General features: G+C 54.9%; 5 protein-coding genes and 1 long non-coding RNA gene across 7 annotated transcripts; 3 read left to right on the top strand and 3 right to left on the bottom strand.

Moving 5' to 3' along the window:
* Positions 1-19,064: 19,064 nt before the first annotated feature.
* On the top strand, positions 19,065-26,513 carry LOC135174496 (uncharacterized). Its single transcript, XR_010301946.1, has 3 exons — positions 19,065-19,154; positions 23,563-23,631; positions 26,363-26,513. It is a non-coding gene; the product is annotated as an uncharacterized LOC135174496 (long non-coding RNA).
* Positions 26,514-30,149: 3,636 nt separating this feature from the next.
* LOC135174459 (zinc finger protein 239-like) lies at positions 30,150-34,958 on the bottom strand. Its single transcript, XM_064141730.1, has one exon. The coding sequence runs from the start codon at positions 34,726-34,728 to the stop codon at positions 33,742-33,744; it is 987 nt and encodes a 328-aa protein (XP_063997800.1). The 5' UTR covers positions 34,729-34,958; the 3' UTR covers positions 30,150-33,741.
* A 1,954-nt stretch (positions 34,959-36,912) lies between these two features.
* LOC135174468 (guanylyl cyclase-activating protein 1-like) lies at positions 36,913-47,267 on the bottom strand. Of its 2 annotated transcripts, none has more exons than XM_064141733.1 (5): positions 47,065-47,267; positions 45,225-45,631; positions 43,203-43,352; positions 41,086-41,176; positions 36,913-38,649 (listed from the first exon to the last, which is right to left on the bottom strand). In XM_064141733.1, exons 2-5 carry the CDS (start codon positions 45,420-45,422, stop codon positions 38,522-38,524), a joined length of 567 nt encoding a protein of 188 aa, XP_063997803.1. In that variant the 5' UTR covers positions 45,423-45,631; positions 47,065-47,267; the 3' UTR covers positions 36,913-38,521. The 2 variants fall into 2 exon arrangements, with proteins under 2 accessions (XP_063997803.1, XP_063997808.1); XM_064141738.1 differs by having other exon boundaries at positions 45,225-45,628.
* An 8,677-nt stretch (positions 47,268-55,944) lies between these two features.
* GOLGB1 (golgin B1) lies at positions 55,945-81,715 on the top strand. Its single transcript, XM_064141721.1, has 18 exons — positions 55,945-56,091; positions 57,419-57,571; positions 59,958-60,116; positions 60,403-60,525; positions 61,323-61,436; positions 61,761-62,172; positions 62,682-62,755; positions 64,293-65,868; positions 66,436-69,766; positions 70,958-72,902; positions 74,016-74,194; positions 75,206-75,371; positions 75,927-76,058; positions 76,230-76,388; positions 76,515-76,612; positions 77,302-77,436; positions 78,486-78,591; positions 79,915-81,715. Exons 1-18 carry the CDS (start codon positions 55,969-55,971, stop codon positions 80,047-80,049), a joined length of 9,120 nt encoding a protein of 3,039 aa, XP_063997791.1. The 5' UTR covers positions 55,945-55,968; the 3' UTR covers positions 80,050-81,715.
* A 1,417-nt stretch (positions 81,716-83,132) lies between these two features.
* On the top strand, positions 83,133-100,050 carry LOC135174439 (hematopoietic lineage cell-specific protein-like). The gene is made up of 15 exons (XM_064141710.1): positions 83,133-83,383; positions 87,730-87,813; positions 88,442-88,515; positions 89,521-89,650; positions 90,818-90,928; positions 91,523-91,577; positions 93,106-93,216; positions 95,130-95,240; positions 95,827-95,882; positions 96,186-96,255; positions 96,469-96,599; positions 97,307-97,423; positions 97,869-98,178; positions 99,280-99,351; positions 99,785-100,050. Exons 2-15 carry the CDS (start codon positions 87,730-87,732, stop codon positions 99,919-99,921), a joined length of 1,569 nt encoding a protein of 522 aa, XP_063997780.1. The 5' UTR covers positions 83,133-83,383; the 3' UTR covers positions 99,922-100,050.
* Positions 100,051-103,015: 2,965 nt separating this feature from the next.
* LOC135174428 (olfactory receptor 5V1-like) lies at positions 103,016-104,556 on the bottom strand. The gene is made up of 2 exons (XM_064141699.1): positions 103,639-104,556; positions 103,016-103,033 (listed from the first exon to the last, which is right to left on the bottom strand). Exons 1-2 carry the CDS (start codon positions 104,554-104,556, stop codon positions 103,016-103,018), a joined length of 936 nt encoding a protein of 311 aa, XP_063997769.1.
* Between the last annotated feature and the right edge of the window lie 21,975 nt (positions 104,557-126,531).

Below are 126,531 nucleotides of genomic sequence, written 5' to 3'. Positions count from 1 at the left end.
ACCTGAAGGGGAGCAAAGCTGCCCCAAGCCCCTTCCCTGCTGACTCAGCTGGGCTTTATCACCTCCTGAACGGTTCAGACACACTTCAAAAGGAGCTGGGTCGGTGGGGGCTGGCTCAGAGCCTGCCTCTCTCTATGCAAAAGTCATTTGGAGACAGCTGCTGATGCCATGGCAGATACCCACTGCATGTGTCCCCCTGCAGAGGAACAGCTGCCAGTCTTCATTCACCACTCCTGGGCTGCTCTCCCACAGCACAGCTCGAGGAGAGAGGTGAAGGAGTGAGGTCAACACTCTTGAGCTCAGGAAGGTGCTAGAGATAAGAGTGAAGGAGGCAAACAAGGTTACCTGCAGAAAGCTCTCACAGCACCACAGAACGCTAGGCGTTGGAAGGGACCTCAGAGATCATCCAGTCCAGCCCCTCCCAGAGCAGGGGCACCATGGGCAGGCCACACAGGAACTCATCCAGGCAGGGTCTGAAAGTCCCCAGAGGAGACTCCACAGCCTCTCTGGGCAGCCTGCTCCAGTGCTGTGCCACCCTCACCACAGAGAAGTGTCACCTCGTGTCGAGGTGGCACCTCCTGCACGCCAGCTTGTACCCTCTGCAATCACCTGGCACCCCACCAAGAGCCTGGCACCTTCACCCTGACACCCACCCCTCAGCTATGGAGAGATGTTGATCAGATGCCCTCTCAGCCTGCTCCCCTCCAGCCCCAGGTCCCTCAGTCTTTCTTCACAGCAGAGATGCTCAAGTCCCTCAGTCATCCTCACAGCTCTCTTGAGCTGGGGAGCCCCAACCTGGACACAGCACTCCAGGTGTGCTCTCAGCAGGGCAGAGCAGAGGGGCAGGAGAACCTCTGGAGCCCTGCTGGACACACACCTAAGTTCTTAATGCTCCCAGGCTGCCACTGGCTCTCTTGGCCACAAGGGCACACTGCTGGCCCATGCAGCACTTGCTGCCCATAGCACTCCAAGGCCTCTCTCCACGGAGCTACTTCCCAGCAGGACAAGCCCCAGTCTGTACTGGTGCCTGCTCCTGCTCCTGCTCCTGCCCAGATGCAGGACCCTGCACTTGTCCTTATGGAGCTTCCTGAGGTTCTCCTTTGCCCATCTCTCAGGATGTCACTGCATGGCAGCACAGCCTGCCAGGGACTCAGACACCCACCCCAGCTCCAGAGCACAGCAAACTTGCTGAGAGTCCACCCAGTGCCCCCACTCAGGTCAGCTGCTCCACCCTCTGACCATTTTGTAGCCCTCCTCTGGCCCTGCCCCATCAGGTCCATGTCCTTCCTGTGCTGAGGGCTCCAGAGCTGGACACAGCCCTGCAGGTGAGGTCTCCCCAGGGCAGAGCACAGCAGAGGAGCAGGATCCCCTCTCTCCACCTCTGGCCATGCTGCTTTGCATGCAGCCCAGGCTGCCCTTGGCCTTCTGGCAAGGGCTGCAAGTGCCCACTGCTGGCTCCCCACCAGCACCCCCAAGGCCTCTTCTGCAGGGCTACTCTCAGTCTCATCCTCCCCCAGCCTGTGCTGCTACTGAGCATTGCCCTGGGCCAGCAGCAGGACCTTGCACTTGGCCATCCTGAGCCTCAGGAGACTCTCCTCAGCTCACCTCTGCAGCCTGCCCAGGTCACTCTGCATGGCTCCCATCCATCCCATCCTTACCACCCACACCACTCAGCTTGGGGTCATCTGCACAGCTGCTGAGGGTGCCTCAGCCTCCCTGTTGATGGCACTGATGAAGAGACTGAGCAGCCCCAGGCCCACTGCAGACCCCAGGTCACCTGAAGCAGAGTTGCTGATCTCTGTCCATAAAAGCAAGGGACAAGCCTTGACATTCTGGAGTCTGCTGCTGGGGAAGGAAGCAGGAGTGGTGCCTGCTGCTTACTGCTGCAGCTCAGCAGCAGGACTGCTGGCTCGGGGGCGGGCAGAGGAAGAAGGCCTGCAGGGACAGCAGTGTACAGAGGCACTGCAGGCTGCTCTGTGCAGGGCATGGAGAGATGGGCAACAGCAGTACCTGGGGCACAGAAGGTGCCAAGGGCTTTTGAGAGGTACCCTATGGGTTCTGTGCAGCCTTGGCTGCCAGCTGCTTGCCATGGCCATCCCCAGGCAGCACATTTGCTGGAGACCAGAGGAGTTGCCAGTGCCTCTCTGAACTGAGTGACTCAAGGCCCAGTCAGCAGCAGAGATGTTACAGCCTCTCACCAGGGGCATGAGCCAGGATCCCAGGCTGCTGGGCTTGGAGCCTCAGACTACAGAATGCTAATGCCTGCACCAAGCCATCTGGACAAGATGCAAATGCCACTCCAGCATCAAAGGGCCTGGAAACACACCTGGAAGCTTGGCTGTGCCTAGACTGAGAGTGGAAGCATTGCTGAGCACAGCTCTTGTCACTTGCACCGATCCTGAACACGGTTCAGCTGCAGGCAGATGAGGATGAGCAGCACACAGCAGAGTGGAGTGGGACAAACTGTCCTTCCCTGCAGAAAGGGGCTCCAGAGCTCTTGGCAAACAGGCACAGCCAGAGCAAGCTCTGCTTCTTACTGCTGTCAGCAGCAGCTGTCAGAGCCCTGCAGGAGAGAAGACAGGAGCAAGTTGGAACACCTTAGCAGCAGGAGATGACTGCAACTACGAGCAGCAAGATATAGGCAGGCATAAATCCACTGGCAAACTGCTGCTGTCCTGTACCAAGAGGTGGTCTGTCCTGTACCAAGAGGTGAGGTCTGCCCTGTGCAGCCAAAGTCATGCCTCAGACACAAGCAAACTGGGCTTGTCTGTCACACCAGGCTGATGATTGCCACCAGCAGAACTTCCCCAACCACAACACAGCAGAGACCTGTAGGATGTGCCTGGCCCAGGGCAATCCCAGATGTCAACACAGGCTGAGGGATAAGGAGACTCAGAGCAGCCCTGCAGAGAAGGACTTGGGGGTGCAGGGGGATGAGAAGCTGGCCAGGAGCCAGCAGTGTGAGCTTGCAGCCCAGAAGGCCAAGGGCAGCCTGGATTGCATCCAGAGCAGAATAGCCTGAGACAGAGAGAGGGGATCCTGCCCCTCTGCTCTGGAGAGACCTCACCTGCAGTGCTGCAGCCAGTCCTGCAGCCCTCAGCACAGGAAGGACATGGACCTGATGGAGCAGGGCCAGAGGAGGGCCACAAAGATGATCAGGGGCTGGAGCAGCTCTGCTGTGGGGACTGGCTGAGGGAGCTGGGAGAGGGAGGAGAACATAAGCAAGAGACGTTTCACCGCTTGCTGGGTATCCCTAGACCGAAGCAGCTACCCAGGACCATGAGACATGTTTGCTATTGGGAGAAGACACACAAAAAACACCAACCCCAGAGTATTAAATACAAATAAAATCTTCTAAGGAATGTAAATGTGGGAAAGCCCCAGCAGGGACCCCTTCCCTGCCCTCATGGAAAAAACAGCTTCACACACCCAAAGCCACAGGAATTGTGTGGGAGCTGAAGAGGAAGGTACTAATGCAAACACATGGAGAACGTGTTGTTACTCAGGGTGTGAAAGCCTGCCTGGCCAACTGGCAGAGGCTTCTTCTGCACCATCAGACTATCTGCTGGCTTTAATGCAGCCCCACTTCCTAAAAATCATGTGGTTAGGGGAGAATTTTGGCTTACAGTCAAGAAAAAAAATCATGTCTGGTGTGGAAAAGGCCTGGAAAACAAAGTGTAGATCAAAAATGAGACCTTGCTGCTTGGGTTAAGAGAATCAGAATCAACCAGGCTGGAAGAGACCTCCAAGATCACCCAGTCCAACCTATTCTCTTCCTTTCTTCCCAACCTTCACCTGTGACTAATGAGAGCAAGGACAAATCCCTGCCCCTTCTCCTATCTTCCAGCAGTTGAGACTGTTGGGAGAGTTTCCAAAGTATTTAGACCTGAACCAGTGAGCCACCAGCAACCTGCCAGAGAAATAAGCTGTGATACAATGGGGTTAACAAAGATGAGCAATCAAAGCTGTCAGGCTGTGGTTAGGCTCCTGCAGAGAGTCTGCAAAGTTCAGCTCTTCATGGTCTACATCTGAAAATCACAGAATCATAGAACGGACCTTGAAAGCTCACCCAGTCCAAACTCCTGCCAGAGCAGCATCACCCAGAGCAGATCACACAGAACGCAGCCAGGCAGGTCTTGAATATTTCCAGAGAGGGAGACTCCACAACCCCCCTGGGCAGCCTGTTCCAGGGCTCTGTCACCCTCACAGGGAAAAAATTTCTCCTCATGTTTACATGAAACTTCCTCTGCCTCAGCTCCCACCCAGTGCCCCTTGTGCTGTCCCTGGCATCACCCAGCAGAGCCTGGCTCCAGCCTCCTGCCACTCACCCTGCACATCTTTATCAACATGAATCAGGTCACCTCTCAGCCTCCTCCTCTCCCAGCAGCACAGCCCCAGCTTCCTCAGGCTCTCCTAAGAGAGATGTTCCATTCCCTTGATCATCTCTGTGGCTCTGCACTGGACTCTCTCAAGCAGTTCTGTGTCCTTCCTGAACTTGAAGAGATGTAGAGATTCTTCAGTTCCTTTTGCTGCAAACCACAAAACCAGAGAGAATGGTTTGGGTTGGAAGGGACCTTGAGGGTCATCCAGTTCCAACCTCTCTGCCAAGGGCAGGGATACCTCCCACTAGAGCAGGTTGCTTAAGGCCTTGAACATCTCCAGGGAGGGGGCATCCCACATCCCCCTGGGCAACCTGTTCCAGGGTCTCCTCACCCTCACTGTAAAGAATTTCTTCCTAATCTCCAGGCTCAATCTCCCCTCTTCCATCTTCAGTCAGCCACCCCCCAGCAGGCTGAGCAGCAGACATCTCACATCCTCTCTGCTAACTTCCCAGTGACCTCTGTTCCTCTTCCAGCTGGCAGCTATCTCCCTGAAAGCTGGGTGACCAGAGCTGTGTGCAGTTTTCCATATGGAAACTGAGCCTCCTGCAAAGACCCAAATGCTTCTCCATTCACACTGGAAATGCCTCCTCTGCTGCCCTCACTCTTACCCTTCAAAAGAGAAACTGAGTGAGGCTGGCAAGGTTTGCCTTTAGAAAAACCATGTTGCATTTTATCCCATGCTGGCTTTCACAGGCTCACAGCATGTCAGGGGTTGGAAGGGACCCAAGGAGATCATCCAGTCCAACCCCCCTGCCAGAGCAGGACAATCCTATCTAACACAGATCACACAGGAACACATCCAGACAGGCCCTGAAAGGCTCCAGAGAAGGAGACTCCACAACCTCTCTGGGCAGCCTGTGCCAGGGCTCTGGGACCCTTACAGGAAAGAAGTTCCCCCTTGTGCTGAGGCAGAGCCTCCTGTGCTGCAGCTTACACCCATTGCTGCTTGTCCTATCCCAGGGAGCAGTGAGCAGAGCCTGTGTGCCCCCCCCCCCCTCCCCAGCCCTCAGATGTTTATAAACACTGATTCAATCCTCTCTCAGTCTTCTCTTCTCCACACTGAACAGCCCCAGGTCCCTCAGCCTCTCCTCATCAGGCAGTGCTCCTGTCCCCTCATCATCCTCGTAGCCCTCTCCTGGACCCTCTCCAGCAGATCCCTGTCCCTCTTCAGCTGGGGAGCCCAAACCTGCACACAGTACTTTCCCCCTGCACCGTGCCCACAGATGCCTAAGGAGCCATTCAAGTGGCTCTAACAGATGTGCAAATAGCTAACACTTGAGCTGCACTCCATCCAGCACCACCTCGGAACCAGGGCCTGGGAAATTCTGCACAGGACTCAATGCACTGCCCTGAAAGCCAGAGCAGATTAAAGGTTGCTGCCACCCTGTGCCAGTGTGCACATGACCACGGGTGAAGCAGCTCAGGGAGTTACCTGGCCAGGAAAACAGCACCGGAGCAGAGTGCCAGGAAGGTGTGACACCAGGGAGCATAAAGGTAAACAGGACAGCTCCCTGCAGCAGCCAGGCACAGACACACAGGGTGCCTTGTGTTGGAAGGGACTGCCAAAGCTCAGCCAGCCCAACCCCCTGCACTCAGCAGGGACATCCTCCACTGCAGCAGGTCGCTCACAGCCTTCTCCAGCCTTGCCTTGAACATCTCCAGGGATGTGGCCTCAGCTCCCTCCCTGGGCAGCCTGTTGCAGTGTTCCAGCAGCCTCATGCTAAACAACTTCTTCCTCACATCCAGTCTCAATCTGCTCTGCTCTCATTCCAAGCCATTGCCTCGTCCTGTCCCTGCAGGCCTTTGCAAACAGTCCCTCTGCAGCCTTCTTGCAGCCCCCTTCAGGTCCTGGCAGGCTGCACTTGGCTCTGCCTGCAGCCTTCTCTTCTCCAGGCTGAACACCCCCAGCTCCCTCAACCTGTCCTCAAAGCAGAGCTGCTCCAGCTCCCTGAGCATCTTTGTGGCTCCATCAGCTCCATGTCCCTCCTGTGCTGCGGGCTGCAGAGCTGGCTGCAGTGTAGACACACAAGTTGCAACAGAGAGTGCAAGAACCGGACAGGGACAAGCAGCTGGAAGACAGGGCTGGTGAGAAGGAATGCAGAAACCTGGACTTAGACCTCAGTTACAGTGAAACCACACCCAGCATCCAGCAGCAAGTCCCTGACACTTCAGCGCAGGTGTCCCTGCGTGTGTGGCTGCCAGCAGCTTCCAGCACAGCAACAGGGGCACCCTGAGCAGCCCCCGCTGGGCAGGAGCAGCAGGCAAGGAAGTTCTGTACCCACTGCTGCCCACTGTCACCCTGCTGAATGCTTCTTTGTCTGGCTCCTGCCACTCTGCCCTTGCAGTCAGCCTGAACAGCACAGGACTAGGCTAGGAGGACCTCACATGCCAGACACATCCTGAAGCTTCACCTGAGAAACCCTGAAGCCAACGAACAGACCTGCAAAGTGTTAGGGGCTGGAGGTGTTGAAGCCAAGCCTGGCTGAGGCACTTGGTGCCATGGTCTGGTTGACTGGCTAGGGCTTGGGTGCTAGGTTGGGCTGATGAGCTTGGAGCTCTCATTCCAACTGGCTGAATTCTACTAAGCAGAGGAAAGATCACCTACATGTCCACCCCCCTGCCAGAGCGGGGATCACCCAGGGCAGTCTCCCCAGGAACACATGCAGGTGGGCTTTGGAATGGCTCCAGAGAAGGAGACTCCACAGCCTCTCTGGGCAGCCTGTGCCAGGGCTCTGCCACCCTCACAGGGAAGAGGATTCTCCTTCTGTTCCCCTGGCACCTCCTCTGCTCCAGCTTGCCCCCCACTGCCCCTTGTCCTGCCATTGGCCACCCCTGAGCAGAGCCTGGCTCTGTGCTCCCCGACACTGCCTGCACAGCTTTAGCAACGTGCCATGAGGGCAGCCCTCAGGCTCCTCTGCTCCAAGCCCAAGAGACGTTAGGGGAAAGCCCTGGGAATCTCCTCAAACCCTCTGCAAAGTCCAGCATGGAAACATCCAAATGGAACAGGAGGGCAAGACAGTTTTTCACCTTGGTCTTTTCAGAGCAGGTGGTGCAAAGCTGGACAAATGAGGGTTTCACACGGAGTGCCTGACAGAGAGCAACCCTCTGCAATGCCTTCCACACCTCAGTTCTGAGCTCAGAGCTGCACTGCAGTGCAGCCATGCTGCAGCTTAAGCTTTAGTTTCAGTTCCTAATACTGCAACTCATACATTCATGGAATGGTTTAGGTTGGAAGGGGACCTTCAAGATCATCCTGTTTCCAACCCCCCCTCTGCCATGGGTAAGGACACCTCCCACCAGAGCAGCTTGTTCAAGGCCTCATCCAGTTTGGCCCCCAACAGCCTCCAGGGAGGAGACATCCAAGACCCCCCTGGGCAACCTGGTTCCAGTGTCTCTCACCCACCCTCACTGCCAAGAATTTCTTCCTAATCTCCAGTCACAATCTGCCTCTTCAAGCTTCAATCCATTCCCTCTCATCCTGTCCCTACAGCCCCATGTAAAAGGTCCCTCCTAGCTGTCTTGTAGCCCCCTTTTGGTACTAGAAGGCTGCTCTAAGGTCTTCTCCAGGCTGAAGAGCCCCAACTCTCCCAGCTTGTCACCTAGGGAGGTTCTCCAGCCCTCTGATCATCTTTGTGTCTCCTCTGGACCCCCTCCAGCAGCTCCATGTCTCTCCTGTGCTGGGGGCACCAGAGCTGGAGGCAGTGCTGCAGGTGAGGTCTGAGTAGAGCAGAGCAGAGGGGCAGAATCCCCTCCCTGTGGTGCTGCTCTCCCTGCTCTGGCACAGCCAGCACACAGCTGGCTCTGAGCTGCCAGCAACCAGTGCTGGCTCCTGGGGACTCTGTCACCAACTGACACCCCCAAGGCCTTCTCTTCCAGATTGCTCTGGGGCCACCTGACCGAGGTGCAGCACCTTGCATTTGGCCTTTGATTAATACAGCACATTACAAAAAGTTCTAAACCAAAAATAAACAACCTTGGGGCCCCATAGGTACAACCTGAAAAAGATTTCTCCTCAGCTCTGCTCTGCTGAGACCCCACCTGGAGTACTGCAGCCAGTTCTGGAGCCCCTGGGACAAGAAGGATGTGGAGATGCTGGAGAGTGTCCAGAGCAGGGCCAGGAGGATGCTCAGAGGCTGCAGCAGCTCTGCTGTGAGCACAGACTGAAAGAGTTGGGGCTGTGCAGGCTGCAGCAGAGGAGGCTCCCAGGTGACCTTCTTGTGGCCTTCCAGGATCTGAAGGGGGCTGCAAAAAAGCTGGGGAGGGACTTTTTAGGCTGTCAGGGAGTGCCAGGACTGGGGGGAATGGAGCAAAGCTGGAGGTGGGGAGATTCAGAGCAGACATGAGGAGGAAGTTGTTGAGCAGGAGAGTGGTGAGAGGCTGGAATGGGTTGCCCAGGGAGGTGGCTGAGGCCCCATGGCTGGAGGTGTTTCAGGCCAGGCTGGCTGAGGCTGTGGGCAGCCTGCTCTAGGGTAGGGTGTCCCTGGGCATGGCAGGGGGTTGGAACTGGCTGCTCCTTGTGGTGCCTTCCAGCCCTGATTGATTCTGTGAATTAAAGACTGGCACAGCCAGGTATTGCCCCTTGCTTCTCCAAAGGCAAAAAATGACACACTACAGCTCCAGATCTGTATTAATTTAGAGGACAGATTTTGTATCAGCCTAGAAATACCACTAGCAATTAAATTACAATCCTTCCCCCCCCCCCCATTTTAAGCCTTCCATTAGTTTCAATTAATAAGGGACAGTTACAGATATTTTAATCTCTCCTCTCTTCATCTTTATTCCTCTAAGAATGAGGGGGCAGAGTCTTCTTTCCACCAGCAGCCTTCAAGAGTCCCTAAAACAGTGCTGCTTGCTGGCTCCACAGCTCCTCAGGTATTAACAGAGCAATTACCACCCCGAGTGCCCTTTGGCAGTGTTGAAGACATTGACTGACTCTTAAACTGGCCTACAGCTTCCTTTTTACAATGCCACAGGGTTGAGGAAACTACTTCTCTCTCTTTCCCCTCCCAGGTTTTACCCTATCAGATGGCAAAAGCAGAGGAGGAAAATGAGGTTTGTGTGCCTCAAGTTCATCCCAAGCTCATGACTTCAGCGTGCTAGGGAGGCAGCTGGAGTCCTAGCAGCCACCGTGACTAATGGGGGTAATGCAGACCTAAGACCATTTCCCTTCACCTCTTTTATGATACCATCACAAAACAAAGTCAGCTCTGGCTGAGGAATGCAAAGTCCTCGGTGGACCTGCATCCACCAACCCACGCAAGCGTGCATGCCCTGCTCTAATTGCAGCCCTGCATACTTCCAGCAGGGATGAGAACCTTCCCTTGGGAAGCTCTAGGCACCAGTCAAATGAAATCCCATTACCTGCAACCTGCTTTGATCAGTGGGGCAGAAAACAAACACACCAACAGCTCAGCTCTCCCGAGTTCAACGAGGTACAGCACAGCCCCCCCACTGCAGCCTGATGGGTGGCTCTCCAGTCGCAGCTTTTGACTCAGCTGAACGAGTTCATCAAGACTTGCTCTGCTCTCCTTTCCCTTCTGTGCAAAAGGAGTCTCCATCTTTACCTCTGCCAGACCCCACACACGTGAGGAACTCAGCTTCCAGCATTAGCTTCTGACTGGTACTGAACCCAGCACCTTGCCTCCTCCATGTGTGACACCCAGTTGGACAGCAGGGGCACAATGCAAGCAACTTCTGCAAGCCCTCAGCTCAACAGAACAGAAGAATCACAGAATATCTCTGCTTGGAAGAGACCTCCGAGATCATTCAGTCCAATCCTTCACCCAGCACTGAAAGATCAACACTAAACCACGTCCTTCAGTGCCAGGTCCCCACGCTGCTTTAACACCCAGCACTGTCACAGGCAGACATTCACATGTTTCAAGAACCCCCTCAGTTGAAGATATATTTGCTAACATCCAGCCTGAACCTCACCTGGAGCAGCTTGGAACCACCTCCTCTGGTCCTGTCCCTTGCCACCAAGGAGCAGAGGGCTGTTCCTCCTGGCTGCAATCTCCCTTCAGGTAGTTGTAGAGGGCAAGGAATTCTCCCCTCAGCCTCCTCTCCTCCAGACTGAACACCCCTAGCTCCCTCAGGTGCTCCAGGCCCTTCACCAGCCTCCTTGCCCTTCTCTGGACACGCTTCAGCCCCTCAATGTCCTTCCTGTAGTGAGTGGCCTGGAAATGCAAACGAGGCAGCAAACCGAGGACATGACAAGCAAGGCTCCACCTGACAGCAGGCTGAGCAGGAGGCCAGGGCAGTAGTCCTCACCGAGGAGGCAGAGCAAAGCAGGAGGTTTTGACAACCTGAGTGCAGCTAGTGTTTGATAAGCAAGGGCTCAGCCTTTCCCTGCTGGCAGATCCTGCAGCTGTATCTGGCTAGCACTCAGTGCCACGAGGCTGCTGAAGTGAAGAACAGCAGCACATCCTGAAGTGCAAGACCTCCTCTGTCACCCTTGGCAGTGCTTCACACGGGAGGCACGGCACAGACCACAGCAGATGCAAGAAGCAGTCCCATGAAAGGAGGTGCAATGACAGCTCTACCCACAGGGGCAGGCAGCAGCATGACCTCACCCTGCGCTCTCAGCCTCTGCCTCGCTCTGCTCCCCCTGGCATTCACCCTAAGAGAAGGTGACCCAGATGCAGCACAGGCCAGCTGCTTCAACACTTGCTTCTACACACAGCTGCAGCTTGCAAACACAGTTGCAGTTACCTAGAAACTTCAAGCTATTGGGTCCACAAGGGACAACTGCTCTCAGGAGTGAAATAAAACAGGATAGAACAGGAACATGCACATTAACAGAGATGCATAGAAGGGTTTGGGAAGGGACCTCCAAAGCTCATCCAGTCCAACCTCTCTGCAGTCAGCAGGGACATCCTCCACTAGAGCAGCCTGCTCACAGTCTTCTCCAGCCTCACCCTTGAACATCTCCAGGATGGAGCTTCAGCTACCTCCCTGAACAACCTGTTGCAGTGTTCCAACAGCCTCATGATAAAGAACTTGTTCCTAACCTAACTCTGCTCTGCTCTCAAGCCATTGCCTCTTCCTGCCCCTGCAGGCCTTTGCAGACAGTCCCTCTGCAGCCCCCTTCAGGTCCTGGCAGGCTGCTCTTGGCTCTGTCTGCAGCCTTCTCTTCTCCAGGCTGAACACCCCCAGCTCCCTCAGCCTGGCCTCACAGCAGAGCTGCTCCAGCCCTCTCATCATCTTTGTGGCCCTCCTCTGGCCATGCTCCATCAGGTCCATGTCCTTTGTGTGCTGAGGGCTGCAGAGCTGGACACAGCAGTGCAGGGGAGGTCTGAGCAGAGCAGAGGGGCAGGATCCCCTCATTTAAATGCACTTTGTTCCCTCCTGTCCACTGTCACAACCAAACTGCCCAGCACCGCCTCTCTAACTAACTTTTCAAAGGCAACGTTTTAGCAAACCACAGCACATTTCAGGGCAGGATCAGTGCCATGGTCTGGTTGATTGGCCAGGGCTGGGTGCTAGACTGGACTGGGTGAGCTTGGAGGCCTCTTCCAACCTGGTTGATTCTATGATCCTGGCTCACAGAACCTGAGACTTCTCATCCTGCCAGTTTTCACTGCACGGGCAGTGCAGCACATGTCACCTTCTCCTGGTCTTGTTTGCCACAGCTGCCAGAGACAAGCCATTTTTCCCCTCCAGATGCCTATTTCCCTGCCTTTGATGTCACCATTACACACTCACTGGGTAAGAATGATGCTGCCTAGAGAATGAAGGAAAAATGGCTCTGGAACATCTAGTAACACCCACTGGCAACTCAGCTGTCCTGACTTCTCTGTAGATACAGCTACACTTTCAGACTTTTATGGCCCTGACCCTCCCTTGTGAGTGGCCAGAGCACAGCACATTGACATAACTGGCATGCCTGGCCTTGCTCTCCCAGGAAAAGGCACATTTCATTCCTCCAGCACACGGCCGAATTGCTCATCTTCCTTTCTTGCCACCCCTCTGAGAGGACACAGCTCCATTTACTCATTGTTCAAGGGCAGGAAGATAAAGATGAGCTGCAAGAGCGATGTCAGAGCAAGGCACAGGACTCTAACCCAAACGAGCAGCACTGACCCTGTGCCTACAGGAACACTCCTGTCTTCTGCAAGGAGCCCAAGGATAAGGAAGAGCGCAACAGGGCACCAAGGCCTCCTTCAACACAGAACTTGATGGTGCAAAGAAGTTCCTGAGCAATTGGAGAGATGAAGCCACCTCTCTCAAGCACTTGTGCATCTAGGAAAACACACTGGGACACACAATTTGCCACAAAGACAGAGGCAGTCCCATTTCTTATTGCCTGCTCTCCACAGCAACCTCTCTCTGCACCTAGAGACCCTTCAGAGTGCAGCCTCCTCAGTACTACCTGCACCATCCATGCTGAGCCTCCTCTTGCCCCAGTGGGTTGAGGGCTAAACTCCTACACTGCCACAGAACTCAACCTCTGTGTATTCTACTACACATTAAAAGTGGTAGAAACAATCTTTTATGACCATGTGTACAACAAACAAGTAAATGTCAGATGTGTAAGTGCCTTTCAAAATAAAGGAGATTCCACACAGAAAAAAACCCACACCTCCTCCTCACCACCCCCCCTACACTGCTCTTCAGTCTTGGACTTGGGTTGAGAGTAGCTCTGAAGAGACTTGGGCTGTTGGTTGCTGAGCTCACAGGACAGGAAACTGTTGTGAAGACCCAAGGGAAGATTCATGCTCCTCAAAGAGCCAGCACTGCTGATCACTACACCTGCAGTTGGGGATTGAAGTGTAACCAGAAATGGAGAGAGGGAATTCTGCCACTCTGCTCAGCTGTGACCTCCCCTGCACTGCTGTGTCCAGCTCTGGAGCCCTCAGCACACAAAGGACATGGACCTGATAGAGCAGGGCCAGAGGAAGGCCAAAAAGATGATGAGAGGGCTGGAGCAGCTCTGCTGTGAGGCCAGGCTGAAGGAGCTGAGGGTGTTCAGCCTGGAGAAGGCTCCAGGCAGACTAAGAGCAGCCCTGCCAGGACCTGAAGGGGGCTGCAAGAAGGCTGCAGAGGGACTGTTTGCAAGGCCTGCAGGGACAGGACAAGGCAATGGTCTGAAATGAGAGCAGAGCAGACTGAGGAATAAGTTGTTTAGCATGAGGCTGCTGGAACACTGAAACAGGTTTGCCCAGGGAAGTAGCTGAGGCTCCATCCCTGGAGATATTCAGGTGAGGGCTGGAGAAGACTGTGAGCAAGCTGCTGTGTGAAGGATGTCCCCTGCTGAGTGCAAGAGGGTTTGGACTGGAGGAGCTCTGGAGGTCTCTTCCACTCCAAACCATTTTGTGTCTCCATAAATTCTTGTGGGTACAAAGCATACATGCCAAAAAGTTCATGCACACTTATTTCTTGTAGCTGCCCTGCAAGAGAGTGAGCAAAACATCTTCCTGCAATCTCTCCTCCCATCAGTGGTGTCTGTGTTAGTTCAACACTGATCTGGGAGTCTATTTCTACTCTGAAGTGAATTTGGAGGTGAAATTGCAGGCCACCTTGTGGTAGCTGGGACCAATAACCCTGTCAGACAGGACTACAGGGTCTGCTAAGGATCGCAGAGGACAATTCCAGCCCTCAGTAACCCTGTGATTCTAAGTCAGCCTTGTGCCATCTGTCCTCTGATGAGATCTGAGCAGATCGTGTCCTGACATGGCCAAGATCATAAGCCTCTCTCTCTAGAGGGTTGCATTTTAGGTCCATAAACTCTGCTGTTGCATTCATTGATGAAGCAGCAACCACTTCTCTACCTCCAGTCACAGCCTGTGCAAGGCTGAATCTGCCCACAGATCACGCAGGCACAGGGCAGGGATCAACAGGGCTCATAGGTCCCACTGGGCACCACCTGGGCCTGACCCAAACATGATCAGCAGCAGGACCACAGGATGTTAGGGGTTGGAAGGGACCCAAGGAGATCATCCAGTCCAACCCCCCTGCCAGAGCAGGACCATACAATCTAGCTCAGGTCACGCAGGAACACATCCAGACAGGCCTGAGAAGGCTCCAGAGAAGGAGACTCCCACAATCTCTCTGGGCAGCCTGTGCCAGGGCTCTGGGGACCCTTACAGGAAAGAAGTTCCCCCTTGTGTTGAGGTGGAACCTCCTGTGCTGCAGCTTACACCCATTGCTGCTTGTCCTATCCCAGGGAGCAGTGAGCAGAGCCTGTCCCCCCATCCTGACCCCCAACCCTCAGATGTTTATAAACATTGATTTAATCTCCTCTCAGTCTTCTCCAGACTAAGCAGCCCCAGGTCCCTCAGCCTCTCCTCATCAGCCATGCCCTCCTGTCCCCTCATCATCCTCATAGCCCTCCACTGGACCCTCTCCAGCAGATCCCTGTCCCTCTTCAACTGGGGAGCCCAAAACTAAGGTAGTACTCAAAACGAGGTCTCACCAGGGCTGGGTAGAGGCAGAAAAGAACCTCCCTTGATCTGCTGGACACACTCCTCCTAACACACCCCAGGATCCCATTGGCCTTCTTGGCCACCAGGGCACATTGCTGTGCCATGGGTGTTCCTCCACCAGCACCCCCAGGTCCCTCTCCACAGAGCTGCTCTCCAGCAAATCACCTCCCAGCCTGTACTGCTGCAGTTTGTTATTCCTCCCCAGGTGCAGGACTCTGCACTTGTCCTTGTTGAACCTTCTCTGGTTCCTCTGTGCCCAGCTCTCACTCTGCCCAGGTCTCTCTGGATGGCAGCACAGCCTGCAGCTGTATCACCCACACCTCCCGGCTTCATGTCATCAGCAAACCTGCTGAGCAGACTCTGTCTGTCTGTGCCCTTATCAATGTCATAGATGGAGATGCTGAACAGCACCAGACCCAGCACTGATCCCTGAGGGACTCCACTGGTCACAGCTCTCCCACTGGATCTGGCACTATTGATCACCACTCTTTGCGCTCTGAGCATCAGCATGGCCGAGCGGCAGGCAGTGAGCTTCACACGCCAAGCACCAGCATGCAGCCAGATGGAGGTGATGCTTGGGGACATGGCTGAGGGTGAACCTTGTAGAGCAGGGTTGTTGGTTGGACTTGGTGATCCTGAGGGGCTTTGCCAACCTGAATGACTCTGAGATTCTGTTCCACCTGAGACAACAAAGAGGTAGCTTGGCACCTGAAGGTCACACACTCCTACACCATCTCCTGCAAATGGGATATGTTCTCAGGAAGCTAATTTATGCTTTCATGCTGTATTCTGTGAGTGACTGCCCTTATTTGAGGCCACTGGGTCACTACATCAAATCCAAGTGCAGCAGCAGAAGCTTGCAGCCAGGAGTGGATGACAAATGGATTGTTCCTTCAGCAGCAGCCCATGGCTCTGATGGCTAAACCATCACATGAAGCCATAGTCTAAGCAGCAAAGGTTATTCAGTCACAGTTGCCTGAAAGCCCTGCCTGCATGGTCACCACAGCCAGGCACACAGCTGCTGTTCTAAATCTCACCAATCACCCTAGGACTGCAGCTCCACGACTGCCTCTTCCTAGAATCCAGAGGTTAGCACCAGTAACAGCTGTGGGATTGCGATCCAATAAGCCATCCTGTCGCTCAAATGTGTCATCCTGGCACAGCAACAGGTTCTGTAACCCAGCATGAAAATCTGCAGTGAGATTCTGTGGTTAGGAACCAGGCTGGATAGATTGAGATAAGAAATTAGTGAGGGTAATCAGCTGCTGGAATAATTTACCTGGGGAACCAGTGCAGTCTATCACTTGGTATCTTGAAATCAAGACCGGGTACTTGTCTAATAGAATTTTGGATTTGATGCAGTGATAACCAGCTGAGAATAGAAATACCTGCCAGAGGTCAGAGCAAGGTGTCTGTCCCCGAGTGCCTGGGACTACTACATCAGCTGTGTGAGAAGAGGGAAACAATTCCACTCTGTACAGCTCAGGAGCCAAAAGGACCGAGCACAATCACGCACTTGCACTGAACTCACTTCCAAGCACTGCACTAAAAGATAAAACAGGGGTCGAGCCAAGGAATTACAAACCTTAGCTGGCATCACTACTGAAATAGGCAGCAGTGGTTAAATTCAGGTACACAGGAACCAAGCAGTCACCATGTAAGATACCAAGTGAAAGAAAGCAACAGTAACTCAGAATCAAATCTTCATGGGGGAGGGGACAACGTGACTCCAGTTCTGAATTTTAACCCCCTTGCAGGCACCTGGTTAAATTTTGCCTGCCAACAGTCATGGAGAGTGAATCTGACTTACAGGAATACAAACTACCTCACTGAAACAGCACACTGGAAACTAGACTCCAAAGTAGACTGCATATAGTAAACAAACCAACTGGGGGAAGGGAAAGATAGACAGATAGATAGATAAATAGACAGACAGATAGATGCCACTTGAAACAAGCAAACTGTAATAAAGTGTAACACTCAAGAGAATAAGAACAAAACCATCTATCTCAGCTTAACAGGACAAAACAGTAAGTCTCATGGAACACTCCTACCAGCAAAACCCATCAGGATGCACACAAGGGCTTCCCAGAGGAAGCATTTGAGTCCCACTGTTTCAGACAGAAGAACAGGAGGCACCGTCCCTGGAGGTGTTGAAGCCAAGCCTGGCTGGGGCACTTAGTGCCATGGTCTGGGTGATTGGCCAGGGCTGGGTGCTAGGTTGGACTGGATGAGCTTGGAGGTCTCTTCCAACCTGGTTGATTCTGTGATTCAGCAAAGGCATCAAACTGCACCCTAGTCGCCATGAGCAATAATGACACCATCCAACCCCACTGACAGACCCATCAGGAACAGGCAGAGCAATGCTACCCTCAGTCATCAGCCAGCAAAACGAGCTCCTCCATGGAAGCCAGAGGAGCTTCCCAAGCACTCACAGCATCTGAAAATGCAGAAGAATTTGGATTTGGTACAACTTCCAGCTGCTGTTGGAAGCTGCACATGCGTTGTACATACAGCTAGGATGCCTCCTCCTCAGCCAGCGCCACGGCAGCTCTGAAATCTGGGTCACCCATACATTACTCTCCCCAACCAAGTCACCTCCCCTCCTGTGCAACCCTTGAGCGGGACGCTGCCTTTATCCCAGCCGTCTCCAACAAGTCATCTCAGCTACAGGAGAAAACTCCAAAACGCCAAAGAGTCAGGTCACAAAACGTCAGCAACACGTTACAGAGGCGGCTTGGGCAGAGGGCACACAAGGAGACACCAGCATTGGCCACAGCCAGCGGCTCCTTGGCAAAACCTGCACTCAGGCAACGCAGATGAGCTGAGTGCAAACCTCCTCTCCTGACCGTGCATCCCCTACCAGATTTGAGCCAGGTCTTGTGTGACCTCTGAGAATAAACGAAGCGTCAAGCACAAGGGTAAGACGGGTGGCCGGCAGGGGAGGGTGGGTCAGGCCAGAGCCAGGAAAGCTCGAAAGACCCTGCCAGCAGGTTGTCTGGGGTGCTGAGGCTGCCCTGAGAGCTGCAGGAAGGAGATGGTAAGCGAGAGGCAGGCAAGTATCTCGCCTTTGGCTCCTCTGCCTTCCCTCTGTGACAGGCCATAAAAGTCACACGGCGCCAGCCCAGCAGGGCAAGGAGGACAACAAGCCGTGTCCAGAGTTCAAGCGCAGCGCTGGGACTCCCGGCCCCAGCCGGCCCGGCGGCAGCTGCCAGCCCAGCGCACACCGTGGGATCCTCTCGCTGCTGCGTGGGAGGCACCACTGCTGCGAGAAGAGGCTCCGGCTGCTGCCAGCTGAGCCTGGGACCGGGCCTGTGCTCCGGGCCCTACCTGCCGCCAGCGGCAGGAGGTGCGGCGGCGGAGGGGGCCGAGCGCTGCCCGCGGGGTGCGGAGCCGCCGCCGTCCCGCACAGGCCGCCGCCAAAGCTGCGGCCACCCCGGGGCCGGCGGAGCAGCTCCCCCTCGCCGCTCCCTCTGGAAGCGGCTGCCCGGCGGGGCTCACGCCGCGCCCGCTCTGCCCCGGCGGCAGCGGCTCCCCGTTCCCGGGGGTCCCGGCACTGGCCCTCCCCGCGAACCCACACCTGTGCGCCGCGGGCCCGGCCGCCGAGGAGCGCAGCAGGCCCACCGGCCCGCCGCGGGAGGGGCGAGGGCTCCCTGCCCGGAGATCACTCCTCCCCGCCGCCCTCACCTCCTAAAATGGTGGAGTTCTCCCTCTCTTTCGCCCCTCCGCCCCACTCCCGGAGCCCGCCCGCTGTCCCAGCCGCGGGGGCAGCCGCCCCTCCGGCCCGGCCCGGCCCGCACGCAGCGGGGCTCCGGCGCCAGGCCCGCGCCTCACCCCGCCTCTCCCGGCAGCACGGCAGCCCCGCTCCCGCTCCCGCCGGGCCGGGCCGCCCCGGCCAGCCGCCTGTACCTGCGCCGCTCTCACATCTCCGAAGCGGGTTTGACGCTAGCCGCCCCAGACGCCGCTGCTCCCGCGGCCCCCCCAGCCTCGGCAGCCGCCTCCCCGCCGCCCGCGGGGCCGCAGGTATGTCATGAGTGCCGCGGCGGGCAGGTGAGCCGGGCACACCTACAGGAAGGCAGGCGGGCCGCGCTGATTGACGGGCGGGAGCAGCCGGCCGCCAGCGGGCCGCGCTCCGACGGCACGGCACGGCGCGGCACGGCACGGCACGGCACGGCACGGCACGGCACGGCACAGCACGGCACAGCACGGCACAGCACGGCGCGGCGCGGGGCAGGGCAGGGCACGGCGCAGCTGCCGCCGCCGAAGGGCCAGCGCGGGACGCGGCGGCTCCGGCTCCCCGGCCGGGCGCAGCGCGCTGTGACCTCTCGTCCGTCCGTCCGAGCGTGAGGTATTTTACTTTTATTTGTTGCTCTGTTTTCTCTCTCACTGCCGAGGGTTTAAGCGAGCGCGCCCAGTGCCGGGGGGGACCCGTCCTGGCTCCGTGCAGCGGGGGCTTGCCAACGGCGGACCTCGGGGGTGCCGAGATGACACCCGAGGTCGTCAGATAGATGTTAAGTGGCTTAAACGCCTGCCTTGGGAAGAAACTGAGCCGGGTGTGGGTAGAAAATTTCCGTAGGGCGTATTAAAATCCGAACCCCCAGCGACCATCCCCAGGCAGCCCACGGGCAGGTGGCCCGAGGAGCCCTACCTGCGGCAGAGCTTTCGCTGCTTGCTGTGCTCAGCCCTGCACTGAGCGGGGACAGCCTTGTCGGTTCCCAGCAGAACTGTGTCGCTGGAGGTCCCGTTCAACCCCTCGCATTCTCTGATTCTGTGATAGGTGCAGATGGTCCCTAGGGAAACGTCCGTCCTGCAGCGGGGTGGAAGGCAGCTTGGCAGGGGAGAGGGAGCACGGCTGGATACCAGGCAACGCGTGTTTGGGAGCGGCAGGGCAAAGGGATCCTGCAAAAAGCGGCAAATTCAGGAATGTTAGGGGCTTCATTTGAGAGAGTAAGTTGGTTGGCTCTCCAGCACCCCCCGGTTCCATGATTTGCAGTATAGATGCCTGGATTTGCTTCAGGAAGCAGACCAATCCTGTACACTTCCCCACGGTAGAGGTCTTTTGCTCACAAAGAATGCAAGATGAGCAGAGGGTTATGCTAGACAGGTGACTGAGGAAAGCTTTGCCTATGTTCTGTTTCCAGTCTCCTCAGACTGCTCTCCTCTGCCATTTACTTGATGAATCTTTTTTTTTCCCTCCCATCTCCTTCCTCAAGTCTTCCAGATGGCTTTATGCTCCAGGATGTGCTCCAAAACATCCAGCAAAACAGAAAGGGCAGCTTGCCCCAACCACCAGAGAAATCCTTTGCCCCATAACCAGGCAATCCACAACCTTCCCTGCTCTGTGTGACTTGTGCAGGGTCTCCCAGGCAGGAAAACTCCCTCTGGAAGCAACAGACTGAAAGCTCTGCCCAGCCAGCAACAAAATTGTACTCATGCTTGCTACTGCTTTCTGATTCAATTAATGCTTTCAATTATTTGTGTGGATGAATTATGGGATCATAGTGGATTAGCTTCTGCAGTTGAGATTCCTATTCCACATCACTGCATTTCCAGTCAGCTGAGAGGAAAGGGATGCTTCAAATTCCCACAAGCCAGGAGAGTGGGGAAATCAGCTCTGGTTCATGTCTCTCTTGGGTTGGTGCTCAGACCTCTGGGGCATTACATAAATAGGCGATGCCTCTTCCTACTACATTGTATGAGTTCCTAGCAGCTGGCAGTGGGCTGGAATTGGGCATCCTGACTGGAAAACGTCACCCAGAAAAGGACAATTCATTGTCTAACAAAGGCTTAACCTTTACTGCTCTCCCTGGCACCTCCAGCTGGTGCAGAGGCAGTTTTGTGTTTGCCTTTGTGAATCATATCCGGAGGTACCTCACTTTCCCTGCCCATTGCACAGAGAGTTTGAGTGCCTAACTTTATGCATCAGACAGGGCTGAAGGAGTGCCTGAAAGACATCATGGGCAGGTATCCCAATGCCTAGGCATCTTTTTGTGGGCCAGACTCTCTGCTGACTTAGTGGGAAGTGGGCTCCTGATTTCTGTGTGCTAAGTTAATGCAGGCTCATTCAGGTACTGCTTTTAACAAGGCCAAGTGCAGGGTTCTACACTTTGGCCACAACAACCCCAAGCAGCACTACAGGCTGGGGACAGAGTGGCTTAGAGCAGTCAGGCAGAGGGGGCCCTGGGGGTGCTGGTAGAAAGTAGCTGAAGATGAGGCAGCAGTGTGCCCAGGAGAGCCAATGGCATCCTGGGCTGGCTCAGGAGCAGTGTGGCCAGCAGGACAAGGGAGGTTCTTCTGCCCCTGTGCTCAGCACTGCTCAGGCCACACCTTGAGTGCTGTGTCCAGTTCTGGGCTCCTCCATTCAAGAGAGATGTTGCAGTACTGGAAGGTGTCCACAGGAGGGCGACAAAGCTGTGAGGGGCCTGGAGCAGAGCCCTGTGAGGAGAGGCTGAGGGAGCTGGGGGGGTGCAGCCTGCAGCAGAGGAGGCTCAGGGCAGAGCTCATTGCTGTCTGCAGCTGCCTCAAGGGAGGCTGTAGCCAGGTGGGGTTGGGCTCTGCTGCCAGGCACCCAGCAACAGAACAAGGGGACACAGTCTCAAGCTGTGCCAGGGCAGGTCTAGGGTGGATGTTAGGAGGAAGTTGTTGTCAGAGAGAGTGATTGGCATTGGAATGGGCTGCCCAGGGAGGTGGTGGAGTCACTGTGCCTGGAGGTGTTGAAGCCAAGCCTGGCTGGGGCACTTAGTGCCATGGTCTGGTTGATTGGCCAGGGCTGGGTGCTAGGTTGGACTGGATGAGCTTGGAGGTCTCTTCCAACCTGGTTGATTCTATGATTGATTCTATGATTCTCCTGCCAGTGACATGGAGGAAAGGTGAATGGAGAATAGGTGTGCCAGAAGGTTTTAAACACAAGGACAAGACTTCTACCTGTCAGCCAGAGATAAAGGCACAAGGGCAAGGGCTTGTCTGGAGAGTCCCTGCCTGGCAGTTGTGTAAGGCAGCAAAAGTTACTGTTAGTTTTCATAGAGTCATAGAACCATGGAGGGTTGGAAAAGACCTTTTAAGGTCATCTAGTCCAAACATAACCCAGCTACCTTTATGACTAAACCACCTCTACAGCTTCTGGAACACCTCCAGGGATGGTTACTCCACCGGCTCATTGGGCAGCCTGTTCCAACCCCTCACCACTCTCTAACTAAAGAAGTTTTTCCTCATGTCCAAACTGAACCTCCCCTGGCACAACTCACACCCATTTCCTGTCCTTCTGTTGCTGGTTAGGTGCAGAGACCAACACCAGCCTCACTCCAGCATCCTTAGCATGTTCAGCAAAGGTGGGAGCATGGCATTAGGAAATCATCTTTTGTGCTCCTAGCAGCACTCTGCCCCAGTTCCATCCTGTTCTCCTTTGCTCGCTTGGACACCAGTGTGCTAGGAGCTGCTTCTTCCTAGCTGAGGTCCTCAGATGGCCATGTGCATCTAACACCCCTCACTGTCAATACAGGCTGGAGGAGGAGGTAACAGCAGCCCTGAGCAAATGGACTTGGGGATGCTGGGGGATGAGAAGCTGGACAGGAGCCAGCAGTGTGAGCTTGCAGCCCAGAAGGCCAATGGCAGCCTGGGCTGCATCCAAAGCAGCATGGCCAGAGATGGAGAGAGGGGATCCTGCTCCTCTGCTCTGCTCAGACCTCACCTGCACTGCTGTGCCCAGCTCTGGACATGGACCTGATGGAGCAGGGCCAGAGGGGGGCCATGAAGATGATGAGGAGGCTGGAGCAGCTCTGCTGTGAGGCCAGGCTGAGGTGTTCAGCCTGGAGAAGAGAAGGCTGCAGGCAGAGCCAAGAGCAGCCTGCCAGGACCTGAAGGGGGCTGCAAGCAAGCTGCAGAGAGACTGTTTGCAAAGGCCTGCAGGGACAGGACGAGGGCAATGGCTTGGAATGAGAGCAGAGCAGATTGAGGAAGAAGTTCTTTAGCATGAGGCTGCTGGAACACTGCAACAGGTTGCCCAGGGAGGAGTTGAGGCTCCATTCATGTCTTGTAATGACAGGATGAGGAGTACTGGGTTTGAACTGGCAGAGGGGAGGTTTAGATTGGATGTCAGGAAGAAGTTGTTTGCAGTGAGGGTGGTAAGACACTGGCACAGGTTGCCCAGGGAGGCTGTGGCTGCTCCCTCCCTGGAGGTGTTCAAGGCCAGGTTGGATGAGGCCTTGAGTGACCTGTTCTAGTGGGAGGTGTCCCTGCCTGTGGTGGGGGGTGGGAACTGGATGAGCTTTGAGGTCACTTCCAACCATTCTATGATTCTTATCTGTGAGCAGCCTTCTCTAGTGGAGGATGTCCCTGCTGACTGCAGGGCTTTGGACTGGGTGACCTTTGGAGGTCACTTCCAACCTGGGTGATTCTATGGCTTTATGATTCTGTGGCCTGAGTGTTGGTGCTTGTGGTATTAATGGCTCAGAGCAGCCCTTCACTTTGCTTCCTCTTGTTGTCTGCACACAAAATCCTTTCCACAAACCAGTTAATGTCCTGTGGAGCAATAAAGCTGAGTCCCTGTTAATTACCATTTTGCACACAGAAGGCTGGATTTGGAGGCTCTTCAGTGGCTGTGCCATCAAGCTGAGTGCCATTCAGGGATCCACACATTCAGAACTCTCCCTGAGACTTGGACGTGGGGCTTGGGGGCGTTCTTTGGGCTGTCTTTTAGGGGGATGGAGTTACACATCACAGTGGAAGGTTTTTTCATCCTAGCTTTTTTTTTTTTGCAGAGGAGGACAACAAAGCTGAAATGGGCCTTGTTACATGCCCAGGGTCCTTCCATGAGATCTGCCCTGGAGGTGAAGTCTGCAAGTCTTCCATCTTGTGGGATCAAAGAGCAGACAGTGATGTGGGTCAGGAACTGGTTACAAGAGAGAGTTCAGAGGGTGGTGATCAGTGGTGCCAGGTCCAGTGGGAGAGCTGTAACCAGTGGAGTCCCCCAGGGATCAGTGCTGAGGCGAGTCCTGTTCAGCATCTCCACCAATGACATTGATGAGGGCACAGGCAGACAGAGTCTGCTCAGCAGGTTTGCTGCTGACACCAAGCTGGGAGGCTTGGCTGAGACAGCTGCAGGCTGTGCTGCCATCCAGAGAGACCTGGACAGACTGAGAGCTGGGCACAGAGGAACCAGAGGAGGTTCAGCAAGGACAAGTGCAGAGTCCTGCATCAGGGGAGGAGTAACAAACTGCAGCAGTACAGGCTGGGAGGTGACTGCTGGAGAGCAGCCCTGTGGAGAGGGACCTGGGGGTGCTGGTGGAGAACATCCATGGCACAGCAGGAGGGAGAGGACAGGCTCTGCTCACTGCTCCCTGGGATAGGACAAGCAGCAATGGGTGTAAGCTGCAGCACAGGAGGCTCTGCCTCAGCACAAGGGGGAACTTCTTTCCTGTAAGGGTCCCAGAGCACTGGCACAGGCTGCCCAGAGAGGTTGTGGAGTCTCCTTCTGTGGAGCCTTTCCAGGCCTGTCTGGATGTGTTCCTCTGTGATCTGTGTTAGATAGGATTGTCCTGCTCTGGCAGGGGGGTTGGACTGGATGATCAACTTGGGTCCCTTCCAGCCCCTAGCATCCTCTGATCCTGTTTCAAAAGAGAGCAGCTGCTGATCTCCTGCCATTTCTGAAGTGAGGTCCCATCTTCAAGTGGTTCTGTACTGAAGAGTTAGAAGCTTCACTTTAAAAGCTGCCACCCAGGTTGGATGAGGCCTTGAGCAGCCAAATCTAGCTGAGAGGTGTCCCTGCCCATGGTGGGGAGGTTGGAGTAGATGATCTCTGAGATCCCTTCCTGCTTAAGCACCCCTCTGATTGTTGTGCACCTCGCTGTGGAGTCTGGCCCAGCGTGCACACACACATCTATGTCTACAGAATCTACAGCAGTGCATCCCTGCACCTGGGCTGGAACAGTTCTCACTATCAACACAGCCTGAGCTGAGCTGAGGTGACAGGAAGCAGCCTTTTGGAAAAGGGCTTGAGGGTGCTGATGGGGGAGAAGCTGGACAGGAGCCAGCAGTGTGAGCTTGCAGCCCAGGAGGCCAATGGCAGCCTGGGCTGCATCTAAAGCAGCATGGCCAGAGGTGGAGAGAGGGGATCCTGCCCCTCTGCTCTGCTCAGACCTCACCTGCACTGCTGTGTTCAGCTCTGAAACCCTCAGCACAGGAAGGACATGGACCTAATGGAGCAGGGCCAGAGAAGGGCCAGAAAGATGATCAGGGGCCTGGAGCAGATCTGCTTTGAGGCCAGGCTGAGGGAGCCTGGAGAAGAGAAGGCTCCAGGCAGAGCCAAGAGCAGCCTGCCAGGACCTGAAGGGGGCTGCAAGAAGGCTGCAGAGGGACTGTTTGCAAAGGCCTGCAGGAACAGGACAAGGCAATGGTTTGGAATGAGAGCAGAGCAGATTGAGACTGGATGTGAGGAAGAAGTTCTTTAGCATGAGGCTGCTGGAACACTGCAACAGGCTGCCCAGGGAGGGAGCTGAGGCCACATCCCTGGAGATGTTCAAGGCAAGGCTGGAGAAGGCTGTGAGCAAGCTGCTGCAGTGGAGGATGTCCCTGCTGAGTGCAGGGGGTTGGGCTGGCTGAGCTTTGGAGGTCCTTTCTAACCCAACCCATTCAGTCTGAGAGGAACAGAGGAGCCTCTCAGTGTGCCACATGCACTGCAAGCAGAGGACAAGGATGCGGTCCCTGGCTCAGCCAGCTCACAGGCTAAGCCTCCCATGTGAGATGCCCACAGTTTTCCAAAGTAAAACCCCTCTTTTTTTTCAGTTCTTCTCCTGTCAGGTCTTACTTGCAATATTATGCTTGCCTCATTCTTACTTCAGTGCAAAGAAGATGAAAAATGCCAGAGTGTGAACCACAGAAAGGACCCTTTTTGTGGGCAAGGGACAAAAGCTTCCTTCATGAATCCTCTGCCTTTGCTCTGAGGAAACAATTCTGCTTCAGTCTGCCTCTTCCAACAACAGCATCACAGCTCCAGACAAACAATACCTCCTCAGCACCCTCTGGATGGTCAGGGTTCTCCTGAGGCTCACATCTGCCTTTACAATCCATCACAGAATGGTTTGGATTGGAGGCACCTCCCAAGGTCATCCAGTCCAAGCCCCTCTGCACTCAGGGACATCCTCCACTGCAGCAGCTTGCTCACAGCCTTCTCCAGCCTCACCTTGAACATCTCCAGGGATGGAGCCTCAGCTACTTCCCTGGGCAACCTGTTGCAGTGTTCCAGCACCCTCATGCTAAAGAACTCGTTCCTCACATCCAGTCTCAATCTGCTCTGCTCTGTTGCTGTGGGGATTTGTTTCTCATCTTCTCATTCATACACTTTGGGTTTTTTTTCTTTTGTGAATGCTGTGCTTTAAAATACACTCTGGAGCCATTCCAAACCCATCTGCATGTGTTCCTGTGGGACCTGCTCTAGGTGCTCCTGCTCTGGCAGGGGGACTGGACTTGGGTGAGCTTTGAGGGTCCCTTCCAACCCCTAACCTTCTGTGATATAAACTGTGCTGGCAAAACAATGTGTTTCTGAACTTGACTTCTGAGCAGGGTTACTGACTGTGGTGCTGCAGACATCTCGTTGGGCAGAAGAAGACAGAACTTCATTTAGAGTGGATAACTGCGTTGTTGTTACCCCAAGGGAGCAGGACACAAACTATTCATGGAATGGCATTCATCTTTAATAAATACTTTACATAACAGATGCAAGCTCTTCATGGAATGGCATTTATTTTTAACAACAGCTTTATGTCCTGCTGGCCACTTGGGACTCCAGGAACTACAGAGGGCAGAGCAGCGTGGGCCAGCAGATGGACAGAGGGATCCTGCCCCTCTGTCAGGGTTGGAAGAGACAAAAAGGATCATCCATTTCCAACCCCCCTGCCATGCCCAGGGACACCCTACCCTAGAGCAGGCTGCCCACAGCCTCAGCCAGCCTGGCCTCAACTACCTCCCTGGGCAGCCCATTCCAGCCTCTCACCACTCTCATGCTCAACAACTTCCTCCTCACCTCCACTCTGACTCTCCCCACCTCCAGCTTTGCTCCATTCCCCTCAGTCCTGTCACTCCCTGACACCCTATAAAGTCCCTCCCCAGCTTTTTTGCAGCCCCCTTCAGATCCTGGAAGGCCACAAGAAGGTCACCTGGGAGCCTCCTCTGCTCCAGCCTGCACAGCCCCAACTCTTTCAGTCTGTGCTCACAGCAGAGCTGCTGCAGCCTCAGAGCATCCTCCTGGCCCTGCTCTGGACACACTCCAGCATCTCCACATCCCTCTTGTAATGGGGGCTTCCAGAGCTGGATGCAGTACTCCAGGTGGGGTCTCAGCAGAGCACAGCAGAGGAGGAGAATCACCTCCCTGGCCCTGCTGGCCACACTGCTGCTGCTGCAGCCCAGGCTCTGCTTGGCTTTCTGGGCTGCAAGTGCACACTGCTGGCTCCTGTTCACCAGCACACTGAAGTAGTGAAGTGCACACTGCTGGCTTCTGGTCCAGCAGCACCCCCAAGTCCCTCTCCTCAGGGCTGCTCTCCAGCCACTCACTGCCCAGCCTGGATTGGTGCTTGGGATTGGACTGGATGATCTTTCTGGGTCCCTTCCAATCCCCAACACTGTGATCCTGTGAGGTTTAGAGGCCTGCTAGAAGCCTGCTGCCCCCCAGCCTTTGCTGGAGGTAGGTGTGGGGCAGAGCCAGTGAGGGCAGGGGCAGCAGGAGGTGTTTTGCATACCAAGCCATGCTACTAAATGTGCTTTTCTCTCTCATTTTTTTCTTCCTTGGCAATTATTTACAGTTCACTTCGTTGTAAGAATGAATCAGGTCACTGGCATTTAATCTCAGCTGGAGTTGTGAAACTTCAAATGGCTGCAGGAGATGGGTTGCTGTGGTGACCTGTATGTGTCATCCAGGGTGATGTGGTTCTTGCAGGCAGAACATGTCCTTGTGGCTGCAGCTTTCCTGCTGTTTCTCCTTGCTTAGGTAGAAAGCTTCTCTGTGTAGTCATTGGGAAACTGTTAAGCCTTCACAAATTTCTTGGAGTCATAAAATCAGAGTAGGTTAGGTTGGAAGGGACCTCCAAAGGCCATCCAGTCCAACCCCCCTGCCAGAGCAGGATCAGCTGGAGTAGGCCACTCTGACTTTTGTACTTCAAACCTTTTCAAAGCAGTCCAAACCTGTTCCCAAAGATGAGTGTTTGAATGCAGAGACATCCTTCAGCAGAGCAGATTGCTCAGAGCCTTGTCCACCCTGGCCTTGAGTGTCTCCAGGGATGACACCTCAACCAGTGGCAGTGTTCTGTGCAGCAGTTGTGGTTTGTGCTGCAGGGTAGGGGTGAGAACAGCTTCTCCTGAATTCCCTGCCAGAGGGATGGATGATTCACACTGCTGTCTCTTGCCTTTTTCTCAGCTGGCTGTACCTAATGCAGCCCTGACATCTGGGTGGTACAGAGTCATAGACTCACAGAATGCTTTAGCTTGAAGGGACCTTCAAGACCATCCAGTTCAAAACCCCTGCCATGGGCAGGCACACCTCACAGCAAACCAAGGTCACCAAAGACCTCATCCAACCCAGCCTTGAACACCTCCACAACCTCCCTGGGCAGCCTGTGCCAGTGTCTCACCACCCTCACTGGAATTTCTTCCTCATCTCCAGTCTCAATCTGCCCTCTTCAAGCTTCAATCCTTTGCCTCTCATCCTCTCACTACTCACTGTAGACAGCAATGAGCTCTGCCCTGAGCCTCCTCTGCTGCAGGCTGCACACCCCCAGCTCCCTCAGCCTCTCCTCACAGGGCTCTGCTCCAGGCCCCTCACAGCCTTGCTGCCCTTCTCTGGTCTCGAGTGTTCTGGTGAAGGTCAGCACAAGGTACAGAGGTAGCAGGCAGTGTACGACCAGCAGCAGAACTGCAAGAGCTCTGGAAAGCAAAACAGAAGTCCAGGTGAGAAAGATTAATTACTTGGAGTAGGGGGGGAGGGGTTAGAGAATGGTGATGTCACCTCTAAATCACCTCTTCTTTCTAGCACACTTAGGAAGTTCAGTTCTCTCCTCTTTCTTCCTAACTGATGATCCCATTTCATTCAACCTCTTCTGCTTACCCTTTCCCTTACATGGTGACCTGGTTCAACCACTCACCTCTGAGCTGGCAAAAAGCCTTAAAGAGACAGAATTGTTGGGTTGAAAGGGACCTCCAGAGGTCATCTAGTCCAACCCCCACTGCAGTCAGCAGGGGCATAGACTCGTAAAGTGATAGAATCAAAGGTTGAGCTGGCTGATGCTGGTGCTCCTGTCCAACCACAGTGGTGAGATGTTGTGCTGAGGGCTTTGGTTTGGTCAAGGACTTGTCAAAGTGAGACTAATGCTTGGACTCCATGAGCTTGAAGGGCTTTGCCAGTCTGAGAGACTCTGTGATTCTGAGAGAAAACCTCCTGGCTCTTGGCTTTTCTGCACAAGCCTGTGGCTGAGTCTGGCTCAGGACTATGCTGAGGAACACAACTTGTAAATCCTGCAGCAGCAGAGGCAGCCTGGTGCCCAGATTCTCCTCTCCCACCAGATGAGGGCAGACAGGCCAGAGATGGGGGTTGGGGGGGGGGGGAACGAATTACTTCAGCCAAGTGACACTGAACAGAGGAAAACTAACAGTGGCTGTGGAAAGGAACTCCAGCAATGTGCTTACACTGCTGAGCAAGCCAATCCTAGCTGCTCTGTGAGTGCTGCACTGGCAATGTGCTGTCGACCCTGAGGCCACTCTGATCTGGTAGTCAGTTTGAAAGAAGGTCATCCAGATCTTTCTAACACAGAAATGCACAGGAAGCCTTTTCATGTACAGAGCGTGGGTTAAGTACACACAGCTCTTCACAAAGCATGGGGAAAGCAAAACATGCTCTGAGGGCTGGAGCACCTCTGCTATGAGGAGAGACTTGAGCCCCCTGAAGGGCAAGCAGTAAACTGACTCCTGCCTTGGCAGGACGATCTCTGAAGGTTCTTTCCAACCTCTATAAAGTTCTGTGACTCTGAGGGAGTTGGGGCTGTTCAGCCTGGAGAGGAGAAGGCTCCCAGGTGACCTTATTGTGGCCTTCCAGGATCTGAAGGGGGCTACAAGATAGCTGGGGAGGGACTCTTCAGGCTTTCAGGCAGTGTCAGGACTGGGGGGAATGGAGCAAAGCTGGAAATGGGTAGATTCAGAGTGGATGTTAGGCAAAAGCTCTTCAGCATGAGGGTGGTGAGAGCCTGGAAGGGGCTGCCCAGGGAGGTGGTTGAGGCCCCATGGCTGGAGGTGTTTCAGGCCAGGCTGGCTGAGGCTGTGTGCAGCCTGCTCTAGGGTAGGGTGTCCCTGGGCATGGCAGGGGGGTTGGAACTGGATGATCCTTGTGGTCCCTTCCAACCCTGACTGATTGTATGACTCTGTGCTGCAAAGGCATATTCAGGGGCAGCTGGCTTCTCAAAGCAGGATCTCCAAGTGAAGATTCCTTTCAAGTTGAGCCCAGCTCTCTATAGACCTGGCTTTGAATTCATTGATCTGCCAGAGACTCTGGTCAGGCTGCCAGAAGGGAAGCTGCATTCCCACGATGCCTTTCATGTGCAACCGGGGCTCCCTCAGCCAGATTTAGCACACTTAAGGCGAATCAACCACAGAATCACTCAATGTCAGGGGCTGGAAGGGACTCCACAGCTCATCCAGTCCAACCCCCCTGCCAGAGCAGGACCACCTAGACCAGATCACACAGGAACACATCCAAGCAGGCTTTAAGTATCTCCAGAGAGGGAGACTCCACAACTGCCCTGGGCAGCCTGTTCCAGGGTTCTCTCATTCTCACAGGGCAAAAATTCCTCCTTGTGTTTACATGAAACTTCCTAAGCCTCAACTTCCACCCAGTGCCCCTGTCCTGTCCTGGAACAGGCTCACACAAACTCTCCACCAGTTCTACAGCTGGACTGTGGCATAGCCTTCAAACCCAGTTAAAAATGAGCCTGGCAGCTGAGAGCTGCAATGTCCCTCCTGAAATTCTTGCTGGCAAATTAAAATCTTGAAGCAATTAGAACCTTGGTACTTCTGGAACCAATTACGTGAGCATTAGTCACATTTCACCCCCCTTTGGAGATGTGTTCGGAAGTTAAGCCAGGAGAGGCTGCCCTTCTCCTGAGGGAAACACACAAGTGGGAGAGGAATCAAGGACTCACTGCTCTGAAGTGCTTCATTTGAGAAGAAAGGAAAGCAAACAAACAAAAAGAACCCCAACCCCAACCCAACAACCCACAAAAGCACAGAAGGTGCACTTGCTAAATGAAGGCTTTGGCTCCTGTGTAAACAAAACCCACTCCCTTCCTCCCTCCGAGCAGCTGCACAGAGAGGTGCCCTGTTCCTCCTGGAGCTGCAAACAATTTCCTGCTCCCCCCACAGTTCCTTATTTTTTCCATTAAACTATATGAAAATAACATTTTAGCAGCAGTTAAGTGTCTGGACATCGCTTGGGGCTTGCAGCAAGGCTGAGTGTGGTCCTTTGGAAAGGAGAGCAAGCCACTCCCAGGCACCTTTGGCCGGCAGCTGCTCAAGTTCATGGATCTTCTTGGGGCCTCTATTTCCTTCATCTCTTTCCCAGCACAGTCCTGGTTCTTCCACTGGCTCCAGGCTTTGTCCCGAGAGCTGCTAAAGCCACGGAGCCAGCTGCACGATGAGCGAGGTCCATTGCAAAGCCAGTGCTGGGCGAGCACAGAGGTTTGCGCTGGCGCTGAAACCATCAGCAGCAGAACAGGTAAAATACAAAGCCAAGGTCAAGGGTAGCACTGCAGCTCCTTCTGGGTACAGCAGCGAGGGGCTGCGAGTGCCAGCTGTGTCGAACACCCACTGCACAGAGTGGCACACACAAGTCATTCCTTGCAGCCCTCTTTTTACAGACACCTCAACAGAACACCTGAAACTCACACACAGAAAGGAAGGGGAGACCCAACAGGGCCATGGGTGCTCCTGCTGCCTGCAGAGGAGTTTGGACTGGGTGATCTTTGGAGGTCTTTTCCAACCCAAACCACTCTGTCATTCTCTGATAAAACTGAATGTCAAGAGAAACACAGAATGAGCTGGGCTGGAAGGGAGCTCCACAGCTCAGCCAGTCCAACCCCCCTGCACTCAGCAGGGACATCCTCCACTGGAGCAGGTTGCTCACAGTCCTATCCAACCTCACCTTAAACATCTCCAGGGATGGAGCCTCAACCTGTTGCAGTGTTCCAACACTCTCATGCTAAAGAACTTATTCCTAATCTAACTCTGCTCTGCTCTCATTCCAAGCCATTGCCTCATCCTGTCCCTGCAGGCCTTTGCAGTCCCTCTGCAGCCTTCTTGCAGCCCCCTTCAGGTCCTGGCAGGCTGCTCTTGGCTCTGCCTGGAGCCTTCTCTTCTCCAGGCTGAACACCCCCAGCTCCCTCAGCCTGGCCTTGTAGCAGAGCTGCTTCAGGCCCTGATCATTTTCATGGTGTCCTCTGGCCCTGCTCCATCAGGTCCATGTCCTTCCTGTGCTGAGGGCTCCAGAGCTGGGCACAGCAGTGCAGGTGAGGTCTCGGCAGAGCAGAGGAGCAGGATCCCCTCTCTCCACCTCTGGCCATGCTGCTTTGGATGCAGCCCAGGCTTCCATTGGCCTTCTGGGCTGCAAGTGCCCACTGCTGGCTCCTGTCCAGCCTCTCCCCCACCAGCAGCCCCAAGCCCTTTTCTGCAGGGCTGCTTTCTATCACCTACTCCCCCAGCCTGTGCTGACCATGAGGACTGCCCTGGTGTGCAAGTTCAGATGTTTTGGTACAAAACCTGTTTGTCCTCGATTCTTGAGAAATGCAAGGCTATGCAGAAGGTTTAGCATTTGGAGAAGCACTGCCACGGTGCACTGTCAGCTCACACACACCTCAATACTTACATAGGGATGTCAGTTACACATACACACGCACAGAGAGGCTGGAAAAGGGACTTGAGAAATACTGGCATGGAATCAGGGCAGTCCCAGAACATGGCTGTTCTGTTCTGGGTTGCAGTGCAGCTTACTCCAGTCCCTTTGAACCATGGATGTGAGTCCAGATCCTGCAGAATGAGGCCATTAGTACAAACTCACAGGCAGCCTCTCAAATGGCACACCACAGTCTTAGCAGCAACAGGGGTCATTCTGATTGTCCCTTGCTTCAAGCCTTCAGGGATGGCAGCTTTCTACACCCCAGTTCTGAGATTCCAGAAGAGGCCATGCCCCTGTCTTGCAGCTGTCTTGCTCCTTCCCTCCAAGCAGCATTTGCAGTCAACCCCTGCAGGCAGAAAACCTTTCCTCCTTTGGTTCCTGCTATGCCTATGTTTTCTTTTACAAGCAGACTCAGGCGGCCTTTGCCTGGACTTCCAGTTGGCCCATGTTGTATCTGCATAATGCAGTCTCCAGCTACTCACAGAGTCACAGAATGGTTTGAGTTGGAAGAGACCTTAAAGATCATCTAGTTCCAAGATCATCTGAGTTCATCTAGTACTCAGCAGGATCTGGCTCAGCTCTGACCTTCCTGGCTGCTGTGTGAGACACAGAGCTGGCTGAGACCTCAGGCACGGTGAGCTTCAAGAGACCTGTGCACAACGTTTCAGCTGCAAGTGGAAGGAGTCCTGTTAAGGACCCCCTCTCCCATTTAGGTCCCTTGACATGACCACACGTGCGCACGTTGCATGGCCAAGCAGCTTCTCCTCATGCAGCCTGCCACTGTTTGTGCTCTCCTCAAGCTCCCAGGCTGACACCTGTCATGGGGAGGTGGGTGAAAGTACCAGCATCTCGCCCACCTGGCAGATGGCATCTGACCCTCGCATCAGGGAAGGACGACGACAGCGCCTTGGGGTGCAGAACTACCCACCACAGCTACGGCTCCCTCCCGGTCCGTGCCCAAGGTGTGCTGGGAGGAGGAGTGACTGAAAAGGGCAGCTCCACCCAGCGCTGCTGCCTACCACTCGTGCACCCGCTGGTGCGAGGCCAGGTAGGAGTTGCGACTGAAGCTCTTCCCACAGTGGGAGCACTTGAAAGGCTTCTCCCCGGTATGGGTGCGACGATGCCGGATGAGGGTAGAGCTGTCACCGAAGCAGGTGCCACACTCGGCACACCTGTAGGGCTTCTCCCCGGTGTGGACGCGACCGTGCTGGACAAGGTGCGAGCGCTGGCTGAAGCACTTGCCGCAGTCGGGGCAGGGGTAGGGCTTCTCCCCGGTGTGCACACGCCGGTGGATGACCAGCTTTGAGCTCTCGCTGAAGCACTTGCTGCAGTCGGCACACTTGTAGGGCTTCTCTCCCGTGTGGAGCCGCTGGTGGGCGACCAGGTTGGAGCTGTCGCCGAAGCGCTTCCCGCACTGGGGGCACCTGTGGGGTTTGTCCCCCGTGTGGAAGCCGGCGTGGCGCAGCAGCCCCGAGTTCTGGTAGAAGTTCCTGCCACACTTGGCGCAGACGTGCGGCGCCTCCCCGCCGTGGCTGTGCCGGTGCTGCAGCAGGTGTGTGCTCTGCCTGAAGCTCTTCCCGCACTCCTGGCAGCGGTAGGGCCGCTCGCCCGTGTGAACGCGGCGGTGCTGGAGGAGGTGGGAGCGGCGGCCGAACCTCTTGCCGCAGTCGGCACAGGCGTGCGGCTTCTCGCCGCTGTGAATCCGCTGGTGGCGGCTCAGGTCGGAGCCGCGGTTAAAGCTCTGCCCGCACTCGGTGCAGATGTGGGGCTTCTCCCCCAGGAGCGCTCTCTGGGGCACCGCTGTCTCTTTACGCTTCCGCAAGGCGCAGCGAACCTTCTTCTCCGGCCTCGTCTCCACGGCGCCAAGGCTTGGTCTCGGGTGGGACACTTCATGGTCGCAGCCTGGAGGTGAAGCTTCTCCCACGAAAAAGTCCGGAGTGGCCCCACAGGGTCGGGCTGCCTCTGGGCCATCTCGCTGGAGGTCCCGCTCATTTTCACTCATGCTCCCATCGCCTGCCGGGACAGAAGGAAAGCCCAGACTCAGCGGACGCCTTAGGTCACGGCTCCCTCTTCTTCACCCAGCTCAGCCACTGCGGCTGCCCACACGGTGCGCGGCCAGCTGCTGCGTCCTCCTGCCCGGTCCGTCCAGGCTCTGCCGCTCCCAGGGGAGAGGCGAAGCCGTCAGTACGGGCTCCATCCTCTGCCGCTGTCAGCCGCCTGCGCAGCCACCCATCACCCCCGAGCGACACCGGCGCCGGGGAGGAGCCCGCCCCCGCGCCCGCCCCCGCCGCTAGCTCGCCCCCTCCTGCTCGCTGTCCGCCTTAAGAGTTGTGCCGGGGAAAGGCGCTGCTAGGAGCGGGGACGGAGGCAGGAGCGGGCGAACCGTCCGGCACGGGCGAAACCTGGCGGCGCGGCGCGGTTCACCCTCTCCATCCCGGCCGCCTTCCTCCGGGGCCATCAGCGGCGGCGTCGCCGCGAGTAACGCAGCCCCCGCGCCGAATGCGCTTATGCAGCCTGCTCTCCGGTCCCTCAGCTCTCTCTTCCCGGGGCCGGCAATCCGCCGTACCCGCCTCGCCTCCGCCCGGCAGCACGGCCGCCGCCCGGGCGGGGCGAGGGTGACGCCGGGCGGAGGGGACACCGCGGCAGCCGCGGCAGGGCACGGCCGCAGCGGGGAGGGGACGTTCCCCCACACCGGGCCCGCCCCGCCGACACTTCCCGCGCCTCCGGGGCGGCGGCCGGCCGGGCCCTGCGGGTGTAACCCTGCAGCCTCGGCGCTCAGCACTGCGGCCGCTCCAGGTTCCCTGCTGGGGGGGCGCGGGGCTGCAGGAGCCCCCGGGAGCCGCTCCCCGGGCGCGGTGTGCGCTGCCGGCCGTGCCGAGGCTGCTCCCGACGAGGCGAGTCCTTGTTGCTGCTCTCTCCCCTTCTCCGGGGCACTGCCCCTGCCTACCCTCGGGGGGTGCGCCCTGCTCCTTCCAGGCACGTAGAGAAGATGCTGGAGCAGGTGTCTGGCCAGGCGCCATGGGTGGCATAGCAGGGTCCGGGCGCGGCTGCATCCAGCCGTGGGGTGCAGCCCTGCCCGCGGCGAGATCAGCGTCAGGCAGGGGCTGTGGGACAGTAGGGAGCAGCCGGCTGTGAAATCGCCTGTCTCGGCAGCTTCCTAGCCTGCCCTCCTGCATTTGCCCCTGCCGTGACTTCCAGTTCTTGCAGCGCTGTCCTGCCCCCTGTGCTGTGCAACCGGCACAAACGTACCCATTTTCCTACTGCCTCGATCGTTTCCTTGACACTCACAGGCATGTCTTTGTATCACAACTGCCTGTGCTGCCACCCTCCCCTGGCCTTATTCCGACTGCAAAGGAAGGGGAAGATTTTGAGAGAGACCTTCTGGTGGCCTTTCAGTATATAAAAGGGGGCTTCTAGGAAAGATCTGTAGGCACAGCACAAGGAAAAATGGTTTTAAACCTGGCCCTGAGCACCTCCAGGGAGGGGGCATCCAGAACCTCCCTGGGCAATCTGTGCCAGTGTCTGACCACCCTCACTGGAAAGACTTTCTTCCCAATCTCCAGTCTCAATCTGCCCCCAAGCTTCAATCCCATCACTCGTCCTGTCACTACAAGCCCTTATAAAGGTCCCTTCCTGGCTCTCTTGTAGGCCTCTTCTGGTACTGCAAGGCTGCTCTAAGGTCTCCCCGGAGCCTTCTCCAGGCTGAACACCTCCAGCTCTCTCTCAGCCTGTCTCCACAGGGGAGGTTCTCCAGCCCTGTGACCATCTCCTCTAGACCCCCTCTGGCAGCTCCATGTCTCCCTTATGCTGAGGGGCACCACAACTGGAGGCAGTGCTGCAGGTGCAGTATCAGAGCAGAGCAGAGGGGCAGAATCCCCTCCCTGTGCTGCTGCTCTCCCTGCTTTGGATGCAGCCAGCACACAGCTGGCTCTGGGCTGCCAGGAACCAGTGCTGGCTCCAGGGACTTTGTCACCAACTGACACCCCCAAGGCCTTCTCCTCTAGACTGCCCTCGAACCACTCCTCACCTAGCCTGGATTTGTGCTTGGGTCTGCCCTAACCCAGGTGTAGCACCTTGAATTTGACCTTGTTCAACTTCCTGAGGTTAGCTCGGGCATATCTCTCCAGCTTGCCCAAGTCCCTCTGGACAGTTCTCTCCAGCATGTCACCCAGACTGCTGAATCACATTTCCTGTTTATTAAATGATTCCTTTCTTTATTCCAGATCTTCATGGAATTGGAACAGCAGAGAACAACCCAGAGCTTTCAGTTTGTCTTGTAAGTGGACGATGAACAGATCTAAGGAAAAGCTTTCTGTTTAGAATTGCTTAGTAAAGCAAAGCTTTAGGAAGCCGAGGTGGTTGTAAACAAACCCCACACTTGGTGGTTATTGAGACTGGAGAAGGAAACTCAGCTTTCTCTCTGTCATATTTCAGTGTGTGATTGATTTTTTCTTGCAGAGCTTAGCAACACCCCTACAGTGCTTCAATTTCTTTGTCAATGTCATTGTGATGGAATTATGCAAAGTCAATAATCTGTATGAATTTTGATATCCAGGCTAAGATTGTTTAGAACTACGAAAACTGTTTAGAACTGGGGGAGGCTTGGCTGGAGAGCTGCCTGGCAGAAGGGGAGTGCTGGTGGCCTGTTGCAGCAGCCTCATGCTAAAGAACTTCTTCCTCACATCCAGTCTCAATCTGCTCTGCTCTCATTTCAAACCATTGCCCTTGTCCTGTCCCTGCAGGCCTTTGCAAACAGTCCCTCTGCAGCCTTCTTGCAGCCCCCTTCGAGTCCTGGCAGGCTGCTCTTGGCTCTGCCTGGAGCCTTCTCTTCTCCAGGCTCCCTCAGCCTGGCCTCACAGTAGAGCTGCTCCAGCTCCCTGATCATTTTCATGGCCTCCTCTGGCCCTGCTCCATCAGGTCCATGTCCTTCCTGTGCTGAAGGCTCCAGAGCTGGAGACAGCAGTGCAGGTGAGGTCTCCCCAGAGCAGAGCAAAGAGGCAGAATCCTCTTTCTCCATCTCTGGCCATGCTGCTTTGGATGCAGCCCAGGCTGCCATTGGCCATGTGGGCTCCAAGTGCCCATTGCTGGCTCCTGTCCAGCTTCTCACCCTCCAGCACCTCCAAGTCCTTTTCTGCAGGGCTGCTCTCAAACTCCTCCCCCAGCCTGTGAGGACAGCCCCAGCCCAGGTGCAGGACCTCGCACTTGGCCTTACTGAACTGGATGAGCCTTTCTTCAGCAAACCTCTCCAGCCTGTCCAGGTCCCTCTGGATGGCTCCCATCCCATCCTTCAGACTCATGCACCACAGCACTGCCAATTGGCTGAACACTCTTAGGCTGATCTTCCTGTACTTCATTTATTCAGCTGTATAAGAGCAGTAGGGCAATGAGTTGGGGGGAAAAAAGGATTTTTCCAGCTTTGGGAAGCTGAGCAGCAGATTGTCTCTGCTTGCAGTAGCTGCTGTGGAGAAGCTGCACTGTTGACTTGTTTGGTTAAGGGATCTTTGATCACTCAAAAGTGCAAACAGCACAGCTGGCAAGAAGTTTGTCACTACCAGACTGGCTTTTTTCCCTTTAGCTCTTGAACCAAGCTGCTTCAGCAGAGAGAATCAGAACCAAGCATACCAAAACACAGTGTCTCAAGAGACACAAAGTGCAGCTGAATCTTTCTGCTCCTACTTCCATGTTCATGTAGGTTGAAATGCTGTTTGGTTTCAAAAGTGCTTCTCTCTGCTTCCTGCTCCGTGGGCACCCTTCTGTCTGTTTGCTGGCAACAGCATCTTCTCTGCCGGCTCCATTTACATGCTGTGCCGACGGTTGTTGATCATGGCCACAATGTGCTGCAGGTCCAAACTTTTCATCATGACTTCCATGAACTCCTCATCTTTCCTTGCTCCCTCCACAAATTCCTCCAGGGAAAGTTCACCTGTGCCAGAGACAGAGGGAAGGTGTTAGAACCCTGCCAGTCCTTAGAATCCTGGAATCAGCCAGCTTGGAAGAGACCTCCAAGCTCATCCAGTCCAACCTAGCACCCAGCCCTGGCCAATCAACCAGACCATGGCACTAAGTGCCCCAGCCAGGCTTGGCTTCAACACCTCCAGGGATGGTGACTCCACCACCTCCCTGGGCAGCCCATTCCAATGCAAATCTCTCTCTGGCAACAACTTCCTCCTATCATCCAGGCCAGACCTGCCCAGCCACAACTTGAGACTGTGTCCCTTTGTTCTGTTGCTGCTTGCCTGGCAGAAGAGCCCAACCCCACCTGGCTACAGCCTCCCTTCAGGTAGTTGTTGGCAGCACTGAGCTCTGCCCTGAGCCTCCTCTGCTGCAGGCTGCACACCCCCAGCTCCCTCAGCCTCTCCTCACAGGGCTCTGCTCCAGGCCCCTCACAGCTTTGTCGCCCTCCTGTGGACACCTTCCAGTACTGCAACATCTCTCTTGAATTGAGGAGCCCAGAACTGGACACAGCACTCCAGGTGTGGCCTGAGCAGTGCTGAGCACAGGGGCAGAAGAACCTCCCTTGTCCTGCTGCCCACACTGCTCTGAGCCAGCCCAGGATGCCATTGGCTCTGCTGCCCACCTGGGCACTGCTGGCTCATCTTCAGCTCCTCTCTACCAGCACCCCCAGGTCCCTCTCTGCCTGGCTGCTCTTAGCCACTCTGTCCCCAGCCTGTAGTGCTGCTTGGAGTTGTTGTGGCCAAAGTGCAGAACCCTGCACTTGGCCTTGTTCAATCTCATCCCCTTGGCCTCTGCCCACCCATCCAGCCTGGCCAGGTCCCTCTGCAGGGCTCTCCTACCCTCCAGCAGCTCCACACCTGCTCCTAGCTTGCTGTCATCTGCAAACTTACTGATGCTGGACTCAATCCCCTGGTCCAGATTATCAATAAGAATGTTGAACAAGACTGTGCCCAGCACTGATCCCTGGGGCACACCACCAGTGCCAGCTGCCAACTGGATGTGGCACCATTCACCACCACTCTCTGGGCCCAGCCCTCCAGCCAGTTCTTGACCCATATCACAGTGAATCTGTCCCAGCCACGAGCTGCCAGCTATGCCAGGAGCTTGTTGTGGCAGATGGTGCCAAAGGCTTTGCTGAAGTCCAAGTAGACTACATCCACAGCCTGCCCCACAGCCTTGTTTGGACAGAAAGAGGATGACAGTCATCTAGAAACGTGCACTGCTCCAAAGCACCCAGAGGCCTCTGTTATGAATGATGCAAAATTCATGATCAATATTGATATCCAGGTGAAGATTGTTAATAACTCTGAAAATCGTTTATGAACATTAAATCTCACCAGAAAACCTATTTACAAGGCTTGAAATGCAGAGTTTGGATATTTATACACACAGGGAACAGGCAACTTAGAACACTTAAGGAACAACTAGCAAATACAATCATAGAAGCATAGAATCAGTCAGGGCTGGAAGGGACCACAAGTATCATATAGTTCTACCTGCCATGAGCAGGGACACCCTACCCTAGAGCAGGCTGCCCACAGCCTTAGCTAGCCTGGCCTTAAACACCTTCAGCCATGGGGCCTCAACCACCTCCCTGGGCAACCCATTCCAGCCTCTCACCACTCTCCTGCTCAACAACTTCCTCCTCACCTCCAGTCTGACTCTCCCCACCTCCAGCTTTGCTCCATTCCCCCCAGTCCTGGCACTCCCTGAGAGCCTGGTTCTTGGGGTCAGTGCTACTTCTTGCCCCCTAGGGGACTCGAGAGGCTCCTTCCTGCTGCTAAGGCAGAAGGCACAATAGAACCTAGTTATAGATTTTCTTAGAGAGAGGCTTTGAGTATTTACACACAGAATAGTCTGAGACAGTACCCAAACACTTGAAGGGAGTTCTGTTGGTGTCTTGACAGTCAGTGCAGGCAAAGCAGAGCGTAACATGGCAGGCTGGAGCAGGCAGAAGCAGAGCAGGCATGTGGCAAAAGCCTCTTGATTGTTTGCCCCAATGTAATGGTCCCTTTGGCCACAGAGATTCACCAACCAGAATGGCACCTTGCCAAACCTGACCATGTTAGGTGAAGTCAGGAGCTTGCTTTCCCTTGTTTGGGAAGAACAAATCTGGGCAACTCTTGGACCCTCCAAGTGGCTGTCTCCAAGCCCTGTGTCTTCTCCCTGCGCTCTGTGTGTCCTCCCTCCCCAGCCAGCAGAGGGAAAGGGACCATGGGATCATGCCTGGGCAAGCCAGCACATGTACTAGGCCCATTCTGGCCTCCTACAACTGCCAGAGGCTTTCTAAGCCTGCAAGAAACGTCACGGAAGGGCAGAATGTCTCTGGCTGGAAGTGACCTGCAAGACCCTGGCGCCCAGCCCTGGAGCCACGCAAGGCTGCTGAGGAGGACAGGGCCCTTACCGTCTCCGTTGACGTCAATCTTGTTGAAGACTCTGTTGGTGAACTCTTCTGCACTGGTTTCATGGTCACCACCGTTAATGGCTCGAATGGCCTGCAGGAGAAGAGCAAGACCAGGAGGCTGCATGATGGCTCCCAAAGGGAGGGCTGGTTCCACTGCAGCCTGGCAGCACAGGGTCAGGACAAGACAGCCATGCCTGCTCCCTTCCCTGTAGGGGGAGCAGAGCGAAGCTGGAGCTGGGTAGGTTCAGGCTGGATGTGAGGAGGAAGTTGTTGAGCAGGAGAGTGGTGAGAGGCTGGAATGGGTTGCCCAGGGAGGTGGTTGAGGCCCCATGGCTGGAGGTGTTTGAGGCCAGGCTGGAGGAGGCTGTGTGCAGCCTGCTCTAGGGTAGGGTGTCCCTGGGCATGGCAGGGAGGTTGGAACTGGCTGCTCCTTGTGGTCCCTTCCAACTCTCCCTGATCCTATGATTCCATGAATCACAGAATTAACCAGGTTGGAAAAGAGCTTTAGGATCATCAAATCCAACCTATCACCTAACCCTTCTAATCAACTAAACCATGGCACTAAGTGCCTCATCCAGACTCCTCTTAAACACCTCCAGGGATGGTGACTCCACCACCTCCCTGGGCAGCCCATTCCAATGCCAATCGCTCTTGCTGTGAAGGAAAACACAGCAGAAATCATCAGGCCTTATGGTTGGGCACTGAATGGTGCAAAGGGAGCATGGAATGAACAGTGGGAGCCAGAGGATTACTCTCAATCTGCTTAGGTGGACCCACCTCCTTGCTTCACTTTCTATTACCCTATGGCCCCCCAAGCCAAATAAAACCTGTTGAAGCCTCTCTTGCTTTCATCACCAGGAAATTCCTTTGGTACAGGCTGGGATCTTTTCTTTCTCTTCTTGCTTTCCCTATTGTTGGATTGTTTTTTTTCTCCTGCTTCCTTTGTGTCCTGCTTCTCCCTAAAGCTGACTGGGAAGTTTAAGCATGGTTCCCTGTTGTTCAGTGCACCTCATCTTCTTCATAAGCAGAGAATCATAGAACGGTCCCACCAGGGCAGAGTAGAGGCTTGTGGGTGGAGACAAAGGACAGAGAGGGATCACTCAGCAGTTCTGGTCACAGGCAGAACAGACTTGACTTGGGAAAAAAACAATCACTTGAATTTGTTACCAACAAAACCAGAGCAGAAAATGAGAAATCAAACAAATAGTTTAACCCTTCCCTCCCCCTTTCTTCCCCAGCTCAGCTCTGCTCCTGGTTTCAGCACCTCCTACCCTGCAGTAGCCCACAGGAAAGAAGGATGAGAGTGGTGGTCAGTTTGTCACACGTTGCTTGTGCTGCTCCTTCCTCCTTGTCCCCTGCTCCACTGTGTGGTCTGTCCCATGGGTGACACTCCTCTGCAGATTTCTTCAGCACAGGTCCTTCCCATGGGCTGCAGCTCTTCAGGAGCAGACTGCTGCAGCATGGGCTCCCCACACAGCCACAGCCTCCCTCAGGTGCATTCATCTGCTCCATTGTGGGGTCCTCCATGAGCTGCAGGAGGCCATCTGCTCCCCCGAGCACCTCCATGGGTTGAAGGGAGTCAGTCTCCTGCCAGTTCACCACAGTCTTCCCCATGGGCTGCAGAGGAATCTCTGCTCTGACACTTGGAGCAATTCCTTTCCCTCTTTCTTCACTGGCCTTGCAGTCTGCAGAGCTGTTTCTCTCACATCCCACCTCTTTTTCCATCTGTTTTCTCTCCTTCCCTATCATTTTTCAATCCCTTCTTAAATGTACTATTGCAGAGGTGTTACCACCATCCCTGATTAGGTCAGCCTTGGCCAGAGGCAGGTTCAACGTGGAGCCAAGGGACCTTCTGGCATCTTCTCAGAGGAGCCAGCCCTGTGGCCCTTCCCCCATTACCAGAACCCCACCACAAGAGCCCCCACACGTGGGCAGCTAAAACAACTGTATGGAGTTAGCTGTGCTGTGGTGCTCAGGAAGGCTGTCAGGTGTCCCTGCTAGTCTATGAGACTGTGGGGAATCCTGCTGTTAAAGAAGGCCTCCTCCATGGTCATCCCTGACTTGTGTGCTGGGATTTGCCTTTAGGGAAGAAGCAAAGACCCCTGGAAGAGTCCTACCTTAATGATGTTGAGCAGTTCATGCCGATCGATGCAGCCATTGCCATCTACGTCGTAGAGCTTGAAATACCAGCGCAGCTTCTGCTCCATCTTCCCCCGGAGCACCAGGCTGAGGGCAGCCACATACTCCATGAAGTCAATGTACCCATCCTGGGGGGAAAAACACAGTGTGGCAGTAACTCCCTCGGGCAGTTATGGAGCCGGCTGAGCTCCTTGCTTTTTAGATTCACAGCTGGAAGAGAAACAACAACATGGCATGGAGACCAGGACAGGGGCACACACGTGGCATTCCTCTGGCCACCTCTGTGATAGGCTGGACTGGAGGATCTTGGAGGTCTCTTCCCACCTGGCTGACTCTATGATTCTATGACCTCCTAAATACTTGGATTCCTGAAGTTAGGATCCATGCCACCTCTAGGCTACTCCGTGCTTGCCACCTGCTGCTGCTGGTGGTGGGCAGCATTAGGGAACCCAGTCTGTCCACTCAGAGTCACAGAATAGGTTGAGTCGGAAGGAACCCTAAAGATCATCAAGCTCCAACCCCCCTGCCATGGGCAGGAACACCTTCCACCAGACCATGGTTGCTCAGGACCACATTCAACCTGGCTTTGAACACTTCCAGGGCTGGAGCCTCCATGGCTTCCTTGGGCAGGCTGTTCCAGTGTCTCTCCAACCTTGTGGTGAAGAATTTCTTCCTCGTGTCTAATCTAATCCTGTTGGTGGTGAGGGACACAAGTCAGACCCTGGAACCAACCCAGCTGCCCTGCTGACTTCATAGAGCGGTTTGCATTGGCAGGGACCTCCCAAGGTCATCCCCCTCTGCAGTCAGCAGGGACATTCTCCACTAACTCAGGTTGCCCAGAGCCCTGTTGAGCCTCCCCTTGAATAGCTCCAGGGATGGATTTTCAGTCATTTCCCTGGGCTACCTGTCACAGTGCTCCACTACCCTCACGGCAAAGAACCTGATCCTAGCATCCTGGCCACTTGTAAGCAGGTGCTTGGAGCAGAGGAGCCTGAGGGCTGCCCTCATGCACGTTGCTAAAGCTGTGCAGGCAGTGTCAGGAGGACAGAGCCAGGCTCTGCTCAGGGATGGCCAATGGCAGGACAAGGGGCAGTGGGGGCAAGCTGGCACAGAGGAGGTGCCACGGGAACAGAAGAATCTTTTCCCTGTCAGGGTGGCAGAGCTCCCTCAGCCTGTCCTCACAGGGAGATGTTCCCCTGCCTGCAGCAGCTTTGTGGACCTGCCCTGGACTCTGTCAAGCAGTTCCCTGAGGTCCCTCTTGACCTGAGGGGCCCAGAACTGGACATAATATTCCAGATGCAGCCTCATCAGGGCAGAGTAGAGGGAGGAGAACCTCTCTTGACCCACTAACCACAGCCCTTCTAATCCACCCCAGGATGCCATTGGCCTTCTTGCCCACATTGTTGGCTTGTGGGCATCCTCTTGTCCACTAGGACCCCCAGGTCCCTTCTCCCAGAGATGCTCTCCAACAGCTCAGTTGCTGTAGCCATTCCAGCACCTTGGAGCAGAGAGCAAAGCCAGTTTTTTTGCAGGCTGCCACACAACCAGATCCTTCTGCTGTTTAGCTCACAGGTGCTGCAAGCACAAGCTGGAGTATGCATGGATAAAACAGACAGGAATTGCATGAGGAAGCAGGAATCCTACCCACTCCTTTGCTCCTGTGATGTGCTGCAGCTCCAAGCACACTGAGGACAAACATCAATTGCCTGCCATGCAGCTGCCAGGTACCTGGAACTTGCTTCATCTGTGGTGTTAAGATGATCTAGAATGGTGGGATGAGCTAGAGGAAGACAGCCAGACAACATGCTCTTCCTACCTATGCTGACATTGGCTATGCCTCCCCCTAGGTATATCCATTTGCTCCTTGCATTTAGCTACTCGACTTCAGCCTCCCTCCCATCAGCTTTCCATACCAATGCTTGCAAGAGGAAACCCCAAAGCCTCTGAAGATGCAGGAGCTGGTTGAGTTTGAAGCAGCAGCAGGCAGCTGGGGAACTCACCTTGTTCATGTCGAAGGTGCGGAACATCTGCTCGATGTACTCGTTGGCCTCTGGATCCAGCCCTCGAAGCCCAAAGAACTGCTTAAACTCATGCTCTGTCAGCTGCCCAGAGGGACACTCCTTCATGAACTTCTTGTACCAGTGGTGGATCTCCACGGCCTGCAGATCATCCACCGTGGAGCTGCTGTTGTTCCCCATGCGGACAGGGCGTGGGAAGGATGCTCCGGCAGTGCTCCTCTGCCTCCCACGTTTGACACTGGCGGCAGCACAAGTGAGGGATCTGACTTCCCACCAGCCAATTAGCAATGGTAATCTGCTTAGGGGCCGACTTACAAACTCCAGTGTTTACAGTAGTACAGAGCTCTTAGGCTGCAAAAGGCGGTGCAGGATAAGCCACTGGATTGCTGCTATTTGGAGCCAGAGCAGAGAGGGTGAGGAGGTTAATCAGGAGCTGTTTTGGTTTGCTCCCCTACCCTATTTTTAACGTTGCTATAATTTCATGTGAAAACAAAAGGGGGAAAGCTACAGGGTGTGGGATGTGAGGTGAAGGATCTGCTGCTCTGGCTGGGTTTGAGAGGCTGTTTGTGTACACCAGGGTGTGTAGCAGCAGAAGGTGTTGCAGAAGCAGCCCATCAGAAATGTCAGCCTAGCTGAGGGAAAGCCTGGCTGCAGTTCTGTGTGGCCTGCCCTAGGTGAGCCTGCTTTGGCAGGGGCTTGGACTCGATGGTCTCTGGAGGTCCCCAGCAACCCCTAACACTCTGTGACTCGTTGCATACACACAAAAGGGCACAGAGGAATGGCAGGTGACTGAACTCAAATAATGCCCTGACCTGCCTACGCCCAGAATCACCACAGAACCGCAGCTAGCCCAGAAAAAGGTCATCTGCACAAGCAGGAATCACAGAGTATCTCATGTGGGAAGAGACCTCCAAGATCATCCAAACTAAACCACATCCCTAAGCACCAGCTCCACAGGCTGCTTGAACACCGCCAGCAACAGTGACTCCAGCACTGCCCTGGGCAGATCAGTCCAGTGTTTGAGAATCCATTTCCTAATATCCAGCCTGAGCCTCCCCTGGTGCAGCTTGGAATCATTTCCTCTGGTCCTGCTGCTTGCCACCGAAGAGCAGAGGCTGCCCCCTGCCCCCTCCCATCTCCCTCCAGGTGTTTGTAGAGAGCAATAAGGTCTCCCCTCAGCCTCTTCTTCTCCAGGATGCACACCCCTAGCTCCCTCAGCTGTCCAGGCCCTACTCCAGCCTTGTTGCCCTTCTCCAGACATGCTCCAGCCCCTCACTGTCCTTCCTGCACTGAACACAGTATTCGAGGTGTGGCCTCACCAATGCTGAGCACAGGGGAATAGAATCATAGAATCAGCCAGGTTGGAAGAGACTTCCAAGATCATCCAAGCCAATCTATCATCCAGTCCAATGCAACCAACCAGACCATGGCACTAAGTGCCCCAGCCAGGCTTGGCTTCAACACCTCCAGGGATGGTGACTCCACCACCTCCCTGGGCAGCCCATTCCAATGCCAATCACTCTCTCTGGGAAGAATTTCTTCCTAACATCCAGCCTGAACCTGCCCTGGCACAACTTGAGACTGTGTCCCCTTCTTCTGTTGCTGGGTGCCTGGCAGCAGAGCCCAACCCCACCTGGCTACAGCCTCCCTGCAGGCAGCTGCAGACAGCAATGAGCTCTGCCCTGAGCCTCCTCTGCTGCAGGCTGCACACCCCCAGCTCCCTCAGCCTCTCCTCACAGGGCTGTGCCCCAGGGCTCTCCCTGTCCCTGTGTTTCCAGCCCAAGCCAGGCTGCCACTGGCCGTCCTGGCCACTGCGGCTCACGTTCCGCCAGCTGCCAGCCAACACGCTCCGGTCCCTCTCCCAGTTCCGGCTTTCCAAGCACACATCCTTGCCGTGGGGCTGCTGTGACCCGGTCGGAGGAGCTGCCCTCAGGCCGGCCAAAGGCCACGCCGCAGGCCTCGCCCCCGGCCCGGCAGGCTGCGGCCGCCCAGGGCCCGCCCGGGACGGGCTGGCAGCCCCGCGCCGCCCCGCGCCCTGCGTCACTGCCGGCTCTGATTGGCTGTGCCCTTGTTGTGGGGCGGGCCCCGGGCGCTGCTCACGATTGGTCACGCTGTGCCATGTCGCAGGGCGGCCGCCGGCCGCTTCGCCGCAGTTCGCTGGCTGACACGTCCATCTCCGTGTCTCTGTAGCTGATTGGCTGTTTGCCGCTGGGAGGCGGAGCCGCCGCGCGCGTTCCGGTGCTGAGGTGGCCGGGGCGCGAGCGGCCCTGCGGCGGAGCCGGGGCCGGGGCCGGCGCTGGGGCTGCTGCCCGCGGGTCGCGGCAGGTCAGTGCCCCCCGATCGGCTCTCGGGCTTGTCCTTCCGCTGCCCGCTCGTCTCCGCCGGGGGCAGCGCTGGCAGCTCCACTGCGAGCGGCTCTGCCGCCCCTCAGGGCCTGAGGAAGCCGCAGGAGTTCTCCGTCTCTCGGGGTCCGGCGGTGAGGAGCAGCGGGGCGGGAAGGGCTCTCTCCCTCCTGGGCTGCGTGGTCCGGCCTGGCTCCATCACGCCGGAGCCTGCGCTTGCGCCGGCGGCGTGACTGCGGTGCCCCGCTGAGCACCGGTAGCGGCCCGAGGGAGAGCCTCGTCCGGGAGAAGTTTCGGCCCGCGGAGGCTGTGAGGTCAGCTGCGTTCTCGTGGGTCTGTGAGTCTGTGTGGCCGACCGGGCCGCTGCGCACCCCTGCAGAGGCTTGGGCGCTGGCCTCTCCTTCGCTGGCGGCGCTGGTGGAGAACACCCACGGCACACGAATGTGCCCTTGTGGCCAAGAAGGCCAATGGGAGCCTGGGGTGCATTAGGAGGAGTGTGTCCAGCAGATCAAGGGAGGTTCTCCTCCCCCTCTGCTCTGCCCTGCTGAGACCTCATCTTGAATACTGTGTTCAGTTTTGGGCTCCCCACTTGAAGAGGGACAGGGATCTGCTGGAGAGGGTCCAGCAGGGGGCTACCAGGATGATGAGGGGACAGGAGGGTATGGCTGATGAGGAGAGGCTGAGGGCCCTGGGGCTGCTTAGTCTGGAGAAGACTGAGAGGGGATTTGATAAATGTTTATAAGTATCTGAGGGCTGCCAGGAGTGGGGGACAGGCTCTGCTCACTGCTCCCTGGGATAGGACAAGCAGCAATGGGTGTAAGCTGCAGCACAGGAGGTTCTGCCTCAACACAAGGGGGAACTTCTTGACTGTAAGGGTCCCAGAGCCCTGGCACAGGCTGCCCAGAGAGACTGTGGAGTCTCCTTCTGTGGAGCCTTTCCAGGCCTGTCTGGATGTGTTGCTGTGTGATCTGTGTTAGATAGGATTGTCCTGCTGTCCCTTGTCTCCTTGGCTCCCTTCCAACCCCTATCGTCCTGTGGGCCTGTGTGACCCTGTGAAAACATTATCTTCACCTGTGGCCAGAGTGCAGCCTCTGCTGGCTCACACCATGGGCACAGTGCAGGTCTTCTGCTGCTACAGGCATGGAAAGCCATAGCAAAGTCAGTGTGGCCCTGGGAGAGCAACAGTCTTGCACTGTTTGCTTTGCTGGGGTGAGGCAGTGGGACACAATAACCTCTGTCCTCCAGTGTTTGCGTCTGCTGCTGAGGAAATTGGCCAGCACGGTGTAGTGCTTTCCTGCTCAGGAGTAAATACGACCTGCAGGCACCAGGGTGTTCCAGCTGCAAGTCCCTGAGCCTAGTGCCTGAAGCAGCTACCACTTCACACGGGGACTGGGGACTTTGGGGCAGTATTTGAAGCTATGTTGTGCCTGTTCTCAGGTTTATTCTCGAGGAGGGTTCCAAGGAGCCTGAGCCAGCTGCTGTCCAGTGGTGTCCAGTGACAGGATGGGCGTCAGAGAGCACAAACCCAAACACAAGAACATTGGGAAGTGCTCTGTTTTAGAAGTGTGGGGGTTACTCAGCTCTGGCACAGGTTGCCCAGGAGGTTGTGGAGCCTTTGTCCTTGGAGATACTCAGAAGCTGTCTGGACACAGCCTTGGGCAGCTGGCCCTGTTTGAGCAGGCAGGTTGGATCAGATGGCCTCCTGAGGTTTCTTCTAAACTCATCCATTCAGTGATAAGAGCTTCCCTTCACTGGACTTGCTCCAACAGGCTGTCACCTTTTGTTTTGAGGAGCCCAGAACTGGATGCAGCACTCCAGATGTGGCCTCACTAGTGCTGAGAGGAAGGATCCCCTCCCTCCTGGCAGCATCCTGATGCAGCCCAGGATGCTGTTGGTCTTAGCCATGAGAGTGCATTGCTGGCTTATGGTCAGCTTGTTCACTGTGATCCCCAGATCCTCCTCTGCTTCCCAGCTGCTCTGCCTCTAGCATGTCCTGGTGTGGAAGGTTGCACTCCCCCAGCTGCAGGAGTTTGCATTGCCCTTCCTTAAGCTTCCTGGGATTCAGGCTGGTCCATCTGCCCTGGTCCCTCTGGATAGTAGCACACTTACTTGTGTGGTGTCAGCTCCTCCTTCCAGCTCTGTCAGCTGCAGAGTGGCTGGGGGTGTGCCCTGCAGTGATGCCAACCGTGCCAGCCAGCTGCTCTGCCCTTCTGGGTACACCCTGTTGTCGCGGACGGGAAAGTTTGTGTGGGGGGGAGGTTTGGAGGAAATGATATGTGAGGCCGATGTTTATAAAAGGTATAAATGATTTAATATTATATACACCAGAAATCCCCTTCCCCAAACGAATTTACAGTTATCCCACGTAAGTTCTTTCTATGCGGTTTGCGAATTAAATCCCAGAATGATTTATGTACAAGAAATCAGGAATTGAGCAACAGTTTGTACAAGAATTTAGAAAGAGAGTTTGTGGCTTGGAAATGCCAGGATTTAGGGAGAGAGTCTGTGATTTTTTAGAGAGTTCACTGAAGCTTGAGAGATTGTTCAGCCTTTAAATTAAGTTCTTGTCAGTTACTCACTGTTCAGATGCAGTTCGGAGAAGTTTCAAAGTCTTTATGGATTTTAAGGCGCGTTGTCCGAGGCTCCGCGGGTCCGGTCGAGCTGAATGCTGACTCCCGGGGCTCGTAAGGATCGGGCCCCGCCTGGAACGGTGCCGTCTGGAGCTGGTTGGTTGCGATGCGAATGCCGCGGGTGTGTGCGTGTGTGATCAGCGATCAGGGTATCGAGCAAGAGAGGTGTAAGAGCAGGGTAGAGAGCGAGGGGCTCAGTTAAGTTAAGGTGCAAGTGGGTATATTTTTTAGAGCGTTTCAGAAGAGGTGTGTTCTGCCAACTCAGGCAGACTTGCGTTAGCTTTACAGATTGGTACAAAGTTATAATCAACTCACACAATTGGCTAATTCTCACCAAAAACAACTTATGGAACTACCCAGGGGTCAGCCCCAGCAGATGTTTGTCGAGTGGTCACCGTGTCTGAGAATTGGAACCCTTTTTCCAAAACATAGCCATGTTTATGTCTTTTGTTTCTCCGAGGGAGAGATTCTCTCAAGGCCTGTACCTCTGCTGGTACAGCAGCTGCGTCAGTGCAAGCAGATAGGAAATATTGGTTTGACTTTTTCCATGGAAGGCCTCTGAGCCACAGTCCTGTGTATAAATGAAAATTCTGCAGTAGGGCAAAAGGGCTCTGATCCCTGCCATGACACCTGTGCATACTTGGGTATGACCTGCTACTCTTCCAAGTTGTCATTGTTCCAGGCTCTCCCTCAGGTGTTGGTGCAGTGCTGAGGGAAAGAAGGCAGTGAGTCCCTCTTGCCTTTTCTGTGCCCCCTGCCATGTTTGATAGTGAGCCTCTATTCTCTCTGTCTTCCCGGGGTGCCACAGGATAGGAAAGACACTGAGGTCCTGGTGCATATCCAGAGATGAGCCAGTGAGGTATTTGGAAGGCATACAAGAAGCAGCTGAGGGAGCTGGAGTTGTTCAGTGTGAGAAGAGAAGGCTGAAGGGAGGTCTTACTGCTCTCTACAGCTCCCTGGAAGGAGGCTGGAATGAAGCTGGTGTTGGTCTTTTCTGCCAAGTAGCCAGTGACAGGACAGGAGGGAATGTGTTTGAGCTGTGCCAGGGTGGGGTTTAGATTGGAATGGGGAAAAACCTCTTTAGTGAGGTGGTGAGGGGTTGGGACAGGCTGCCAAAGGAGGTGGTGGAGTCCTCATCCCTGGAGGTGTTCCAGAAGCTGTAGATGTGGTGCTTCAGGAGATGGCTTAGTGGTTGTGGTAGTTGGGTTACAGCTGGGATCGATCTTAAAGGTCTCTTCCAAACTTCATGGTTCTGTGATCACTGTAGAATCACTTTCCATGCCTTTCACATCCCTTGTCATGCTCAGCTTACCTGAAAAGATAGTTTGTGAGTTCAGAAGATGTGAACCTCCTCCAGGACTCGAGTTGAGGCTGTCACAGTCTGTGCCTGTGCAGAGAGGCCTCGGTGCCTCTGTTTGCACTGTGAGTAGGCCAGCAGCGAGCCAGGCCCTGCAGGGCACAGGAGCCTGGGTTCAGGACCGAGGTGATGCAGCCAGCCTGGACTAAGGCAGGGCAGTCTCTTCTCACCTAGTGCATTACACATGCCTGACATGGTGGTGTCTGCAGCGTGCAGAGATGTGCTTAGCCCCATGTGCATTTGTGGTCACAGCGGGTGTCTGTGGTTCAGAATGAGAGCAGAGGAGCTTTAGACTGGATGTGAGGAGCAAGTTCTTTAGCATGAGGTTGCTGGAACACTGCAACAGGCTGCCCAGGGAGGGAGCTGAGGCCACATCCCTGGAGATAGACAAGATGAGGCTCTGAGCAAGCTGCTCTAGTGGAGGGTGTCTCGGCTGACTGCAGGGAGGGGTTGGGCTGGATGAGCTTTGGAGGTCTCTTCCAACCCAACCCATTCTATGATTCTAATGAAGCAGGGATTCCAGCTCTGGAAATGAGTCTTTTGTGTTAGCAGCTGAGCAAACAGCAAGTGTTGATAGAAGAAATGCATCTGGGCTTGTTGAGCCCGGAGAAGAGGAGGCTCAGGACAGACCTCATTGCTGTCTGCAACTACTGGAAGGGAGGCTGTAGCCAGGTGGGGTTGGGCTCTGCTGCCAGGCAGCCAGCAACAGAACAAGGGGACACAGCCTCAAGTTGTGCCAGGGGAGGTCTAGGCTGGATGTTAGGAGGAAGTTGTTGTCAGAGAGAGTGATTGGCATTGGAATGGGCTGCCCAGGGAGGTGGTGGAGTCACCATCCCTGGAGGTGTTGAAACAAGGCCTGTCTGGGGCACTTAGTGCCATGGTCTGGTTGATTGGCCAGGGCTGGGTGCTAGGTTGGACTGACTGAGCTTGGAGCTCTCTTCCAACCTGGTTGATTCTGTGATCTGTCTTACTCTGGAGTTGCATGCCTCAGTCTCACCTGGGAGCAGCTGGGAAGCAAGCAGAGTGTGGAAGCAGAATTAGGACATTGCTGGCTCTCTGTATCCTTCTCGAGTGGTTTCATCCTCTAGACCTGTTTGCAAGAGATCTCTGAGGCCTGGCTTCGTAACCTCACATCTTGCCTCACCGACTGCTCCTTCAGCTTTCGATTCTGTGGGCCGAAGAGGCTAAGCTCGTGCCCGGGAGCAGAGGAAAGCAGGGCACATCTCTGCAAGACCAGGAGAAATCCATGTTCCCAAACGGGGGATGTTTTTCGTGCCTCTTACAAACGAGTGGCTGTAGTAACCCTCCAGTAGGATGGAAACATGTTTTTTTCCTAACTGTTGGGTAAATTGTCTTCCTCTATTGTTATTTTTCTCTCCTCAAGAATCCTGCTGCATGCAACCTGTCACTACCCGAGAGACAAAGAATGGCTTGAAGGATCTATGTGTGACTGCTCTGCCTTGAAACCCTCTTCCAAGCAGACCTCTGAGGTACTCGGTGCATAAAGGAGGTTAGTGTTCAGCTGCTCTTTTTGCTGCTGAAGTGCTTTCTGACATCTCCTTCCAAATCAGATGGATAGAAGGAGTTAGAGCTCCAGAAAAGCCAGGCACTGCTCTCTGCTGTCAGCATTGCCACCCTTACAGTGGCAGTCTAAGAGCAAAGATTTGCTTGCTAAGACAGAGGAGATCAGAAATGAGCAGATGCCAATCTCATGAGGTTCAGCAAGACCAAGTGCAAGGTCCTGGCTGTGGGTCAGGGCAATCCCAAGCATCGACACAGGCTGGGCAGTGAGTGGCTCGAGAGCAGCTCTGGGGAGAGTGACTTGAGGGTGATGGTGGGCAAGAAGCTCAACATGAGCCAGCAGTGTGCACTTGCAGCCCAGAGAGCAACCAGAGCCTGGGCTGCAGCAGGAGCAGTGTGACCATCAGGACCAGGGAAGTGATTCTCCCCCTCTGCTATGCTCTGCTGAGACCCCACCTGGAGTGCTGCATCCAGTTCTGGAGAGGGCTGTGGATGTTCTGGAAGGTGTCCAGAGAAGGGCCAGGAGGATGCTCAGAGGGCTGCAGCTGCTCTGCTGTGGGGATAGACTGAGGGAGTTGAGGCTGTGCAGTCTGGAGAGGAGAAGGCTCCAAGGTGACCTTATTGTGGCCTTCCATTGTTTTAGGAGACCTACAAGAAAGCTGGGGAGGGACATTTTAGGCTGTCAGATAGTGACAGGACTGGGGGGAATAGAGCAAAGCTGGAGATGGGTAGATTCAGACTGGATGTTAGGCAGTTCTTCAGTATGAGAGTGGTGAGACCCTGGAAGGGGTTGCCCAGGTAGGTGGTAGAAGCCTCATCCCTGGAGGTGTTTAGGCCAGGCTGGATGAGGTTCTGGACAGCCTGATGTAGTGTGAGGTGTCCCTGCCCATGGCAGGGGGGTTGGAACTGGATCATCCTTGTGGTCCCTTCCAGCCCTGACTGATTCTATGGTTCTTGCCTCCTCTGCCTCAGCAAGCAAGGGCTGGAGAGCAGCATGAAGGGATCTGTATTGTCAGCAGGCTTGTCTCTGTGGCTGTGCTTGACTCATCTTGCCTTGTTGCAGGCTGAAGATGCTGAGCCATCTGTCAAGCTTAGCAAGCACTGTGATACAGGAGCTGTCGGGGGACGATGGAGGTGCAGCTGCTGAATCCTCTCTTGCAGTGAGTACAGCCTGGTCTAAAGGCTTCCACATCTTCCTTAGAGCTCCCTTGGAGGCTGTGAATTGTTTCATGGCAGTGAGAACTGCATCCTGCTGCTGCAGTGCTGAGCACTAGGCTAGGTTGTGGTTGCACTTGGGTCCTCCTGTGTTCCTGAGCTCCTAAGGCTGTGCTGTGGGGTAGACCATCATAGAATGGTTTGGGCTGAAAGGGACAACAAAAAGTGCATCCAGTTCAACATCCCCCTGCAGTCAGCAGGGACATCCTCCACTGCAGCGCTTGCTCACAGCCTTCTTCAGCCTTGCCTTGAACATCTCCAGGGATGTGGCTTCAGCTCCCTCCCTGGGCAACCTGTTGCAGTGTTCCACCAGCCTCATGCTAAAGAACTTGTTCCTCACATCCAGTCTCAATCTGCTCTGCTCTCATTCCAAACCATTGCCCTCATCCTGTCCCTGCAGGCCTTTGCAAACAGTCCCTCTGCAGCCTGCTTGCAGCCCCCTTCAGCTATGGCAGGCTGCTCTTGGCTCTGCCTGGAGCCTTCTCTTCTCCAGGCTGAACACATCTGAAGGTGATCCTAGAAAACAACCCAGAATCAGGGTGAAGAAAGACTTGTAGAGCACTTGTGATTGTGTGGAGCAGAAAAGGGAGCTCTGTGTGGCTGGGGGACAGCAGGAGGCTTGACCTGTACATTACCCACTCAAGGCAGTGGATAATGTGTGAGTGGTGAGGTCTCTCCAGTGCCACTCATCTCAGAGCTGTTTATGTGTGTTCAGCAAAGCTGCTTTGGTTTTGGTGTCCTGAGCTGTCCTCCTGCTTTCACCTGATTGTTTGTACCTCTTTGGGCTGCATGAATCATAGACTCAACCAAGGCTGGAAGAGACCTCCAAGCTCATCCAGTCCAACCTAGCACCCAGCCCTGGCCAATCAACCAGACCATGGCACTAAGTGCCTCAGCCAGGCTTTGCTTCAGCTCCTCCAGGACAACGACTCCACCACCTCCCTGGGCAGCCCATTCCAATGCCAATCACTCTCTCTGACAACAACTTCCTCCTAACATCCAGCCTAGACATTCTCTGGCACAACTGTGTCCCCTTGTTCTGTTGCTGGTTGTCTGGCAGCAGAGCCCAACCCCACCTGGCTACAGCCTCCCTTCAGGTAGTTGTAGACAGCAATGAGCTCTGCCCTGAGCCTCCTCTGCTGCAGGCTGCACACCCCCAGCTCCCTCAGCCTCTCCTCACAGGGCTCTGCTCCAGGCCCTTTCCCAGCCTTGCTGCCCTTCTCTGGACACCTTCCAGCACCTCAACATCTCTCTTGAATTGAGGAGCCCAGAACTGGACACAGCACTCCAGGTGTGGCCTGAGCAGTGCTGAGTACAGGGGCAGAATAACCTCCCTTATCCTGCTGGCCACAGTGTTCCTGTGCCAGCCCAGGATGCCATTGGCTTTGCTGCCCACCTGGGCACACTGCTGCATCGTGTTCAGAAATGCTGGCAAGGAACAAAGTGCAGCAGTAGGACTGGAACTAAATGTGTCATTGGGCTGCTGTGCTGCAGTCTGTTCAGGGGTTTTGATGGGGGTTTTGTGTTTATCTCCTGAGTGTTTTGCTTCACTGTTTCAGGTGCAACCCTTAGAGTGTTTTGCTTCACTGTTTCAGGTGCAACCCTTAGAGTGTTTTGCTTCACTGTTTCAGGTGCAACCCTTAAAGCCAGAAGCTGAAAGCATGGAGGAGGCACCAGAAGAGCTATTGGAGCGCCTTGCCCAGACAGAGAAACTCGTTGTGCAGCTGAAGGATTTGGTCAGGGAGAAGGATGCTCTGCTCCAGCAGAAAGAAGCTGCTCTCAAGGTACTGCTTCTGTCAGTGGCAAGGCTCAAATCCTGCTTCAGGTTTGTCTGCAGGCCACTCTGGTTTCTCTGGAGCAGCTGAGGCACCTGTGCTGCTAAAAGGAGCCATTGCAGGCGATGATTTGCACCCACCAGGGGGGTGTGGGAGATCCACAGCTGCACTGCTGAATGTATCCATTGCAGGAAATGATTTGGATCCAGGAGGGGTGTGGGATACAGGATCAACAGCTGCACTGCTGAATGTATCCATTGCAGGGAATGATTGGGATCCAGGAGGGGTGTGGGATACAGGATCAACAGCTGCACTGCTGAATGTATCCATTGCAGGGAATGATTGGGATCCAGAAGGGGTGTGGGATACAGGATCCACAGCTGCACTGCTGAATGTATCCATTGCAGGGAATGATTGGGATCCAGAAGGGGTGTGGGATACAGGATCCACAGCTGCACTGCTGAATGTATCCATTGCAGGGAATGATTGGGATCCAGAAGGGGTGTGGGATACAGGATCCACAGCTGCACTGCTGAATGTATCCATTGCAGGGAATGATTGGGATCCAGAAGGGGTGTGGGATACAGGATCCACAGCTGCACTGCTGAATGTATCCATTGCAGGGAATGATTGGGATCCAGAAGGGGTGTGGGATACAGGATCCACAGCTGCACTGCTGAATGTATCCATTGCAGGGAATGATTGGGATCCAGAAGGGGTGTGGGATGGGGATCTCTGAGGGGTGTGGGACACAGGATCCACGAGATGGGGTCAGGATAGTTTCTGTTGGCTGTGCTTAGGGCTGGTCCCTTCTGGGTAACTAAAGCCACATCCAGGTTATGCAGCGTTTTGTCTCCGAGCTCCCTAAGGCCCATGCAGACTCATGGTGGCTCTGACCCATGCTGCTGTCTCTTGGGTGGGGCTTTTTCTTTCCCCACTTGACAGTGTTTGGGACAGAGCAGACTGTGCTGTGGTCAGCCAGAAGCCCTGTGGTTTGGTGGCACATCAGCAGAGCCACATCTTGGCATGACTTGAGAGCAAGTGGAGTTGCTGGAGGATGCTGGAGACAGCCTGCATATAGTGGAGGATGTCAGGTACCTTTGTACTGACTGCTAGGAGAAGTTCCCTTGGGTGGTCTGTCCTCTGAGGAAGGATTCCTAGAGCAGAAGATCTCTCTTTGGCTGTTTGTAGTGTTGCAGAACAGCTCTGGGTGTGTTCAACTGGAGAGCCAGGCTGGGACAGAGAACAGCAGACTGATGTCCCCTGTCCAGGTGGTGCTCTCAGGGCGATAGCCCTGGGAGATGAAGTGCAGACAGTTTCTGTCCTTCTGTTCCAGGAGGAGAAAGAGGCTGCAGATGCTAAGCTGCTGAAGCTCAAACTTCAGGCCAAGGCCAAGTTGGCCTCTCTGAACAAGCGCATCGAGGAGCTGACAGAGAAGGGATCTGCACTGCCCACGCAGGCCTCATCAGGAGAGCAAGTGTGTCCCAAGGTTGGTAGGACACAGCTGCTTAGAGCCTCTCCACGGTGGGGGCACCAGGGGGGCTGTGCTTAGATACCTAACTGGTACCATCACCTCCTGAGTTTTTAACAGGGTGGGTGCCTTATTTTCAGGAGAATAGAAACATCAGCTTAGATCATAGAATGGGTTGGGTGGGAAGGGTCCTCCAAAGCTCAGCCAGTCCAACCCCCTGCAGTCAGCAAGGATGTCCTCCAGTGGAGCAAGCTGCTCACAGCCTTCTCCAGCCTCACCTTGAACATCTCCAGGGATGGAGCCTCAGCTCCCTCCCTGGACAGCCTGTTGCAGTGTTCCAGCAGCCTCATGCTAAAGAACTTCTTCCTCACATCCAATCTCAATCTGCTCTGCTCTCATTTCAAACCATTGCCCTCGTCCTGTCACTGCAGGCCTTTGCAAACAGTCCCTCTGCAGCCTTCTTGCAGCCCCCTTCAGGTCCTGGCAGGCTGCTCTTGGGTCTCTTCTCCAGGCTGAACACCCCCAGTTCTCTCAGCCTGGCCTCACAGCAATGCTGCTTCAGCCCCTGATCATCATTTTCATGGCCTCCTCTGGCCCTGCTCCATCAGGTCCATGTCCTTTGTGTGCTGAGGGCTGCAGAGCTGGACACAGCAGTGCAGGTGAGGTCTGAGCAGAGCAGAGGGGCAGGATCCCCCCTCTCCATCTCTGGCCACGCTGCTTTTGCTGCAGCCCAGGCTGCCATTGGCCTTTTGGGCTGCAGGTACCCACTGCTGGCTCCCGTCCAGCTTCTCTACCAGCAGCATTAAGCCCTTTTCTGCAGGGCTGCTCTCAGTCTCCTCCTCCCCCAGCCTGGACTGAGAACAAGTGAGGCTCCTCTTAATGTTTCCCAGTGGTTGAAGAGCACCTGTGTTCAGATGCAGCACTCTTTCCATGCTGAGGTCATGGTGTTTGAAGTGTTGGGCTCTGGGAGCTTTGTGGCTGTGCTGCTGTCCTTGGTGATGGTTCTTCACCTATTGGCCAGCCTGCAAGGACTTGATCAGAAGCTTTTCCAAATCCCGCTGCAAATATCAATCCTGAAGACTAATCCCAAGTAAGCAAACTAATCCACCCATTTTTCCCCCATCCTCTTAGCAGCTGCTTTGTCCCAGCCTTACAAATTATGTACAGCCCTTGGCTTTTTAAAGCTTCCTTCACTTCTTCCTTTTCCCTGTTCTAAGCTTAAGCACAGTTAAAGCTTTCCTCACCTCATCTGGCCTCTCTTCTTCCAAAAACCTCAGTAAGTGAAACATCTTCTGAGAAACAGCAGCTTGGTTTTCTTTTTTCTTCTTATTGTACTCACTGAGGTCTTGAATTCTTCGGGAATTTCTGAGGATGGGGTTGAAGGACCTAAAATCTCTGCAGGTTCCAGAGGTCATTGGTCACCTTTGATGCAAGGGAAAAGGAAAGAGGGACATCTTGTCTGTAATCACTCACAAAGCCTCAGCACTAACTGCTTGAAGCAGCTGTGTGTGCTGGGATGATGACTGAAGGGTGTTTGTCCTGCTGCTCAGTGCATGTGCTGGTTTGCTGCACCTAACACCTGACTCAGTGTTAAAGAGCTGCAGAGCTGTGGTGTTAGGGAACTGTCTGCCGTGCAGGATAGGCTTTGGGAGACAAAAATCAGAGAGCAGGTGTAGTGGAGGCAAAGCCTAAGCATGTCTGATGTGAAATGTTGGCCAGGTTGGGGCAATGCCAGATATTAACACAGACTGGGGATGAGATGGAGAGCAGCCCTGCAGAAAAGGGCTTGAGGGGGCTGGTGGGTAAGAAGCTGGACAGGAGCCAGCAGTGTGAGCTTGCAGCCCAGAAGGCTGGTGACACATACAAAAAAGCAGCTGGTTAGGAATCCAGAATCCTGGAATGGCTTAGGTTGGAAGGAGCCTTAGAAATCATCTGCTCCAACCTCCCCACCATGGGCAGGGACATCTCTCTTCTAGACTCAGCTGGTCAAGGCCTTATCCAACCTGGACTTCAGTATCCCCAGGAAGAAGGCATCCACAGCCTCCCTGGGCAGCCTATTCTAGAGTCTCACCACCCTCCTGCTGAAGAACTTCTTTCTAAGATCCAGTCTAGCCCTGCTCTCCCTCAGCTTCAAACCATTCCCCCTCGGCTTGTCTCCAGACACCCTCAGGAAAATTCCCTCTGCAGGATCCCTTCAGGTACTGGCAGGCAGCTCTAAGGTCCCCCTGGAGCCTTCTCCAGGCTGAGCAACTCCTGCTCCCTCAGCCTGTCCTCACAGCAGAGCTGCTCCAGCCCCTGGATCATCTTTGTGGCCTCCTCTGGGCTCTGTCCAACAACTTAATCAGTAATACTAATCAGTTTATTTTCTTCTCTTTCTTTTCTTCCCACTTCTTTCCCCTTGCAGTGTCAGAACAACCAAGCTGAATGTGAAGGACATGGGGAGGAAGCTGAAGCACTAAAAAAGCAGCTCAAGGAGCAAGGAGAGACTGTTCAGGATTTGAAGGAACAATTGATTCTAGCCAGGAGGAATCTGGAAGATGCTGAAATGAAGTCAGCAACACAGGTAGAGAAAACCTTTTCTGTTCACCAGTCTGTGTGGTTTTGTTCCTTTCCAAATCACCTAGAGCCATCCATTTCCTTGCCCCTTGGTTCTTTCTCTAAGCATTCCCTAAGTCGTTTGCAATCACAAAGTGCTCTTCAGCCTTCTCAGAGAGGCAGGATTTGGGTTCTTCGGTGCCTGCCTTTGGGTTGCATCCCACACAGTGAAGAACCCCCAAGTTTTCTGACAAGCCTGCGTGTCTGTCAGGCTCACAACCTTGGGCTCATTCTTTTGTGGCTTCTGTTTTCAGCTGAACTGCCTGCAGGAAGTGATTCAGGAGAAGGAAGCTCTCCTGGCAGAGCAGGCTCACCAGCACCAAGCTTTGCTGCTCAAGATAGCAGCCCAGTCAGAACTGGAGGTGGAGATGCAGCAGGTACATTTGATACCATAAACTCGTTGTGGGAGGTGAAAGGAAATGAACTTCTACCGCTCTGATGACAGCCTGGGAGAGAAGTTCGATCAGAGGGCTGGAGTGTCTCTGCTGTGAGGACAGGCTACAAGAGTTGGGGCTTTTCAGCCTGGAGAAGCAAAGGCTTCAAGGAGACCTTGTAATGGCCTTCCAGTATCTGAAGGGGACCTGCGGGAAGGCTGGGGAGGGACTATTGACAAGGTCTTGTAATGACAAGACAAGGGGTAATGGGTTTGAATTGGCAAAGGGGAGGTTTAGACTGGATGTTAGGAGGAAGTTGTTTGCAGTGAGGGTGGTGAGACACTGGCACAGGTTGCCCAGGGAGGCTGTGGCTGCTCCCTGCCTGGAGGTGTTCAAGTCCAGGTTGGATGAGGCCTTGAGCGACCTGCTCTAGTGGGAGGTGTCCCTGCCTATGGTGGGGGGATGGAGCTGGATGAGCTTTGAGGTCACTTCTGACCTAACCCATTCTGTGATTCTGATGAGTGTTAGCAACAGTCAGAATGGTTTGGATTGAAAGGCAACCTCCAAAGCTCAGTCCAATCCCCCTGCAGTCAGCAGGACGTCGTCCACTAGAGCAGGTTGGCCAGAGCCCTGTCGAGCCTCACCTTGGTTATCTCCCAGGATGGAGCCTCAGCCCCATCAGGGCATTAAAGTACCTGAGTTGTCAAAGCTGTCTGTGGGGATGAGAGCAGGAGCTGTAGCCTTCCTGGGCCCACCTCTCAGACGCTGCTCTAGGACCTGCCTGTCTGTCTCTGCCTCAGAACCTGCGCACACTTCAGAGGAAGCTGGAGGAGCAGGAGGCAGCTCTGCTGGGACGAACTCAAGTGGTGGAGTTGCTGCAGCAGGAGTTGCACACAGCTGAACAACAGAACAAGGTAACTTTTGCATGCTCTGTGATCCTGCTTTGGCCAGGGGGGTGGATTCAGTGATCTGTAGAGATCCCTTCCAGCCCCTCACGCTCTCTGATTTGCACGTGCTGGGCCTTTGTCAGCAGTCCAGAAGTTACCAGGTAAAAGCCTGGCTGAGGCACTTAGTGCCATGGTCTGGTTGACTGGCCAGGGCTGGGTGCTAGGTCGGGCTAGAGGAGCTTGGAGGTCTCTTCCAACCTGGTTGATTCTGTGATTTGTATCACCAGGACCTAGTTCAGAGTTGAATTCACTTCCAGACCCTTTTGAATTCACTTCCATATCCTTTTGCAGACTCTTCTAGAGCAGTGCCAGAAGATGGAAGTGGATCTAAGCTCCCTGAGGGATGTGCTAGATGCAGAGAGACGAGAATTTCAGGCTCTCAGAGAGAAGATGGAGCTGGAACTGGCTGAGACCAAGCTGTCCTCCCATCGCTTGCAGGAGGAGGTGCAGGGCGTCTTGGAACAGCTGCAAGAGGCAAGAAGAGCACAAACCGAGTTGGAGGTGAAGTATAAAGCCCTGGAGGAGGAGCAAAGGCAGGAGGTGGAAGAGAAGAACCTGCAGATCAGTTGTCTTCAGGTGGCTGAGCAGGAGCTGCAACGTGGCCGTGCTGCTCTTGCAGCTGAGAACGATCGGCTGAGGGAGGAGGTTGGCAGGCTGCTGGCCTTGTCTGCCCAGCACAGCCCTGCAGAACAGAAGCCACAGGGTGAGCAAGCACAGCAGCTGCCTGGAGCAGCCTTCTGTTGGGATTTGGTTTTCCAAGAGCTGCCAAGAAGGTTTGCTGGCACAACTGCAACTGCACAGGAGCATAGGGGTGGTGGTGCTGTGTTGCACTGGAGGTCTCCAGTGCGGTCCCACCTTTGTCTTTGGCAGTGCCCCAGGCCAGCTGCAAGAGAAGGAGCATGAGAGCAGGGCAGCATGTGTGGTGCTTCCCTTGGGTACTGTCCCATCCTGTCATGTGTGGATTTCTTGAGCCAGATGTGGGAGGTTTAATTGATTTTAATCATTTGGAGATATTTTTTTCCTATGAACTTAAAGTCATAGAATGATCTGGTGGGAAGGGACCTCCAAAGCTCATCCAGTCCAACCTCTCTGCAGTCAGCAGGGACATCCTGCACTGGAGCAGGTCCCTTCCAACCTAAACTGTTGTATGACTCTCTGAGCATGAGGCCTGGTACCCTTCTCTAAGCAACTCTTTGTGTTTGCACCTTTCAGAAGTTCCCCGCTTGGAACCCATGTTCCAGGAGCCTCGTCAGGAAGCTGTGGTGGTCACAGAGCATGCAAAGCAGGTAATGATTAAGCAGCTGAAACCAGCTAAAACTAAACTGGGTCAAGGACTGGCCTTAAAATAACTAAGCTGTTAAGGCCTTTTTGAGCAATCCTCTTTGGCAGGTTATTATTGACTGGATTAATGATGGGAGACAAAAATAGCTTCCAAATACTGCTTTTGTTGGCCTCTTAGCAGACTCTCTCTGCTGGCAGGGTGGAATTCCTGTGTCCTTCATCCACCCAACCCATGATCATGCTATTTTCTGCACCTCTTCTGAGTTAGCTCCTTAGCAGAACCACAGACTAGGCTCAGACAAAGCTCAGGAAGTGCTATCTGAAGGCTAAGCTGTCCCTAGAGGATGCATTTCAAGCTAACCCTCTCCATTTCTACTGCCCCAGTGAGAATCTGTCAGCTTGACTGGAGGAAGCTGAGTTCTCTTGAGGGAGGAGCGAGCCGGCTGTGTCCTTGTCCTCTTCCACTGTGTGCAGCTGCAGGCAGAGTCAGGCTGTGGGTGAATGCAGGGTTAGATGCCTGCTGCTTTGCTTTACCCTCAGCCAGCAGGGTGATGGAGCTCAGTGCCTCTGTGCCTCTTCTGAGAACTTGTCATAGGCTTGGTGTTAGTTTAGAGCAAGGTCTGGGCTCTTCCCACACACACTGCTCCCTCTGTCCCCACCAGCCAGCAGGGGAAGGGAGTTGGTGCTGTGTTTTGTGGCCTACACTGGCCTCCAGCACAGAGAGCTGGCAGTGTCTGTCTTACTGTGAACTGTTAGTGCAAAAGGTGATGCTAGGGACTCACAGAATCATAGAATGGGTTGGCTTGGAAGGGACTGCCAAAGCTCAGCCAGTCCACGCTCCCCTGCAGTCAGCAGCGATGTCCTCCACTGCAGCAGGTTGCTCACAGCCTTCTCCAGCCTCACCTTGGACATCTCCAGGGGTGGAGCCTCAGCTTCCTCCCTGGGCAACAGTCCCTCTGCAGCCTTCTTGCAGCTCCCCTCAGGTCCTGGCAGGCTGCTCTTGGCTCTGCCTGGAGCCTTCTCTTTCCCAGGCTGAACACCCCCAGCTCCCTCAGCCTGTGCTCACAGCAGAGCTGCTCCAGGCCCCTGCTCATGGCCCTCCTCTGGACCCTCTGTATCAGGTCCATGTCCATCCTGTGCTGAGGCCTCCAGAACTGGATGTAGGACTCCAAATGAGTTCTCACCAGAGCAGAGCAAAGCAAAGTGACTGAGTAGAAGAAAACTCTGGCTGGATAAATACACTTGGAGAGCTTGTAAGAATCACAGGAGAACTGAAACACTTCAGAATCATCCAATCTTGGAAACAAGAGAATGGGGAATCAGGGAATAGGAAGCTCAATTTATGGCCTAATGCTAAAGCCAGAGTCTTTCATGCTGCAACTTCAGAAACCAAAATGCCCTGAGGAGTCCTCCCAGTGTTAGTGAGGCCACTGTGTACTGCAGGACCTGGCTTGGGCAAGGGCATTCTTAAAAGTACAGAATGTTAGGGCTTCCCTGTCACAGGATTCAAAGGAAGTTTGACCTCTTGTTCTTTGCTTGTAGGCAGGAACAGATGGAAGTGAGCAGTTCACTGAGGAAAGCTGTCCTCCTGGAATTCTAGAATACCTTGCTGCAGAGAAGCAGAAAGAGCTGTCAGTGCTGCTGCTGGAGCTGAAAGAAGCCCAGGAAGAGATAACTTTCCTCAAGAGCCAGCTCAAGGGCCCAAACAGCCAAACTTCTGCAGGCAGCCAAGCAGGAGAAGCACCTAACCAGCTGGAAGTTCGTTCTCAGGCATGGCTTCTGGAGAGGGAGGAGCAAAAGGCTGCAGCTTTGCCAAATGAGCTGAGCAGCAGCGCTGAGCCCTGCAGAGGGCAGGTGGAGGCAGTGCAAGATGTGTCTGCAAGAGATCCGGGGCTCACCATCTTTCAGTCTGAAGAAGTGCTTAGCTTACAAAAGCAAATCACAGAGCTGCAGAGAGTTCTGCAGGAATCAGAGGAAGCCTATGAGAAACACCTAGGAGAGAAAGGTGCAGAAATCCAGAGGCTGAACCAGCTGGCTGAGGAGTACAGGAGGAAAATAGAGGCTTGTGACAGAACCTCTTGTGTTTTGACTGAGGAAAGGGATCAGCTGCTGTCTCAGGTGAAGGACCTCCCTAGCATCACAGAGCTGAAAGAGCAAGTCAAGCAGCTTGAGGAGGATCTTGCCTTGTCAGAAAAGCAGAGACTGTCAGACAGCCAAAGCAGTCTCTTGAGAGAACAAATCCAGAGCCTTAAAAATGAATTTAAGTCCAAGGAGGTAAAAATTGAAGCTCTGCAAAAAGACTTGGATGAAGCTCAGTTTCAGCTTTCTGACCAGGATGTGCAACTGAAAGATCTGCAAAGCCAAATTGAGAAGAAGGAATGTGAAGTGCTCAACCTACAACAGCTGTTGAGCAAGAATACAGCTGCAATGGAAGAGCTGTCACATAGTTTAACCTCCAAGAGCCACAGAGCAGCAAGCTTAGATCAGCTCGTGGCTGAACACACCAGGACTATAGAGAGCCTGCAGCAAGCCTTGCTGGAGAAGGACCAACAGATGACAGAGATCAGTGTCAGCATGTCTGAGAAAATGGTCCTGCTGAATGAAGAGAAGTTTTCTCTAGGAAATGAGCTGAAGAGTCTTAAAGAGCAAACCAGCCTGCTATTGAAAGCTCAGGAGGAGAGAAACCAACACCTAGAAGCAAAAGATCCTGAACAGCAGCCTGAGGTGGAGGCAGCCTGTCAAAGTGAGGAATTGCTAAATAAACTTGAATGCCTTCAGAAGGAGAATGAGCAAGTAAAGAGGAAGCTGCAGGCAGCCCTTGTGAACAGGAAGGAACTCCTGAAGAAGGTGAGCAGGTTGGAGGGTGAATTAGGACAGCTGAAGAGAAAACAGGAAGCAGAAGACTCAGTGGCTCAGGAAGCAGAAGGGCATGAAAATGTGCCAGGTGAGCTGAGCAGAGAAGTGGGTCTGGAATGCCAGTCCAGTGAGGAGCAGCTCCTCCAGCTGCTCTCCCAAAAGGAGTCTGAGTTGCAGAGGATCCAGAAGGAGCTGCTGGGTAAAGAAGCTACTGAAGCACAGCTGCAGGCAGTGATTGAGGAAATGAGGCAAAGCTTGCAAGGTGAGGCAGGCACTGCTTCGAGTCAAGGTGAGGCAGGCACTGCTTCGAGTCAAGGTGAGGCAGGCACTGCTTCGAGTCAAGGTGAGGCAGGCACTGCTTCGAGTCAAGGTGAGGCAGGCACTGCTTCGAGTCAAGGTGAGGCAGGCACTGCTTCGAGTCAAGGTGAGGCAGGCACTGCTTCGAGTCAAGGTGAGGCAGGCACTGCTTCGAGTCAAGGTGAGGCAGGCACTGCTTCGAGTCAAGGTGAGGCAGGCACTGCTTCGAGTCAAGGTGAGGCAGGCACTGCTTCGAGTCAAGGTGAGGCAGGCACTGCTTCGAGTCAAGGTGAGGCAGGCACTGCTTCGAGTCAAGGTGAGGCAGGCACTGCTTCGAGTCAAGGTGAGGCAGGCACTGCTTCGAGTCAAGGTGAGGCAGGCACTGCTTCGAGTCAAGGTGAGGCAGGCACTGCTTCGAGTCAAGGTGAGGCAGGCACTGCTTCGAGTCAAGGTGAGGCAGGCACTGCTTCGAGTCAAGGTGAGGCAGGCACTGCTTCGAGTCAAGGTGAGGCAGGCACTGCTTCGAGTCAAGGTGAGGCAGCCACTGCTTCGAGTCAAGGTGAAGGCATGGAGAGTCAGACCCTTGCTGACAAAGCCACTGAGACCAATAAAAGCCCAGGAGATTCTGAAGCAAAGGAAAACAGTGGTTCAGCAGAAGACCAGCACAAGTCTGCTCTGAAAGAGAGGATTTCAGCTCTTGAACAAGAGAAGGAACAGCTTCAAAAGAAACTCCAGGAAGCTCTGGTGTCTCGGAAAGACACTATCAAAAAGGCTCAAGAAAAAGACAGGCACCACAGAGAGCAGCTGAAACAGCAGAAAGATGATTACAACATCCTGCAAGAAGAGTTTGATAAGCAAAGCAAGGAGAAGGAGGGCATCCAAGCTCAGCTCAGGCAGCTCCAAGAACAGAAGGGATCAGCAGAGAGCATTCTGGGGGAGCAGGATGGGTTGGAGTCCTCATGCATGGAAGCAGAAAAGAGAGCAAATAACCAGGTTGTGCAAGCTGCAGGTGTTTCTGGGGAGGAGCTAAAGAAAACACTTGAAAAGGTGGAGATGGAGAAAGAAGAGCTGGAATGTCACATCAGCCAGGTGCAAAGTGAGCTTGCTTCTAAGTCAGAACTAGTCCTTCACTTGCAAGAGCACGTAGCACAGCTGTTTGAGGAGATAGAAGGGCTGAGGAGGACCTCTGACCAAGCTGAAGCCAAGGTGGCAAGTCTTCAGGCAGAACTGGAGGAGAGGCAGACCAGAGTGTTGAGGGAGGATGTTCTGGAAGACCTGAAAACGCTGCTGCACAAAAAGGATCAAGAAATGGAAGTTCTTAACTTGCAGCTAAAGGAGAAAAGTGAAACTCTAAATAAGGTGCAGGCACAGCTGCTGGAAAGGGAGGATTCAGTCCAGAGACTCTGCAGTCAATTGGAAACTCAAGCCCGGGTGCACGAGGAGCAAAGCAAACAGCTGCAGGCAGAGCTGCTTGAAGTTCAGGGGAAGCAAGATGATGGTGCAGAAGCAGCCAAACAGAAGAATCAGCTGCAGAGGAAGCTGCAAGCTGCACTTATCTCTAGAAAAGAGGCCCTGAAGGAGAGCAAATCTCTGAAGGAGGAGCTGGCTCAGGCTAAAACTACCATTGAAGGTCTTGGTGTCAGGCTGGCCGACGTGGAAAGCCAGCTAGGGGAGCAGGTTAGAGAAGGAGCTGCCTTAACAGCAAAGGTAGCAGGGCTCACCCAGCAGCAAGAGAAGCTTGCTGCAGAGCTGGACAAGGCCCTGAGAGAAAAGCAGGATCTGGATGGCTGCTGTCACAACCTGAGGCTCACTCTAGATGGAGTAGTTCTGGAGAAGGAGAAGCTGGAGAAGGAGATAGAGTCCTTGCAGTGCTTGCAAGCCACGGAGAGCTCTGAGTGGCAGGAGAAGTGCAGGGAGCTGCAGAGGGAGTACGAAACCCTGCTGCAGTCCTACGAGAACGTGAGCGGCGAGGCCGAGCGCATCCAGCGCCTCCTGGAGGCTGCCAGGCAGGAGAAGCAGGAGGTCTTCCTCAGGCTGAAGAGTGCTGAAGCAGAAAAAGAGGAGGCAAACAAGCAGCTCCGGGAAGCTGAGGAGGAAATTGATGGAATGAAGGAGAAAATGAGGAAATTTGCAAAATCGAAGCAGCAAAAAATCCTGGAGCTAGAAGAGGAGAATGAGAAGCTCAGAGCAGAGATTCAGCTTAAGGAGGGAGACCTGCACAGGGCTGGAGGTCCTGTGGCAAATACCAGCCTGAAAGATGATCTGGAAGGCTCCAGGAGGGATTGCCAGTCTCTTTCTATTCAGCTCGAGACAGTGATGGCTGAAAAGGAGTCTCTGAATCAAGAGATCACAGATTTAAAGTGTCTCCTGCAGGTCACAGAATCCAAGCTGAAAGAAAGCAGAGATCTGGTGGACAAATATGCTGCTCAGAGAACAACAGGGGAAGAGAGAAACTGGGCAGCTGCCACACCACCAGCAGTGGAGAGTGCTGGGGATCAAACAGATCTATGCTGTAGGCCAGGGGCTCCTACTGCAGAGCTGAAACAAAAAGCTTGGGAAGGTGGTAGCCCTCGTGAAGACCTTGGTACCTACATAGAGCAGATAGCTAAGCTCACAGAGCGAATCACAGAGCTGGAAGACAACAGGAGGGCTTCGGAGCAAGAGCTGGAGGACATCCACAGGTGTGTTGAGACTTTAGCAGGTGAGAAAAGGGCTTTGGAGAGCCAAGTGGAAGAGAAAGTCCATGAGTTGAGTGCTCTTCAGGACACAGTAGCACGAATGGAACAAACAGTCCAAAGCACCCAAGCTGATCTGCTCAGGGTGACAGAACTGAAGGACAGGCTGGAGGCTGAGAAGGATGACCTGGAAGAAAGGCTGATGAATCAGCTGGCAGAACTCAATGGGAGTATTGGAAACTACCAGCAAGATGCAACGGACTTCCAGCTCCAAAATGAGCACCTGAAGGGTGAGCTTCAGAGCCTGCAGAGGATGGTGCACGAGCTGCAGGAGGAGAAGTGCCAGATGGCAAAGGAGAGCAGCAAAGCAGGTTCAGAAAGGCAAAAGGAGTTGGTAGAAAAGCTGAAGTGCAGCTGGAGGGGGGAGAGCAGCGTGCACGTGAAGGAGCTCCAGGAGCTGCTGAAACAGAAGCAGCAGGAGATTAAACAGCTGCAGAAGGACTGTATTGAATGCCAGGAAAAGAACAGTAGCTTGGAAAGAACTGTTAAAGCTCTGGAATTTCTGCAGAGTGAGTCTCAGAAAGAGGTAGAAACAGCCAAGGAGGCTTTAGCTAAAGCAGTTGAAGACACCAAGAAAGCCCAAGCGGAGCTTGCTGACTGCAGAGTCGTGTTGGATGACACCCAGAGTGAGGCAGCAAGGGTGCTAGCAGAGAGTGTCAAAGTGAAAGAAGAGCTGCAGGCAAGCAAAGAGAAGAGCAAAATTCAGATGAAGAAAAGAGATGAGGACTTGGAGAGAAGACTAGAGCAAGAAAAAGACAAGCACTCCAAGGAAATTCAGAACATGGAAGAGAAGCTGGCAGCCCTGCAGAGGGAGAAGGAGCTCCTGGAAAGAACTGTTGCTAATCTTCAAGCCTCCTTGAAGACAAAGGAGCAAGAAGCCAAGCAGCTGGAGGGCAGCCTAAACGAAACACTAGCCCAGCTTGCAGCCTTCACCAGAAGCATGTCATCCCTTCAGGATGACAGGGACAGAGTGATAGACGAGTCCAAAACATGGGAGAGGAAATTCACTGAAACCATTCAAAAGAAGGAGGAGGAAATACACCTCAAAGAGGAAACCTGTGCTGTGCTGAAGGACCAGCTGAAGCAGGTGACCCTGCAAGTGGAGGAACTTCAGGCTCATATATCCAGGTAAAGAAGGTGAATGCTGCCAGCTGGGATTCCTGTTGTTGTGTTTGAGCAGGCAGCAGCCAGAGGGGAGGCAGGAGTCCACTTCCCTTTTCCCAGAAATAAAGCATTCGGAGTGTGTAAATATCCCTAAATGTGATATGGATGACAGGAAGGAGAAAGGGAGATGGTAACATTCTATGTTTGACCTCCTCCTCCTTTATTCTGTCTTGTCATAAAGATGGGGCAGCATTTAGAAACTCTTCCCCCAGCACTGTTCCTTTAAAAGGTGCCCTGAGATGGAGCTGAGGGGAAAGCAGTCATCTGGATGTTTCCAGCTTGCTTCCTTCAATTAAAGCTCCTTTTGGTGGCTTCTCTATAAGCACAAAAAACTGTTCCTGTGAGTCTGGATGCTGGAGGTGTTTCTTTGAGCTCTGACTTCCTCTCACTCATAGTCAAGAGGGGCAGTGCCATTCTGGGGTGGATTAGCAGGGCTGTGGTCAGTAGGTCGAGAGAGGTTCTCCTGCCCCTCTCCTCTGCCTTAGTGAGGCCTCATCTGGAGTACTGTGTCCAGTTCTGGACCCTCCAGTGCAAGAGGGGCATAGAACTGCTTGAGAGTGTCCAGTGCAGAGCCACAAAGATGATGAAGGGAATGGAACATCTCTGTTACAAGGAGAGCCTGAGGGAGCTGGGGCTGTGCTGCTGAGAGAGGAGGAGACTGAGAGGTGACCTCAGCAGTGTTTACAAAGAAGAGGAGCCTAATTAGTGCCGTGGTCCAGGTGACTGGCTAGGGCTGGGTGCTAGGTTGGACTAGGTGAGCTTGGAGGTCTCTTCCAACCTGGCTGCTTCTGTGATTCCAAGGGAAGACCTCATCAATGATTATCAATATGTGCAGGGTGAGTGGCAGGAGGCTGCAGCCAGGCTCTGCTGGGTGATGCCAGGGACAGCACAAGGGGCACTGGGTGGAAGCTGAGGCATAGGAAGTTTCATGTAAACATGAGGAGGAATTTTCTCCCTGTGAGGGTGACAGAGCCCTGGACCAGGCTGCCCAGGGGGGTTGTGGACTCTCCCTCTCTGGAGATATCCAAAACCTGCCTGGATGTGTTCCTGTGTGATCTGGTGGGGGTGATGCTGCTCTGGCAGGGGGGTTGGACTGGGTGAGCTTTGGAGGTCCTTTCCAGGCCCTGACATTCTCTGATGCTTCTGCATCCTCAGGCTGGAACATAACAAGGAAGAGAGGGAGGCTGAATCCAGGAAGGAGATTGATCATCACCAGAAGGCATGTGAAATGCTGCAGCAGGAAAGAAAGGAGCTTTTGACTCAGCTGGAAGGGGCTCAGAAACAGTACAGCAAGTCCCAGAATGAGCAGCAGAAGCTGGAGTCAGAAATCAGCAGCCTGAGAGATCAGCTTGCCAGCTTACAGAACTCCTTTGCCCAGTGCGAGATGGTCAGAGAAGAGCTGGGAGCTGTGGTCAAGCAACAAGAGGCCAGCATCCAGAACTTTAAATTGAGCTGTGAACAGCTTGAGGCAGATCTGCAAGCTTCTAAGGACCTAACCAATAAGCTGCATGAAGAAACCAGTGCCAAGGATCAGAAGATCATGGGTTTGCTGTCTGCCAAGGAAGAAGCCGTGCTGGCTGCTCTGTCCGAGCTGCAGCAGCAGCACTCTGAAGAGATGAGAGAGTTGGAGCTTAGCTTGAGCAAGAAGGAAGAGGATAAAAAAAGTCTGGAAAATGAGAAGAACAAATTCCTTGAGAAACTGGATCATCTGACTGAAAAGATGAAGGTGAGCAGGGAAGAAAGCAAGCAGCAGAAGGCCCAGCTGGAGTCCTTCACCAAGTCCATGTCGTCTTTGCAAGACGACCGAGACCGAGTGCTGAGGGACTACAGGCAGCTGGAGGAACGGCACCTGGGCATCATCCTGGAGAAAGACCAGATCATTCAGGAGGCTGCTGCTGAAAACAACAAGCTGAAGGAGGAGATCAGAAGTTTCCACAGCCAGATGGACGACCTTAACTCGGAGAATGCCAAGCTGAGTGCAGAGCTGGTGAGATACCGAGAAGACCTCAACCAGGTGATCTCCATAAAGGATTCCCAGCAGAAGCAGCTCCTCAAAACACAGCTTCAGAGGATCCAGGCTCTGGAAAAGGAGAAGGCAGCCATAGAAACACAACTGAAAGAATCCCAGCATGCTCAGGATGACCTCAGGGATTCCAGGAGAGCCTTGGAAGAGGATAAAGCTGGCATGTCTCAAGAGATTGAAAGCCTGAAGTCCTCTCTGTCTCGGGTGCAGAGTGAGATGGCAGCGTTACGGGAGGGCAGTGCTGTTGCGGAGTACCAAGCGCAGCTGAGGACCCGAGAAGGAGAGGCAGAAGAGCTGAGCCGTCAGCTTTGCCTCTCGCGCCAGAGGGTAGCAGCACTGGAGGAGGAGTTGGTCTGCGTTCAGAGGGACGCAGCCAGGAGGGTGGGCGAGGCCGAGGACAGGCTGCAGAAGGAACTGAAGCACCTGCACCACGACGCGGGGATAATGAGGAACGAAACAGAAACAGCGGAGGAGAGGGTGGCGGAGCTGGCGCGGGACCTGGTGGAGATGGAGCAGAAGCTCCTCGCGGTCACCGATGACAACAAAGAGCTGCGGGCTCAGATTCAGTCCTTCGGGAAGTCCATGAGCTCCCTTCAGGACAGCCGGGACCAGGCCCACGAGGAGCTTCGCCTCTTGAAACAGAAATCCTCTGGGCACTTGGAGGAGCAAAAGAGCCTGGTGCAGGACCTGCAGCAGCAGCTGGCCCAGCTGCGAGAGGAGCAGCGCGCCGCTGCCAGGGACCGGGATGCAGCCAGGTCTGAGCTCACACAGCTGCAGAAAGCCACTGAGGAAAGAGGTCTCTGGGCCCAGGTGGAGCAGCTTAATCAGAAGCTGAAGACCAAAGATGAGGAACTTCTCCGTTTGTCTGCGGAGCTGGAAGGTTCTTCCAACCAAGTCAAATCCTTCTCCAAGGCTATGGCAAGCCTGCAGAACGAGCGAGAGCGTCTCCTGGATCAACTGAAGGTTGAAGAGGTGAAACAACAACAGCAAGCAGAAGGGAGCCCCTCCAGCACTCCTTTGGAAGTGCAGAGCCTGAAGAACGCCCTCTCCTCCTTGCAGAATGACAGGGACAGAGTGGTGAGTCCTCCTCCTCTCTTCCTGCCCTGACAAGGCCAAGGGCAGGGTTCTGCACTTTGGCCACAATGAGCCCAAGCAGCACTACAGGCTGGGGACAGAGTGGCTGAGAGCAGCCAGGCAGAGAGTGACCTGCGGGTTGCTGGTAGAGAGTAGCTGAAGATGAGCCAGCAGTGTGCCCTTCAGGTCAAGAAGGACCTCAGAGACCTTCTTGAAAGGGTCCAGCACAGAGCCACAGAGCTGCTGCAGGCAGTGGAACATCTGCTGTGAGGACAGGCTGAAGGAGCTGGGGCTTGGAGCAGAGGAGCCTGAGGGCTGCCCTCATGCACATTGCTTAAAGCTGTGCAGGCAGTGTTGGGAGGACAGAGCCAGGCTCTGCTCAGGGGTGGCCAATGGCAGGACAAGGGGCAGTGGGGGCAACCTGGAGCAGAGGAGGTGCCACGGGAGCAGAAGGAGAATCCTCTTCCCTGTGAGTGGCAGGCTGCCCAGAGAGGTTGTGGAGTCTCCTTCTCTGGAGCCATTCCAAAGCCACCTGGATGTGTGCCTGTGTGACCTGTTCTGGCAGGGGGCCAGACTGTGGATGATCTTCCCAGGTGCCTTCCATCCCCTAGCACTCTGTCATTGTGAGATGTGCAGTGACAACCTCTACAGTGTCAGTCTGAGTAGCTTGGCAAAGGCTTGAGCTCCTCAGGGCACTGCCTTACTCAGCAGGGGTTACCCAGCACCTTCGGTCTTGCTCTGTGTTCCCTGAAGAAGGGAATTAATGGACTTTGGAGTGGTTTTCTCTTTCATCTGCATTAAATCTTCAGGGAATGTCTCAAAATGCATTACAGGGCTCTGGACAGCCTGGTCCAGGTGAGGATGCCTCTGCAGAGGGGTTGGATTAGATGACTTTTGGAGGTCCCTTCCAACCCAGACCATTCTGAGACAGAATTCCCTAAGGCTTAGTATCTACTGAGCAGTGTTTTGCAGGCTGCTGTAATCACCAGTGACACTTTGTAGCTCCTTCCCTTTCTTGCTTCAGATCCCACAGTGAGAAATGCTCTGAAACACCTCCAAGTGACAAACCTCCCTGCTTGCTCGCTTGTCCCACCCTCTGCTGTTTCCCTTCTCCAGGTGAGGGAGCTGAAGAACCTGCAGCAGCAGTACATCCTTGTGGGGGTGGAATCAGCTGAAAACGCTCGATTGAAAGCACAGCTGCAGGAGTATCAGCAGGAGGCAGATAAGCAGCACCATCTCCAGCAGCAGCTGAAGCAAGAAAGCCTTTTGCACCAGCAGGAGCTCCAGAAGCTCAGGTGAGAGCAGGCCTGGCTTCGCACCGCCTCACAGGCGCAAATGTGTCCCTTCTGTCCTTCTTGAGGGCAGGAGGCAAAGCCAGCAGGAGGTCAGCCTTGTCCCTCAGCTGTCACCAAATCACTTTGTCCTTCTCGGCAGTGGACACAGTTCTCCCTTGGGCAGTTTTCCCCTCGGGCCTAGGGGGAAGGGCTACAGCCTAATGCTTGGAATCAGAGAGTGGTTTGGGTTGGCAGGGAGGGACCTCCAAAGCTCATTCAGTCCCAACCTCCTGCATTCAGCAGGGACCTCCTCCACTGGAGCAGGTTGCTCACAGCCTTCTCCAGTCTCATCTTGCAGATCTCCAGGGATGTGGCCTCAGCTACCTCCCTGGGCAACCTGTTGCAGTGTTCCAGCAGCCTCCTGCTAAAGAACTTGTTCCTCACATCCAATCTCAATCTGCTCTGCTCTCAGTTCAAACTTGCTTTGAAGGTTGCTGTACTTAAGGCAGTTGGTTTGGCTATGAAACTTCTGGCATGGGGTAATAATAAGCAGTGATATGATTCCTGGATTCACAGATTCATAGGATGGCTTAGGTGGGAAGGGACCTCCAAGTCAGCCAGCTCCAACCCTCCTGCCACAGGCAGGGACACCTCCCACTAGCTCAGGTTGCTCAAGGCCTCGTCTAACCTGGCCTTAAGCACTTCCAGGAAGGGGACACCCACAATGTCCCTGGACAGCCTGTTCCAATGTCTCCCCACCCTCACTGGACAGAATTTCTTCCTAATCTCCAGTCTCAGTCTGCCCTCCTCAAGCTTCAGTCCATTCCCTCTTGTCCTATCACTCCAAGCCCTTGTCAGAAGTCTCTTCCCAGCTTTCTTGTAGCTCCCTTCAGGTACTGGCAGGCTGCTCTAAGGGCTCCCTGGAGGCTTCTTCTCTCCAGGTTGAACAGCCCCAACCCTCTCAGCCTGTCCCCAGTATCATAATTGATACTGGTAACTTCCTGGTCATTTTCTTTGTGTCATTCTGGGCAGACAAGAGAAGACTACCTGGGAGAAGCAGAACAGCAGCATGAAGGAGCAGTACCTGGTGGTCATAGCTGAAAAGGACAAACAGCTGAGCCATTTACAGAGGATCACCCAAGAAATGAGGCTGCCTCTCAGCAAGTCCCAGGTGGTAGAGGAGCAGTACCAGACCAAGGTGGGTGGAAAAACACAGATTTCTAACTTCATAGAGTGATAGAATGGTTTGGGGTGGAAGGGACCTCCAAAGGTCATCCTGTCCAACCCCCCTGCAGTCAGCAGGGACATCCTCCACTGGAGCAGGTTGCTCACAGCCTTCTCCAGAGATGGAGTCTCAACCACCTCCCTGGAACACTGCAAAAGGTTGCCCAACACCCTCATGCTAAAGAACTCGTTCCTCACATCCAGTCTCAATCTGCTCTGCTCTGTTGCTGTGGGGATTTGTTTCTCATCTTCTCATTCATACACTTTGGAGTTTTTTCCTTCTGTGTTGTAGACAACTTTTGGGGAGGACCCATGGCATGTGCAAGGTCAGTGAATCTCTCCTGATTGGTTGGACTTTCAGATGGCTTTTAGGATCTCTCTGCTGTTGTTGTTTTGCACGAGGAGATCAAGTTCCAGGGCTAGGAACAATGTTGGGCTTTGACCTTTGTCCATACTGAACAGAGAGGACTAATGTGAGAGTGTGCAGCCACATGTGCAGGATATCATTTTGTTGTTCTTTTCCTGGCAGGTTCCCTCAGAAGTTCTCAGGGGGGACTTTTCAAGCTCAGAAGCAGAGACAAAACATCTCCAGGCCCAGCTGAGTGATAGCCTGAAAGAACTGCACCAAAAAGAGCTCAGAATCCAGCAGTTAAACAGTAAGGTAAGAGTTAGATCTTAACACCTGATTCCAGAGCCTCTGGAAATATTCGAGGCCTGCCTGGATGTGTGCCTGTGTGATCCGGTCTAGGAGATCCTGCTCCAGCAGGGGGCTTGAACTGGGTGAGCTTTGGAGGTCCCTTCCAGCCCCTGACCTTCTGTGCCTGTGATTCAGCTCTCTCAGGTCTTTGAAGAGAAGAATGCCCTCTCCCTCCAGCTGCGTGGGAGCAGTAGGAACATCTCTGAGAGCCACCAGCACTACAACGAGGTTCTGAACCGCTGCTTGGAGCTGGAGAAGCAACTCCAGGAGCTTCAGTCTGCTGACAAGGGCATGGTAAGGCTGATCTTGGTGCAAGGGAGGGAAGAGTTCATTGCAGATGGGTCCCTGCCTGCGGCAGTGCAGCTGCTTTATGCCCTGCTCACTCAGTGCTGACTGCCACCCGTTGATGCTTTCTCACAGGAGCTGTTTGCAACGGATGCAGCCCCAGGAGCACCCCAAGAAAAGAATGAGCCTCAGAGAGGCAGTTACACACCAGAGCTGCAGGAGCTGCAGCTGAGGTAAAAGCAAGCTGAAAAGAGGGACTGAGGATTGTAGTTCTGCTGGGTGTTAGTGACAAATCCATTTCTGATACTCTGTCAGTGTGGGAAAACCTCTTTTCACATAAGGCCTTGTGGGAGCAGAGGAACCCTTTTATGTGCTTGAATCATAGAGTCTTAGAATGGTTTGGCTTGGAAGGGACCTCCAAAGCTCAGCCAGTCCAACCCCCCCCCGCACTCAGCAGGGACATCCTTCACTGGAGCAGGTTGCTCACAGCCTTCTCCAGCCTTACCTTGAACATCTCCAGGGATGTGGCCTCAGTTCCTTCCCTGGGTAGCCTGTTGCAGTGTTCCAGCAGCCTCATGCTAAAGAACTTCTTCCTCACATCCAGTCTCAATCTGCTCTGCTCTCATTCCAAGCCATTGCCTCGTCCTGTCCCTGCAGGCCTTTGCAAACAGTCCCTCTGCAGCCTTCTTACAGCCCTCTTCAGGTCCTGGCAGGCTGCTCTTGGCTCTGCCTGGAGCCTTCTCTGCTCCAGGCTGAACACCCCCAGCTCCATCCCTCTGGTCATCTTCATAGCCCTCCTCAGGCCCATGTCCTTCCTGTAATAAAAGTCTCCCGTGTGAAGGGGAAGGGGATTGGAGTCTGTTCACATCAGTAGAAATGACTCAGCCCCTTTTTTGGCACACCCTTGCTTGTTCTCTGGCAGGCTGTCTGAAACAGAACACTTACACAGCAGCACAAAGCAAGACATGAGGTATTTGGAGGAGCAGCTGGAGGAGGAACGGGAGCGGCGCCTTGCAGTGGAGGAGGCTCTCTCTGCAGCACAGGAGCAGATCAGGAGGTGAGGGAGCTTGACTAAACAGGCAGGGTCACCAGAAAAGGGTGCTGGTCCTAGCTCTGTGTTCATCTGCACTTCACTACATCCTTCTGCTGAATCTCACTGGGGCCACAGAAAGCACCACACCATGGCTGTCAGGGATCACAGCGTGGGGCAAGCTGGGAGTGACCTCAAGCCCCAGCACTCCTGCTCAGGGCTACTTGGAGCCACTTACCAGGACCCACGTCCAGGTGCCTTCTGAAAACAGAGTCACTGAATGTCAGGGTTTGGAAGGGACTGGAAAATCACCCAGTCCAACCCCCTGCCAGAGCAGGGTCACGCAGAGCAGGTCACACAGGAACACATGCAGGTGGCTTTGGAACAGCTCCAGAGAAGGAGACTCCACAGCCTCTCTGGGCAGTCTGTGCCAGGGCTCTGCCACCCTCACAGGGAGGAGGATTCTCCTTCTGTTCCCCTGGCACCTCCTCTGCTCCAGCTTGACCCCACTGCCCCTTGTCCTGCCATTGGCCACCCCTGAGCAGAGCCTGGCTCTGTCCTCCCAACACTGCCTGCACAGCTTTAGCAACGTGCATGAGGGCAGCCCTCAGGCTCCTCTGCTCCAAGCCCCAGCTCCTTCAGCCTGTCCTCACAGCAGATGTTCCACTGCCTGCAGCAGCTCTGTGACTCTGTGCTGGACTCTCTCAAGCAGTTCCCTGAGGTTCTTGACCTGAGGGGCCCAGAACTGGACACCATATTCCAGATGCAGCCCCAGCAGGGCAGAGTAGAGGGAGAGGAGAACCTCTTTTGCCCTACTAGCCACAGCACTTCTAATCCACCCCAAAATGCCGCCTTGGCCTCAAGGGCACATTGCTGGCTCTTGGCCATCCTGCTGTCCACCAGATCTCCCAGGTCCCTTCCCCTGGAGCTGCTCTTCAACAGATCAGCTCCCAACCTCTGCTGGTCCATGGGGTTATGCAAGCCTCTACTTTAAACAAAGAGCTCCTTTTCATACAATGTTGCTTTGGGGGCATCATGAGAGGATGAAGTTGATTTTTCATGTTTCCTTGTGGCAGGTTGCAGTCAAGTGAGTGGACATCATCTTCAAGAACTAGCATTGATATGACTCCAGGCCATGAGCATTCCTTGCTGATTGATTCCACAGACCATAACTTCAGCAGGGTAAGAGTTTACATCCAGAGCTGAGAGTCCTTGCTGATGCAGGGAAGTGTGAGCTGAAAACTGTAAGCCTCTGGCAGCTAAATGTCCTTCTGGAAGCATATTTCAACCTGCCTGGTGTTCTGTAGGTTCCTGCTCTTACCTTGTTTTCCACACCAAAAGCCACTCACTGCTCTGACTGTGGCTCTGCTGCAGCCTGCGGGAGCAGACTAAATGTGAGAGGTCACTGAAGTGGAGGCCAGCATTGGCTGTTCCTGAAATGTGGGTCCAGGTTTCCTGAGCAATATTCAAGGCCTCAGTGGTGAGCAAGTAGGCAAAGGCTGTGTTGAGTGCTGAGCCTGTGATACCTGCAGCCTGCAATGCCTCAGTTTCTCCTTGCTCCTCGTTCAGACCTGGGTCAGTTAGACTGAAAGCCAAAGCTGGTGCAGGACTGCCTGGGACTCAGCTCAGGGCTAAAGGATGAAGCTGTGCTTGAGGAGTTTGCCCTATGGTCTCTTGGAGAGTTGCAGGTGATGCTCTCAAGAGCAGAACCTCAGAACTGGGACAAGGGCCATAACTGGATGCTGCTCTGTGCTCATGCCTGGGGTTTGTTACTCCAACAGACAAGCTGCATTGTCTGGGGACTTCTGGAAGAGCCCTTGTAGGGCAAGGTCACTCTACAGCAGCTTGTTCAACAGCTTCAGAAGTCCTGTCAGCTTCAGGGGTGAAGGAACACAAGAAATAAAGAACAGTTTTCCTCTAGGCCAGGGAGGGAATCAGGATTCCTACATCCTGAGGCTGCAGAGGCAAAGAACCACTGATCCATTTGTTCACAGCACACTCAGAGGGTCTGGAAATTCCTAGGGCTTGGGTGCTAGAAGGACACCTTCTACATTCTGGTGACCTTTCTCAGACAGAATTGGAGGGAGCTGCTTCATGAGCAACCTGCAGGGAGCAGGAGAAAGAATACTTCATTGAGGACTGGATCAGCCAGAGGAAGGGGCTGAGAAGGCTGATGCTCACTGCCTTCAGTTTGTCCTCGTTGCCTGCAGAGAAGCATAGAATCAGTCAGGGTTGGAAGGCACCACAAGGAGCAGCCAGTTCCAACCCCCTGCCATGGGCAGGGACACGCTACCCTAGAACAGCTTGGCCAGAGCCTCATCCAGCCTGGCCTTAAACACCTCCAGGCACGGGGCCTTAACCAGCTCCCTGGGCAACCCATTCCAGCCTCTCACCATTCTCATGCTGAAGAACTTCCTCCTCACAGCCAGTCTGAGAGTTCTGGGTGCAGGCACTTGGAGGCATGTCCCTTCCTGGTACTGACTGGTCTCTCTTTTCCTCTTCCAGAGCAGGAATATCCTTGGCCTACGACGCCTGCTCCGCTCCCTCTTCCATTCCAGGACCCACTTGCCTCTGCTAGTGGCCATCTATCTACTTGCTCTCCATGTTCTTCTCTTCCTGTGCTTTACAGGCCATCTCTGAGGAGGAGGAGCAGCCTTTCTTCCCCAGGGCTCAGCTCTCTGTGTAGTCAGGTCCTGCTTTTCCCACTTCACCCAGCTGCCTTCTTTTCCCAGCTGAGCTTCCGCCAGCAGCTGACACCCAAGGTGTTTGCTGTGGCTGCCCAAGCCTGCAGCAGCCAAGGGCTGCTTTTTGCTCGCTGGTTCAGTGCTGTTTGAAATCTGTATCCTAAGGAAGCTGCACACACACTGGGAGCCACACAGCTTGAATTTCCAAGGAGAGTTTCCTGCTCAGCTGGCATCTCCTGTGTGAAGAAAGGCCAAACCTGGGGAGTCTGGACCTGCTGGGCATTCCGCTGAGAAGCAGACACTTCTGCCCAGCCAAGCCTGTAACGGGTGGCAATTTAGCTGTTGGAAAAGAAGCAAACTTTTAACCTCTAGGTTAGTAATAATGCTGGTTCTAGCCTCTGTGCACCTCACCATGAGAGGTGAAATGAAAGCAGCCAGCCTCCAGCATTCCTCTCCACTGAACACCTGGAGAGGCTGGGCTGAAGGCTTCCAGAATGCAGTGTGTGGGCCCAAATCATAGAACGGTCTGGGTTGGAAGGGACCTCCAAAGCTCATCCAGTGCAACCCCCTGCAATCAGCAGGGACATCCTCCACTGGAACAGGTTCCTTATAGCCCTGTCGAGCCTCACCTTGAACATCTCCAGGGATGTGGCCTCAGCTCCCTCCCTGGGCAGCCTGTTGCAGTGTTCCAGCAGCCTCATGCTAAAGAACTTCTTCCTCACATCCAATCTCAATCTGCTCTGCTCTCATTTCAAACCATTGCCTCGTCCTGTCACTGCAGGCCTTTGCAAACAGTCCCTCTGCAGCCTTCTTGCAGCCCCCTTCAGGTCCTGGCAGGCTGCTCTTGGCTCTGCCTGCAGCCTCCACTTCTCCAGGCTGAACACCCCCAGCTCCCTCAGCCTGGCCTCACAGCAGAGCTGCTCCAGCCTCCTGAGCATCCCTGAGGCCCTCCTCTGGCCCTGCTCCATCAGGTCCACGTCCTTCATGTGCTGAGAGCTGCAGAGCTGGACACAGCAGTGCAGGTGAGGTCTGAGCAGAGCAGAAGAGCAGAAGCTCCAGAAGTAACCTGGGCCTGGAGCTGTGAAACCTCCTGGCATGTGTGCTTCGGGAAGGGCCTGTTGCAGAAAGCTGCTGCTGGGCATTGGACTTGTCTGAATCTAAAGCAAATGGACTTGATCCTATAGGGTACATGGAAAGCTGTGTTTCTGAGGAGCTGCTGCTTGTGTGCTGGAATTTAGGCTGTCCTTCCACTGCTGAATGCACAGAAAATGGTTCCTGTCGAGCTCCCTCTGAGAGACCTCTTGCTGGAATACTGGCAGTCCCATTTTTCCCATGGGAAAGAGAGGGAGTTCTTTTGGCACTTGCTGGTAAGCCAAGATTTCCTGGCCAGTCGATGAAACCTACTTGGGGGATGTCTGGATGGATTCCATCATGGCAGCTCAAATCACCAGATCTCTGGCAGGTCCAGAAGCTTGGCACTACATCTCCATGGTTGGCACCACCCTTGATGATCTCTGTGGGCTTCCTCAACCACGTCCCAATTTGGTGACCAAATCCTTTGCCTCTAGCTTCCTGGAGCCCTGTGCTCCTCTGTGTATAGAATAAAGATTATTTTTCACATGGCCTGGCTCTTGTGTGGTCATGTCCAGGTCACAGCTCTCTGGAGGGCATCGTGCTCATGTGGCAGACCTTCTCCAGGACTATCATAGATCGCAGAATCAGCCAGCCTGGAAGAGACCTCCAAGCTCAGCCAGTCCAACCTAGCACCCAGCCCTAGCCAGTCAACCAGACCATGGCACTAAGTGACCCAGCCAGGCTTGGCTTCAACACCTCCAGGGACAGTGACTCCACCACCTCCTCTGCTGCAGGCTGCACCCCCCCAGCTCCCTCAGCCTCTCCTCACAGGGCTCTGCTCCAGGCCCCTCACAGCTTTGTCGCCCTCCTGTGGACACCTTCCAGTACTGCAACATCTCTCTTGAATTGAGGAGCCCAGAACTGGACACAGCACTCCAGGGGTGGCCTGGGCAGTGCTGAGCACAGAGGCAGAAGAACCTCCCTTGTCCTGCTGCCCACACTGCTCCTGCTCCAGCCCAGGATGCCATTGGCTCTGCTGCCCACCTGGGCACTGCTGCCTCCTCTGCAGCTCCTCTCTACCAGTACCCCCAGGTCCCTCTCTGCCTGGCTGCTCTCAGCCACTCTGGCCCCAGCCTGTAGTGCTGCTTGGGGTTGTTGTGGCCAAAGTGCAGAACCCTGCCCTTGGCTTTGTTCAGTCTTATCCCATCCTCATACCATGGGACTGTAGGTCATTTCGGGGGATACTTCACTCATGATACAGAACTAGGAGGGGTGATTGACACCCCCTCCCCCATCAGCCTCTGCTGCTTTCCCATATGCTCTGGAGAACTGCGTGAGGCAGGAGCTCATGAAGCTCCATAAGGACAAGGGCAGGCTCCTGCCCAGATACAGGCACCAGTACAGACTGGGGCTTGTCCTGCTGGGAAGTAGCTCCGTGGAGAGAGGCCTTGGAGTGCTATGGGCAGCAAGTGCTGCATGGGCCAGCAGTGTGCCCTTGTGGCTAAGAGAGCCAGTGGCAGCCTGGGGGCATTAAGAACTTAGGTGTGTGTCCAGCAGGGCTCCAGAGGTTCTCCTGCCCCTCTGCTCTGCCCTGCTGAGAGCACACCTGGAATGCTGTGTCCAGGTTGGGGCTCTCCAGTTCAAGAGAGACAGAGATCTTCTGGAGAAAGTCCAATGGAAGCTATGAGGCCCTGTTGTGAAGAAAGATTTGAGAGCCCTGAAGCTGTTTAGTCTGGAGAGAAGGCTGAGAAGGGATCTGCTCAATGTCTCTCTATGTCTGGGGGGTGGGTGTCAGGAGTTCAAACTGGTAAGGACATTTTAGCTGCAGGACTAGCAAGAGAAAATCTAAGAACCTTTTTGGCCTTTTAACTTGTTTATGCTCTTAGAGCAGAATGATTTTTTGCATTGGGGTGTTGGGGAAGATCTGACAGTGGTGATCCCAGCCTGCTTTTTTACAGGCTGAGAAACAACTGTGCCCCATCAAGCACTGTTCCTGGAGCCAGCAGCGAGCCTGCACCGTGTCAGCCTCCTCACGGCACCAGCGTAAGGTTGGTGCTTGTGGCTTGGGCCCGGCTGGGGGCTGGGGTGCAGGAAGCAGAGGCAGCTGAAGTGGAAACAGGAACTTGAGCACAGAGCAGGCCAAGAGCTGCCACCAGCAACAGGTGCCTGAGCAGAAAGCAGCAAGTTTGCCAGCAGCAGCTGGTCAGCATTGGAAGGTAAGAAAGCTGAGTGGGCTTTGAGAGTGAACGGCAAGAAACACCACCCCACCCCCAAAAAAACAGGGGCTGTGATGGGCAAAGAGGGCTGCCTGAGTTGGAGGTGCTCAGCATTTGCTCCTTCAGCCTGTGCTGTGGTCATCATTTGTGGTTCTCATGTTTGAGGCTCTCAGGAACCACATCTCTGAGTCACCCAGAGTGGCTGCACCAAGGCTGGTAGCTCTGTGTTTGTGTGGCACGGGGGGAAATGGGACGAGCTGAAGGGCTGAGCTCCCACTCTGGCTGATGCTCCTGTCTCAGAAGCTGTCTGGAGCCTTGTGTCGGGACTACAGTCAAGGCTTTTCATGATTCCATGAGCCAGCAGTGCAGCCAAGTGGCCAGGGAGGCCAGCAGCATCCTGGTCTGAGTGCAATGGCGTGGGCAGCAGGAGCAGGGGAGCGACGGTGCCCCCGCACCAGGCACTGGTGAGGCGCCACAGCGCTCACTCCTGGGCACTGTAGCAGGAGAAAGACACAGGTGCTGGTGCTGGAGGAGCTCTTGTTGAGGAGTTTGGAGAACATGGCTTATTAGGAGAGAGGCTGAGGAAGCTGGGGTTGTTGAGCAAGAAGAGAAGGCTGGCAGGAGACCTTGTTCTCTACAGCTGCCTGAAAGGGGATTGGGGTGAAGCTGGTGTAGACCTTTCTCCTGAGTAGCTAAGGACAGGACAAGAGCTAATGGCCTCACTTTGCAGCAGGAGGGGTGGGTGGGGGGTGTGTGCGTGTAAGGTTGGACATTAGGAAGACTTTCTTTATGGAGAGAGTGGTGAGGGGTTGGAACCGGCTGCCCAAGGGGGTGGTGGAGTCACCGTCCCTGGAGGGGTTCAAAAAACAGTTAGGTGTGGCAAGTGGGGACCTGGTCTGGAGGTGATGGAAGTGTTGAGTAGAAGACTTGATGCTCTTAGAGGTGTTTTCCAACCTGCTGGGGTGGAGAGCAGGTGGTGAGGCCCCCATTTAGGGCAGAGTTTGAGCTACTTGCTCAGATCAGCTGCCCCCTAGAGCAGCGCCCCCCCCCCCCATGCCAGCTGGATTTGCTGCTCTGTTCTCCAGCCACAGACTTCAAATATTCTTGGAGGGAGAGGTGCTGATGAGCTGGGGAGGAGAAAAGGGCATGAAAGATGGTGTCAGGCTGTGCTGGGCTGTCTGCCTGAGCCTGTCTGCTTCCTCCTGCTTCTCTGTTTGCACTCAGCTGGATTCACTGCTGCCACTGTGGCACATTCTTCCCAGAGGCAGCCTGGAGCAGGTCCAGAGAAGGGCAACAAAACCAGTGAAGGGTCTGGAGAACAGGGCTGGTGAGGAGCAGGTGAGGGATCTGAGGTTGCTTAGTCTGGAGAAGAGGAGGCTGAGGGGAGGGGAGACCTGGCTTTCCACAGCTCCCTGAAAGGAGGCCGGAATGAGGTGGGGGTTGCTCTTTTCTCCCTCGTAGCAGGTGATAGCACAAGAAGAAATGGGAAATGGCCTCAAACTGTGCTGGAGAGCTTTAGGTTGGAAATCAGGGACAATTGCTTTGCTGCAAGAGTGGTCAGAGATTGGAAGAGGCTGCCCAGGGAGGTGGTGGAGTCACCATCCCCAGAGGTGTTGAAGACATGTATGGCCATGGCACTTGGGGACAGGGTTGGATGGCTGTGGTTGCTGCTGGGTTGATGGCTGGACTTGATGATCCTTTCCAACCAAAAAAAGCCTATGGGCCTGAGGGGTTAGTGCTGTTGAGAAGCACAGAATGCAGGTGGGCTGCTAGGTGAGGATCCATCACTAAGAAGTTCTCATCCCTCTTCTTTGCTTTTTCTCAGGGCTATGTGATGTTTGCAGGGAGGTGAAACAGGGCTCAGCAGGCCAGCCTGCCAGCCCTTGCTTGCACCTTCTGCAGCCTGTAGCCTTCCTCTCTGCCCAGTGAGAAGCTGTTTGGGGGGGGCAGGAAGAACAATCTGGGGGCTAGTTACAGGTGGTGGGACATGAGAGCATTCCGGAATGATTGTAGGGGCAGCCAAGCCACCTAATCTTTTTGTGGCTCTCATTTTGTGTTGTTTGGGGGAGCCTTTCCCTTCCTTTCCCTTCCTTTCCCTTCCTTTCCCTTCCTTTCCCTTCCTTTCCCTTCCTTTCCCTTCCTTTCCCTTCCTTTCCCTTCCTTTCCCTTCCTTTCCCTTCCTTTCCCTTCCTTTCCCTTCCTTTCCCTTCCTTTCCCTTCCTTTCCCTTCCTTTCCCTTCCTTTCCCTTCCTTTCCCTTCCTTTCCCTTCCTTTCCCTTCCTTTCCCTTCCTTTCCCTTCCTTTCCCTTCCTTTCCCTTCCTTTCCCTTCCTTTCCCTTCCTTTCCCTTCCTTTCCCTTCCTTTCCCTTCCTTTCCCTTCCTTTCCCTTCCTTTCCCTTCCTTTCCCTTCCTTTCCCTTCCTTTCCCTTCCTTTCCCTTCCTTTCCCTTCCTTTCCCTTCCTTTCCCAGTGTCACCCCTGAAATTGAACTGTGGGGTTAGATTTCACCTCACTTTTATTTAACTTCCCCTTCCTGTGTATTGTTGCTTCCTGCAGGCCTCTTTAGACAGCCTGTGTGAGCAGCACAGCTTCAGCCTTCTCAGCCCTGCAGACTTCATGATTTTAGCTACATTTCCTCTTTTTTTTTTAAGCATAAGGCACAAACCAGCAGAGGCTCTGCTGTACCAGCACTGCCAGACCAGCACAGGGCTCTGCTCTGAACCTTTATCTGCCTGCTGGATGTGGGGCAGGCTGTGGATGTAGTCTACCTGGACTTCAGCAGGACCTTTGACACTGTCTGCCTTAGCAAGCTCCTGGCACAGCTGGCAGCTCGTGGCTGGGACAGATTCACTCTGATATGGGCCAGGAACTGGCTGGAGGGCAGGGCCCAGAGAGTGGTGGTGAATGGTGCCACACCCAGCTGGCAGCTGGCACTAGTGGTGTGTCTGAGGGATCAGTGCTGGGCACAGTCCTATTCAGTGTCTTTATTGATGATCTGGATGAGGGCATTGAGTCCAGCATCAGTAAGTTTGCAGGTGACACCAAGCTAGGAGCAGCTGTGGATCTACTAGAAGGCAGGAGGGCTCTGCAGAGGGACCTGGACGGGCTGGAGAGATGGGTGCAATCCAATGCCAGGAGTTTTAACAAGGCCAAGGGCAGGGTTCTGCACTTTGGCCACAACGAGCCCAAGCAGCACTACAGGCTGGGGACAGAGTGGCTGAGAGCAGCCAGGCAGAGAGGGACCTAGGGATCGACAGCAGATGAAAAGCAGCCAGCAGTGTACCCAGGTGGGCAGCAGAGCCAATGGCATCCTGGCCTGGAGCAGGAGCAGTGTGGGCAGCAGGACAAGGGAGGTTCTTCTGCCCCTGTGCTCAGCACTGCTCAGGCCACACCTTGAGTGCTGTGTCCAGTTCTGGGCTCCTCAATTCAAGAGAGATGTTGCAGTACTGGAAGGTGTCCACAGGAGGGCGACAAAGCTGTGAGGGGCCTGGAGCACAGCCCTGTGAGGAGAGGCTGAGGGATCTGGGGGGGTGCAGCCTGCAGCAGAGGAGGCTCAGGGCAGAGCTCATTGCTGTCTGCAGCTACCTGAAGGGAGGCTGTAGCCAGGTGGGGTTGGGCTCTGCTGCCAGGCAACCAGCAACAGAACAAGGGGACACAGTTCTCAAGCTGTGGCTGGGCAGGTTCAGGCTGGATGTTAGGAAGAAATTCTTCCCAGAGAGAGTGATTGGCATTGGAATGGGCTGCCCAGGGAGGTGGTGGAGTCACCATCCCTGGAGGTGTTGAAAAGGAGTCTGGATGAGGCACTTAGTGCCGTGGTCTAGTTAATTAGAAAGGTTAGGTGTCAGGTCAGACTCAATGATCCTAGAGGTCTTTTCCAACCTGGTTAATTCTGTCAATTCTGTGATTCTCCAGCACATTAGGCAGTGATTGAAAGGATGAGATACAGATAAAACCAACCTCAGGTGCAAAAAGGATCGTGTCATGGTGGCAGAGCAAGCCATGGCCTCCGGCGTGCTCACAGCAGGGAGGTTAAAGCCGGGAGCAGTCTCCACAGCACAGGAAAACCAGCACAGGCTGGAAATGCTGAACCTGGTAGCTGAGTGGTAGCCCAAATTCACATTAACATAGGGGGTGCCTGCGAGCTGTGCAGTCAGCCTGCATGAAGACTGGGATTTATACTTACAATCCCTCTGCTGTGCTGAAAGAGGTGCGAGGGCTCAAGGGTGACTGTTCTGGGGTGTCCTATGCTGTATGACAGAGGGGGCAGCAGGGCAGGTGGCCTGCAGGGTCCCTTCTAGCCCCCTGTCCGTGCCTGCTGTGGTCTGGCACCGTGTCCTGTTTGCACAGATGTGGAAAGCAGCCGTGGGCCACGACGTGTCGGTGAAGGTTGAGGCTCAGGGAGATGACTGGGACACGGACCCCGACTTTGTGGTGAGTGGATGGAGCCAGGCTCTAGTCTGTGTGAAAGAGTCCAGGGCACGGCCACAGAGCTGCTGCAGGCAGTGGAACATCTGTTGTGAGGACAGGCTGAAGGAGCTGGGGCTTGGAGCAGAGGAGCCTGAGGGCTGCCCTCATGCACGTTGCTAAAGCTGTGCAGGCAGTGTCGGGAGCACAGAGCCAGGCTCTGCTCAGGGGTGGCCAATGGCAGGACAAGGGGCAGTGGGGGCAAGCTGGCGCAGAGGAGGTGCCAGGGGAACAGAAGGAGAATCCTCTTCCCTGTGAGGGTGGCAGAGCCCTGGCACAGGCTGCCCAGAGAGGCTGTGGAGTCTCCTTCTCTGGAGCCATTCCAAAGCCACCTGGATGTGTTCCTGGGGGACCTGCCCAGTGCGACCCTGCTCTGCAGGGGAGCTGGCCTGGGTGATCTCCCCAGGTCCCTCCCAAGCCCTAACACGCCGTGATTCCATGTCTCCCGCGGTCCCCCGTGCACCGGCGCCGCTGGGGCTGTGCCGGGGTCCCTGGCCCTGGGCATGCCCCGGCCGGGGCTCGGCACTGCCGGCAGCGCCCTGGACCCCCGGCCCGGCTGCTCAGGGCCCTGCTGACGGCTGGGTTCGCTCCGCAGAACGACATCTCCGAGAAGGAGCAGCGCTGGGGAGCCAAAACCATCGAGGGCTCGGGACGCGCCGAGCACATCGAGTGAGTGCGGACCGAGCGCCGGCGGCTGCTTTGGAGCGAACGCGCCGGGGCCGGCTCACCGCGGCGGCCCTGGCAGTCAAGTCAGCCACACACCCCGGCAGCCCTGCCCCTCAGTGACCCCGGCAGCCCTGCCCCTCAGTGACCCCGGCAGCCCTGCCCCTCAGTGACCCCGGCAGCCCTGCCCCTCAGTGACCCCGGCAGCCCTGCCCCTCAGTCACCGCCGCAGCCCTGCCCCTCAGTCACCCCGGCAGCCCTGCCCCTCAGTCACCGCCGCAGCCCTGCCCCTCAGTCACCCCGGCAGCCCTGCCCCTCAGTCACCGCCGCAGCCCTGCCCCTCAGTCACCGCCGCAGCCCTGCCCCTCAGTCACCGCCGCAGCCCTGCCCCTCAGTCACGGCCGCGGCCCCGGGGGAGGGGCTGAGAAGCGGCCGCGGCAGCGCCGGCCGAAAGCAGCCAGATAAGGTCTGGTGCCGGCGGGGCGGGCGGGAGGCAGCAGCTCGCCTCCGGCCCCCGACAGCAGCCGAGGGGCAGGGGAGAGGAGAGCGCACCTCGGGCTGCAGCCCAGCCGGGCTTCTGGCTGCCGGGGTGTTGCGGGGGCATCGCTTTCCAGACCTTCAGACAGCGGTAGCCCGGTGGGCAAAGGCTTCCTGCGCCTTCGCTGCCCAAAGATGCCCCTGTACCGCAGCTGCCCCGGGGCGATGCCAGCCCCGCAGCTGCCCCGGCACATCCCAGCCCCGCTCTGAATGGCGCAGCAGCCAGAGCTGCAGGCAGAGTCGATCCCTTAATGGGGACTTCACGGTGGTGTCTAGAGGCACCCACTGAGCCCACCGCCAGGCACCATCATCTCCTGCCACACACTGCAGTGGCTGCCCCCGTGCATCAGGCCGCGTTTGTGTCCTGCTCCGTGCTGGGCTCTGGCTGGTACAGAGGCACAGGGGGGCTCTAGGTGGCTGCATGGTTCCACGCCATCCCACAGACACTTGCCCTGACTCTCTCTGTCTCTCCAGCATCCATCAGCTGAGGAGCAAGGTGTCAGAGGAACATGAGGTGATCAAGAAGAAGGAGCTGGAGACGGGCCCCAAGGCCTCCTATGGCTATGGGGGCAAGTTTGGGATGGAGCGGGACCGGATGGATAAGGTAACAGTTGTGGAGGACTTCCTTGGGCCAGTGGAGAAAAGGAAAGAGCTCCCAGCCCTGTTCGCTGGCCTCCCCGAGGGGAGGGAATGGAGAGCTGGCATGGCTGTGCAGTCTCACAGGTGCACCTAGCCCATGGTCTGCAGAACCTGTTACAACTCCTTTGTGTTCCACAAACCTCCTCACAACACCCCCCCTGCGGAGGACTTCCCATGGCTGCTTTCAAACCTGCTGCAGAGCAGTTCAGTTTGGTGTCCCCTTACTTGTGCCTGGAGAATTAAGGACTCAGAATTCTCTCCTCCAATTAAGAGCTCCAAATTCTCTCTTCATCTTCTCCACTGCAGAGCTCTGTGGTATCTTCCCCAGGATAAGTCTCTAGCTCATACCTTCTGTTCTCACATCGAATCTGGTTTGTGTTTTCCTCATCCTGCACCTTCCAGCAGTTGATGCTTTGTTCTTCTCAGCTGTGAGGTGTTTGGATTGCAGTAAGATTAACCAGGTGGGGGTTATGGAAGGTGTGAATGATGGCAGGGTGGGAAACAGGCCAAAGAGGAGCAGTCATGCTCAAGCCCCTTCTGCTGGAGCAAGGTGAGGATGTTTCTGTTGAGCAGCTCCTTGGTCTTTGGCTGGTCTGACCAGGATGTTCCTCTGGGTCTTCTCCTGAGGACCATGTGTCCTGGCCACACCACCTCAGGCAGCAGGGCTCTCTGGCCTGGCCTATAGAGGGTGGTCTCAGCCAGGTCTGCTGCCTCTCACTCTTTGACACAGAAATCAGAGGGCAGCTGCCCAGGCCTGTGGGGTTTTGGGTGTGCAAGGCCAGCTGCACCTTTCTCCATTTCCCCCTGGCATTGTCCACCACTGCAGTGGCATTTGGGAGTGGCAGGTGTTGAGCATCCCATGGCTTGCTTCATAAGCTGGCAGTGGGGCTGGCTGTGTAGGATGGGGGCTCTGGCTGTGTGGGATGGGGGCTGGTTATGTGGGATAGCTGCTCTTGAAGCTGCATCCCAGGTCTCAGAACAGAGGCTGAGCAGAAGTCGTTGCCACCACCCGTGTGGTCACTTTTGGACCTGTCGCTTAATGGCTGAGGCAGCAGGGAAGAGCAGCACTCAGGTCTGTGTCACCCTGCCAGGCTGAGTGTGTGTGCCTGTGTCACTCTATTTCTCTCCTCAGTGTGCTGTGGGCCATGAGTACGTGGCTGATGTTGGGAAGCACTCCTCGCAGACTGATGCAGCCCAGGGCTTCGGGGGGAAGTTTGGAGTCCAGCGGGACCGAGCTGACAAGGTGTGTTGCAGACTGCAGCTGAAGCCTCTGCTGGTGGCCTGTGCTCAGCCCCTGCCACACTCTGCTTGCATTTGAGGTGGTGGCTGCAGTTTGCCAGGTGCTGGTGTGTGCAGGTCTAGGTGTGCCGTGCACCACAGAAGCATGCAGCTCAGCCCCTGCACATAGGACAACGGTGACAGATGTGGCACTTGTGAACTGTGGTGACTCTGCTGTGCATCAGCAGTCTTGCACTGCCCTGTCCAGGGGGCTGTGGCGTTTTGCACCTCCAGACCCCTAAGCTGTTGCACACAGAGTGCCTGGCCATGGCAGGACTGGATGGTGGCAGCAGGCTGCTGCCCCTCCCCTGCCCAGCCCGGTGTCAGGCGCTGCCCAAACGCCCTGCCTGCTGACAGGGTTGGGACCAGGATCATGCCCATCTTACCTGGAGCGTGTGGGATCTTGTGAGGGCTCCTTCCTGGGCATGCTACCCCAAGGAAAGCAGGGGTGGTGTGAGGGGCTGAGGAAGCCTGGACCAGCCCAAGAGTGGCCCCTGGAGCAGGGTGGGCAAGCCCCAGCATGGCCCTCAGGACAACTGACATTCTCCCCTTGTTCCAGTCAGCACTGGGCTTTGAATACAAGGCTGAAGTGGAGAAACACTCGTCCCAGAAAGGCAAGTCCATGCCATGAGTGGCCCCTTGATGCTTTGCTCAGCTTCTCTCTGCCCCCAAGTCCCCGTGCTGTCTGCCGTGGCTCTGTCTCCTTTGCTATCCCCTTCCAGCCACTTGTTTGAGATTCGTGATGCCAGACCATTGCAGCTCCCTCCCCTGCTCTTCTGTCACCACCCTTCTGTGGTACCTTGTGCTTGCCTCTGTTCTGCTTTGATGGAAACCACATCATGGCTGAGCACAGAAGATACCCCCAAGTGCATCCCCAAAGGGTCTCTGATATTTCCTTTCATCTAGGGGTCACTCTGAGCTCCAGAGGGAACCCAGTGCTGGTTTAACAAGAAAATAACTGAATCACGTTTGGGTCAGGCCAGTCCCAAGCACAAATCCAGGCTGGGCACAGAGTGGCTCCAGAATTGTCTGGAAGAGAAAGAATTGGGGGTGTCAGCTGGTCACAAAGACCCCAGGAGCCAGCACTGGTTGCTGGCAGCCAAAAGTCAGCTGTGTGCTGGCTGTGCCAGAGCAGGGAGAGCAGCAGCACAGAGAAGGGATTCTGTCCCCTGCTCTGCTCTGCTCAGACCTCACCTGCAGCACTGCCTCCAGCTCTGGTGCCCCCAGCATAGGAGAGACATGGAGAGGGTCCAGAGGAGGCCACAAAGATGATCAGAGGGATGGAGAACCTTCCTAGGGGGCAGGCTGGGAGAGTTGGGGCTCTTCAGCTTGGAGAAGAGAAGGTTTCAGGGATACCCTAGAGCAACCTTCCAATACCTGAAGAGGGCTACAAGAAAGCTGGGAAGGGACTTTTGACAAGGGCTTGGAGTGACAGGATGAGAGGGAATGGACTGAAGCTTGTGGAGGGCAGATTGAGACTGGAGATTGGGAAGAAATTCTTTCCAGTGAGGGTGGGGAGGCACTGGCACAGGCTGCCCGGGGAGGCTGCGGATGCCCCATCCCTAGAGGTGTTCAAGGCCAGGTTGGGTGAGACCTTGAACAACCTGGGCTGGTGGAAGGCGTCACTGCCTGTGGCAGGGCATTTGGAACTAGATGGGTTTGCTTCGTGCCCCCCCTGCCGCTTCATGCCCGGCTCCTATCGCTTCATGCCCGCCCCTGCCGCTTCATGCCCGGCTCCTATCGCTTCATGCCCGCCCCTGCCGCTTCATGCCCGGCTCCTATCGCTTCATGCCCGCCCCTGCCGCTTCATGCCCGGCTCCTATCGCTTCATGCCCGCCCCTGCCGCTTCATGCCCGGCTCCTATCGCTTCATGCCCGCCCCTGCTGCTTCATGCCCGGCTCCTATCGCTTCATGCTCGCCCCTGCCGCTTCATGCTCGCCCCTGCCGCTTCATGCTCGCCCCTGCCGCTTCATGCTCACCCCTGCTGCTTCATGCCTGGCTCCTATCGCTTCATGCCCGCCCCTGCCGCTTCTTTCTTGCCCTCGCCCCCGCAGCTTCTCCCCTGTGCTCCCCCCGTCTTAGCCCCCTGCCTTCAACAAGCGTCATGCTAGGGGCAGCATTTCACTCCTTGCACCATCTCAGATTACTCCAAGGGCTTTGGCGGCCGTTACGGTGTGGAGGGGGACAAGGTGGACAAAGCAGCGGTGGGCTTCGACTACAAGAGCCAGTCGGAGAAGCACGACTCTCAGAAGGGTGAGCTGCGGAGCCCAGAGCCGCAGGACTGCAGCTCGCTGTGACTCTGTGCTTACTTTTCGCATCAGCAGTGGAGAAGTTTCAGGGAGACTTAGACAGGCTGAGAGCTGGGCAGGCAGAAATGGGTGCTGGTGGAGGAGAAGCTCAACAGGAGCCAGCAGTGTGCACTTGCAGCCCAGAAAGCAAAGCAGAGCCTGGGCTGCAGCAGCAGCAGTGTGGCCAGCAGGGCCAGGGAGGTGATTCTCCCCCTCTGCTCTGCTGAGACCCCACCTGGAGTGCTGCATCCAGCTCTGGAGCCCCTGGGACAAGAAGGATGTGGAGATGCTGGAGTGTGTGCAGAGCAGGGCCAGGAGGATGCTCAGAGGGCTGCAGCAGCTCTGCTGTGAGCACAGACTGAAAGAGTTGGGGCTGTGCAGGCTGCAGCAGAGGAGGCTCCCAGGTGACCTTTGTGGGCCCTTCCAGGATCTGAAGGAGGCCTTCAGAAAAGCTGGGGAGGGACAGGACTGGGGGGGATGGAGCAAAGCTGGAGGTGGGAGAGTGAGGCTGGAGGTGAGGAGGAAGTTGTTGAGCATGAGAGTGGTGAGAGGCTGGAATGGGTTGCCCAGGGAGGTGGTTGAGGCCCCATGGCTGGAGGTGTTTGAGGCCAGGCTGGCTGAGGCTGTGTGCAGCCTGCTTTAGGGTAGAGTGTCCCTGGGCATGGCAGGGGAGTTGGAACTGGCTGCTCCTTGTGCTCCCTTCCAGCCCTGCCTGATTCTATGATTCTAAATTGAATGAAATTCAGCAGTGACAGGTGTGGAGTCTTGCACCTGGGGAAAATAAACAATCCCAGGTACTGGTGTAGGTTGGGGATTGACCTGTTGGATTGCAGTGAAGAGGAAAGGGATCTGGGGGTCCTAGTTGGTGGAAGGTTGATCATGAGCCAGCAATATGCTCTTGTGGCCAGGAGGGGCAGTGCCATTCTGGGGTGTATTAGTAGGGCTGTGGTTAGTTGGTCGAGAGAGAGGTTCTCCTGCCCCTCTTCTCTGTCCTGGTGAGGCCACATCTGGAGTTCCATGTCCAGTTCTGGACCCCCTAGTTCAAGAGGGACATAGAACTGCTTGAGAGAGTTCAGCACAGAGCCACAAGGGTGCTGAAGGGAATGGAACATCTCTGTTACAAGGAGAGCCTGAGGCAGCTGGGGCTGTGCTGCTGGGAGAGGAGGAGACTGAGAGGTGACCTCAGCAGTGGTTATAAAGATGTAAAGGTGAGTGCCAGGAGGCTGGAGCCAGGCTCTGCTGGGTGATGCCAGTGACAGCACAGGGGCACTGGGTGGGAGCTGAGGCAGAGGAAGTTTCATTTAAACATGAAGAGGAATTTTTTCCCTGTGAGGGTGACAGAGCCCTGGAACAGGCTGCCCAGGGGGCTTGGGGAGTCTCCCTCTCTGGAGATGTTCAAGACCTGCCTGGATGTGTTCCTGTGTGATCTGCTCTGAGTGATCCTGCTCTGCAGAGGGTTGGACTGGATGAATTTTCAAGGTTCCTTCCAGTCTCATACTCTGTGGTTCTGTGATGTGTGTGCCCGCAGCCTGCTGAAGGGTGAGGATAGCCACGGCACACTGCTGTGTGGCTGCTGAAGGGACACCAGCCTGGAGGAAGAGGAGCAGCAGGGATCCGTGGGCACAGAGATCTCCTGTGCAGTGTTTCAGCAAAGAAAGGGGGCAGGGCTCTGCCCAGGCAGGTGCTAGGAGCAAGTTACATGTCCCAGGAAGTGGAGAGAGGGCTGCTGCAGCAGCCACTGCTGGGGTATCTTGCCTTGCTCTGTTGGCTTTCTCCCAGGCCCTGGGCAAAGGAGAACTTACTGCCTCTGATCTGACTTCTCTTTACCTCCCATATCTCTTCTCTTCCATGCCATGATCTGCATCACCGCGGCTGAAGACTATTCTGTGGGCTTTGGTGGGAAGTTCGGGGTCCAGAGGGATCGTCAGGACAAGAGTGCCCTTGGCTGGGACCATCAGGAGGAAATTCAACCCCATGCTTCCCAGACAGGTAGGACAATGCTAGGGACGGCAGCACAGCTTCCCTGGAGCACACGCAGACCCCCCAGCTAATGGGTCACGCTTGCCAGGAACCCAGCTCACGGTGGAGCAGCAGAATAGGAGGGCAAACTCCACCAGAGGAGGTGCCAGCAGGGGATGTGGAATGCAGGGCCCTCAGGCAGGCTTCCTAGGTCAGATGGTGATTCCCTGTGAGGTGTGCTCCTGATCGCAAGCTCAAGCAAGAGCTGTCACATGGGAGTGAGGCACAGCAGCTTCAGGAGTGGCTGCAGTGCTGTGTGCCCAACTTCAGCAAGCGCAGCCACGCTACACTTGCCTGGCTTCTCACCCCAGTGCCCAGAGGAGGCATCTTTGCCAGTGCAGGGCCCTGAACACCCCTGCACTGTGCTGAAGGGATGAAGGATTGGTCCTCAAAGAGCTGTTGTCCAAAGCATTTTGCCTGTCTTGCCTCTCCTTACTTCTATATGCAGGAGGATGCAGGCAAAGCTGACTTGTTTCACTGCACTCTGATGCCAGAGGTGCACCCAGAATAGAAATCATCAAATAGTGACCCCCCAACCCCTTTTTTTTCCATACAGACTATGCCAAGGGCTTTGGAGGTCGTTATGGGGTCCAAAAGGACAGGGTGGATAAAGTAAGTCTGCATGCTGCATCCTGCAATTGCTTCCTGCTCATCACCGCTGCCAGAGGAGAGAGGCTCCACGCAGCATTTTCAGTCCCTAGGATGCCACCCTTCAGCAGGAGAAGCCCCTGGCCTTGGCTGGAGGGCAGCAGCACTCCCACAGTGCAGGGAGGCACCAGGGCTGCAGCCAGCAGCTCCAGAGGGCTGTGCCGGATGATGGGCACAGATGGGGACAAAGCTTGAGCCAGACCCAGCAGGGCATCTCAGCACTGGCCTTGCCCAAAAGCTGCACACTTCCTCCACTTCCTCTTGCAGAGTGCTGCAGGCTTTCATGAGATGGCAGCTCCCACCTCCTCCTACGAGAAGACAAGCCCTCAGGATGCAGGTGAGACAACAGGGCACTAGTCTTGGGCTTAGTGGGCTCAAGGTCCCTCCAGCAGCACCCTGGCAGGCATGTGCTGCGGTGGGCCGTGCATTACCCTGCGTGGAGGGGCAGAGTGGCTGACCTGCAAGCTCCTCTGGGAGAAGGTGGAGCTTTGGAGGCTTGGGGTGGTGGAAAGAAGCCTTTGGGCAGGCTGCTCAAGTGTCTTCTCCACAGGAGCTCCCGGAGGCACCAGCAGCCTGCGGTCCCGCTTTGAAAACATGGCCAAGGCAGCGGAGGAGGAGAGCAGGAGACAAGCTCAGGAGGAGAGGCCGAGGCAGAGGCGGCGCCAGGCAGCTCCACCACAGGTGAGCCCTGGCCGCCGTGCTGTGGCCCCCATGGCCTGTGGATCAGGCTGTTTTGTAGGGCCATGCAGCTCCATCTTCTTCTGCCTGATGTCTCGGCAGCAATCTCTTGCCTAAAGTGCTTCCCTGCCGCTGCTGAGCCCCACATCAGGCACTGGACTTTCCTTGCTGGCCCTGCCTGCACTCACCTGTGTCCCCTGTGCTTTGCCCCAGGCTCCTCCTTGATTCTGGTGCCTGGCAAACGGCCTGGCTGCACCTTCTCAGTGCTGCGAGCCCAGCAACTGGGCTTCTCCATGCTGGGAACTGCACCCAAACCTTCACCCATACAAGGCCTCCTTCTGCATTCAGTGTGCAGTTGAGGTTCCACCAGTCCAGCATTCTCTGGTTGCCCAGAGGTGGTGGAGTTTCCATCCATGAAACTATTCCAAGCCCACCTCGAGCACTCTGTTCCAGCTGACATTGCCTTAGTTGAGGAGTTGAACTAGATCATCTCCAGAGGTCAGTTCTCCTCAAGACCACTTTCAGCAGACACCCCCCAGCCAGTCATTACAGGCCTGTTAGGTGCCCAGTTCCTAGGGCAGGTTTCTGGGAGCTGGAATGGATTTCAGCCAGGGTGGCACTTTTCTGAGTTGCTGTGTTGGGAATGGGAACAAACATGGCTCTGGAGCTCATTCAGAGGAGACTGAGGAGGTCTGATGGCTTTTCTCCAGCAGGGTATCCCCCAGAGAGAGAAGGACCACACAGCAGCAGCTGTGCCAGCTGCACCAGCTGTGCCAGCAAAGATGCCCAGCAGCACTGCCCAAGACAGGCCTGCGACACAAGAACAGGTACCAAGGTGGGCTGGGGGCAGGCAGGACAGGGAGCAGGAGAGAGAGTGGCACCTGAGGAGCCGTGTTTCAGCCCTGCAGGAAGCAGCAGGCTGCAGTGGTGAACAGGGGAGGCTTTGGAAAGGGTGAGGGGTGAGGTGGGAAGCACTGGGATGGTGCTGGGACATGGCTGCACAGCACCTTACATCACCAGGCAGGCTCTTGGGCTAGGTCAGTGCTGTGGCAGTACCTTGAGCTCAGCTCTGTGAGCCATGAGAGTCTGCCCAGCAGTGCCAGGTGCCCATTCAGCAGCAGAGGTGTTTCCCCCTGAAGCAGAGGACAGTGATCCATTAGCGTTGTGGCAGCACTAAAGGCACCTGCAGTGGAGCAGGATCCCTGCTCTGGGTGCTGTCTGCAGTGGGATGTCTGCAGGTGACTCTCCTGTCGCTGTCTCACTTGATGACAGGAGACCAAAAGGGAGGATGAGGAAATGCCACCTGTTTTGCCACCAAGACCAGCAGACCTGGGTGAGGAGCTGTGCCAGGCCCCCGGGCAGGATCAGCCCATCTACAGTGAAAGCTTGGATGTTGGTGGGGACTACGAGGAGCTGCTAGACCCCTCTGACTACTGCGATGGTACCAGTGGAGGTGCTGACTATGAGGAGCTGCCAGCACCCTCGGGAGAGCCAGAGGCCATCTATGATGATGGAGCAGATGGAGGTGAAGAGTACGAGGAGATCCTCCCTGAGAAGCCCAGCCAGAGCCAGCCCTACCTGGGTGAGTACCGAGGGAAAAGGCCACGTGTCAGGGAGCTGCTGTCTGTCTGCACACCCCACTGGGTGTGGGTGACGGACTCCAGAGGGAATGTGTTTCCTGAAAGCTACTATGATCAGGGTAGCAGCTGCTGATGATGGAGACCTGGTTGTCTCCCACGCCCTTGTCCTGCTCTAAGGTGTGAGATCAGCAGCAGGGGATGCTGGGCTCCAGCAAGTATCTGCTGGAGCGGAGAGGGCTGCTGTGGGCTCTGAAGAAGCTGGAGCTGGAATGATCACAGAACTGTCAGGGCTGAAAGGGACCTCAAAGGTCATCCAGTTCTGACCCCTCTGCCATGGCCAGGGACACCTCACACTAGATCAGGTTGCTCAGAGCCATGTCCAGACTCCAGGGGTGAGTCTTCTACCACCTACCTGGGCAACCTGTTCCAGTGTCTCACCACCCTCCTGCTGAAGAACTTCTTCCTAACATTCAATCTGAACCTGCTCACTTCTAGCTTTGTACCATTCTCCCCAGCCCTATCACTACCTGAGAGCCTAAAAAGTTCCTCCCCAGCTTTCTTGCAGCTCCCTTCAGATCCTGGAAGGCCACAAGAAGGTCTCCTTGGAGCCTTCCCTTCTCCAGAATGAACTCTCTCAGTCTGTCCTCACAGCAGAGCTGCTACAGCCCTCTGAGCATCCTCCTGGCCCTTCTCTGGACACACTCCAGCATCTCCACATCCTTCTTGTAATGGGGGCTCCAGAACTGGATGCAGTACTCCAGGTGGGGTCTCACCAGTGTGGAGTAGAGGGGGAGTATCACTTCCCTCACCCTGCTGGCCACACTTCTCCTGCTGCAGCCCAGGCTCTGGTTGCTCTCTGGGCTGCAAGAGCACACTGACAGCTAGATTGAGCTTCTTATCCACCAGCACCCCCAAGTCACTCTCTCCAGGGCTGCTCTCCAGCCACTCACTGCCCAGCCTATATCAGTGCTTGGGATTGCCCTGACTCAGCTGCAGCGCACCTTGCACTTGGTCATGTAGAGCTTCGTGAGGTTGGCTTGGGCCCAGTTCTGCAGCCTGTCAAGGTCCCTCTGTACCCTACCTACCCATTTTGTCTTCTGCAGAGGACACAGAAAATGTGTATGAGATGCATAGTCCTGGGACCTGTGCAGTGGCTCTCTACGATTTCCAAGGAGGTGAGTCTGTCACCCAGGCTGTGGGGAGAGGCTCTGTGAGAGAGCTGGGGGTGGCAGACCAGGGAGATGGAGGCTGGCATCAGCAGCAGTGCTGGGAAGATTCCAAGCTTGTAGTTTAAGTGCCTTCCTCTTGGAAAGCTGGATGAGGCTTGGCCTGGAGACAAGAAACTTCCTCTGACTGGGAAGCTTTGCTGCCCCTCAGCTTTGTCTGTGCAGTTTGATGGGGATGGAGATGGGCTGAGCTCTGAGGGTTCTCAGGGAGTGCAGTTTGATGGGGATGAGCTGAGCTCTGAGGGGTCTCAGGGAGTGCTGTTTGCTTGGGATGGGGATGGGTGGCAGAAGGGCTGTGACACCAGCTCTCTCTGGGCTTATCCTTTTGTTGCCACTGTGTTTCTGCATTGTCACTCTCTTTGAATGTGTTTGTTTTTTGCAGATGGAGATGATGAGATCTCTTTTGATCCTGATGACACCATCACACATATAGAGATGGTGGATGAGGGCTGGTGGAGGGGAGAATGCCGGGGCAGAGTAGGCCTCTTTCCAGCAAATTATGTGAAGCTTCTTCAGTGAAACCAGTGTTGTCCAAGCTGCTGCCATCCAAACCTTTGCCTCGCTCTGCTTCAGCTTTTTGTGTGTTGCTAGCTTCGTTTGGCTCACCCTGGCGTGTCTCTATGGCAAGAAATTCCAAGGAGCAAACTGGCAGTGTCTGGGGAATTGCTTTGGCCTCTTCCCAGGAGTGGACTGGACTTTGGTTCCCATTCACTTCTGCATGGGAAAAGTGGGATGATTTAAAGCATGTGAACATGATACCCAGGCTGTGCCAGCCACAAGTCTGCAGGGGAAGTGAGGCCATTCCTGTTCCCAGCAGGGCAGTTGGCAGAAAGAAAACACCAGCTCTAACCCAGCCAAGCTGGAAGGGACACCAGCTATGGGAGCTTCTGCAGCTGCTGTGACCCTGGCTCTCATCCTACCCAGGGGCCAAGGAAAAGAGCCCTGTGAAGGCTGCCAGCCTTGCCTGTCTTCCCAGGAAGAGTCTCCACTCGTAGGGTGAGCCACGTTTGCAGCACAGGCTAGAGGAGCATCCAACCAACCCTAGAATGACCTTAGGTTGGAAGGGACCTCAAAGATCATCTGCTCCATGGGCAGGGACACCTCTCAACTAGACTCAGCTGCTCAAGGCCTCGTCCAGCCTGGGCTTGAGGAGACATCCGCAACGTGAACCTGGTCAGCCCGAGCAGGTTTCAGGATGGAGGTCACAGGCTAAATCCCTGCTACTTCAGAAGCCAGAGCAGAGAGGGTGAGGAGGTTAATCAGGAGCTGTTTTGGTTTGCTCCCCTACCCTATTTTTAACGTTGCTATAATTTAATGTGAAAACAAAAGGGGGAAAGCTACAGGGTGTGGGATGTGAGGTGAAGGATCTGCTGCTCTGGCTGGGTTTGAGAGGCTGTTTGTGTACACCAGGGTGTGTAGCAGCAGAAGGTGTTGCAGAAGCAGCCCATCAGAAATGTCAGCCTAGCTGAGGGAAAGCCTGGCTGCAGTTCTGTGTGGCCTGCCCTAGGTGAGCCTGCTTTGGCAGGGGCTTGGACTCGATGGTCTCTGGAGGTCCCCAGCAACCCCTAACACTCTGTGACTCGTTGCATACACACAAAAGGGCACTTTTGTTCCTCCTTGTCTCACAGAGTCACAGGATGTCAGGGGTTGGAAGGGACCAGAAGATCATCTAGTCCAACCCCCCTGCCAGAGCAGGATCGCCCAGGGCAGGTCACACAGGAACACATCCAGGTGGGTTTTGAAAGTCTCCTGAGAGTCACTGAATCACAGAATCAAGCAGGTTGGAAGAGACCTCCAAGCTCATACAGCCCAACCTAGCACCCAGCCCTGGCCAATCAACCAGACCATGGCACTAAGTGCCCCATCCAGGCTTGGCTTCAACACCTCCAGGGATAGTGACTCCACCACCTCCCTGGGCAGCCCATTCCAATGCCAATCACTCTCTCTGACAACAACTTCCTCCTAACATCCAGCCTAGACTTCCCCTGGCACAGCTTGAGACTGTGTCCCCTTGTTCTGTTGCTGCTTGCCTGGCAGAAGAGACCTTCCCCACACAGACCCCGTGCTTGTGTCTGGCTGCTCCTGCCTGCTGCCATGGTGTGGGACACTGTGCCCACCTGCAGAGCTGGACACCTGCGCAGCCATTCGAGCTCAGACTGCAGAAGCCCTGCAAGAGGAGGTGAAGCCAAGGCAGTGGCAGCGGCAGGAAGGTGACTGCTCCGTGGGCCCAGCCAGCCCTCAGCCACCTTCCTACACCACTCACGACAGCTTTGGCTCTTTCCTGGCTATAAGGCAAAGCAAGCGCTTCTGCTGCGGGTTCAAGCAATGCCAGCTTGCAGTGCCCTGGTGGCCTGCTTAAACTGCTGGCTGCTGTACCAGCGTCCAGAGTGCTGCAGGGCATCCATGGCATCCTGCAGAGACCCAGCAGACCTCGCCCTCAGTGCCAGAGCATCTGTGGGGGCAGGGTGGTGTTGACAGCCCCTTTGCGGAGGCCAAGTTTCACAGCCCAAGAAACTGCCCCTTGTGCCGTGCACGGCTTGGCAGAGGTGCCTGTGGCCAGCAGATCTCTGGTGCTACATTCAGTGAGCTTTTGCAGCACTGCCTGGCAGCAGCGTGGCTGCAGCAGGTCCTGTGCTGAGCCCAGCAGGTGGCACTTGCTAAACAAAGGCTCCTGCACCTATGGCCTTGTTCCCGACTGCACTTTGCTAGTCTGCCACCAGGGATGCGCTGGGGACCGCAGACAAGCGCTGGCAGCCTGCCACCGGCAGCAGCTGCCTGGGCAGGAGCACTGAGGCCACTGCTGCAGCAATCCAAGATCTTGTGCCGCCGCTGGCACTGTGGCAGCAGCGTGGCAGCAGCGTGGCACCCTGGTGCGCCTCTGCCTCGGTCAGGAAGCCAGGAGGGAGCTGGGGTTCTGCTGAACTTCTCGTGAGGGGAGTTAAGACACAAACGAGGTCATGTATCAAATTGAGACTGCTTATTATGAGTTAAACAGAGAAAGTGGGGAAAGAAAGGGAAGGAAGGAAGAAAGAAAGCAGGAGAAATGAAACATGGAAAGAAGGAAAAGGGAGAGGGACTGGAGAAAGAGAGAGCAAGAGAGATGGAATGCAGAAAGAAGGAAAAGAAAAGGGAGAGGGACTGGAGAAAGAGCAGGAGAGATGGAACAGAGAAAGAAGGAAAAGAAAAGGGAGAGGGAGAATGGAGAAGGAGCAGAGAGAGAATTAGCACCCCATAGTCCTTCTTTGGTGGGGTGTGTATGAGGCTGTGTTCCTGGGCTGCTGCCTCCAGCCTGCACGGTGGGCACAGCTCAGGATTTGTGTACTGCTCCACCTGTCCTATGCCTGTCAGGTTACCATGCACAGGTGACTTCCAGCTGTGCTACCTGCGTGGGAAGAGCTGAACACCTGGCAGGTGCTTCACTATGATCTCTGTTGAGACACTTCTCACCTTCTTAATGTCATCATCTTCTTCAAAGGTGATCATAGAATCACAGCATGGTCTGCATTGCAAGAGACCTCTGGAGCTCATCCAGTCCAACCCCCTGCAGTCAGCAGGGACATCCTCCACTGCAGCAGGTTGCTCACAGCCTTCTCCAGCCTTGCCTTGAACATCTTCAGGAATGGAGCCTCAGCTCCCTCCCTGGGCAACTGTTGCAGTGTTCCAGCAGCCTCATGCTAAAGAACTTCTTCCTCACATCCAGTCTCAATCTGCTCTGCTCTCATTTCAAACCATTGCCTCGTCCTGTCCCTGCAGGCCTTTGCAAACAGTCCCTCTGCAGCCCCCTTCAGGTCCTGGCAGGCTGCTCTTGGCCCTGCCTGCAGCCTTCTCTTCTCCAGGCTGAACACTCCCAGCTCCCTCAGCCTGTCCTCAAAGCAGAGCTGCTCCAATCCCTTGATCATTTTCATGGCCTCCTCTGGCCCTGCTCCATCAGGTCCATGTCTTCCTGTGCTGTGGGCTGCAGAGCTGGACACAGCCCTGCAGATGAGGTCTCCCCAGAGCAAAGAGGCAGGATCCCCTCTCTCCATCTCTGGCCATGCTGCTTTTGATGCCATTGGCTGCAAGCTCACACTGCTGGCTCCTGGCCAGCTTCTCATCCTCCAGCACCCCCAAGTCCTTCTCTGCAGGGCTGCTCTCAATCTCTTCTTCCCCCAGCCCATATTGATAATGAGGACTGTCCCAGAGGTACATTCAGGAGCCCGTTCCCAGAGGTTCTCCCAGGGCTGCCTAGGAGGCCACGGTGCCTTGTGCCCCCACCACCTTCCGCAGGGCGCCTCGCACCTCCTGGTTGCGCAGGCTGTAGATGAGGGGGTTCAGCATGGGGGTGAGGACGCAGTAGAGCGCCGACACCAGCGTGTCGACCACCGGCCAGGCGCCGGAGCTGGAGCGGTTGTAGTTGAGGTTGGCCGTCACGAAGTAGAGGGCCACCACCACCAGGTGGGCGGCACAGGTGGAGAAGGCCTTGCGCCGGCTGGTGGCCGTGGGCATCCTGAGGACGGCCAGCAGGATGCGGAGGTAGGAGGCGAGGACCGTGAGGAAGGGGCTGAGGCCCACGAAGAGGCTGGCGGCGTGCAGGGCCAGGCGGCTGGGGCGCGTGTCGCTGCAGGCCGCGCGCAGCAGCGGAGGCACGTCGCAGAAGATGTGCTGCAGCCGCGCGGCCCCGCAGAAGGAGAGCCTGGAGGCCAGCAGGGTGTGCAGGGCCGAGTCCAGCATCCCCCAGAGCCAGCAGGAGGCGGCCGCCGCCACGCAGAGCCCGCGGCGCATGAGGTGGGCGTAGCGCAGCGGCTGGCAGATGGCGGCGTAGCGGTCGTAGGCCATGAGGGCCAGCAGGGCGCACTCGGTGCCGGCGCACCACATCAGGAAGAACATCTGGGCCAGGCAGCCGCTGTAGGAGATGGTGGCTTGAGGGCGCAGGGAGTTGGCCAGGATCTTGGGCACCGTCACCGACGAGTAGCAGAGGTCCAAGCAGGAGAGGTGGCTGAGGAAGAAGTACATGGGGCTGTGGAGGTGGGGGTCCAGGGACACTAGGGCGAGGATGGCAGAGTTCTCCAGCAGCGTGGCCAGGTAAATGAGCAGGAAAAGGATGAAGAGGAAAGGTTGGCCATGAAAGCTCAGGAGCAGGAACTCTGTCACCTGGGTCTGGTTCTCAGCTGCCATGGGGGTGGCTGGGTCAGCCTGCGGGCAGAAACGAGCGCTCTGAGGAGGAGAGGGGGACTGAGTGAGGAGACTGGAGTGCAGCTGCCCGAGAAGCAAGGATGACTTTGGTTCTAGCTCCAGAGTGACTGTAAGCTTCCTGCCTTGGGGGCTCACAGATGCTGGGATTCTGGCTCCGGAGAGCTGCCATGCGCTGTTGGATACCTGTGCCCAGTTTTGGGCTCCACGGTTCAGGAGGGACAGGGACCTGATGGAGAGAGCCCAGCGGAGAGCCACAAAGATGAGTGGGGGACTTGAACACCTCCCCTATGGTGAGAGACTCAGAGCCCTGGGGCTGTTTAGCCTGGGGGAGAGAAGGCTGAGAGGGGATCTCATCAATGTGTACCAATATCTGAGGGGCGGGGGTCAAGTGGAGGGGGCCAAGCTCTTTCCTCTGGTCAGCAGCAATAAGCCAAGGAGCAATGGATACAAACTGGAGCAGGGAAGGTTTCACCTCAACAAGAGGAGAAACTTCTGTACAGTGAGGGTGACAGAGCCCTGGAGCAGGCTGCCCAGAGAGGTGGTGGAGTCTTCTCTGGAGACTTTCAAAACCCACCTGGATGCACTCCTGTGCAGGCTACCCTAGGGGATCCTGCTCTGGTAGGAGGGTTGGGCTGGGTGATCTCTGGAGATGCCTTCCAAGCTCTAAGGTTCTGTGACTCCATGGTACCTGGCTGCAAGAGAATCACACGGAAGAACCAGAGGGACCAGAGGACCTTTGGATGTCCCTTCCCATCCAGGCCATTCTATGCTGGTGCTAGGAGGCAGCCCAACCCAGTCAGCATTTAGGCTAACCCACATCTGCTGGGTTCTCCTGCCAGCTCACCCTCTTCTTTTGGTGAGTACACCAAGCACATGTCCCTTTTCCTCCTGGCTGCACTTACAGTGACCACACAGACATGGTCACATCTTCCTTTAGATGCCACAACCACTGAGCTTGCTCTTCCCCAGCCACTGGCTTGGAGAGAATTCCAGCAGAATCGTTTGAACTCCACCAATTAAGAGGATTCTTTTTGTCTTCCTCCCGTGTCCTGCTCTGCAGCTTTGAGGTGCTTTGCTCTGTGATAACCATCCCTGACAAACTGATGGCTCCCAGCTGAGGGTGTCTCCCCACACGGTGTTTGCCCAGCCACCAGGGATGTCTGCTGCCTTTGGACCTCCTGACTGTTCTCCCATTATCCTATTCCAATGTTCACAGGCTGCCCAGAGAGGTTGTGGAGTCTCCTTCTTGGGAGACTTTCAAAACCCACCTGGATTTGTTCCTGTGTGAATTACCCTACAGGGATCTTGCTCTGGCAGGGGAGCTGGACTTGATGATCTCTGGAGGTCCCTTCCAACCTCTAAGGTGATTCTGTGATTCACCCTGATACAAGGGCTGGGCTCCTCAGTTCCAGAGAGATGTTGAGGTGCTGGAAGGTGTTTGGAGAAGGGCAGCAAGGCTGGGGAGGGGCCTGGAGCACAGCCCTGTGAGGAGAGGCTGAGGGAGCTGGGGGGGTGCAGCCTGCAGCAGAGGAGGCTCAGGGCAGAGCTCACTGCTGTCTGCAGCTGCCTGAAGGGAGGCTGTAGCCAGGTGGGGTTGGGCTCTGCTGCCAGGCAAGCAGCAACAGAAGAAGGGGACACAGTCTCAAGTTGTGCCAGGGCAGGTCTAGGCTGGATGTTAGGAGGAAGTTGTTTGCAGAGAGAGTGATTGGCATTGGGATGGGCTGCCCAGGGAGGTGGTGGAGTCACCATCCCTGGAGGTGTTGAAGCCAAGCCTGGATGAGGCACTTAGTGCCATGGTCTGGTTGACTGGACAGGGCTGGGTGCCAGTCCCCAGGCAAGGCCCAGCTTGGTTGGCTGAGTGCTGAAGCCAGGAGAGGGGTGAGAGCTGGGAAAGATGGCAGCAGGAATTGTTCACTGCCTCAGGCTATCACAGAATGCTAGAGGTTGGACCTCCAGAGGTCTTCCAGACCAAGCTCCCCACCAAGGCAGGATCCCCTAGGGTAGTTCACACAGGAATGCATCCAGGTGGGTTTAAAAGTCTCCAGAGAAGGAGACTCCACCACCTCTCTGGGCAGCCTGCCCCAGGGCTCTGTCACCCTCACTGTAGAGAAGTTCCTCCTCATCTTGGGGTAAAACTTTCCTGTCCAGTTTGTACCTGTTGCTCCTCGTCTTATTTCTGCTCACCACCAAAAAAAAATTGGCCCCCTCCACTTGCCCCCCACCCCTCAGGTATTTGCACACACTGATCAGATCTCCTCTCAGCCTTCTCTTCTCCAGACTGAACAGCCCCAGGGCTCCCAGTCTCTCTCTGCAGGGGAGATGCTCAAGTCCCCCACTCACCCTCGTGGCTCTCCGCTGCGTTCTCTCCATCAGGTCCCTGTCTCTCTTGAATTGGGGACCTCAAAACTGAACACAGTACTCTAGGTGTGATCTCACCAGGGCAGAGCAGAGAGGGAGAAGAACCTCCCTAGCCCTGCTGGCCACACTTGCTGCACCCCAGGATACCACTGGCGCTCTTGGCCACAAGGGCACATTTCTGACCCATGCAGAAGTTGCTGTCCCTGCCTGCAGACCTGCACGAGGTGCACCTTGGGCTGTGTGTGTCCACACTGATGTACCTCACAGCTTCCACAGCGTGGCTGGTGGTTGTGTCAGGGCACAAATGCCACCAGGGTGTGGGTGTGAGAGGGGAAGATTCTATCCACGGCCTTGTTGGATGCTTTCTGTACTGCCCATGGATCAGATGCTTGATCTCCAGAAGCCCCTTCCAACCCCCACCATTCTGTGAGCTGTCAGCCAGAGGCAGAGCTGAAGCCAGCACCAGTGAAATGGGGACTTGCCTGTTACATGGGACAGAGGACCTCAGAAACTACAGTGATAAGAGGCACTGTAATAGGAGGAGGTCAGGCAGGGCAGGGTTAGTCACCTCCAAACTGCTGCTCAGCAGATGGAAATAGAAAGAGGAGGGCAAGAGATGTGTGAGCCTGTCCTGTGCTGCCGGCAAGCCCCTGGCTTGATGGTACAGTGGTGACACAGGGGGTTGGACTAGACGACCTCTGGGTGTCCTTTCCAACCCAAACCACTCTACAGGCCTTGTCTCACCTCCTTTCCCCTCTCTTGTCTGCACTGAAGGTGATTTCTCCAAGTCACGAAGGACTTACCAAGTATTGCCCAGTGCTGACCAGTTCAGAAGGGCTGAAGTGAGCCAGAGAGGAGGCACTGATGTCACCAGTGCTAGGGGGGGCAGCTGGTTCCTGCCCTTCCTCCAGGGGAGGGAAGGTGTCCCTGGCCAGTGCAGCAGCCTCACCTCAGCTCTGCCTGAAGCAGAGTGCCCTAGGAGGCACTTCTGCAGAGCTCCAGCGTTTTGGGGTGCACCACATTGCCCTTTCTCCTTCAGGGAGCCAGATGTGCTCCATGCCCACCCCAGGAAGCCAACAGCTCCTATAGGAGGATGTGGCCTTCCCCAGCAAGCCACCACATCCCATTTGCACTCAGGGAAGCAGAACAGACAGCCCAGAGCATCTCAGCATGGGAGGTAAGGTCCTGAGCCCTGGGCACATTGCAGTGCCAGCCTGGGCTGGGCTGAGGCAGCTGGCAGTCACTCAGGACTTTCTCCTGGGCTGTGTGGTTGAGGCAGCAGCAGCAGTCACAGCCTGCTTGCAGGGCCAGACCACCCAGGAGCCCCGAGTATCACTGCTGTGTTTGCTCTCCAGTAGTGTGCCCATAAGGAACCCTGCGAGGGTCCTGCTGCGAGTGAGAGCCTGTCCCAGCACCGGCAGCAGTCCTGCCCTCCCGGTCCTCCCTTACCTCCACTTCCAAGAGCATCCAGTGCTTGCCAGGAGGGAAAAGCCAGCAGGGGGCTGCTGGGGAGGCTTTTAACCCTGCCAGAGCCCTGGGGGAGAGGCTTCCAGAGGCAGCCCTCATTCTGTGGCGAGGGCAAGGAGCAAAGCATTCACCCAATCAGCTGCACAAGTGCGAGCCCAAAGGACCCACTTTGATCTCCTGTGCTGCTCCAGGCCGTGCCAAGTGCAGACCAGCCAGAACTCTCTAACCCTGGCCTCCTCCTCCAGCCTAGTGGCAGCTCCTGGGGTGCCTGGGCTGCAGTAAACTGACCGTGCCAGGCGTGCTGGGCTATAGGAGGCTGGCTGTGGGGAGTGGAGAGCTGCAGTTCCTGTGCCTTCAGGTCCTTCTTTGTGACACTGCTTTATCTGTTGAAGGGCTATGAGATGCCTACAGTGGCCAGTGCCAGCAGAGAAGTGAGGAGGGCTTGCAAACACAGGCAGAAGGTGACTTGCATCTGCACCCCATCTGTGCTCCCACTATCTACTAGAACCATGCACACCTGCCCCAGTAGTGCAGGGTTCTCTACCCTGTGTGGTCCAGGATACTTGTGGAGAGCAGGACCATGGTGGGACTGTGATCTGGTAGAAGCTTTCATTAGACTTAGCTAAGGCACCAAACGGTCTTGTGAGTGCTTGAAGAGCTGGGCAGCAGGATTCAGTGGACTTAAGAGGGTGAATTCTGCCTGCTCTGAGCATTGAGCAGCTCCTGTCAGAAAGAGCAAGTTTAGCTGGAGTTCACCAGGAGCCAGCAGTGTGAACTTGCAGCCCAGAAGGCCAATGGCAGCCTGGGCTGCATCCAAAGCAGCATGGCCAGAGATGGAGAGAGGGGATCCTGCCCCTCTGCTCTGCTCAGACCTCACCTGCACTGCTGTGCCCAGCTCTGAAACCCTCAGAAGAGGAAGGACATAGACCTGATGGAGCAGGGCCAGAGGAGGCCATGAAGATGCTGAGGGGATGGAGCAGCTCTTCTGCAAGGGCAGGCTGAGGGAGCTGAGGGTGTTCAGCCTGGAGCAGAGAAGGCTGCAGGCAGAGCCAAGAGCAGCCTGCCAGGACCTGAAGGGGGCTGCAAGAAGGCTGCAGAGGGACTGTTTGCAAAGGCCTGCAGGAACAGGACAAGGGCAATGGTTTGAAATGAGAGCAGAGCAGATTGAGACTGGATGTGAGGAAGAAGTTCTTTAGCATGAGGCTGCTGGAACACTGCAACAGGCTGCCCAGGGAGGGAGCTGAGGCCACATCCCTGGAGATGTTCAAGATGAGGCTGGACACAGCTGTAAGCAGCCTGCTGCAGTGGAGGTTGTCCCTGCTGACTGCATGGATGGACATAGATGACCTTTGGAGGTCCCTTCCAACCTAATCCATTCTATGCTTCACTATCAGTGTCATGGAAACGTGAGGTGGGAAACCCAGGCAAAGTGGAGACTGCAAGAGGGGGTGAATCTAGAGACCAAGACTGAGGCATGTTGGAATTAGATGATCTTTAAGGTCCCTCCTAGTCCAAGGCATTCTGTGATTCTGACCCTTCCTGCAGCAGGAGGGCAGGAGCAGTGTGGGCAGCAGGACAAGGGAGGCTCTTCTGCCCCCGTGCTCAGCACTGCTCAGGCCACACCTTGAGTGCTGTGTCCAGTTCTGGGCTCCTCAATTCAAGAGAGATGTTGCAGTGCTGGAAGGTGTCCACAGGAGGGCGACAAAGCTGTGAGGGGCCTGGAGCAGAGCCCTGTGAGGAGAGGCTGAGGGAGCTGGGGGGGTGCAGCCTGCAGCAGAGGAGGCTCAGGGCAGAGCTCATTGCTGTCTGCAGCTGCCTGCAGGGAGGCTGTAGCCAGGTGGGGTTGGGCTCTGCTGCCAGGCACCCAGCAACAGAAGAAGGGGACACAGTCTCAAGCTGTGGCAGGGGAGGTCTAGGCTGGATGTTAGGAGGAAGTTGTTGTCAGAGAGAGTGATTGGCATTGGAATGGGCTGCCCAGGGAGGTGGTGGAGTCACTGTGCCTGGAGGTGTTGAAGCCAAGCCTGGGTGAGGCACTTAGTGCCATGGTCTGATTGATTGGCCAGGGCTGGGTGCTAGGTTGGACTGGATGATCCTGGAGGGTTCTTCCAACCTGGCTGATTCTCCCTTGTCCTCCTGGCAACATGGTGCCTGATAAACTTGTACTCCCCATCACAAGAAGGACACACAGAGGTGGGAACAAGTCCAGAGGAGGCCACATAGATGAGCCAAAGGCTGGAGAACCTCTGCTGTGATGATAGGCTGAGGGAACTGCTGGTGTTAAGCCTGGAGGAGGCTCCAGAGGGACCTTCCAATAGCTGAAGGGATCGTACAGAAAGGCTGCAGAGGGTCTTTTCTCGAGGGTGTCTAGAGACAGGACCAAGGGGAATGGTCTGAAGCTGCTGGGACCAATTTGTGCCCTCTAGAGAAGATGCTTTAAATAGCAGGCTGAAGTTCAAGCCAAAAGTTAGCCTGTTTCCAGTTTCTCCTCTGGGTGCCCATCCCCAGAGGTTCCTCTCCACAGAAAAGATGCCTCTGGAGCTTCAGCTCCAATTACTGAAAGCCTGCAGCACTTCAGTTCTTCACCTGGGGTGTTGTCAGAGCTGCAAACAAGGCACTCTGTGGGCTATTAAAAGTTTGGGGCACTCACTGGGGCCACAACATTGAAGCTGTTTACATCTACTGTGGCCAGTTGCATCATCATCATCATCAGGTACAAGAGGCAGAATGGGACATGAATCATAGAGTGATAGAATGGTTTGGGTTGGAAGGGACCTCCAAGAGCTGTGCTCAGCAATGCTTCCACTCTCAGTCTGGGCACAGCCAAGCTTCCAGGTGTGTTTCCAGGCCCTTTGATGCTGGAGTGGCATTTGCATCTTGTCCAGATGGTTTGGTGCAGGCATTAGCATTCTGTAGTCTGAGGCTCCAAGCCCAGCAGCCTGGGATCCTGGCTCATGCCCCTGGTGAGAGGCTGTAACATCTCTGCTGCTGACTGGGCCTTGAGTCACTCAGTTCAGAGAGGCACTGGCAACTCCTCTGGTCTCCAGCAAATGTGCTGCCTGGGGATGGCCATGGCAAGCAGCTGGCAGCCAAGGCTGCACAGAACCCATAGGGTACCTCTCAGAAGCCCTTGGCACCTTCTGTGCCCCAGGTACTGCTGTTGCCCATCTCTCCATGCCCTGCACAGAGCAGCCTGCAGTGCCTCTGTACACTGCTGTCCCTGCAGGCCTTCTTCCTCTGCCCCCCCCAGAGCCAGCAGTCCTGCTGCTGAGCTGCAGCAGTGAGCAGCAGGCACCACTCCTGCTTCCTTCCCCAGCAGCAGACTCCAGAATGTCAAGGCTTGTCCCTTGCTTTTATGGACAGAGATCAGCAACTCTGCTTCAGGTGACCTGGGGTCTGCAGTGGGCCTGGGGCTGCTCAGTCTCTTCATCAGTGCCATCAACAGGGAGGCTGAGGCACCCTCAGCAGCTGTGCAGATGACCCCAAGCTGAGTGGTGTGGGTGGTAAGGATGGGATGGATGGGAGCCATGCAGAGTGACCTGGGCAGGCTGCAGAGGTGAGCTGAGGAGAGTCTCCTGAGGCTCAGGATGGCCAAGTGCAAGGTCCTGCTGCTGGCCCAGGGCAATGCTCAGTAGCAGCACAGGCTGGGGGAGGATGAGACTGAGAGTAGCCCTGCAGAGGAGGCCTTGGGGGTGCTGGTGGGGAGCCAGCAGTGGGCACTTGCAGCCCTTGCCAGAAGGCCAAGGGCAGCCTGGGCTGCATGCAAAGCAGCATGGCCAGAGGTGGAGAGAGGGGATCCTGCTCCTCTGCTGTGCTCTGCCCTGGGGAGACCTCACCTGCAGGGCTGTGTCCAGCTCTGGAGCCCTCAGCACAGGAAGGACATGGACCTGATGGAGCCTGTCACAGGATATTAAGGGTTGGAAGGGACCCAAAGAGATCAGGGAGGTGGTGGAGTTGCCATCCCTGGAGGTGTTGAAGCCAAGCCTGGCTGGGGCACTTAGTGCCATGGTCTGGTTGACTGGCCAGGGCTGGGTGCTAGGTTGGACTGGATGAGCTTGGAGCTCTCTGCCAACCTGGTTGATTCTGTGATTCTATGAACAGCCTCCCTCCCCCCAGTGACACCCAAATCCTTGGATATTAATGGAAGAACTGCTGGAGCACAGTATAAATTGCATGTGCAGCTGCTGCTAAAGCCAAGGGAGGGCACAAGGATTTTACACTTCAACTCAGGGAGCCAACTGCTGCTGGCTGTTCTTGCAGGTAAAAATAATTAAAAGAGGAGAAGGTGGGGAGAGAGTGAGTATTTGTTTGTGCTAGTCTGAGCCTAGCTGGGATATTCTGGTGAGAGGAATTAGAGGCTAGGCTGTGAAAAGGAAACAGTGGTGATGGCTGCTGCACTCATAGGCTTGCTGGGATGGATAAGAACAAGAACACAAACATACATAACGCAATTGTTCGCTCTCGGTCTTTGGGGCTGCACTTCTCTCTCTACCCTGCTGTCTGTGTGGCTAAGCCTTCTGCTTCCTAACCCCCCTGGCTGACCTTTCAAACTCACCTTGAACATAAGGCAAAGTCTGGGGTAAGGCAGAGGGGTGGGGAGAAGGTGTTAGGGAGCCTCTTCTGGGCACTCAGGTTTCTGGGAGGGCTGCTGTGTTTCTGTATCACCTTTTCCCTTGTCTATCTCTGTCTGTAGCTGTCTATACTGTAACTATCTGCTTGTCTATTGTGCCAGCTGTAAATCTAAAGCTTCATTCATTCAGTTTCCAGTGGCTGAGTCTAGTCTGGGTGGTTTTACTTAAGTGGAGGGGGACAGGTAACACCCAAACCATCACACTGTTTTAAAGCCAGGGTATCTGTGTGTTGTGTCAATCATAACCACAATTAATATGCACCCACCCCCCCTGTTCCCCCTCCCAATTTTGTTGTGTTTTTCTTAAGGACCAGAGTATTGCAAAGGGCAGCCACACTTCAAAGCTAAAGAAAATCCCATTTGTATCTTAACACAGTCAGAAAGAGCCTGAGAAGGAAAATCACCCATGTGGAAGGCAAAAAAAATAGATTTCCAATATCGTTTACTGCAGAAGGCCTAAGGTTTGGGCACCCAGCATGAAAGCAGGCCTGACCTCCCCCAGGAGAAGGAACAGGGGCAGTCAGCATCATGGCCCTGCTCTGGACACCTTCCAGCACATCCATAGCCCTCTTGTCCCAGGGGCTCCAGAGCTGGATGCAGGACTCCAGGTGGGGTCTCAACAGAGCAGAGCAGAGCAGAGGGGGAGAATCACCTCCCTGGCCCTGCTGGCCACACTGCTGCTGCTGCAGCCCAGGCTCTGGTTGGCTTTCTGGGCTGCAAGTGCACACTGCTGGCTCCTGTTGAGCTTCTCCTCCAGCAGCACCCCTAAGTCCCTCTCCTCAGGGCTGCTCTCCAGCCACTCACTGCCCAGCCTGGATTGGTTCTTGGCATTGCCTCGACCCAGATGCAGGACCTTGCACCTGGTCTTGTTGAACTTCACGAGGTTGGCTTTAGCCCAGCTCTGCAGCCTGTCCAGGTCCCTCTGGATGGATCCTTCCCTCCAGCTGTCAGGCATGGAAGATGCAGTCTACTCACAAAAAAGCTTCCTGCTGCCACAACCTGTTTGGGAAATCAGCAGGAATACAGACATTTAGGATACAGACAGGAAGAACATAGATGCTGAAATGCCCAGATAGATTCTGTAGTTGGAGGAAAAGGAGGAGGAAATCAGAATCAAATGCTGTGATTTGCTCCCCTTGCCACTGGATGGTGCTCGTATTTCACGCGTGTCCAGGAGCTTCTAAGAGGGAGAGGGCTGTGATTCTGTTCTCTACCAAGGCAGAGAGCTTCTCAGGTGATCACGATCTTGCTAAAACTCAGAACTTTACTAATCTTCTGTATCTTCAGCTGCTTGTATCGATTCCCGCCCCCCCCCCCCCCCCCCCCCCCCCCCGCCTTTTTATACCCGAAGAAAAGAAAGATGCAACAGATCTTTAATGCTGGTAAAAACAGCAAGGCACTGTCAATATCCCAGCACCAAGTAGCACACTTGAAAGGAGTCATCTGCCTGGGGCACTTAGTGCCATGGGCCAGCTGACTGGCCAGGGCTGGGTGCTAGGTTGGACTGGATGAGCTTGGAGGTCTCTTCCAACCTGCTTGATTCTATGTGAAGTGTGATGTAATCACGCCAGTAGAAGAAATAGTCCACAGGTACATAGAGCTGTTAAAGAGAGGTTGCCAATCAAAGCAGTCAAAGTTTTGTTAGCAGGGAAGGGGAGGCAGAGAGGAGGAAATAATCAGGACAGAGAATCCTGGCCTGGAAAAAAAGACTTGGGTCGTGTCAGAATCCTTTCCTTTTAGCTACCTTTGACGTACTGAAAAGGTTGGTTATTGCTCAAACACCGTTTTGAGATGTACTAGGGATAGAGATTGAAAACTGCAGGCCTCCCTCCCCAGTTATTTGGTCTTAGCTGATACAAAGACAAAGCTATTGCTGCTGCACAAGAAGCTCAACAGGAGCCAGCAGTGTGCACTTGCAGCCCAGAGAGCAACCAGAGCCTGGGCTGCAGCAGCAGCAGTGTGGCCAGCAGGGCCAGGGAGGTGATTCTCCCCCTCTGCTGTGCTCTGCTGAGACCCCACCTGCAGTGCTGCATCCAGTTCTGGAGCCCCCATTACAAGAGGGCTGTGGAGATGCTGGAGTGTGTCCAGAGCAGGGCCAGGAGGATGCTCAGAGGCTGCAGCAGCTCTGCTGTGAGCACAGACTGAAAGAGTTGGGGCTGTGCAGGCTGGAGCAGAGGAGGCTCCCAGGTGAGCTTCTTGTGGCCTTCCAGGATCTGAAGAGGGCTACAAAAAAGCTGGGGAGGGACTTTATAGGCTGTGAGGGAGTGCCAGGACTGGGGGGAATGGAGCAAAGCTGGAGGTGGGGAGAGTCAGGCTGGAGGTGAGGAGGAATTTGCTGAGCAGGAGAGTGGTGAGAGGCTGGAATGGGTTGCCCAGGGAGGTGGTTGAGGCCCCATGGCTGGAGGTGTTTCAGGCCAGGCTGGCTGAGGCTGTGGGCAGCCTGCTCTAGGGTAGGGTGTCCCTGGGCATGGCAGGGGAGTTGGAACTGGCTGCTCCTTGTGGTCCCTTCCAGCCCTGACTGATTCTATGATTCTGTGCTTCTATTGGCATGAACTCACCAGTAAATTGTGTCATGCATTTAGGGTTTAAGGAGAAGAAGCAGTTACTTAAAAGCACACTGTATGAGGTGAAGGAAAACGAGAGTATGTGACTAAAAGCTCTGAGCTGGAGACTACTACGTTACTGCGATTTAAGGGTGTAGTAAATCTCCAGAGCATTTGCCTAGCATGGGGGATATGAAAGGACCCAGTCATTACTCACTAACTTCAAATTAGCCCAAAACTCAAGGCACCTAAATGATGCATATTTTACTGCCTGGCCCCTGGAATGGAAAGCAGACACTCAGCCCCATGTGTCACACAGCTGGGCAGTGACGTGCTCAGCACCACGGGGCTGAACGGGCAGCGTTCGCCTCGCCACTGACAGGAGACAGGAGCCTCTGCTCTCAGGAAAGAGAAACTGAGGCACGCTGGGGACACCTGCCACACCTGACGGCTGAGACTGCCACCCAAGGGATGCGGGGACCCAGGGTGCAGCTCCCCTCAGGTGAGAACACAGCTTGGCTTTCTAAACGTGTTCAGCAGGGTGATAGTTTCATGGAATCACAGAAGCAACCAGGTTGGAAGAGAGCTCCAAGCTCAGCCAGCCCAACCTAGCACCCAGCCCTGGCCAGTCAACCAGACCATGGCACTGAGTGCCCCAGCCAGGCTTGGCTGCAACACCTCCAGGGACAGTGACTCCACCACCTCTGGGCCCTGCAGTTCAAGAGAGACACAGAACTGCTCGAGAGAGTGCAGCACAGAGCCACAAAGCTGCTGAAGGGAATGGAACATCTCTGTTACAAGGAGAGCCTGAGGCAGCTGGGGCTGTGCTGCTGGGAGAGGAGGAGACTGAGAGGTGACCTCAGCAGTGTCCATAAATGTGTGCAGGGTGAGTGCCAGGGGGCTGCAGCCAGGCTCTGCTGGGTGATGCCAGAGACAGCACAGGGGGCACTGGGTGGGAGCTGAGGCAGAGGAAGTGCCATGGAGACGTGAGGAGGAATTTTTCACAGGTTCTGCAAATGGAGAAATCTTAACTGGGAAAAGCCTGGAGCCAGAGACACAGTGCCCGCGGGGGGCAGCAAGGGGCTCTGCCGCCACAAGAGTGCCCTGCAGGGCCCGCGGGGGGCAGCAAGGGGCTCTGCCGCCACAAGAGTGCCCTGCAGTGCCCGCGGGGGGCAGCAAGGGGCTCTGCCGCCACAAGAGTGCCCTGCAGTGCCCGCGGGGGGCAGCAAGGGGCTCTGCCGCCACAAGAGTGCCCTGCAGTGCCCGCGGGGGGCAGCAAGGGGCTCTGCCGCCACAAGAGTGCCCTGCAGTGCCCGCGGGGGGCAGCAAGGGGCTCTGCCGCCACAAGAGTGCCCTGCAGTGCCCGCGGGGGGCAGCAAGGGGCTCTGCCGCCACAAGAGTGCCCTGCAGTGCCCGCGGGGGGCAGCAAGGGGCTCTGCCGCCACAAGGCTGCCCGCACAGATGCCTGCGGCGGGCAGCAAAGGGCCCTTAGGCACGAGCGGTGCCCGCGCAGTGCCCGCGCTGGTGCTTGGCTGTGCGCTCCGCGCCCAGGCAGTGTGGCTCGGCCCTGTGCCCGGGCAGGTACCGGTGCTGCGCCGCTGCCCGCCTCAGAGCGCTGCCCGCCTCAGAGCGCTGCCCGCCTCAGAGCGCTGCCCGCCTCAGAGCGCTGCCCGCCTGGGCAGTGCCTGCAGAAGGAGTCCCCTGGCGCTGCGCAGGACAAGCTCCCGAGGGCCCGGCCCGGGACGGCTCCCGCCGTGAGCGCCGTTTGTGCGAGCTCCACAGGCCTGGGCAGCCTCGGGAGTGCTGCGCGGCAGAGCTGCGGGCGCCGGCACCGCCCTGAGCCAGCCTGGCTCACTGTGAGCAGTGACCTCCTGCCCGGCCTGCCCGGCGCTGCCAAAGCTGCGTGCCTGGCCGAGCCTGTCCCCTGCCTGACTCTGAGTGAGCCGATTTATGGGCAGTGTCCCTGCCAGAGCTTCTCAGCCGGAGCCTGCTGACTGAGCCAGGTCAGTGCCTGTAGGCCTGGGGCAGGGTTCAGGGACGTTAAATAACTCTGCTTTCCTACCGACCCCTGCCTCGGCCACGGCAGCTCCTGCCTGCACAGCACTGTGCAGGTGCTCTGCGTGCTCTCAAGTGCCCCAGGGTAATGTGCTTGGCTTCCGAAAGCCACTTGGAGAGTCTTCCAGGGACTCTGTGCTGTACCTGCCATGCTTTGCAGGTTTACCACATACCTTGGGGTGCCTCACACCACAGGGCCTTTCTGTAACTAATTCAAGGCCCCAGTACATGCAGCCAGCAGAGTGCACAAAGCAACTGAGTGTATCCTCAGCTGTGTATCCACTGACTGGCCAGCTGCATAGTTCATCAGGTTACACTGGAATCATGGCGCTGTCAGGGCGGGAAGGGACCTCAAACATCATCCAGCTCCACTGCCCCCTGCCACGGACAGGGACACCTCACACTAGATCAGGTTGCTCAGAGACACATCCAGCCTGGCCCTAGAAACTTCCAGGGATGAGGCTTCTTCCACGGATACCTCCAGTACCTCATCAACCTCATGGTGAAGAACTTCCTCCTAACGTCCAGTCTGAATCTCCCCACTTCTGGCTTTGCTCAGCTCCCCCTTGCACTGTGGAGTGCTAAGGAGGAAATGAGATTCATTTCTGAAGTCATGTTTCTAAGGCTGTAGGATTTCAGGTCCAGCCAGTTTAGAACTGAAGTTAGAAGCCTGACCACTCTTTCCATAAAGACATTTTTCCTCACATTCCACCTGAATCTTCCCTGGTGCAATTTCAGGACACTTTTGTTTGTCCTGTCACTGGCTGTAGAGAGAAGAGACTGGCCCCCATCTCTCTGCAACCTCCTCTCAGGGAGCTGTAGAGAGAAATGAAGTCTCCTCTCAGCCTCCTTGTATTGGGTTGGGCTGAGCTGGAGTTAATTCTCTTCAGAGCATCTTCCTAGTGCTGCTTTGCAGTGCTGTAGCTGGGTGTTGCTAACACAGAAGTGTTCTGGCTCCTGCTGAGCAGAGCACCCAGGCTGTGCTACTCCCCAGGATTGCCCCGAGGGGTGGAGAGTATCTTGGGAGTGGACACAGCTGGCTCAGCTGACCCAAACTGCCCAAAGGAGTGCTCCAGGCCGTATGATGTCAGCTCAGATGTATGCACTATGTGAAAGAAGGAAGTGTGGGGATGTTTGTCCTCCAGAGCAGCCACCACACGTGTTAGAACCCTGCTTCCCAGGAGTGACCAGCTACCATCTGCTGATGGGAAGCAGAGAATAAGGTCTCTGTTTGCCATTGCTTGTGCCTTGCGTTGTTAAATTGCTGCTATCTTCTTACCAGCTTTTTTCTCTCTTTCTCCCTCTCCCCTGTCCAGCTAAGAAGGAGAGTGACAGAGTGGCCCCCGGCTGGGACCCAAAACAGAACACACTTCAGTTCTCAAAATCTGCTAAATGGAACAGAGAGAAAGCAGGTGAGAAATGTGGTTTGGAAAACAGCTGAGGAACAGGGATGGCACAGACCATGAAGAGACAACAGGAGAGCAGGATTCCAATCTGTGAAGTAGAGGCAGGAGGCAGGAGCAGTACATCTGGAATAAAGCTAATCATGCTGAGGAGATTGAGTCCATCAGCAGTAGGTTGGAAAGAACACCAATCTAGGAGCAGGTGTTGATCTGTTGGAGGGTAGGAGAGTCCTGCAGAGGCCCACTGGGACAGGTCGCTCAAGGCCTCATCCAACCTGGCCTTGGACACCTCCAGGCAGGGAGCAGCCACAGCCTCCCTGGGCAACCTGTGCCAGTGTCTCACCACCCTCACTGCAAACAACTTCCTCCTAACCTCCAGTCTAAATCTCCCCTCTGCCAGTTCAAACCCATTACCCCTTGCCCTCTCATTACAAGACCTTGTCAGCAGTCCCTCCCCAGCCTTCTTGGGGATGCTGGAAGGCTACTACAAGGTGTCCTTGAAGCCTTTTCTTCTGCAGGCTGAAGAGCCTCGACTCTCATAGCCTGTCCTCATAGTAGAGCTGCTGCAGCCCCACGTAACAATGAAATACATTCTTTCCCCTCCACAACCTCCCTGGGCAACAGTCATGTGATGGTAAAAATTGTTTTGAACAATTACTAGAAGTAAATTAGCTTTGAAGGACAGAAAGAGATGACAACTATGGAACTTTCTGAGTAAGATGGCTCCTGAGTCACAATTTGTGTCTGCTTGGACCTAATAGTGAAATACTATTGAGGAAAAGAGTTTTTAACAGGAAGCTTAAGTTATCTGCATAAGAGGGAAAGGCTTTAAGAAAGAGCTTCATTTAAAGGACAGGCTGGTGCTTAGGAGAGGATTTCCTAAATGTGAGCCATCTGGGAGCTGTGACAGTTTGAGGTCATTTTCATTTTAGCACAGTAAGCCCAGAATTAACTGTTCTGGCAGTTACTGACACTAGCAGAGCCTGCACATCGTTTTGAAAACATGCTCTGTTCCTAGAAGTGTTGTTATGCTTGTAACTTGAAAAGAACAGAATTCAGTGGTGTTTGCTAGTGTGATGGGCAGGCCTGACTGTTGTAAATAGATATGACTTTTATTTCAATATACAGAATCATAAAATCATAGAATCAGGCAGGGTTGGAAGGGACCACAAGGAGCAGCCAGTTCCAACCCCCTGCCATGCCCAGGGACACCCTACCCTAGAGCAGGCTGCACACAGCCTCAGCCAGCCTGGCCTGAAACACCTCCAGCCATGGGGCCTCAACCACCTCCCTGGGCAGCCCATTCCAATGCCAATCACTCTCTCTGACAACAACTTCCTCCTAACATCCAGCCTTGACCTCCCCTGGCACAACTTGCGGCTGTGTCCCCTTCTTCTGTTGCTGGGTGCCTGGCAGAAGAGTCCAACCCTACCTGGCTACAGCCTCCCTTCAGGTAGTTCCAGACAGCAATGAGCTCTGCCCTGAGCCTCCTCTTCTGCAGGCTGCACACCCCCAGCTCCCTCAGCCTCTCCTCACAGGGCTGTGCTCCAGGCCCCTCCCCAGCCTTGCTGCCCTTCTCCAAACACCTTCCATCACCTCAACATCTCTCTTGAATTGAGGAGCCCAGAACTGGACACAGCACCTCAAGGTGTGGCCTGAGCAGTGCTGAGCACAGGGAAAAAAGAACCTCCCTTGTCCTGCTGGCCACATTGCTCCTGAGCCAGGCCAGGATGCCATTTGGTCTCTTGGCCACCTGGGCACACTGCTGCCTCATCTTGAGCTACTCTCTGCCAGTTTGAGCCCAGCTGGGATATTCTGTTGAGGAGAATTAGGTGACAGGCTCTGAAAAGGAAACAATGGTGGTGGCTGCTGCACTCACAGGCTTGCTGGGATGTTGAAGAACAAGAACAAACATAGATAAGGGAGTTGCTCTTGGGCTCTGGGCTGCATGCACTTCTCTCTCTAACTTGCTGCCTGACTGATCCTTCTGCTTAATGAGGCTTCCATATACCTCATCGACGTCCCTGTGCGCGGCCAGCCTCTCGTACGTCTTAATTCACATCTTGTTGCAGGCTTCCTTTTGATTTGCATTCCTCACTGTTGCCCCAGGATTTCTCAGATGGTTCCCATTTCCATCTCAGGCTGCACAAGCAGCTGTGCTGGCACAATGGCTCTGGCGCTGTGGAGACAGGAAGGAGCAGCCCAGAGTGGAAACTGCTTAAGCCTGCGCTGCCGCTCGAAGAAAGGAACAGCGAATTCCTACTGCAGCCTCACAAAGCCTCAGCTCCCTCCATGAAAGATGTTGTGAACATCTAAACAATAGGGAAAAAATGTCCACGGTCTCCTGTGGGTTTTCTATCAGTTCCTGTTGGCAGGTAGCCTAAAATCAGCCAACACCTGGTGAACAGATACGGACGCAGAGCCTCGGGAAAACAAGGGTGACACTAAATCATGAGCTTATCACAATCACTTAAAGCATCAGAAAGGACTGAATTGTGATCTGCTCACAGCCTTTTCCTTCTGGTCTGGGAGATGACAGCTCTGGGCTTCCATAGCTGCCCTTCCCTACTACACTAGCACCAATCTTCAAGACTCATGAGTTTGGTCACAGATTACAGAATAGGTTGGGTTAGAAGGGACCTTCAAAGGTCATCTAATCCAACCTCCCTGCAGTGACATCCCCAACTACATCAGGCTGCCCAGAACCCCCTCAGACCTGACCTGGAATGTCTGCAGGGATGGTGAAGCACTTGGAAGCAGCCTAACAGTGTTTATCATAGGAACTACATAGAAATTGCAGTCTAATGATCAGTGTTGGATTGCTTAACTGCTTTTGCAGTTTGGATGCACAGGACCTTGGTTTGTGTTGCTGGGCTGGAGAGGAAACACCTCTGCCAGTACTGCACAGGTTAGGAATCTGGTTCAGGCCACACTTTGCTTTGTGCTGGCTGTGTAAAGGACACAGGGATCTAATTCTCATTCTCTGAAACACTTCAGTCACTTTTAGGTGAGGAAGCTGCTGTGAGATGTTGTGGTAGCTAGGAGCAGCAGAACAGATCTAGCAACTTGGTGAGGCGGAGGAGGAGGCTGTTTTTATCTTCCTACCCTCCTTCCCACCTTGGCATTCATCAGATCTTCAGATCCATCTGATTATTCCAGCCAGCTGCTTCGATCATTATCCCAGCTTGGTTTTGTTTAGGTTAAGAACTAAACCAGTTTATGGATGTCTGGATGTGTTCCTGTGTGATCTGAGTTAGGTAGTATTGTCCTGCTCTGGCAGGGGGTTGGACTCCATGATCTCCTTGGGTCCCTCCCAGCCCCTGACATCCTGTGAGCCTGTGAATTTCACACAGGACAGAGTGACTGGAAGCACAGATACAGGGTGGAGAAGGTGAATAGAGTAAGGGAAAGAACAGACACTTGGAGTGGCAGAGGGGATAGAGCTCTCTTTTGGTAGCCATGAAATGGTATTATTTGATCAGTCATGTACCATTAGCACCAAGATGGAGAGGTATGGCTGGAGAATATGGATTTTGGCCCAGTGGGAACAATTCTTAGGCCCATTACATTAATAATATTACATCTACTGTGTAATACACAATATCTAATACATATCTAGTACATGATAGCTACCTAACCTTTCACAGAATGCACCACTAATTGAACTACTAAAGCACATTCCTCTTAAACAGGTTAATCCTAGAACCAGTCAGGGCTGGAAGGGACCACAAGGATCATCCAGTTCCAACCCCCCTGCCATAGGCAGGGACACCTCACACTACACCAGGCTGTCCAGAGCCTCATCCAGCCTGGCCTAAACACCTCCAGGGATGAAGCTTCCACCACCTTCCTTGGTGACCTCTTCCAGGGTCTCACCACCCTCATGCTGAAGAGCTGCCTAACATCCAGTCTGAGCCTACCCGGAATGGGTTGCCCAGGGAGGTGGTTGAGGCCCCATGGCTGGAGGTGTTTCAGGCCAGGCTGGCTGAGGCTGTGTGCAGCCTGCTCTAGGGTAGGGTGTCCCTGCCCATGACAGGAGGGTTGGAACTGGCTGATCCTTGTGGTCCTTCAAACCCTGACTGATTCTGTGATTCTATGGTTCTGTGATTCTATGGTTCTGTGGTTCTGGCCTTCTGTGCTTCTGTGCCTCTATGACAGAGTTGCATCAAAAGCTGATTCTTAATCTATTTATTTTTACAGACAGGATGCTTTAGTCTCAACAGCCTCTCCTGAGGCCTGGAGCTGACTCCCTGCATGCAGAAGGGAAGCACTTGCCCACACAGACCAATTCTTTCTAAGGCTGCTGTCAGCGCAGCTGTATTAGTCCAAGGCTAAACTGTCAGCCTACATTAAGGGCCAGAGCACTGCAAATGAAAAAGATACTGGCACTCACTACACAGCTTGGCTCACACATGTGACATGTGAGCCAGGATGCATAGTAGATGAAAGACTGAAGAACTGAACCCCCCGTCCTTAATGGCTGCACAGGGGCAGGTCTCCACAGGGTTAAGCTGCCTGACACCCATTAAAGCTTAAATCTCCTGTCCTGCCTTCAGGACTCCCCAGCAGAGCATACACAGAGCATGGAATAGCACAATTTCTCCCTAAGACCTGCAGTTAGCAAAATGAGGAGTTAGTTCATTTGTTTATTAAGCAGCACCTTCTTCATGTCATACATGCAGTAAAAAGATGAACAGAGGACTTACTTTCTCAGTTCTGGATGATTTTATTCCTTTGTCTTTTAAGTGGGGGGAAATACAACTGAGCATCTCATTTAGTATCTCATTTTGTTGCTGCTGCTTTTCTTCCCTTTTTTGACAGATGTCATAATTCTTCTGAGGCTAGGGAGATGGAGGGTGGAAGGACAGAGTGATGTTAGACCATGACTCACCTCTGACATAATCACAGAATCATAGACTCAACCAGGTTGGAAGAGACCTCCAAGCTCATCCAGCCCAACCTAGCACCCAGCCCTATCCAGTCAACCAGACCATGGCACTAAGTGCCCCAGCCAGGCTTGGCTTGAGCACCTCCATCCATGGTGATGCCACCACCTCCCTGGGCAGCCCATTCCAATGCCAATCACTCTCTCTGCCAACAACTTCCTCCTAACATCCAGCCTAGACCTCCCCTGGCACAACTGCAGACTGTGTTCCCTTGTTCTGTTGCTGCTTGCCTGGCAGCAGAGCCCAACCCCACCTGGCTACAGCCTCCCTTCAGGTAGCTGCAGCCAGCAATGAGCTCTGCCCTGAGCCTCCTCTGCTGCAGGCTGCACACCCCCAGCTCCCTCAGCCTCTCCTCACAGCAAAGCCTGGCTGGGGCACTTAGTGCCATGGTCTGGTTGACTGGCCAGGGCTGGGTGCTAGGTTGGACTGGATGAGCTTGGAGGTCTCTTCCAACCTGGCTGATTGTATGATTCTAAGTGGAGGGAGTCAATATGTTTTTGCTGGTGCACAGCAATAAGCCAAGGAGCAATGGGTACAGATTGGAACACAGAAAGTTTCACCTCAGCATGAGGACAAACTTCTTCAAAGTGAAGGTGACAGAGCCCTGGGGCAGGCTGCCCAGAGAGGTGGTGGAGTCTTCTTCTCTGGAGACTTTAAAACCCACCTGGATGCATTCCTGTGTTAACTACCCTAGGGGATCCTGCCTTGGCAGGGAGGTTGGACTGGGTGACCTCTGGAGGTGCCTCCCATCCTCTAAATTTCAGCACTTCTGTGATTCTGTGGTCATGCTTTGCAACTCTGCACTAAGGCCTGGTTTTATTCTTAGTGGGGAGGATGTGTTTAGCTTTATTTTCTTTTTTCCAAAGGAAAAAACTTTACCAAACCTCATCAGTGGAAGCAGTTTTGGTGGCTTTCAGGGGATCCTTAGTGCACGTTCAGGGCAATATTATCCCTGTAGCTAAGGAACACACAGATGCTGAGCTCTCAGTTGGAGTAGCTCTTGTGAGACAACTGCAGGACTGATTTTCTTAATAGGGCTACTATATCATAGGCAACTGTAACTACTCAGCTCCCCACAAAAGCAAGCAGTGTTTTGTCCTTGCTATTGTGACTAACTGTGGTGCTCAGACTCTGGCAGATGATGCAGTCATAAAAACATGCAGCCGTTTTTGGCAGCTGGGATCTTTTGAGGCTTGTAGGAATTAAGTGTTTGGTTGATAGGTTTCTTCAACCCACTACAGAAAGTGCTGGTGCTGGGTGGGTCAGCCAGCTGCAGACACATGCCAGAGCTGTGGAATTCATGATGCTGAATTTGGTCTGGAAGCCAGTTGTCCTTGTAAAGAGTGTTTGTTCTTCAGAGTGATTGAATTCTAAGTGATAGCTTGGACTTCAAATAAAAGTTGCAGTGTGTCACTAATAGCCCAGCAGATAACTTGTCAAGTGGCCACCCCCGCGAAGCAAAAGCAGCCAGAACTCGTGGCTTGGTTTCATTGGGAACCACAGAGACACTGCAGGTTGTCATTTCTGCTGCTGGTGTGCTTCAGTGACCTCTTGGATTCAGACCTCTGAGTCTGGACAGAGTCAACTCGCAGACACAAAAAGGCACAGTACAGCACCCTCATGTAGCTGCAGAGCAGAACATGGGGAGTTCTGCGAGGCAAACGAGTGAAGCAGGAGGTGAAAGGAAAGGTTCAGTGAAGCCTCAGACACTGCTTTTCCATAGGCAAGTGTCCTTGAAAGACAGAGGAGCCCTGGGCTGCCCAGGTGAAGAGGGACAGGGATCTGCTGCAGAGGGTCCAGCAGAGGGCTACGAGGATGATGAGGGGACAGGAGGGCATGGCTGATGGGGAGAGGCTGAGGGCCCTAGGGCTGCTTAGTCTGGAGAAGAGAAGACTGAGAGGAGATTTGATAAATAAGTATCTGAGGGCTGCCAGGAGTGGGGGACAGGCTCTGCTCACTGCTCCCTGGGATAGGACAAGCAGCAATGGGTGTAAGCTGCAGCACAGGAGGTTCTGCCTCAACACAAGGGGGAACTTCTTGACTGTAAGGGTCCCAGAGCCCTGGCACAGGCTGCCCAGAGAGGCTGTGGAGTCTCCTTCTGTGGAGCCTTTCCAGGCCTGTCTGGATGTGTTCCTCTGTGCTCTGTGTTAGATAGGATTGTCCTGCTCTGGCAGGGGGCTTGGACTGGATGATCTCTTTGGGTCCCTAACATCCTGTGAGCCTCTGATGCCATGAACTTGACTCTGCAACCTCTATAATCTCTTGCAGCTCCCCATGCCATGTTACTTATGTACTCTGAATCAAACTGTAATTGTATTTACCTGTGGCTTCATGTTTCAGCCATGAGTATTCACTTTCAAGTTTTAGTTCTTTTCGTTTTTTAGAGTGCTCAGATGTTTGTAAGAAACAATAATGCTAATTCCACCCACTTTGCTTTTAATTGGGGTGGGTTTTTCTTCTCCCCCCAAGTTTTAACTCTGTATCAATCTAACTTAAGGTCAACTTTCTTTTACATTTCAGATTCCTTTGCAGGGTCTTTAGTCCTGAAGTAAATCTGC

Source organism: Pogoniulus pusillus, chromosome 4 (genome assembly GCF_015220805.1).
Source record: "Pogoniulus pusillus isolate bPogPus1 chromosome 4, bPogPus1.pri, whole genome shotgun sequence".
Classification (NCBI taxonomy): domain Eukaryota; kingdom Metazoa; phylum Chordata; class Aves; order Piciformes; family Lybiidae; genus Pogoniulus; species Pogoniulus pusillus.
Note: the sequence above shows the minus strand (reverse complement) of the source record. Positions and strands in the feature narration are given on the sequence as shown.

Excerpts from the sequence above, each read along its gene's own strand:
- LOC135174428 (XM_064141699.1), bottom strand. The coding sequence starts at position 104,556 with ATGGCAGCTGAGAACCAGACCCAGGTGACAGAGTTCCTGCTCCTGAGC.
- LOC135174439 (XM_064141710.1), top strand. The coding sequence starts at position 87,730 with ATGTGGAAAGCAGCCGTGGGCCACGACGTGTCGGTGAAGGTTGAGGCT. Across the intron at positions 87,814-88,441 it reads ACACGGACCCCGACTTTGTG|AACGACATCTCCGAGAAGGA; the intron begins GTGAGTGGATGG and ends TTCGCTCCGCAG. Across the intron at positions 93,217-95,129 it reads GAAGCACGACTCTCAGAAGG|ACTATTCTGTGGGCTTTGGT; the intron begins GTGAGCTGCGGA and ends CCGCGGCTGAAG.
- LOC135174459 (XM_064141730.1), bottom strand. The coding sequence starts at position 34,728 with ATGAGTGAAAATGAGCGGGACCTCCAGCGAGATGGCCCAGAGGCAGCC.
- LOC135174468 (XM_064141733.1), bottom strand. The coding sequence starts at position 45,422 with ATGGGGAACAACAGCAGCTCCACGGTGGATGATCTGCAGGCCGTGGAG. Across the intron at positions 43,353-45,224 it reads GCACCTTCGACATGAACAAG|GATGGGTACATTGACTTCAT; the intron begins GTGAGTTCCCCA and ends TTTTCCCCCCAG. Across the intron at positions 38,650-41,085 it reads GATTGACGTCAACGGAGACG|GTGAACTTTCCCTGGAGGAA; the intron begins GTAAGGGCCCTG and ends TCTCTGGCACAG.
- GOLGB1 (XM_064141721.1), top strand. The coding sequence starts at position 55,969 with ATGGAGGAGGCACCAGAAGAGCTATTGGAGCGCCTTGCCCAGACAGAG. Across the intron at positions 61,437-61,760 it reads CAGCTGAACAACAGAACAAG|ACTCTTCTAGAGCAGTGCCA; the intron begins GTAACTTTTGCA and ends ATCCTTTTGCAG. Across the intron at positions 69,767-70,957 it reads CTTCAGGCTCATATATCCAG|GCTGGAACATAACAAGGAAG; the intron begins GTAAAGAAGGTG and ends CTGCATCCTCAG.